Genomic DNA, 120,232 nt, shown 5'->3' with positions numbered 1-120,232 from the left:
ATTTATTTTTTGTTCTTTTGCTGGAGTTTTTAAAAGCAAATCTTAGCCATGTAATTAATTTCAGCTGTAAATATTACACTGTGTATCTGTAACAGATTTTTTAAAAACTCATCCATATATAGATTCAGATGGTTACATACAGAAATAATTATAGATATGTGTATATATAACAGTATACACATATATTTCCTTTGTCAGCTGAGGAGGGCCAAAAAGCAAGACACCGCAGTAGTAATGAGTATACCTAGCACCCAAATCTTGGTTTCTAATACCATTTTCCAATAAAAAGAACCAAGGGTCCTTGGAGAAATGGCTGATTCTAGGTCCAGAGGTCCAGTGGTTAGGACTCCTCGCTCTCACTGCCAAGGCCCTGGGTTCAGTCTCTGGTGGGGGAACCAAAATCCCACAAGCCACATGGTGCGGCAAAAAAAAAAAACCACACACACACACAGAAAATGGTGGGGTTTATCAAAGGGTCAAATATAGATATATATGAGTGAGTAAGTTATAATTTATTAATAATTTTAAAGTATATTATAAATTAATAAGTTAATTCATGGAGAGCATAGACAAATCTCCCATGCAGAATTACAAATAATTTATGTAGATACTCCAGCCTCAAGGAGGGGGAGGACCTGGAACTTCCCTGGTGGTCCAGTGGTTAAGACTCCACACTCCCAATGCAGGGGGTCCAGGCTCAATCCCTGGTCAGGGAACTAGATCCCGCATGCTGCAACAAAGATCCCACGTGCTGCAACTAAGACTCGGTGCAGCCAAATAAATAAATATTTTTTTTTAAAAAAGGAGTGGGAGGATCTAAAACCCATAACATAACCCCAGTCTAATCATGAGAAACTCATCAGACAAATCCCAATGGAGGGACATTCTACAAAATACCCTACCAGTACTACTCTAAACTGTCCAAGCCATCAAAATAAAAAAAGTCTACGAAACTATCACAGCCAAAGGAGCCTAAGGAGTCATGATAACTAAATTTAATGTGGTATGCTGGATGGAACAGGAAAAGGACCTTAGGGAAAATTTGAGGAAATCTGAATAAAGTATGGAGTTTAGTAGTAATAGTATGTCAATATTAGTTTTTCAGTTCCAACAAATGTACCATATTAATGTTAGATGCTAATAACAGGGGAAACTGTGCTTAGGTTAAATGGAAGCTTTCTTTCCTCGCAATTCTTCTGTAAATCTAAAGCTATTCTAAAATAAAGTTTATTTGGCACTTCCCTGGTGATGCAGTGGTTAAGAATCCTCCTGCTGATGTAGGGAATACGGGTTCGAGCCCTGGTCCGGGAAGATCCCACATGCCGCGGAGCAAGTAAGCCCATGCACCACAGCTACTGAGCCTGCGCTCCAGAGCCCATGAGCCGCGATTACTGAAGCCCGTGAGCCTAGAGCCTGTGCTCTGCAACGAGAAGCCACCGCAATGAGAAGCCCCAGCACCCCAACGAAGAGTAGCCCTGCTCGCCGCAACTAGAGAAAGCCCACACGCAGAAACGAAGACCCAATGCAGCCAAAAATAAATAAATAAATTTTAAAAATAAAATAAAGTTTATTTTTCAAAAAGAACCACATCCATACCCAATACTTTTGTTTTTTTTTTCGGGGGGGGGCTGCGTTGGGTCTTTGTTGCTGCACGTGGGCTTTTCTCTAGTTGGGGCGAGAGGGGGCTACTTTTCGTTGCGGTGCACGGGCTTCTCATTGCAGTGGCTTCTCTTGTTGCGGAGCACGGGCTTCTCATTGCAGTGGCTTCTCTTGTTGCGGAGCACAGGCTCTAGGCACGCGGGCTTCAGTAGTCACGGCTCATGGGCTCCAGAGCGCAGGCTCGGTAGTTGTGGTGCACAGGATTTGTTGCTCCGTGGCATGTGGGATCTTCCCAGACCAGGGCTCGAACCCGTGTCCCCTGCATTGGCAGGCAGATTCTTAACCACTGCGCCACCAGGGAAACCCCATTAAAAAAAAATATATATTATTTATTTATTTATTTGACCGTACCACTTGGCTTGCGGGATCTCAGTTCCCCATCCAGGGATTGAACCTGGGCCATGACAGTGAAAGCACCGAATTCTAACCACTAGACCACCAGGGAACTCCCCATACACAACAAAATCTTTTAAAAATACTTAATAGCATATAAAACTCAGTTTGTGTTCAGTTTTCCCAAACAGTCTCAAAAAACGCCATTTCATAAGTTTGTTTGAATCAGGATACAAACAAGGACCACATGTTTAATTGATAATCTCTTAATGTAGTTAGAGATGATAGATCTAGATGCCTGACTAGATTCAGCTTCAATTTTTTGGCATGAAGGCTTCCTAGGACATGTTTTGTACTTTCAGTGGCATCACATCAGGGGGCACATTATGTCCAGTGGCCCCACTTTTAGTGATGTTAAGATTCATCAGTAGGTTAAAAAGTTGACCACCTGATCCATGCATACAAAGTTCTCATCAACCTTTTACCTAATAGCTTTATCAGTTATTGGTGATTATTGTCTGGAACGATTATTTGATTAGTGGTTGCAAACAGTGATTTTCTACATTCGTTCTTCCTGCATTTTTGGATCCAATTTCCCTCCCTCATTCACTGTAACTTCTGAACAGCCAGTACAATTTGGACCCCCAAGGTTGGCTAAATCCTAGTAGCTGAAATTTACTGCTGCACTTGAAACCAAAAGAACTAAAGAAGGATTCTGTAGAATACTTAGAAAGTTGTTAGAAATGCAAATTCTTGGGTCCTATTGGAGACCTACTGAATCAGAAACTCAGGTGAGGCCCAGAAATCTGGTTTCACAAGCCCTCCAGGTGTTTCTGATGCCTGCTAAAGTTTGAGAACTCCTGGACTAACACTGGCTGCCCTAAGACGGCCTTCAATCAAGCAATGATTTACTAAGGTCCTATGTTCATGGCAATATGCTGGGTGCTAAGCATTACGGATGCAAAAAAGAAGGCCTGATGCCCCCAAGAAACTCACAGTCTATACAAGGGAACAGGGTACGTACTTATGAAAAGGTAACTGGAGACAGTTGATAGAGGGCAGTATGTGCCCAACATAGCACACAGGTGGTGCAGATGGAAGATTCCAAGGAAAGTTCAGTGAGTAGGCCCAGCTGGCAAAAGTTTAGAGCTGATTCCAACCAGGCCTTAAAGGAAGAAAAAGACGGGTGAGATGGAAGGAAAAAGAGACATTGGCACGAACAAAGGCAGGGTGCTCATGAAGTGAATCACCTTGCAGGCAATGAGGCTGCTTTCTCCTCTCCTCACTATCACCATTCCTGCAGTGTTTCTTTTCCTTGGGCTTCACCTTTCCTTTTTCCTGGTTATTTTTTTGCTCGCCCATACTCACATTGGGGAAGTCACAGCCGAGTGTATGAAGGTTTCTATGTGCTGTCCCTGAGCTTGGGAGTGTACGATGTGGTTATCCGGGCTGGTGAGTGCGGAAGGGCGTCTGAGGAACCCTTTGCCTCTGTCACGGGTGTTGTATGTGTACAGAGTGTCCGCCCAGAGTTTACGCGCTGCGGTGGGGCTCGGCAAGCGTAATACCTACAGGCTCAAGAGTCCTGAACACCAAAAGGGCAAACCCCTCCCAAGGGTGGAGCCAGGACCTGAAGAGGCGGGGCCGGTCTGCGGGGCGGAAGCTCAGAACTGGTGGCGGCGGAAGCCCGGGCCCAGCGGGGCAAGATGGCGGCGTCCAGGTGGTCCTAGGCCAAGTAGGTGGCTGGGCTAGCGGGACGGACTACAGGAGATCCCGGCGGAGGGCTCTGGTACAGGGTTTCCAGTTCTTTGTCGGAGTCTGCCCCAGTGTTTTTGATCTGGCCAGGAGCGGCCGCGGCCTCGTCGGTGCGGAGATCCTGGGCACGGCCCTCCATCCGCGGGCAGCGTAGGCTGAGACTCCGTGATTTCTCTTTGTTGACGCGGGTGGCCCAGGAGCGCCCGCGACCGTAGAGCCCTAGGGGCCGTTGTGGGGCCCGACAGAATATAAGTCTTGAACTGCTTTGGTGAAATTTATTCCTAAGTATTTTATTCTTTTCGATGCTCTTCTAAATTGTTTTCTTAATTTCGTTTTCTGATTGTTCTTTAATAGTGTATAGAAATACAAATGATTTTTATATATTGATCTTTTATAGCCCAAGGTTTTTAATAATTTGAATACTTTTCGGCCAGGCATGTTCCCACCAGTTTGATACCGAATCACCACTCCCCGGTATGACACATTTATCCGCCTGGCTCCTAATGACATTTTCCTTAGGTCCCCTATGGTTGTTCCTGAAAGTTTTTATCATCCACAGATTGTAAACAAACTAAGGTGGCAGTAAATATTGTTGCTGGGCTATTGACATCAGGGAGAGCTAAGTAAGGAGGGAATGGCAATAAGGTATGAATGAGGAGGAATGAGTCCACCGAACCCAGGGAGAAGGAGCCTTTTCTGATGCACAAAAAAGAGAATCAGGGTTCAGTTGCAGAGGACCCATCATCTTTACTGCTTCTAGGAGTAAATGAGAGTGGATTCCCTACACTGAAGCAGTGCTGGAAAGAGTCCCACGAGGGAGTCAGCTGGAGTGTCAAGATGCTGTCAAGACCAAAGCCAGGGGAGTCCGAGGTGGACCTGCTGCGCTTCCAGAGTCAGTTTCTTGCAGCTGGTGCAGCCCCAGCAGTACAACTGGTGAAGAAAGGAAGTAGGAGTGGTGGTGATGCTAACCCGGACCGGCCTCCACTGCAGGATCATCGGGATGTGGTGATGCTGGACAGTGAGTGGCTGTGGGTATGAGGTTGAAAAGGAGAGTGGTACAACTTCAGGGTCTCTCCCTCTTCCTGATGTGGCTGGATTCCCCGTCATTATTTCAGAACTGTGTAACCTCTGTTGCTGCAGCCCCATTTTACATATGAAGAAATGGAGGCTCAAAGAGGTTAAATACCTTGCCCAAGGTGACACAGCTTGAGCCAGCGCTGCACAGCAGCTGCCTTTCTTTCTTTGGCTTTCCTCTAGCCCTCAGTCTCTTCTTGGGAAGATATGCGTAACCTCACATCTGGGTTTTTTTCTTTCTCAGATCTCCCAGACTTGCCCCCAGCTTTGGTTCCTGCTCCCCCAAAGAGAGCCAGGCCCAGCCCCGGCCATCCCCTGCCTGAACATGAGGACCCTGAAGAGAGGCTGAACAGGCATGATAAGCACATCACTGCTGTCTTGACTAAGATTATTGTGCGTCTCACCCTGGTTGAGTGGGGCAAGGCATCCAAGGGCAGAAAGGATGTTGCGTGTGGGTGGTGAGCCTTACTGAGCAGAGAGTGATTCAGAAAGATGGGACTTTATCCCCTGCAGTCAGGTTGGGGGCTGGTTTAGAATAACTGTGACTTAAGAAGCAAGATGGGTTCATGACTGGTTCTAGTCATATAGAACTGAGGCTAGTAGGATAGGGTCCAGCCTGGGGAAATCTCTGTATCTTCACTGCTTTGTACTTTGTTGCTGCAGGAACGAGATACAAGTTCAGTGGCTGTGAATCTGCCTGTGCCCTCTGGCGTTGCTTTCCCTCCTGTATTCCATCGCTCACAGGGGAGACAGGTAGGCAGAGGTGACCTCAGATGGTGTTTAGGGGAGGACAGTCTTGTGAGCATCATAGTGCATATTCCCCAGGTAGATAATCTTAATAATGATAAGCAATTCCATTGTTAAAACAGCACCACATTAAGCACTTTATATGCATTACTTCATTTAATCCTTATAACAGCCATGTAATATAGGTATCATTATCTCTATTTTTTCAAATAAGGAAACGGATAACTTTTGCAACACCACACATCTAATAGATAGAAGAGCTAGAAATCCAACCCAAGTCCGTCAGACTTCAAAACCTATGCTTCTGCAGAGACCTGCTTTCTCTGAGGACTAGGGTTGGGACCCTTGGAGATGAAGCAAGTCTCTTGTATCTCTTTGTTCCAGCGACCTTGGTATAAAGAGGTTGAGAAGAGAATGGGGTATTGAGCATCAGTCACCTGGGTTTTCTTTTTGCCCCGTAGGGGAAGCCAGCAACATCTGGTAAGAAAAGTATCTTTGCCCAGGAAATTGCAGCAAGGAGAGCATCTGAAGCCAAGGTCCCACCAGTTGGAGCAGTTGCATCTACCTTAGACCCACCAGAGGGTGAGCAGGGTTTGAAGAGGTTTGGGCTCAGCCTTTTTGTAATACACATTTGTAGAGTCATCTTTGGATATACATCTTCCCTGCCTCAAATCTGAAGTGCATTTGAGCCATCTAAAGAGGAGCCATCCAATATCTCCACTTAGACTATTGAGTATGGGCAGCTTGGGTCCACATCTGGGTCTTAGGTACAGGGAGAAGGCAGGTCATTACTTGACTGTAGGAGAAAGGAAGGGGATAGAAGTGTCTGGTAGAGACTGTAAAATAAAGACGTAGGCCAAGATTCTTTTAATGATGCAAATTACTAGCAGAAGAGCTGGGGCAGGCCCCTGGAGGCAGACAGCTAGCTGCCTAGACATCCAACATAAGAGTCAGAAAGTGAGATGTTTCTGAGGGAAACTTCTAAGTCCAAGGGGAAAAATGAGTAGAGAGGTCATGACCCCAACCCAGCCCCAGAATGCCCTGGAGTCTTGTGCCAAACCCAGGGGTGTCTCCACTCTGTGCCTGGGAAAACTCTGGGGCTTCCATCTGTCTCCAGAGCTAATGGGATTAGAGAAGAGGGACAGAAGGCCCAGTTGGGGTGAGGCAATGAAACTGATCGTATCCTTCTTCCAGGTGCTGCAACCTATGAGGCAATCACACCTAGGGAGCAGGGCAGCCAGCTTCCATGGAACAGCTACAGCTTCCAGGGACCCCATCTGGTTACAGGGAAGGGGCTCAAGAGCCAGGAGGCTGAGCAGGAAGCCCAGACCATCCATGAAGAGAACGTAGCGAGACTGCAAGCCATGGCTCCGGAGGAGATCCTGCAGGAACAGCAGCGGTTACTGGCTCAGCTTGGTAGGTACCAGCCTTTCCTGCTAGGAAGGGACTGTCATTTATTGAGGAAGGCTCACTGTGAGTGCCAGGCAGAGTACTTTAACGCATTTCATTTTGTCCTCAAACTGTTCCTGTGAGGTCAGTGGTACTAACCTCATTTATTTATGAAAAGATTAAAACAAAGAAAACTGAGGCTCAAAACTTTAAGAAATTCTCCCTCAGGTCACACAGCCTGGTACCACATCCTGTTAATGAACACCAATGAGATATAAACCTAGGTCAACCTGGTGTCATTGGCTGTGTTCTTAACCATTATATCATGTATACTGTACCACTGTAGTGTAGTATACACTGTATTTTGGCTGTACTCTAGTACAACTACAGGGTACTCTATTATATGATGCTGTGCTATACTACACCTCCCTCCTAGTTTCTGTTCACCAAAACAGTAGTGCCAAGTCAATCTTTTCCAAACTATGTGTCTAGCACTTACATAGAACATACCATATATTTGTTTTGTTTTCTTTTTCTTTTTTTTCTTTCTTTGCTGCTCTGGGTCTTCATTGTTGCACACGGGCTTTCTCTAGTTGCAGCAAGTCGGGGCACCACTCTCTGTTGTGGTGCACGGGCTTCTTATTGCAGCGGCTTCTCTTGTTGCACAGCATGGGTTCTAGGCGTGCAGGCTTCAGTAGTTGTGGCACACGGGCTCAGTAGTTGTGGCTTGCGGGCCCTAGAGCGCAGGCTCAGTAGTTGTGGCACACGGGCTTAGTTGCTCCGCGGCATGTGGGATCTTCCCAGACCAGGGCTTGAAACTGTGTCCCCTGCATTGGCAGGTAGATTTTTAACCACTGTGCCACCAGGGAAGTCCCCATATATTAGGTTTTTAGTGAATGTTTGTGCATAAATAAAATAGTTGAAAGTGAGAAACTATTCCCCTAAATGCCTTCTTTTCGGCCCTCATCAACATTGATTCATTTATTCCACAGCCACTTACTTTAGGCCTCTGACCTGAAGCCAAGCACAGGGATGGGAAGACTGGCCTGGACCAGGGGACTGAAGAGTGGAGGGATAGGTGGGCAGGCAGGTCCCAGTGACAGATATGGGTCATCGAGGCTGCAAGAGAGCCCCAGGGGCTCAGGCCAGGACTGGGAAGTGGCTTGTCTTGGCCTTGGCACCCACAGACAGGCAGTATTAAGCAGATTTCGGGTGCATAGAGGCTGGAGAGGATCTGCCCCCACCCATTCTCCCCTCCACGCTCTCTTCTAGATCCCAGCTTGGTCGCCTTCTTGAGATCTCACAGCCGCACCTGTGAGCAGGCAGAAGAGAAGGCCACGGGGGAGCAGAGGCCGGGAGGTCGCTCTGCTGAGGTCATTGGAGAGGAGCCCATCATGCCAACTTCTTCCAGTGAGCCCAGGCAGGAAGATGAGCTGGAGCCAGGAGCCCCAGGTTTGGAGGAGGAGGGGACTTCTGGGGAACAAAAGTAGAGGAAAGTATTCCTTCTAGGCCTGGCAGATGGGAAGAGAGAGAATCTGCTCTGTCCTTGAACATCTAACGTTAATCTTCATTATTGGTTTGAAGTCAGTCTTCATTTGCTGATGCATATATTCTTCCTGCACGTGCTTCCTGTTTTCCTGTCCTGTTACTGCTCCTTCTCCCCTTTCCCTGGTAAGAGACAGCACAATGTGATGGCTGAATGGCCCCTCCCCCTCCAGACCATCTGCCCCCTGCCTTTGCAGTAGCTGCCCCAGCTCTGGCTGCATCCATCCTGCAGTTCTTTCTGCCTCTGCTCTCAGTGTTGGGAGAATAATGGCAGGGTGGTGGGAGAGGAAGGGTCTGATGCAGATCTTGTGAACATGCCAGACCTGAAGCAGAGAGGCCAGTGGGAGCACTCATCTTCCAGGAACTGGATGATTTTATTAGTGATTAACAAAAGAATTGAATTAGGAGAGCCAGGAACCTCCTGCCCCTGGATGAACTCTAGGCCAGTTGAGCAGGTTGGGTGGGGGTTGGTTGGGGTGAGGAAGGAGGAGGATATTGCAGGTGTGTGTTTCTGTATCTTGCTCTGCTGAAGTATGGCTGTGCTCTCCTCATTGTCCCCACTCCCCTGCTCCTTTAGAAGGTCGGTACTAGAGAGTGGAGAACTGTGGTTTCCCTGCTGTATGTGGTCCTCCCTTCCTCCTCTGCTTCCTCTCTCTTCTCTTCCTTAACTCCTCCGCTTCCTCTTTCCTCTCCCAACAAATCTTTGGGGTCAGAAAGGGGCTAGAGCCCAGGACAGGGTGTGTTCTGCCATATCAGGCATTCCAGCCCCTGGGCGGTGCCATTAGTCATAGCTGAAAGCAGAGGCTGTAAGACCCTTGGGCAGAGGTGGATGTGGCAGCTTCTGGATGATGGCTGGGACCCCAGTGGATCAGTGAGCTGAGCCCCTTAGGGAATACTACTCTGCTTCCATCTCCCAGCTCTGGCACTGCCCGTGACTCCCCAGAAAGAATGGCTGCACATGGACACTGTTGAGCTGGAGAAGCTCCATTGGACCCAAGACCTGCCTCCACTCCGACGGCAGCAGACTCAGGAGGTGAGGAGGGCCAGCCGGCCTACAAGGGCAAGGTGGGGTGACAGTGAGTGGGGCTGCCGTCTTGCACCCAGAACTTAGGCTTTTCTCTTCCCCCAAAAGCTGGAGAAACATCTCTCCTAGTGCTCACTCCCCTCTTCCTGCCTGGCCTCTAAGGCCAGAGGAGCCCCACTTCTGGTCAGAGGTAGAGTCAGGCCCTACGTCCTGAGAGGCCTGGCATTAAAGGTCAGGAATGGGTGTGGGGAATTTGCTGGTGCCCCCAGCCCATAGTTCTCTTTCTGTACCCATTAGAGGATGCAGGCCCGATTCAGTCTTCAGGGAGAGCTGCTGGCCCCCAGCGTGGACCTTCCCACCCATCTGGGCCTACACCACCATGGAGAGGAGGCGGAGGTGAGGCGTGGGGTCCAGGGAGTACTGGGCAGCTCTCAGCAAGTGCTTTTAACAACCATGTGGAGAAGGACTGCTGCTCAGCTGCCTTGGCCCTTCTGTGCACCCTATTCCAGTTCAAGGCCTTGCTGTCTTTTCAGTTTTTTTTTTTAAGAAGATGTTGGGGGTAGGAGTTTTATTAACTAATTAATTTATTTATGGCTGTGTTGGGTCTTTGTTTCTGTACGAGGGCTTTCTCTAATTGTGGCAAGCGGGGGCCACTCTTCATCACGGTGCACAGGCCTCTCACTACCGCGGCCTCTCTTGTGGAGCACAGGCTCCAGACGCGCAGGCTCAGTAGTTGTGGCTCACGTGCCTAGTTGCTCCGCGGCACGTGGGGTCCTCCCAGACCAGGGCTCGAACCCGTGTTCCCTGCATTAGCAGGCAGGTTCTCAACCACTGCGCCACCAGGGAAGCCCAGTTGTTTTTTTTTTTTAATTATTTATTTATTAGTTTTTGTTTGGCTGCACCGGGTCTTCCTTGTGGCATGCGGGATCTTCGTTGCTGCATGGGGGATCTAGTTCCCTGACCAGGAATCGAACCTGGGCCCCCTGCATTGGGAGCACAGAGTCTTAACCACTGGACCACCAGGGAAGTCCCTGTCCTTTCAGTTCTTAGGCTTGAAATCTTTCTCCTTGTTCCCTCACATTCCAGTCAGTCGCCAGAACTTGCCAATTCTGTTTGTCACCTCCCCGCAGTGCTTCCTCGACAAGAGGCTTGATCCCTCTGGTCTGTTCAGTTGCCATGTTCCACTCACTCCATCATGCCATTCGCTCACTTCCCCACAGGGCTGCCATAGTGATTTCCCCTCGCCCAGCTCAGGCTGTCCCTTGCCTCAGAAAGTTTCCTCGCTCAGGGAATTCTCCCAGAATAAGGTCTTGGCTCCTCAGCACGACAGAATAGCCTTCCACCATCTGTCCCTGCTGACCCCACAGCTCTGCGTCCCTCACTTCTGCTGCACATTCTGTTGCCTCCCCACCACGTACCTGCTGCACTCAAGGACCTCCAGGGCGCAGTTCCTGAAGCCCGCTCCAGGGAACGCCTTTCCCCTCTGCTCCATGCCGAGCCATCAGAGCTCTACCCACCCACTGAGACCACATCACTTTTCCAGGTGCCCCTTCTCTCTCTCTCCTGTTCTCTGGTTGCAAATTAAACACCGATTACTACATTCCTCCCAAACTGCCTTATGCTATGGTTACTTGTGTGCCAGTCTTATTTTCTTTATCAGTTTGAGGCTCCACGGAGAGCAGAGGCAAGAGACATCACTTACTTTTCTTTGTCTTCAACTTGACACCTGACTCGGTGCATGGCAGATAGGGGTTGCCACGTATTTGTTGGTGGGTGCTGCCCTGTGTCTTGGCTCCTTCTGACTTCTTGTCCCTGTTCCAGAGAGCAGGGTACTCCCTTCAGGAGCTGTTCCACCTGACGCGCAGCCAGGTGTCCCAGCAGAGAGCACTAGCGCTGCATGTGTTGGCCCAGGTCATTGGCAGGGTGAGTGGACTGTTGGCCTCGTCCTGCCCACCCCCCTCCCCTTAGACTTTCCCACCTCCTGCCTGTTTCACTCGGACTCACTGGCCCATACACCAGCTGTCTGTGGGTCACACTGAGAACAGGACAAACCCAGGGTCCTAGCTGGACAAGTGAAGGGTTTAGGACAGAGACTGTAACTTCAGCGTATTCAGCAAGGTTTTATCCTCCTGCCCTCAAGGCCCAGGCTGGCGAGTTTGGGGACCGGCTAGTGGGCAGTGTCTTGCGCCTCCTTTTGGATGCTGGTTTCCTCTTCCTGCTGCGCTTCTCTCTGGATGACAGAGTGGATGGGGTCATCGCAGCTGCTGTCCGGGCTCTTCGGGCTCTGCTGGTGGCTCCTGGAGATGAGGTACAACAGGCATAGGAATGAGGCTTCGAGGCATTAGGGTCCCTACTCCTCCTGCTGGGCCTGCCCTCATTGATGAGGCTTTGCCAGGCAGAGCACAGAATGGGGTGGCTGTGTCACCACCTTCTAAAGGGCCCAAAGCCTAGGAGCCTTGCCTCTCTGTCCTTTGTGCGTGGCTTTTGCCCTCTACTTCTGGACCCACTTTCTGGCCTGATCCCTTCTTCCTCTTCCCACCTTCACACTCTTTCCTCTGGCAGGAGCTCCTCGATAGCACCTTCTCTTGGTACCATGGAGCTTTGGTGTTCCCTCTGATGCCCAGCCAGGAGGACAAGGAGGGCGAGGATGAGGATGAAGAGCCCCTAGCAGAAAAGGCAAAAAGGAAGAGCCCAGAGGAAGGAAACCGGCCTCCATCTGATGTGGCCCGACATGACGTCATCAAGGTAAAAGTACTGGGTCAGCTGCACTGGTCCCATGACCTCCAGGGCCAGCACATGTTAGGCAGGAGGGGTCATCAAGGCCTGGGGCCCAGTTGCATTTGGTAGTGGATTTGTGTCTGATCCTCAGGGGCTCCTGGCCACCAACCTGCTGCCTCGGCTACGCTACTTGCTGGAGGTGACCTGCCCCGGACCTTCTGCGGTCCTTGACATCCTGGCTGTGCTCATCCGCCTGGCCCGGCATTCCCTGGAGTCAGCCACAAGGGTGAGAAAGAGAAGGAGGTGGGGACTGGGCAAAGAGCCTAGTTAGGCCTGGTCTTGACCCTCAGCCTCCCTACCTCCCTTTTCCTCCTGGCCTGCACAGGTCCTGGAGTGCCCTCGGCTGATAGAGACTGTGATTCAAGAGTTCCTGCCCACCAGCTGGTCCCCTATGGGGGTGAGGCCTACCCTCAGTCTACACAGAGTGCCTTGTGCTCCTGCCATGAAACTTCTTCGTGTCCTGGCCTCAGCTGGTAGGAATATTGCTGCCCGGCTGGTAAGCGGAATACAGGGCAAGGGATGGGGGCTTGAGACAGGGCTGGGTTGGGGGCTAAGCATAGCCCCTGCACTCTGGGTGGCCCAGTCATGCCATCTTTCTCTTCATATCTGTTCCAGTTGCCTAGAAATGGAACAGAAACCCCCAGGCAGGAACCTAGTCACCTGGAGCCTAGTGTATCCTGTAGGCCTGCTCTGCTCTCATTATATAAAGGGAAGGTTCCCTGTTCCCTGGACCCAGACCAGAAGGGCCACATACAAATAGGCATAGCCAAGATGCCCAGCAAGTGCTTGCTAAAAAGGAGGGAAGGAGAGAGGAAGGGAGGGATGGATGAGATAGTTTCACCCTAGCCCAGAACTATGACCTTCTGGCACCAGAGGGGCCTCAACAGGGATGAGTTGAGCCAGTCTCTGTAGTGAGAGAACCTGAGGCTTGGAACTTCGGGCTCCCAGCTGATCCTGATCCCCAGACTCTCTGCCCAACCCCAGCTGAGTGGCTTTGATCTCCGGAGTCGCCTGTGCCGCTTTATAGCTGAGGCTCCCCAGGATCTGGCCTTGCCCCCAGAGGAAGCCGAGACACTGAGCACTGAGGCCTTCCGTCTGTGGGCCGTGGCAGCCTCCTACGGCCAGGGTGGTGACCTTTACAGGTGAGGAGAGACAAGGATAGCCTCCCTCACAGACCCCTCCAGCTCTGCACTCTGGCCTTGCTCAAGGTTCAAGCTCGGAGGGAGGCTGAGTATGAGAAAGAGGAGATTCTGGGAGAAAGGAAGAAAATTTGGGAGTCAGGACTAGCCAGGGGAGAGTGGAACAAAGCTGGGTTAACCACATTCTGTGCACCCCAGCTTGGTATCTTGATGAAATCAGATTTAAATTCCCTCTTGTGGTGGAAGCCTTCAGGGGCTACCTCCTTCCCTTCAGCCCCCAGCCTTCCTTCTTGGAACCTTCCCAGAGTCCCCAGCCCTGGGCCTCCCTCCTGCTCCTCCTCAGCCAGACTGCGGATGCCCGGGGCCGAGCCTTGCTTTGTGTCTTCTGTTTCCATCTCCCTTCTCACACTGAAGGGCGGTCCTTCTCCCCACTTACCAGGGAGCTGTACCCTGTGCTGACGCGAGCCCTACAGGCTGTGCCGAAGGAGCTCAGCAGCCCCTCCCCTCAGCCCCTAGCTCTGCAGAGGGCAGCCTCACTGCTCACCGTCCTCACCCAGCTGACCCTAGCAGCCGGTAGCACCATCCCTGAGCCCAGAAGGTAGGCTCTAGCCCTGACCCGCTGGCGGTGACATCCTGTCAGGAGCTCTGGGACCGGTGGGAGTGCTCCTCCACAGGGAGAGGGCGGCCAGAGCTTAGAGGGGAGTCCAGGCAGCCAGATCCTCACTGTGGCCCCTTGTGGCTCTCCTATAGTGACTCTGCTGAGGCCAGTCTGTCATCCACTCCTTCCTCAATCACTTGGACGCAGGTGTCTGGGCTCCAGCCTCTTGTGGAGCCTTGTCTAAGACAGACCTTGAAGTTGCTGCCCAGACCTGAGATGTGGAGTGCCCTTGGCCCAGTGCCCACTGCCTGCCTACTCTTCCTGGATGCTTACTACCAGGCCTGGAGCCAGCAGGTGAGTGTTGCCTGCCTGCCTTCATCTTAGCATTCCACCCTCGTCCTCCCTCTGTCTCCACCTCTCCGTACCTCCCTCCCCATTTCCACCTTTTCCCTCCTATCTTTCTTCCTCTTTCCACCTCCATGTCCAATGGAGCTTCCAAGGAGTCGTGTTGGTAGGGACCATAGAACCCCAAACAGCAGCTTGGCCTCCCTGGAGCCTTTATGCTCTCTCAAGACCCTAGACAGTGGGTGCCAGAGCAACCTCAGGGTCTTCTTTGCCTCTAGAAGGGGCAGAAGTTAGAAGCCTCTAAACATTGACTCTTGGCCACTTGGAATCATGTGCTTGGCCTGGGTACACGGGGTCCAGGAGAATGGGGGTCCTGGGCCATCAGCTCAGTGAGTGTCTTGGTCTTCCAGCCAGGCTTGTGCCCAGGGGATTGGCTTCAGGACACGGAGCGCCTGTCGGAGGAGCTGCTGCTGCCCCTGCTGAGCCAGCCCGCTCTGGGCAGACTGTGGCATTCGCTGGGGTGTGTACTGTGTGCGGTTGTGGAGACGGGGGTGGGGCGGGGAGGCAGCAGTTTCGCTCCTTGTGGTGTTCCTGTGCCTGGCTCCCTGGTCCATCCCAGGTGGAACCCCCCAGCCTAAGGGAAACCTGAATCCCTAGCAGGCAGCGACTGGGGGCTCCAGGGAACGTGGGCACTGTCCGCACGGCCACGTTTCTGCTAGCCTTGGTCACAGACCAAGCAGCTGTTTCCAGCCCGGCAGATGTCAGGCCAGAGCCCCCCTCAGTGTCTCCATTCTGCTTCCAGGTGCTGCTCCCCTCACTGCAACCCACAGTCCTGTGCTCCGGCCCCTGAAGCTCTCCCCAGCCTCGTGTCACTGGGCTGCGCAGGAGGCCACCCTCCTCTTAGTCTGGCTGGCTCAGCCTCCCCCTTCCCATTCCTCACGGCCCTCCTCTCTCTTTTCAACACCCTGGGCTGGATCCACAAGGGGCTGTGTGGCCAGGTGAGCACTGGGCACCTGGTTAGGGGGTCAGGGGACCAAGATGGCAGGAGTCAGAAAGGGGAAGGGCGCCCCTTGGGGAAGAGAGGCCTCTTCTGCCAGCACTCATTTCTCTGAGTTTAGCTGGGGAAGGGGCAGCTGGGGAGCCCTAGAGGGCATCAAAGTCACCTTGTGAATCTGAAGCTTGCTTTTCCTCAGCTGGCTGCCGTATTGGGTGCCCCAGGACTGCAGAACTATTTCCTCCAATGTGTGGCTCCTGTGTCTGCTCCACACCTCACACCTTTCTCCGCGTGGGCCCTGCGCCACGAGTACCACCTGCAGCACCTGGCGCTCGCCCTGGCCCAGAGAGTGGTGGGTGCCCCCGACCCCCATCCCTCTGTCCACGCCCCTCCCCATTATCCCCATCCTGCTTCTCTGGAGCTTGTGCTGCTTGTGCTGCTTCTGGCAAGCCATGCGGTTCTACTTGCCTGCAGACATGCCCAGGCCCTGTGCCCATCAGCCTATATTCTCTTTCTCACTTCTCTTTGCTTTGTCCCCACTCACCCCCTCTGCCTACTCCTCCCCCTTCCCCCCTTTTCTGTCCACAGGCAACAATCCAGCCAGTGTCAGCCACCAGTGCTGCCCTCTATCACAGCATGGCCTTGGCCCTGCTGAGCCGGCTGCTGCCCGGAAGCGAGCACCTCGCCCATGAGCTACTGCTGAGCTGTGTGTTCCGGCTGGAGTTCCTCCCGTAAGTCCAGGGTTGGTGGCGTCAATTGAGCCCTTTGAGAGGCTGCTGTGGTGGTTGACAGAGCAGCCCTGAATTTGGGGCCAGGAGGGCTGGGTTTCATTCTCTTTCTTCCATGGATTATGCTTAACCTGTCTGAGTTTCCATTTCCTCATTAGTAAAGTGAGGATAAGGATAATATGCTAGAGTATTATTATGAGACTTCTGTGACTGTATGGCTGAAAAATGGTTATAAACTAGCTGTACGCTTATAATAGCTAACAGTTACCCAGTGCTTACTCCTTGTCCGGTACTCCCTTAACTGTTTGTCTCTATTTTAATGGTTTTACCTGTACCATGAGATGTGTATTATTATCATTATTATCCCCACTTTACTCTGAGGAAACTGAGGCACAGAGAAGTTCTGTAAACTTGCACCTAGGTAACTGGCTCTAGTGCCCATCCTCTTAACTGCTATACACACTACATGGAAGGTTATCAGGGGAACAGGGAGGAGCAGGATTGGACCTAGGAGCCTCTGGGAAACTCTGGAGAGCTGGCATGGCCTTGTGGGTTCTAGCCCTCATTTTTGGCTTTTGGGTTCTGTTACAGGGAAGGAGCAGCAGGGGGTCCGGAGGCAGCCGACTTCTCTGACCGGCTGTCCTTAGGGAGCGGCGGGGACCTTGGGTGTGAGCGAGGGACTCTACTAGCTCAGGCCTGCCAGGACCTCCCCAGCATCCGCAGCTGCTACCTGACCCACTGCTCACTGGCCCGAGCCAGCCTGCTAGCCTCTCAAGCCTTGCACCGAGGGGAGCTCCAGCAAGTCCCAGCCCTGCTGCTCCCTGTGGCTAAGGGGCCTCTGCTGCCCACTGACTGGCCTTTCCTGCCATTGATTCAACTCTACCACCGGGCCTCAGACAGCCCCTCGGGGCTCCCTCCTGCTGACACTGTGGGCACAGCCATGCGGGCCCTGCAGTGGGTGCTAGTCCTGGAGAGCTGGCGCCCCCAGGCCCTCCGGGCTGTGCCTCCTGCTGCCCGCCTGGCACGGCTCATGTGTGTGTTCTTGGTGGACAGTGAATTGTTCCGGGAGACCCCAATACAACATCTGGTGGCAGCCCTCCTGGCCCGGCTCTGCCAGCCTGAAGTCCTACCAAACCTCAACCTGGATTGCCCACTTCCTGGCCTGACGTCTTTCCCGGATCTCTATGCCAACTTCCTGGAGCATTTTGAGGCTGTTTCTTTTGGGGACCACCTCTTTGGGGCCCTGGTTCTCCTCCCCCTGCAGCGTCGGTTCAGCGTCACTTTGCGCCTTGCCCTCTTTGGGGAGCATGTGGGCGCCTTGCGAGCTCTGGGCCTGCCTCTGACGCAGGTACTTTCTCAGCCCAGCAGGGCCCACCATGGGCATCCTATCCTGGGCCTTGGAGGCAGTCCTGAGCTGCGGGGAGCTTTGGTGGGCCTCAGGTTCCTTATCTTACCTCTTGGAGGCTTTGAGGAGATTAAGAGAATACGTGAAAATGGTTTACTGTGGTGTCTGGCATACAGTAGGTGTTCGTTATTATTAAAAAGGCACAGCTCCTTGCTCATGAGGTGCTACAGTCTAGATAAGAGATGTACTAAAACCAACATAGTTCTCAGGTATTCAGATTCTAGGTGTTAAGTCAGGATTCAGAGAAGGGAAAGATCAAAGTGGGCTTCCCACGAGGAGAAGCCTTTGTGGAAGAAGTGGGGATTGATCTGGGCATGGAAAACTGGGTAGAATTTGGATTGTTAAGGAGAAAGAATGTACCTAGTGGAACAGCATAAGCAAAAGCCCAGAGGCAGGAAGGAATATGACAGGATGGGAAGAGGAAGGAGTCTTCGACAGATATCAGCTTGGGAACTTGTTGGAAACAAAGCTAATAAAGTCTTAGAGGGCCTCAGATATCAGGCTAAGGAGTTAAACTTGTAAGCTATAAAGAGTTACTAATTTTTTTAAGATTTGTTTTTTTAGTTTCATTATAACTTATTTTGGTAAGCTTGAAATATAAACATTTTAATATATGTATGTAAGATATAAATGTATATTTTGTATAAAAAGCTAAAAAGAAAATATATAATAGTTTTAAGAATTAAAAAGAACATTACAGGGAATTCCCTGGGGGTCCAGTGGTTAGGACTCCATGCTCTCACTGCCAAGAGCCCAGGTTCAATCCCTGGTCAGGGAACTAAGATCCCACATGCCACATGGTGTGGCCAGAAAAAGAATAAATTAAGTAAAAAAAAGAACTTTACAGTTATCCATAATCCCACTGCCCAGTAGTAATTTTTTTTTTTTTTTTTGCGGTACGCGGGCCTCTCACTGTTGTGGCCTCTCCCATTGCGGAGCACAGGCTCCGGACGCGCAGGCTCAGCAGCCATGGCTCACGGGCCCAGCCGCTCCGCGGCATGTGGGATCCTCCCAGACCGAGGCACGAACCCACGTCCCTTGCATCGGCAGGCGGACTCTCAACCACTGCGCCACCAGGGAAACCCTAGTAATTATTTTGATTTACCTTTTTTTAGTCTTTTTTTTTTTTTTGGCTGCACCTCACATCATGTGGGATCTTAGTTCCCTGACCAGAGATCAAACCCGTGCCCACTGCATTGGGAGCGCGAGTCCTAACCACTGGATCGCCAGGGAAGTCCCTGTGCATATATATTTTTATAAAATTAGGATCACTGCATAATGTTTTCTTCATTGAATGTTAGGTAGTAAGCATTTCTCACATCATTAAGTAATCTAAGAAATCAACATTTTTATTATTATAATCCATCGTGCAAGTGCATCCCAGTTTATTTTATCAGAACCCCTTAGTGGGCATGAAAGTTGTTTCTGATTTTTTGCTATTTTAAGTAACACTATTATAAACACCATTGGACATTAACTCAATCATTTCTGCCTGGAATTAAGAATAAATTTTTAAGAAACAGAATTACTATTCCAAAGAACATAAACTTTTGAAAGGTTTGGTAATGGAATTGAGCAGCTGAACATGACATTTTGAAAGTTTTAAGTAGATTAAGCAAGTAGTATTAGCAACAGAAATTCACAGCTGCTTCTCAGTTTCCCAGTTTCCACTGCTTTCGAGCTCTTTAGTCTTTAACCTTGATCCTTGTGATAGAGAGGGATGGATGTCTGTCTAGGACCGGATCTCTGCCCTCATGATTTGTTTCATGTGACCATCAACCATCCACCCTATTGTCCAGTGATACACATTCCACCCTGACCCTCAGCTTGTCTCATTTCCCCTGTCACAGTTGCCTGTGTCCCTGGAGAGCTACACAGCGCCTCCTGAAGATAACCTAGCCCTCCTTCAGCTCTACTTCCGGGCTCTGGTTACTGGTGCACTCCAATCACGCTGGTGCCCTGTGCTCTATGCTGTGGCCGTGGCTCATGTCAACAGCTTCATCTTCTGCCAGGACCCAAAGAGCTCGGTAAGTTACGTCCCCATCTCCAGAGGGAGGGAAGGAACCTGCAGTTGAACTGAGCCAGCTGGGGAGGAGGTGAGGGCCAGGCCAGGCAAGTGATAGGCCCATGGCCTGGTGCCACCTCTCCCTCTTCTGCCTCTAGGATGAGGTAAAGGCTGCCCGCAGGAGCATGTTGCAGAAAACTTGGCTGCTGGCAGATAAGGTAGGGCGGGGCACATCTTGGAGGGTGGGAGAATGGAGGGTCTTGGGGAACAGAGATCTCAACAGGATCTCACTACCCACTTCATAAAGTTTCTTCCTTCTCTGCAGGGTCTTCGGCAGCACCTTCTCCACTATAAGCTTCCTAATTCTGCCCTTCCAGAGGGTTTTGAGCTGTATCCCCAGTTGCCCCCTCTGCGTCAGCAGTACCTCCAGAAACTGATCTCAGGGGTGCTCCAAAATGGGGTTTCAGAGACCTAGTATGGCTGCTGCAGAGGAAGAGATGGATACATTCTCCTGGGGTTCACCAACAGATGCCTGGCCAGAGAGAAGGGCTTTGTGTCCTAAGCGTGTGCAGGAAACAATAGAGCAGAAGGCTTGCCTTCCTAGGAGCAAGCTCTTTGAGCTTTTTTGGAGATTGGTGAGCCTACCCTTATGCCCTTATATCTGGAGCTCAGGATCTGGGGCTTCTGAGGGTCTGTGCTGGGAGTGAGGGGTGACTTAGCTATATACCCTTTCTTGGGAACAAGACAAACTAACTACACCTCCACTTCTCCCCACCCCAGGCCAGGGTATATGAATACTGGAGCTGAGTATTGAAATAAAGAATTCTTTTATCTTCTGGGAATTTGATTTGGACTGATTTCAGATGTACTAGTTCAGGATTGGAATTGAGGAATGGGTTATCTCTGGGGGAAGCAGGACTACTGTGAGAGACATGGGGGAGGAATCATGAATGGGAGGTGAAAACTGAGTCCACATCTGGTACAACAAAAATGTGCGTCCCAGTTCTGGAGTGAAGCCAGGCCAGGGTGGTGCTCTTGGGAATGGGGGGCGCTTCTAGAAGGACTCTCTCAGTAGTCCACTTGGAGTGTAGGTGTGTTAAATGAGGTTAGCATCTTGTCTCCTTATGGTCCCCTATTTCCATCAGCTGCGATCATGAGACAAGAAGAAGCCAAAAATCAGACTGGTGCAGTAGCTGTCTATCTTAAATCTGTTTGGGCTGCTATAACAGAATACCACAGGCTGGGTGGCTTTTGAACAACAGACATTTATTTCTCACAGTTCTAGAGACTGGGAAGTCCAAGATCAAGGTGCTGGCAGATTTGGTATCTGGTGAAGGCCTGCTTCCTGGTTCATAGGCAGCTCTCCCATGGCAGAAGAGGCAAGGGAGTTCTCTGGGGCCTCTTTTTTATACGGGCACTAATCCCATTTCACCCATGAAGGTGGAACCGTCATGACTTACTCACTTCCCAAAGGCCCCACCTCCAAATACCCTCAATTTGGGGATTCCATTTCAGTGTATGAATTTGGTGGTGGGACTGTCGTCGGGGCCTGGAGGGGAGGTGGAGTGAAAACATTGTCTATAGTGCTGTTCTACAACACCCCTTCCACTGTGGACTTTATTGGTGATAGGCAAAGGCTGGGGAGGAGTGGATCAAAGCGTAAACTGATTCATTGGTTTCTTTCTTTCTTTTGGTAGTTTCTACTTTTGCCTGAATTCCAACACTAAGCTTTCTTACAGTGTCATTTGCTGTGAGGAATTACTTACCATCATTGTGTTCATAGGTCAGGGTGAGTGCAGTGTGCTGTCAGTAGGTAGAGAAGCCACTCGTCATAAATGGAGCTGCCGAACACAGAATCATACAATACGCTTCACTCAGCAACTCCCGTATCTGCAAAACAGCAATAGTTCTCAAACTTATGTGAAAAAAATCACCTGGACAGTGAGTTAAAACAGATCACCGGGCCCTACCACCAGTGTTTCTGATTCAGTAGGTCTAGGGTGAAACCCAAGAATTTGCATTTAACAAGTCCCCAGGTACTGCTGCTGTTTAGAACCAACCGCGTTTGGGGAACTATTGATTTACAGGGACCTTGCAAAGTAAATTCTGTGACCTCATAGTGAGAGTTAAATAAGGCATGGGTACCAAACTTTAAAAAAAATCACTGTTGTGTCTACACCCGGCACTCTACACGCAGAGACTTTACCAAGTAGCTAACTACTATAACTTCTTTTTTTCAGTGTTTTATATTAAACAGGCCTCAGCCACTAAAATTGGTATTTTGAGCAAAAGAATGAGGAAGACACAAAAGTACCTGACGGCTGTGTGGCCCTCTCAGTTGTCGGGTGCTTTGTGATTTACAGAGAAACTTCCCTTCCTATGGTTTTGCAGGTGGTTTAGAAACTGTCCCAGAGCTGTTGTGATTTCTTCACCAAAACCAATTGACTAGGGATGCTAATACTAGCACTCTGGTCTTCTGACATCAAATCACCAAAATCACAGTAAGAAGTTGTGCACAGAGTTGACGCAGGCAACGGAATTGTACGAGGTGAACCCTGAGATCCTTCGCATTCTGGGGTCTGAGGTGGGAGTGGCCAGGCCAGCGGTCTCCAGCGACCGACTGGACACTCCTATAAGCGGCAGTCTGGGCTGAAGTCTGGGCTGAAGTGGAAAGGTCTGACCCTGCAACTCTGGCTGCAGTGGGCCCGTCCGCTCAGTCGGCTGCTGCTGTGGCTCAGAGCCGTGGGTGAGTGCCTTTTGGCAGTCAGGGAACCATCACATTAGAGGCACCTTCCTAGGCTTGGGGACCACAGTGGAGACAGAAAGCGTCCCAAGTAGCTTCTGCAGAGGGCTCGAACTCTTGCAGCCAAAGCTCCTGGGTCAGTGTGTGGGGAGTGCAGGAAGAGAATTGCAGGGGTGCCTAAATCTGAGGATCCAGATACCGGCTGAGGAGGGAGGAACAGGCCCTAGGGTCTCAGCACCACCTGGGGGCAGAACCACCAAGGTAAGTCGAGAAAAGACGGGGAACTGGGGGAACTGCAGGACCGAGTTCAGCTCAGTGCCCAAGGCATCCACTGGGAAGGGCTCTCCAGGGGAAAAACTTGCAGAGACAAAAGCAGGCACCACCACCCTTTCCATCCCCCTCCCCCAGCCCTGCCTTTGGCGACCAGAGTTGTCTTGGGCCTGGCTTCCAGATGCTGGTGTGCCCTGACTGGGTCGGGGTAGGGGTGTGGCTGTGAGAGGCTAGGGCAGCCGTCTCTTCATCTCCCATCCCGTTAACCTCTGTGCCCTCTCCCACCCCTGCTGTTGCCCTGTCACCTTTCAGGTGCCATTCACTGCTCCAGCTTGGGGTCCCAGGCACCTTTTCCCCCCTCCTCACCCTTGCCCCTGCCAGTTCCAAGCCCCTGGGACCTGAACATCACCACACCGCCTAGGCGCTTTGAGCCAGCCTCTCCTCTGATTCCCCAGGTGAGCTCCTAGCTCCTTCCTTCTCCACTCACCACGGCAGACCCTCAGGCTGGGGCAGGTGCCCTTGACCCTTTCCTCCCTCCCTGCTTCCAGGCCCAGAGGGGCGTTGGCTGTTCTCCACCTGCAGGGTCAGCAGCTGACACGGGCCCACACAGTGTGGCCGGGACTACACCAGCAGCAGTGTGGTGGTGACAGTGAGGACGCCAGGCCTCTGAAAGGCATGCAGTTGTGGTCGGCGCCGGGCGCCGGCCAGTGTCTGTAAGTGCGGAGCAGGAATAGACGAGGGTGGTGACCTGCGAATCTGAGGTTCTGTGGTCAGGGGAACCAAGGCTACGTACGCACCACTTTGCGTCTTGGGGTATTCCGCAGTGACAAGCGGCCAGGGCGGCTTTGTCCCTTCTTCCAGCAGAACCCGGGGAAAGGTGGCAATAGTCGCCACCAAATTAGCCGTACCCAGGACCCTTTTCCCGCCAAGTGGAGTGTCCCTAACCAGCCACCAAGGGTGGCTTGAGCTTCCCTCAGTCTCCATTAAGCCTTGCGAAATAAGTGTAAAATCTAGGGAATTTCCTGCCGGTCCAGTGGTTAGGACTCTGTGCTTCCACTGCTGGGGGCCCAGGTTCAATCCCAGATTGAGGAACTAAGATCCTGCAAGCCTCTCGACGCGGCAAAAAAAAAAAAAAAAAAAAAAAAAAAAAATATATATATATATATATATATATATATATATATATATATATATATATAATTTTATGGTGTTCATACCTAGTCTCCCCATTCCTTCAAAATCGACTATGTCCTCCAAGTCCTTCAGATAAGAACTTCTGAAGCTGCCTCTGTCAGCAATCTCTGCCCTAGGCGGGCGGCCCAAGGACCAATGGTCAAGCGCCGGGGACTCAGCGCCTGCTTTCCGCAGGATCTCAGGCTATGGGGCCGCGGGCGGCAAAGGTGCCAAGAACCACCTGTCACTGGCGCATGGAGTCTTCCTCTCCGCCGTTTTCCCCCTTGGTCGCGGGGAGTTGCCTTACATCCTCGTAGGGCAGCAGGGAGAGGACTCCTGTCCGAGAGTAAGCGGAGCCAGTGAGAGGGGGACGGCTCAAGCGCCCCAGGGCGAGGGCTGGGTGGAAGGAGAGGGCGCTCCTGGGGTTAAGACCTCAGCACTGAGAAGGGAGGGTCCCGGACCCCTGCTGATTCCGGCCCCGGACTCCTGCCGGGGAGCCAGGAGAGCCAGCTCGTTCTGTCTCGGAGAGTCTCCGGCCGCTGAGGAGCACGCGGCGACGGAGGGGATTGGAGGGGTTCCGGGGTTGCGGAGCTGGGCAGGAGTCGGAGCGGATGGGGGTTGCCACCGCCGTCTTTCGGGTACTTGCTTGCCTCGGCGCGGGCCGCTCCCGCCTCCAGCGCTCAGCGTTGAGGTCGCAAACCTTCCCGCGGGCGCGCACCCACACGAGCTCCTTGGCGTCCCCAGAGCCCTGGGCCTGGCTGAGAGCCCCTTCGCTTACTCCAGTCCCCGGGGCGGGGGCCCTCACCCAGCGCCCGGGTCGTCGCTCGACGACTAGAGGACGCGCCCCTGAACGCCGCTGCCGCGGAGCTGCGCGCCCGCGAGCTGGAGCCGCTGCTGGTGGCGGCCGGAGGAGGCGGTTGGGCGTACCTGAGGCGGGAGGACCGAGGCCGGACTCAGGACACCGCCGAAAAACTGCAGAACCGCTCGACGGCGCTGGGAAGCAGCGGGAGAGGCGGGGCGGCAGGTGAGGGCGCGGGCTGCGGCGGGGAGGAGGCCGTGCTCCCCCTCCCCGTGGCCGGCCATCCCGCGGTCTCTCTGCAGGTGGGGGGGACGGCTGCACGTCGCGGGCCTCCTCTCCGCCGGCCGGCCGCTCACCGCGGGAGGGGGCGGAGGATGGCCAGGGCTGCAGGGAGGCCTGGGCTACGCTTGGCTGGGCCCCAGCCGGCTGTTTCAGGGGAGATGGCGGCGGCCACTCGGGTAGGTGAACTTTTGGGGAGGACACCTGGGCAGCCTGAGAGTGAAGCGAGGTTAGAGCCTTAGAACAGACCTAGTCCCTCGGGAAACAGTTTGAGTTAGGAAAGGTGTTGAGCTACGCTCCAGGTCAGAGTAGGTAGAGTAATAGCTGTTAGAAAAGGAGGTCAGATAAGTTGCAAATCACACGTGCAGATAAGATTCCCTCGATTTTCTTTTACATCCAGGACCTTTGTCATCACAAGTCCTGTCCTTGATCTTCAGCAGTCCCAGGAACTTACAGCTGGCTGAGGTTAGCAGGCTGAGCAGGGAGGCAGAAAGCCAGGGATAGTTTAAGTCAGCGGTTCTCAAAGTGTGGTCCCTGAGCCAGTAGCACCAGCACCACCTAAGAAGGTGTTAGAAATGCAAATTCTCAGCCCCCTTCAACCTGCTGAATCAGAGGCTTTAGGGGAGAGTCCCACTATCCGTGTTTTAGTCAGTCCTCTAGGTGATTCTAATACACTCCAGAGTTTGGAAACCACTGCTATTAAGAAACAGAGCCTTTGTGTCTGTCTGGGCTGTACTGTTCACAAGTACTTTATACGCATCATCTCCATTATCACAGAAGTGGAATATGTGTGTTGGGCCTCTTCCATTTGATAGCTGAGGACATGAGATTAGAGAGGTTCAGACAGACAAGGAGCCATCTCAGCCAATGTGAACCAGGCCTTCAGATTCCAGCTGATAACTCCTTTCCCACTTCTCTGGCCCCTCAGCTCCCACATGCAAGCTGGCAGCACCTGTACTGTAATGTGAGTGTAGAGAAGGCCACACTGGGGTTTCCACTGGGAGACTCCAGCTTCCCCACTGTTCATAAGCCAGCTTCCCAGCTGTGAGGCAGCTGTATGCCCCTTAATCCCCCATTTTGTAGCCAAACCCTCTCTTTCAATTTCCAGGGGGCGGTGCCTCAGAGGCTGACATCCTCTGGGCTGATGGGGAAGATGGGGTATCCTTCATACACCCCAACAGAGATCTCTACCTGCAGCCTCTGCCAGGTGTTGGCCCCTATCCCCCACCTTTCAGCTAGCCTAGCCCTTTTACTCAGTCCCTCTCATCCGAGCCACCAACTCTGCACTGTGAACTACCTGTTCTTGCACAGCACAGGAATACTTGGGAACTGGGCTGTCAGTTGTAATGCCAGTGTGGGGCATTCTGGTCTGCTTGTCAAATATCTCTTGCTATTAATTCTCTTCAACTACCTGCAAGCTCAAGGATCCCAGAAGAGGAAGCATACAGGCTTGACAGAAGTCCCCCAAGCTCTCCCACCCACCCTAGATGCCTGGCACTGCTCCTTGTTCCAAAGTCCAGGACTAAAATTAACCATGAAGCTGGAAAAAGTACGTATGACCCCATGCTTACCCCTCAATATGAGTTCTTTTACTCATAGTCATGGAGAGCCATGGAGAGGTGGAGATTCGATTATACCTCAGTCACGTCATTGCCTTTTGAAAATCTGCCAATGGCAGGCAGAGCTCCAGTTGGCCAGATGCATGTGCCCAGAGGGCATGGAGCTGGCTGCAGATAACATCACCTGCATGGGTATGTCCTGCCTGTGTCCGTGGTCTGGACTACTGGGGCCATGGGCTGGGGGGAGCAGTAGGGCACGGGAAGGATGCCTGCTGTGTGCCAGGCACCATGTTGGGTGTTGGGCAGGGGATTGGAGGTGCATCTCTGCCTTCAAGGAGCACATAGTCTAGTGGTCTAATGTGTGAGGGGAGATATCTATCACTATCTCTAGATATACATCTCCATTTATATCTAGATATATTTCATAGTGACAAATGCCATGGGAGGTGTAAAGTATTTTAGGGGTTCTCAGGAGGGAGAGGCTGCATTCATTTAGGATAAGTGGGGAAAACATCATGGAAAAGTTAACACTTGAGGTGACTCTAGAGGCATGGGTAAAACTTGGGGTAGAGGGACAGAGAGGCGTTTCCCACTGGAGATGTGTCTTTCTCTCTAGACCTGCCCACCCCTCAGACCCTTTGATTCTGATGGTGGCTGTGATGTTGATCTTGACACTGAGACTCCCTATGGTGTGTGGGTTCCTGATTCTGGGTACGGAGCATCCAGCAAGCATGGCTGATTTCTCCACTGAACTGATGGGCTTCTGTGGGGTCCCAGGGGCAGACATGGCTGATTTCAAGACCTCTACTCCCAACAGAGCTGTGGTAGACCCCTCTGGGGTTCTAAGAGTAGAAGCAGCTGCGGAGGCCTGAGGACAACATTTATCTTAATGGGCATCTGGAGAGGTGTCTTGGGAAGGGGGCAAGTCAGGGCGGGCCTGATGGCCACGTAGAGAGTGTGCCGTTTTTCCTCCCACCCTCAGTGAACCATAAGAAGTGGCAGGGCCTGTGGTGGATGAGGCTGCCAGGCCCTGAGCTCCAGCTGAGCAAGTTCACCTCCACCATCAGGACAACCCCCAACCCCTACTACTTCCAGGTGGGGCTTGGCCCAGCCCAGTCCTGGCCTCTGCCCCCAGGGCTTACAGAGGTTTCCCAGTAAATGTCCCTCTGCTCAGCTGCATCCTCCCCCCTCCTTCTGAGAACCTGTGCACTCTGAATCCCCACCCTCCATCCCTCTCCCTGTTGTAGACTTATGTATTCCAGAGAACATCTCGTCCAAACCCCTTGTGCAGAGAAGATGAAGGTCAGAGAAGCTCCTAAAGGGAAAATAACCTATCCAAAGTCAGCTCTCATCCCCAGTTCTGGGATGGTAGGGACCTTAGGGTATGATTCCTTTGGAGCAAGAGTTGCCTCCGCCCCAGGGTGTCTGCAAGGACCTACGGGAAGCCTTAGCACAGACTCCCACCCCACCCCCTTACCCCACACCTGCCCTCTCTTCTGCCCTGGCTCTGGCCTAGTCACCGTCATCCTTGCAAGGTTTGTACTTGGAGACATGCCGTGTTACGGAGAGCTGAGACCCTCAGAGAGGGCCAGCTGGGCGTATGGAGGGCAATCAGGGGGACAAAGGGGACCCTCCCTAGACCCAGTCACCCACTCACTTCCAACCTGTCTTCCTGCAGAGCCCTGGGCCATGGTGCCTTTGGAGAGGTCTATGAGGGACTGGTGATTGGCCTTCCTGGGGACCTCAGCCCCCTGCAGGTGACTATCAAGGTGAGAGGGGGTGGGGCTTCCAGCTAACAGGAAAGAAGGGTCCAGGAAGGAAAGAACAATGGCTGGAGCTAGGGTCAACTTGCCTTCCTGAAGTGTCCAGGGCACTCAGGAGCTCTGCCCTCTTCCTCCTGAGACTGCCAGAACTCTGCTTTCAACAGGACCAGCTGGATTTCCTCATGGAGACACTATCATCAGGTACACTTGGGGCCAGGGGCGGGAGTGGAAGATGGGAGGAAGGCACCCAGAACTGCCTACACAAATAGCCTCTCTTCACCCTGGGGCTGAGAGGTAGCAATTCTAGAGACACAGAGGTTCACTCCAGTCTGTGGAGCCTAGAGCGTTGTTTCTTTCCCTGCTGGTGATGGGATATGTGCACCACTGGCTCAACAAGGTCAGCCATCAGAACACTGCGCTGCGTGGGGCTTAGCATCCATGCTGCCCCTGGCCTAATTCTGCTGGAGTTGATGTCTGGAGGGGACATGAAAAGTTTCCTGAGGCATAGGCGGCCACAGCTGATGAGACCCTTCTCCCAGCCTTCCAGGCCCCTCTGAAGACCCTGTTCCTGTGTCCCCAAACCTGCATGGTCTGATGCACCTTTTGCTTGACCCAGGGCCAGCCATCACCTTTGGCCATGCAAGACCTTCTCCAGCTGGCTTGGGACATAGCCCAGGGTTGCCACTACCTGGAGGAAAATCACTTCATCCCCAGGTTGGAAGTGATCCTGTCTCTGGGGACCCCGAGCCCAACTCCTTCCCCAAGGAATAGCCCTTCCACATAACTTTTTTTTTTTTTTTTTTTTTTTTTGCGGTATGCGGGCCTCTCACTGCTGTGACCTCTCCCGTTGCGCAGCACAGGCTCCGGACGCGCAGGCTCAGCGGCCATGGCTCACGGGCCCAGCCGCTCCGCGGCTAGTGGGATCTTCCCGGACCAGGGCACGAACCCGTGTCCCCTGCATCGGCAGGCAGATTCTCAACCACTGCGCCACCAGGGAAGCCCCCACATAACTTTTAAGGAAAAGATCAAGGCTGGAGTTTCTTAGTTCTGGCAGTGAATTTTTTACCTGACTCTGCAGGGACATTGCTGCCAGGAACTGCCTGCCGAGCTGCACCAGACCCAGTCAAATGGCCAAGACTGGGGACTTCGGGATGGCAAGCACTGTCTACAGGTGTAGGACCTGGGGATGTGGAGAAGGCTGACGCTCCAAGGGAGTTTACCAGCACCTTTGGGCCATTTAAACAATTCATCACTCCTCTCCTCCCTCATGTAGGGCCAGTTATTAATGCAAGGGGAGCCAGGCTTTGCTGCCTGTCAAGTAGATGTCCCCAGAGGCCTTCCTGGAGGGCATCTTCACATCCAAGACAGACTCCTGGTGATAACACGCCCTCCCCTGCCTTGGGCCACCTCATGTGAGGGAAAGGGAAGCTGTGCCTGATGGGCTTCAGTTAGTTCCTCCCACTTGTGATGCAGGTCTTTTGGAGTGCTGCTCTGGGAGATCTCACTGGACTACATGCCCTACCCTTGGCACACCGATCAGGAGGTGCTGGACTTTGTCATCTGAGGGGGATGGATGGACCCTCTCAGGGGCTGTCCAAGGCCTGTGTGAGTATGGAGTGTTGCCTCAGGAGGGAGGTCTTTCACAGCCATGGGTTGGCATGAACTCCCTCCTCTCCCCAGGTACCATATCATGACCCAGTGCTGGCAGCATCAGTTTGAACTTCACCCTAGTTTTGCCAGCATCTTGGAGGTCTTCAATACAGCACTCAGGTGTGCCCCCTGACCTGTTCTGACCACCCTGGACTTGGGGGTCAGGAGGGAAGCCATAAAACAACACTGTGGCCCCCTGCTCCCCTATCCTCCCATTACAGAACCCTTATGTGCTGAATTCACCCCTTCCAGTAGAACTGGGACCCATCCTGGAGGAGGAAGGGGCTGGGGAGCCTATCTTTGGGGGACCTAAGATGTCCACAGGCCCAAGAAACAAGTCTGGGAAGCTTGAAGAGCTGGGGAGGGAGCCTCCTTGGCCCCTGGCCTCAAGCCCTCCAAATCCAGGGGTCTCCAACCTCAGAACCTTTGGAATCCCACCTATGATTCCTGGGTCCCAAAGGGCCCTGAGGGTGAGGACTCTGGCACTGAGGGTAGCAGTTCCTCCCTGCGTCCCTCCCCAGGCTTCTAGGTGGCTTATGTTCCAAGTAGCCTCTGTCCCCCACAGTCTGTGCTGTATGTCTGGGCCTGTCTTAGGGCTGCCCTGGCACCATGGACCCTCCATCCTGGAAACCAGTCTCAGGCTTCCTGGGCAAGAGTCTGGCCACTCCCAGCCTTTGATATTTGGGACCAGAGGATACTCCCCCAACCCCCAGGTGTAGGTGGGGAATTGAAATTGCCTCCTGCAGGAAGCCTTCTCTAGATTGCCTTTACCCCACTAGCATCCTCCACCTGGGCAGCCCCCAACACTACAGATACCTCTAATAAAGAGCTCTTCTCATATCCTCCAGTGATCCGAGTGGATGTGAGGGATGCCAGGGAACTGAGAAAGAAGGGACCAGAGGAGGGAGGGGATGAGGCCTGAGTCAAAGCTGGTGTCTTTGAGTTTTATTGGGAAGGGGAGTCCATTGTAGTGTGGGAGGTCAGATCAATAGATCTAGTACCTGTGAAAGAAGGTTCATTATCTGGCTTCTCTGGAGAGGTATGGAGCCCCCTCAGAAGAGCTGGGCTGAAGAAGAAGCCACTCATCCCACTCCTACTCCTCCCCCGCCAGGTAAGTTAGTGTCATCAGCTCTGGGAACACTGGGGCTTTTATGGAGGCCAGGCCCTGTGCGTGCAGTGTGTCCCGTAGTGGTCGGCACCTGGCCCTATAGGACCGTATGAACCGCCCCGCACCGTGGGGTTTCGGTCTCTCGCCTGCATGCATGGCGGGGATGCAGGCGCAGGTCCTTCTGTCAGACCCTCCGGTCCGGTCCGCGGGGACAGGGGCCCAGCCTCATCTCTCAGCCAGGCTGGCCAGGATGCCAATGAGATTGTCCAGCCCCAACAAGTAGCCGTCCTCTCGGTTGCCCTCCTCCCAGGGCCGCCGGTGGTCCAGGGTCTGGCCGTCGGGGAGGGGCGTGGTCTTGCCGAAGTCGATGAGCCATACGCCGGCACGGTGGCAGTGATCATGCACGAAGAGGAGCGAGCTGCCGATCACCTGCCGAGTCCCACACCGTCAGGCTACGGCTCTAATCCGGAGAAGCCCTCCACCCTATTCCTTCACAGACCACAGACCTGGTACCTGAGCCTACCCCTCTCACCTCATGCTTCCTAAAGAACTCAGAGACCTCCAGTGTGTCCCGGATCTGCTGCAGGCGGTTCAGATACCTCCTCTGGAGAGGGTAGAGTAGGAGAGGAGAACAAATTAACTAAATACCAGTTGAACCTCTGCGAATATGAGGAGCGCCTGATGCATGCTTGGCTTGGCAAATACCGTGGTGAGGAAGGCACAGGCCCCCACGTGGCACGCAGCCCAGAAGGGAAGGAATGTAAAGCAATTACAACACAATGCGATAAATGCTATGATGGGGGTCACATAGGGTAGGGTGCTACATAAATTGACCTGACCTGGGGACACCCCTAGGTATCAGGCTCCCCAACACCTCAGGGTTCTGGGATCCCGCGCTCACCAGCACTTCGGCATCCCCTTGCACAAACTCCTCGAAGACGCGGATCACCTGCTCCCGGCTTCGCGTGGTCTTGAAGTCTGTGCTGCAGGAGCCGTCGGCTTTCTGTAGGAGGTGGGCAGAAATTGTCAGGGGCCCCGTGCCCGTCCGAGGGGAGAGGATCAGGCCAGAGCTGCGGTACCTCCCGTGACGTTGAATGCCAGGGACAGCGAGACTGCCGCCAGAGGTTGCCTCTTCCGGGGACTGTCAGGGTGGGAGGTCAACATGGAGGACAGACACCGCACAGTGGGGCTGGGGCGGGCGAAGGACCCGGGAGGTGCAAGACGAAGCGGGTCTGGCTCACCTTAATGCCCTCGATGCGGAAGCCGAGCGTGGTACTGGAGCTGATGCCTTCTCGCCACTGCATGTAGCGCGGCTTAGTGACCGCGCGCTGCGCGTGCTCCTCCTCGGTGGGTGCCGCAGGGTCTACGGCCAGCATCTTCTTGTACATGTCCTTTCGAAGCTTGGGCCGCTCGCGGGCTTTGGTCAGCTCCTCTTCCAAGTAAGTCCTATGGAGGCGCAGGCAGCGGCGGGGCTTGAGCGGGCGCACACCCGGACCCTGTAAAGCACGACCTTGGGCACGCGTAGAGCGCTCGTCCCCTCCCCGGGCCCTTTACAGGTTCCCTCCTGCTCGGTAGGGCTCGCGTACCTGACGCCCATCTTGCAATCAAGTACGCAAGGCCCATCGAAGCCGTCGAGCAGGTCCTGCAACTGCAGGTAGCTCTCGCCGTCGCGCTCCACCACGCCGTGGAAGGCGGGCACGCAGCCGCGCAGCGCGTCCGCCATGAGCCGTGCCAGGCAGTAGCGCTCGGGCTCTGAGCTACGCTTCAGAATCAGCCCGCTGGTGCCCGCCGCCTTGAAACTCCCTGCGGGCAGGCGCTAGTTAGTGCTGCCTAGTCCCTTCCTCCCCGCCTCCACCCACCTCCCCCGTGCCTGCCCCGTGCTCACCCGTGTGCCCCGCCAGCTGCACCCAGGCGTAGCGCTTCTTGAAAGGGCTCATGACGGGCAGATTCACCATGGTTCGGATCTTCTGCCAGTGGCTTTTCTGAAAGCGACACGGTCCCGGTCTGTAAGTTAGCGTCTGCATAAGCCCTCCTTCCTCTGGAACATGGTCTCGCCCCGCCCAACCTTACCATAAGCAGCTAGAGCCTGATGAGTCAATCATTCATTCGCTCAGGGAAAGTTTATTGTGAGCCTGTGTGGCGGACCCTGAGACAAGCACACGGAGGTGACAGACATCCAGCTCTTCAGTGTGCTGAAAAGAACCCTGGGCTCAGCGTCAGAAAGCTCACGTTTGCGCCCCAGTTCTGCTGCTCCAAAGCTGCCATGGACAGGTTACTAAACTGCTCTGTCGAGGTTTTAGGACTTTTGTGAGCATGAGAATCACATGATGGTCACTCTTGTTTTAAAAAAATGCAGATTTTCAGGTCTCCCACAGGGAAATTGAGCAGTCTGGGGTGGGACCAAAAATTTGCATTTCTACCAATACCTCCGGATATTCTGTGGCCTGAGAAACCTCTGAGCTCAGTTTCTTCATCTGTAAAATGGGGAAATAACCACTCTCGCTGGGTTGTTGTGAGTAGTAAATGAAGCTTGAGTGTGACAGATGCCCCCACCCCCAACCCATTCCTTGGCATGAAGCAGAAACTGGACAAATCCGGATTATTGTTTCATTTACTTGGGACCATTGGTTCCTCTCATTTAAGGAGAAAGACATGGAAACAAACCATTACATAGGCCCAGGGCAGGGAGGCCAGCCTGGTAGGGCCTGGAGAAAGAGTGGCTTGGGGCTCCCCAAGGCCCTCTTGCTATCCCTGGATGCCATCTCACTCCTGGCCAGTTGACAAGGCCCAGGGCACCCTTAGTCCAGAAACCTGGGCTTTGAAAATGGGATACAGAGCTGAGGGTCTGTCATCTTAGATGAAATTGGGAGGGAAATGTAGATTTTGGTGTACCTTTTGCCTCTTGACCATTGTGTCTAGCCTTCAGCCAGTCCTGAGAGTATCTCATACCCTGGACCTTTCCTCTTCCCACTCCAAACTCATCAGTCCTGTGTCCACCCACTGAAGTGCAGAGGTTCGCTCATCCAAACATTGTGTCTGCTGCCTCCTCCCAGGGTGCCTGCCTTTCAGAGGAGTTACACGTGTGTGCCTCCACAAGCGTGGAACCTAGGAATCCAGCTTCCCTGACCAGAGGGTGTTCTAACAGGGAGAGGGAGAACTGGCATGCTGGCCTAAGCAGGGGAGGCTGATGACCATAAAACCCCTTTCCTTGGGGAGGAGATGGAAGTTAGTGACAGAGCACTGGATGGGGAGTCCAGAGTTGGTTCCAGTCCTGGCTCTGTCACTTTCTAGCTGAGTGAACCCAAGCGAGAATTTCATCTGCGTGAGCCTGTTTCCTCTGGACCTAGCTGTTGCCATAACATGAGCCACCATTTACTGACCGCCTACTGCATGCCAGGCACTTCTTGTCTCCATCAGACAGCATTGCTCCTGTTTTCCTACTGAAGTCCCTACATGGCACACTAGGGTGTGATCACTTGTCCAATCCCCGGGGATCTGGGGGTGTAGCCAGAAGCAGCCCACTAGAAGCATGACATCTCTTTCAAAACTCCCTTTTTCACTCTTTAAATACATACAAGGTTTGCATTATGCTGCATAATAAATCCAAGTTTTATTATAAAACTCTCCCACCTCCGAATCCTCAAATAAAATTCCAGGAAGATGTATGTGCTGTGTGTATTGAGTGGCACCATCCTATACTCTCTTCCCCCACATTCAGTTTGAGATTCGTTATGCTGCTGCACATGCACAGCAAGTGCATGAGGTGGTAATTATTGCCATTTTACAGAAGGCAATCAAAGTTCAGGGAGTTAACACCTCCTCCATCCCTGTTCCCTGCCCCCAGTCTCTGCCTTAAGCTCCAGTTCAACCCCCTCCTCATGCTTCAATTGCCCCAGCAGGTTCCAAAATCCATGCTACCACCCAGACTCCCTTTAGGGGTCAGAGGGGACCCTGTAGGAGGAAGAGTTTTGTACAAGATGAAGCAATTTGCAGCCACAAGGTGGTATGTTTTAATCACTGAGGAAACACTGAGATCTGTGTGGGGACCCCTCTCTGTTGGCTGGACACTTTTGCTTCATCCAAAGGGATGGGTTTAATGGTGGGGCTTCGGGCAGCTTTAGGGACTTACTGGCAGAATTTGGGGGACAGTGGGACCAGAATGGACTTCATCAGAGGGTACATCTAGTTCGGTAGCCACCCTAGTAGAAGAAGGAACCAGCCTTGGGTTAGGTGAGATGGGAGAACAGCATCATCCTTTCTTCTGGGATCATGTGGGAGCAGTGAGTGGGACTGGAAGGTGGAAGGTGTGCCTGGTAGAAGAGGATTTAGTACCTGCAGTCCTGGGCTACTGACACTTGATTGATGTGTGATAAGATAGCATGGACTTGCTCCCAAGCTGAAGTAACATGGGGTCATCTCTCCACTCTCCCCACCACAGTTTTGTGAGGATCATATCAGCCAAGAGCAGCAAAGACTAAGGCTGGTTCCAGCCATGTGGGTTGCAAAGGGCTTTCACACCCATAATGCCATCTCAGCCCTCTCAGACACCTCTTGAGGTTGGTTGGTAATGACAGGGTTTAGTTCTTCTGACAGTAATGCATATGGTCAAACATGGAAGGAGTTGATGCAAGTATCATGGAACTCTGTCGTCTTCTCTCTTAGGGAGCTACCTCCCCCAGGGAACATAATGCATATAAAGATGCATGTATCCAAAAAGGTTCTGGGAGAATAATTCTTTGGTGGGTGGGTGGGGATTTGGGCACATGAACAACAGCAGGGAATATATTTTTGAGCAGGTAAGGCTTTTATTGTATGAATATCAGAAAGCAGATTTATTATGTTACAGAGTGAAATCTAGCTGAAAAGAGGGCTAAAACTCCATCCTCTGGCACGGTCTATTCCACCACAGAAGTCTGGGAAAGCGACTCACAGCCAAGAGGCTACCCAGACATCTTGGGACAAAAAGCTCAGGAGAGCTGACCATGTGAAAGAGTCTTTGATGAAGTCACAGGAGGACCCTCTGATACTTCCTCACTCATGGAGCTGGACAGGGAGCATCTCTCTCTGGGCAGGGCTTAGCTGGATACTAGCCTCAGACCCTCCTTTGTCTGAGCTCTATTTGGAAGCCCTGAGGACTCTCCTCCTCATATCACACCAGATATTCAGTGTATCTTCTGCCAGAACAGGATCCTTTGCTCCATCTTTGGTATTCATCCCCATCCTTCCTGACTTCTACTCCCTACGTCCAGCCATCCAGACTCTGGCTAAAGCTCTCTACAACCCAACCCCCTCGCCATGTTCCCAATACTCTATCAAATAAGCACTCCTGGTGGCGGTGGTGATGAGAATCCGTTTAAATTTATAAGATGATTTGCACTAAGGTATAAGTGACCCACGACTTCACCCTCCCAGGGGCATTTGCTTTTTAAAAAGGAAGGCTGTTAACCTAAATTCTGCTCTATAATTAGTGAGAAGTGAAGTGTGGGAATTCTGGGTCCAGGACAGGATCGAATCCAGGTCTCCTTACCCATCCTGGAGCACTGAGAGAAGAGAACCAAAGGAACAAGAATCAAACACCCTCTCTTCTGCTAGAACAACACCCCAAAATTGTTTTGAGAGGCAGACAAGGCCTAAGAATACAGTCATGCCAGCCACCCTTGGGGATAGGACCCCAAACTCCTCTCCTGGCCTGTACGGTTTTCCCTGCCCATGACTCTTCCCTCTACCATAGGAAAGGACCCAGGAGGGAGGCAGGCTGCCCAGTCCCAACTACCTTGCACGGAGCCCAGCTCCAGGCTCTGGGAAGACTGTGCGTGGCTCCTAGGAAGAGAAGTGAAGGATGTACAAGCCGGGCAGAGCCTCCCCTCTCTTCCCGTTGTCCACCCAGGCCTGAGTTGTAAGGGGCTGGCGAGCTGGGAGCTGCCGAGCACTGCCTCAGCACACTTCTCCCAGGTGCATCCTTCACGGTCAGCCAGCCGATGGGCTCTGCTTCCTACCTGGGGAAGCCCTAAAGGCAGCCTGGGCGGGCGCACTGTGCCGCTCCCGGCCTGGCCGCGAGGCAAAGTCCGACCCGGCCCTCCACGCAGACGCAGGCGGCCTCTGTCAACAGCCCCTGGCTTATCTGCCGCTGCCTCGGCTGTTTGTCTTCGGGGAGGCCCCGGCGTGCTGGGGGTTGGGAAGGCCTGGGACTCGCCGCCTTGGAGCTGGAAGGGCTCTCAACGGCCATCTGCTCCAGCTCCTGCCGCGCCGGTGACAGCGAGGCCCAGAGTGGGAGAGGCCGGCCGAAGACGCCCAGTCATAGCTGCGACTGGTCCCCGGAGTCTTGACCCAGGCTGGCCCGTCTACGTTGTACACGGTCCTGGGCCGCGGGACCTCCTCCGCCTTTGGGAGGAAGAGCGAAGCTGGGGGCTTCCTTCCTCCAGCGCCCGCCTCTCAGCTGTCAGAGATTTGAGTGGGGGAGCAGTGGGCCCACAGCTACTGCTCCGGGTTTTCGGAGGTGGGGAGGGAGGAGTCCTTCACTTCCCCACATCACCGCCTTAGAAACCACTGGGCGGCACCCGCCTCCTTTCAGGCGCCAGGGTTGCACCAGGAATGATCTGGGATCAGGCGTACCCTTACGCCGGGGGAGGAGAGAGGGACTCCCCGCACCCTACACCTGGTGGCGGAGTGTGTTCCTGCTCTATGAGACTTTTCCCTTCTTCCTCTTGTGTCTCTTACAAACCACGCCGCCCTCTGGGTAATGTACGTCTCAGGGGTAACTGAGTCACGGAGCCACGGCAAGTCATTACAGTGACTCCCGCGCCCCGTCCAATCCGAGCGCGGGGGGAGCCCAGGTTCAGCAGGCCCCGGCCACCCCGGCGCGCGTCCGCCGCTCTCACCGCCCTTCTGGGCAGGCCCCGAGCCACCAGAGCCTGCGGGGCGCCCTTCGCCTCTCCCTCCACTCCAGGGACACTTGCATAACGTGGATCTAGAGCAACTCCTTCTCGTTGACCGCGGATAGTTATGTGAAGTATTTGGCCTTGGTTAAAACCAGGGGGACAGGACGGCTACCCTGGGCGCGGCACATGCGGGAGGGGCAGCCACCGGGAATGACTTCACCGCACCCTAGCCTAGGTTATCCGAGGGTCAAACCTGGCCCCGGAACATCCAGGCTACCAGAGGCGGAGGTCAGCAGGCTGGTCCCACCCTTTCGGCCTCAGTTTACCTTCTCCCGGGCCAGAATTAGGAGAAGTAAAGCGGAGGAGGGCTGCGTTCCGCCCCCTGCCAGAGCTCCCAGTCCCGCGCCCCTCCCTTCCCTGCGTCCACGCCTCGTGCGGGCGCCGGGAGCAGACGGCGGCGGCTAGCGAGCAGAGCCTGGAGCGCGGCTCCACTCCCACTCAGAAAAGGGAAACCGTGGCAACGGCGGGGGGTGGGGCCGCGGCGCAGGAGAAGGGGAGGCAGAGAGGGAGACTCGTTGACCTCACTCTCCGAGAGTTCGTAGGGCAACGCTAAGCCCCTCCGATCCCTCCAACCATCTCCCAGCCAGCAAGTCACGCTCCCCCTCCCCGCCCCCTCCCCGCCCCCCGTGGCCGGTCTCAGACTCCTCCTTCCTCTCTTAGACGCCCCAGGGCCCGGGCCGAGACTCGCCTGTGGAACCGGGGTGACCACTGTAAAGGTGAGGGGTCGGCCCGGCGCCTCCCTTTGACCCCAATGCCCTCCTAAAGAGTGAGAATCGGACCCGCCGGGGAGGGAGCTTAGGGCAGGAGTCGGTCCGCAGAGAGCTCAACGCAGGTCCCCGCGCGCAGCCCCCGCGCCCCGCGCTGGCCCCGCCCCCGCGGCCAGTACCTGACCCACGTCCTCGCTCGTTTCCAGCTGCACGTTGCCGCGGCTCCGACTCTCGCTGTCGCTCAGAAGATCGTCCTCTGAGTCCTCGGGCAGCGACGAGGAGCCAGTGGAGGAGAGCGACGAGGTGGAGAGGCGGCGCGGCTGCTGCAGGTGCGACGAGCCCACGGCCGGGAGCCAGCCACCCTCCGGCTTGGGCGGGCCGGGGCTGGCCGGGGGCACGTCCGACTCCTCGGCCGTCACAGTCAGCTGCGGGATCACCGGGGCAGGGGGAGCCCGCGGAAGGCCGTTGGGGATCTTTCCCCCCCGCCGCTTGGCCCCGCGGGCCCGGGGCTCCCCTGCGGCGGCGGCGGCTGCGACCGCGGCGCAGCGCGCCTCGAAAAGCAGGCGCAGCTCCCCGACACTCCGGCGTGGGGCCCGCTCCAGCCCGGGGCTGCAGGGCCCCGCGCCTCCCGGTCGCGCCATGCCCGTCGGGCCCCCGGGCAGGGTCATTTCCCAGCAACAGAGCCGCCGGGAAGCCCACCAGCCCGCGGCGCGGCGGGTACTGGAGACGCTCGGCGCCCCAGGCTTGAGACTGACTGCCCCGAGGCGGAGCCTGCGCGGCCGCTTGCCTGGGCCCCGCCTCGGCCGCGCCCCCCGCCCACTCCTTTCACTTTCAGAGAAAGCGCGGGCCTCCTTGGGCTCCTGCCCAGACGGGAAGGCTCCCTGTTGCTCCTCCGGGTGGCCGGGAAGCCCAGACCTCCTGGAAACACACAAAACCCGGGCCTGGCCCTCGCGGCCTCTCAGTGCCCACTCTCGAGAAGACCGGAGGGGCTGCTCCGCCTCACGCCGTGCCGCGTCCCCGGGAGATTCATCCTGGCAACTCCAAGGGCCCCGACCCCGCAGGGGAGGAGGTGATCCAGCTCTTGCTCTCACACCCAGTCAGTCCCTCGGGCTCCTTTCCGCGTTCCCCTGGGCTAAGGCTTCCAAGTCTCCGGGGCTTTTCTCCGCCCGGGGCCCCTTCGGCACAGAGTTCAAGGCCTTAGGCTTCCCAAAGAAGCCTCACCCCAGGGCATGTGCCCGAGTGGGGACTCTGTCTTGGGAATGAGCTGAGGCTTCTCCCCCTCCCTACCCCTCCAGCTCCCCACTTCCCGGCTGGCAGAGTACAAGGTCAGGGGGCGGGACCCGGATTTCTCCAGGTTTTCCTGGCGGAGACCTGGGCAGCATCCCTGGCTGCAGGCTGGCAAGGGCTGAGCCCTTCTTCCTCCTTTCCTTTTGGAGTTCGGGGCTTGGAGTCTGCTGTGGGGCTGTAAGCAAGTCATTTCACCTTTTTTTTTTTTTTTTTTTTTTTTTTTTTTTTTTTTTTTTTTGCGGTACGCGGGCCTTTCACCGTTGTGGTCTCTCCCGTTGCGGAGCACAGGCTCCGGACGCGCAGGCTCAGCGTCCATGGCTCACGGGCCCAACCGCTTCGCGGCACGTGGGATCTTCCCGGACCGGGGCACGAACCCGCGTCCCCTGCATCAGCAGGCGGACTCCCAACCACTGCGCCACCAGGGAAGCCCCCATTTCACCTCCTTTGAACTACTGATTCTCCTTGGCAGGGTTGCTGTCCACCTCACAGGACTGATGTGAGAATAAAGTGAAAGATGTGATATCTCTAAAACGTTAGAATCATTTTAGTGTGAGTGGTAGAAAGAGCCAGACTCAGGTTCACCACACCCCAGATGTGATTTTAGGCAGTCTCTTCACCTTTCTAAGTTCCATTTTCTTACTTGTAAATGTAGGAAAACCTCACCTGACCCACAGAGTTGTGGCTGTGAAACTGGGAAGAGGGTGCTAATGGTGGTGAATAATCTCATACACTGCAACGTTCTCAGCAGTGGCATCATAATGGCGGGTCTTTGGTTACTTCGCATGTTAGCGGTCAGCTGAGCTGCAAAGGCTGCTTTGTGTAGAAGTCAGCATTTCCTGTTTTCCCCCAAATGCCATGAGTGAGAATCGCTCATCAGGTGCCCAGTGCCTAGGAGTTACTGGGGGACCTCTGGGGAGACTGCCTTCAGAAGGATGGCCTCTGAGCTGATGAAGGCCAAAAGGAGGAGCTTTCCTTTCATTATCTCCCTTCAGCCAGAATTCAAGGATGGCCCAGGGGGAGAGAAAAGGAGGGTTCAGAGAGACAGTGGGAGCCTTCAGCAAAGAAGAAAGGAGAAGATCCCTGGGGGGGAATTGATGAAGAAGGTAAAAGTGTGGAAGAAAGAGTGGGAGGGGGAGGAAGGAAGAGAAACTGAAGGAATGAAGGAGTGAGAGAAAGAAGGAAATACAGGAGTCTGAATACTTAAGTCCTCTGTGGAGAACCTGGGAAGACACATGGCTATTTCTCTGGGACACAGAAGTCTGCAGGAGCCTGGGTGTTTGGATGAGGGGTGTACTCAAGGGCTTGAAGGCCCAGAAACACCCATGTCTCTTGCTCTCACTTCTCTCCCTCCTTCAGAGCTACCCTGCTTAATGGTGGGAGCTGGGAAGGTACTGCCCTCAGAGAGGAGACTGGGGGTAAATCCAGGGTGGAGAGAGTCAGCAAGGACCTGTCAGAACTGGAAAGGTAGGAAGAGAAGCAAGAGGAGGGAACATGTACTCCACACCTGTGTGCCAGTCAATGGATGGGCAATGTTGGAGGCATGAGCAGGCTGGGAGCTGGTGTCAATCTGGCTGCCACAAGAAAACTCAGGGCAATTCCTTTTTCTTCTTGTATTAGGCAGTTGTCCAAGGCCAGCAACCAAAGAAGAGGTCTTTGCCGTACCTGCCCAGGTGTTCCTCACTGGGAAGGTAAGGGCAAACCTGGGAATTGCATATTGAAATGAGAGTTAATTTCATAGATTTTAGAGTGGGAAGAACTTTTATTTTTATTTTATTTATTTTTGGCTGCATTGTGTCTTTGTTACTGTATGCAGGTTTTCTCTAGTTGTGGGGAGTGGGGGCTACTCTTTGGTGCGGTGCGTGGGCTTCTCATTGCAGTGGTTTCTCTTGTTGCGCAGCACAGGCTCTAGGCATGGGCTTCAGTAGTTGTGGCACGTGGGCTCAGTAGTTGTGGTTCACAGGCTCAGTAGTTGTGGCACACGGGCCCACCTGCTCCGTGGCATGTGGGATCTTCCCAGACCAGGGCTTGAACCCAGAACCCCTGCATTGGCAGGCGGATTCTCAACCACTGCACCAGCAGGGAAGCCCGTATCCTAACTTCTATTCCTGTGCTATGCTCAGTTTCTTAAATTAACAACTTGTAGTTCAGTCCTTAGTTCCTTATCCAGTGAAGGCAGAATCTGCCTCCACCTACCACAGGCAGAAAGCATAAGGGGGCAGGGTTTAGGGGTCCCAATATAGCTGTGGGGCAAGGTCAAAGGGTTCTCATGTCCTCTTAGGTGAGCCAGGAATGACCTTTCAAATCCTGGAATCCTGTTTTTGTGCCTCAGTTTTCCCAGTCCTTGAAGCTGAATAGATGGATCTGAGTAGAGGGGGGTGGAAAAATCAGGTTGACTACTACCTAGGTGGAGGAATGGCCTCCTGTGTGCTGCAAAAAATGGAGGTATGAGGGCAAAGAAGAATGTTTCATGGTTTTGATGGTCATTAGGTGGCTGATCTGAGATGGGCCATGGGAGTCCCTGTGTCTTCTCCACAAGGTCAGCTATGTGTCTGAGGACAGAACTGATCTTTCTTCTTCTTGTGGCCTCTCAGTTCAGGGATCCTCCTGAACCCTAGAGGCCTGCATCCTGGGGTGTCTGAGTCTTCACCCTTCTCCATGTCCTTCAGGACCTATCAGGCATGAGGGCTACATCCCTCCTGGGGGTAACAACCCTGGAGCACAAACGCTGGGGAAGGGGGCGCCTAAAGAATGGGGTGCGTGAGGTGAGGTGCTTCTGGTTTTATTCCCTAGCCTGCCTCATTTTGCTTTGTTCCCCCTCTACGCAACCCACAGGGCAGCACCAGTGGCCCCAGGGGCAGGAGCAAGGTCACCACTCACCATCTCTATGCCAGTTTCTGCTTCCCAAGACCCCGAGGCAGGGCCTCTCACCTGTGGGAGACAGGATGAATGGGCCACTTGTTTTTTGTTGGGTTTTGTGGTTTTTTAACAATATTTATTTATTTATTTATTTATTTAGGCTGTACTGGGTCTTAGTTGCAGCATGTGGGCTCAGGCTTCTCAGTTGCGGCATGCAGGCTCTTAGTTGCGGCATTCAGTATCTAGTTCCCCGACCAGGGATTGAACCCAGGCCCCCTGCATTGGAAGTGTGGAGTCTTAACCACTGGACCACCAGGGAAGTTCCCCACCTGTTTTGTTTGTTTGTTTGTTTGTTTGTTTTGCGGTACGCGGGCCTCTCACTGTTGTGGCCTCTCCCATTGCGGAGCACAGGCTCCGGACACGCAGGCTCAGCGGCCATGGCTCACGGGCCCAGCTGCTCCGCGGGATGTGGGATCTTCCCGGACCGGGGCACGAACCCGTGACCCCTGCATCAGCAGGCAGATTCTCAACAACTGCGCCACCAGGGAAGCCCCACCTGTTGTTTTGAGGGGATGTGAAAGCCTCTCCAGAGAGAGCTGAGCCTCTATGATGTGTGTGTGTGTGTGTGTGTGTGTGTGTGTGTGTGTGCGCGCGCGCGCGTGCATTGGGGAGGCAGGGGGTGGCATATGCTCCTTTAGACCAGGTGGTACAGGGTCTCATTCTAGTCAACAACTCCCAGACATGCTCTGTGGTGCTTAGTGTCCTTCAAGGGACTTTCTGACCCCAGGATTCCAATATTCTGTGACAATACCTATGACTCATTCATCATTTACAGAGCAAACAAACTTTCACTGAGCAGCTGCTATGAACCAGGCATTGTGCTAGATGAAAGGGATACAGGAATGAGTAGCTCCTTACCAGGAGTGGTGGTGGTACATCATTTTACGTTGTCTTCTGATGGAAGGAAGCGAGAAAGGACCCAACAGAAAACAGCTCCCAGGATGATAAATGGCTGTATTTACTGTTTCCGAGGGACTTTCAGGGAGACCTTGGTCTTTCAACGGCTTCATGCAAACAATTCCCCAACCCTGGTCAGTCAGTTGCCCTTCTCTGCCCAGGGCACAGTAGAGAGTGCTGGAGGGCTTCCCAGAGCCAGGGCCCAATGAAAACTTAAAGATGGGGAAGAACTGGAGGTCTCTTTCCTCCTGGAAAGAAAAGTGAACAGCTGTCTTCATTTGACAACCCAAGACTCTTTTCCTTGCCTCCGGGTTTCTCCTCCTCCCCATGCAATCTCTGACCCCATAATTGATAGAAATTGTGGGAATATCCTGGGAATATCTCTGACAGTTTAGCAGGATTTGGGATCTAGCAGCGTTCACTGACCCGCCACCATCTGAATCACTCTCCTCTAAAATGAACAAAATGTGTCACCACGCCTGTGTATGTTCAATAAGAACATTTTCTCTCCTGACACACTTCAGAAACAAGGTTTCCCATCCCTCCCAGGAGCCTGTGTTCCTGTGGTTCTCCCTCCTCCCTCTCTCTAAAACTCAGAACCCTCAGAATCTCTCCCAGTGGCCAAGCGGAGACAGAGGGGATTGGTAGCGTCTGAGGTCAGGGACGCGAGACGCGGCCCCCAGTGTCGAGGCGATTGCTCTAAGAACGTTCGGGGTGCAGTCGTCCTCCATCCCCCACGTCCCTACCAGGGCACTTCTGGAGTCTTGAAACCGCGGGCGGTGGGCGCATCCCCTAATTCCATTTGTGATCTCCGCCTGCCAGCGTGACCTCCACCCCGGGTGCGCGGAGACCGAGCCCACAAAGCCTCCGGTGGCTGGGTGGAACCAGGAGCCACCGGGAAGCTACGAGCACGCCCCCGGGTCCATGGAGCAGATGCCCACTCCGCCTCGGCATTGGCCGCAGGGGCGCCCCACGCCACGCGCCAGGAGCGCGCCTGCGAGCTGAGGCCCCTGCTCCCAACTGTGGGAAGCCGCTGGGACGCGCGCCCGGCAGGGGTCCACACCTAGAGCCGCGAGCGCGCGCACGTGCAGGCGGCGGAGTCTGCCCCGCGCTGCACTCGGACCCGGACTCCAAGGTCGCTGGGACTCCAGTGGGCGAACGGAGGCCGAGGCTGCTGGCTGGTCGGGGCCGTGACACACCGGCCCCGGATGAGGGGATAGCTTCCATCTGCCACAGCTGCTTTTCTCGCGGCCTCAGGTCGAACCTATAGGACGGACAGCTTGGGCTTCTACTGCAAGCGGCGTCCGCACCGCCGGGTCTCATTCCCGCTTGCGCTGCGGTCTTGGGGACACGATGGAGGGGAGAGGTGACATCAGAAGCCCCAGAACGCAGGGGCTCGGGAAGGACGTCGGCTTGCCCCCCTTCCCTCCACCACGTTTATTGGGCGTTAACTAAGTGCTAGGCGGAGGACACTAGTAGCTTCCAGGATGGTGGGGCGGGGGGGGTCGGGGGTCGGGGACTCACAAATAATAACAGTACAGCGTGGTGGGTGCCGCCCTAGGGGAAGCCTAGGTGCTCCCAAACCCAAGTGGGAAGGGGCAATCAGGGAAGGCTTCCTGGAGGAGGTGGCCTTTGAGCGCTGAAGGGTGAAGAGGAGTTCTCCAGGGAAAAATCGGTGGAGATAGACCAGTGCATTCCAGGAGAGGTGAATGTGTTTATGGCTGAGCAAGATGTGGTCTCCACGTGAACTTAGCGAAGCAGGGTCATCGACAGCTAAAAGAGAGAGAGAGAAAAAAAGTGATATTCTGAAGACGGTTATCAAGGCAGTCAGTCATCATGAAACAGATCAGAACTTGGTTGGACTTCTTTACACTTATTTTCTGGTTTGGTACTGTTTTTAATGTTTTAATTACTCTCCGTGGTGGGGGGGAGATCAGGCCTCACAATCTTTCTAAGCCCGCTGGGGCAGTGGCAAGGTGGAGGCCTTCAGAGCCACTGAGGGCTGGGAGTGGGAGGATGCTTTCAGACTGAACTGACCATCAGTAAAGAGGGAGTGTGTTGGGGGCTGGAGAGAATAGCAGCAGCAAATTTGGACCAAAAGGCAGCTGTCTTTCTCTGGACGTTCTCCAGGCCAGCCCCAGCGCCCACTGGAACCTCGATGCGGAGACTGAGTTTCTTGATCCCCAAGGTGGAAGCTGCCGGGAGTCTCTGGGCCAAGTCATGCCCTCTGCCAGCACTCGGGCTGTTCTCCTGTGACTTCCCACCCCTATTTCACCACACTGCCTCTTGCATCCCAACCCCTGCCAGTCTGCCCCAACAGTCTCTCCTGCGAGGCCTAGTGGCCTCTACTCTCACTGACAACAGCATTTATCGAACCCTTATTGAGGAACCCCGCCCCCCAACAGATCTTATATTAAAGATGGGGAACTTGGGCTCAGAAGAGTTAACCAGCTCAGCTCTAGGTCGTTAAGTGGCGGAGCTGGGATATGAACCCTGCGCTGAGCCCGCTTGCCTTGTGGCTTTTAGGCCCTCCCTCTGGTCCAGGGCACAGTCTAGAAGCCCTAGACGTGCCTATGCTCCACTGGCTAAGCCCCTATTCAGGGCCAAGAAACTCTGGCACTGGGGCTGGCCTGGGGAAACTTACAGAGAAGGCAGGCTGCCCCTCTGCCCCCCACCCCCCCGCCTTAGTGCTGCTGTTCCCTCCAACCCTCTGACACTCTCCTCTCCAAGGTAGTTCAGCTGCCCCTTTGGTCAGGGAAGTTACACAAAAAAATCTGAGCTGGAGGTCCATGGCTTCCCCATTCCTGGACACCACTACCCAGGACAGCCAAGGAAAGTCAGCTCCTTCGCTGCCCCAGCTCCAGAAGTCAATGGACCCTGCACCCCTCTCGCCTTTGCATCCCTCCACCTGAGGCAGTCACAAGTGGCTGCCTCACAGCAGGGAACCCTGGGAGATAACTGGACTAGGCTGTCCTCTGCTCAGAATCTCTTCTCTCTAGGCTCCCAGGGAGCCCACTGCTTCTCAAAAATCAGGTGGCTGGGGACTTCCCTGGTGGTGCAGCGGTTAAGAATCTGCCTACCAATGCAGGGGACGTGGGTTCGACCCCTGGTCCGGGAAGATCCCACATGCCGTGGAGCAGCTAAGCCCGTGCGCCACAACTACTGAGCCTGCGCCCTAGAGCCCGTGAGCCACAACCATTGAAGCCCTCACGCCTAGAGCCCATGCTCTGCGACGAGAAGGCACCGCAATGAGAAGCCTGCGCACAGCAATGAAGACCCAACGCAGCCAAAAATAAATAAATAAATAAGTTAAATAAATATATAAACAAAAATCAGGTGGCTGGAGTGATAGAGAGCTTAAGAAAACCTCATGAGATGCAGTTGCTGGGTGAGCCCCAGGGATTCCCAACACCAAAGGCAGGCTTGGACTGGCCTTGTACTATTGTGATTGTCACCTCCACCTTCCCATCTCTAAAGGAGAGTTGATCCAGGATCTTGCTTCCTAGCTAACACATGGTCAGAAAGGTTTGAGACACAGCCTCATGCAGTGCTGGTGGTGAGCCTTACAGATCTCCCCAGCTTGGGCCGTGAGGGAAGGGTATCAGTATTTCCTCCATAGCCACACTCACAGCCCCTGGGCTCCCCCTTCACACTCATGACAGGCTGAAAACAGGTTAACAAAGGAATTGTGGCTTAGCCAACTGAAAGCTGGAAGGACCAGACTCTCCCCAGTGTTAGGCAGTGTATTAGGGGCCCACCTAGTTCTGTTAAAGCTTGGTGATATTATATCTTCCAAAGTAGGAAGTAAACCAGGCCAGTTGGAGGTTGCCTTGGCTCTAGACAACTACTGTCTCAGAGGCTTCTTGGGGAACCAGGTGGCTGAAGACTTGACAACAGACACTTTCACTTCGGGGGTGCAGGGCTAAGAGTAGGGGAAGGAGAGAAACCAAGCGAGAGACTCTCTTGGACTTTTAAAGCATGACTTTGAAAGTTGCCACTCAGAATGCAGTCCTTGGACTAAATCTGATTCCCTTGTTAAAACAGGGCATAAAGTTTATTTACAAGTATCTGTACAGTTTGAGTGACAGGTCAGGACTTCACAGAAACAAAGAAAACAAAAGCATTCTTTTTGAAGGGAAGTTGCAGGCAGTAGACTTTCCCTGCACCTGTCAGAAGCAAGACAAACAGACCTATACATCATGAGCTAGGCATACGGACATTGGCCTTTTTGCTTCTTGCAAGGAAGTGAAAAATGTAGAAAGCAGCCTTAGGTGCCGCACCCTTCAATACTGAAACCACATGGTGGGGCCGGGGTGGAGCAGTGGGCTGCTGCTGCGATTCCCCAGCACAAGAAATACCCTGAACCACCAAGAAGCCCAGCTCGTGGGATAAAGCCAATGCCTGGACCAGATCTCAGTTCAGAGGCCCTGCCTCAGCTGAGACTGCAGACAAGTCCTCAGTCTTGACTCCAATCACCAAGTAGGCTACTCAGGTGACAAGTTAACATTTGGTCTTCTTTGGTTGGCTTTGCTCCCTGCTGTGTTTTGGTGTCTCAGAATGCAAGTTTCTTTAGCTGCATGTGGGGAGGTAGTGGCAAAATGGCTACAGTGTGATGTAGTTTTAATAAAAATTTTATTACACAGCCATAATGTAACCGACACTTCTCCAAATCCAAATGATACTAAATACAGATCTACATGGTGGATCAGAATGACTCCAGCAAATTATATGGATTCTATAATTTCATGTCTTTTAAAACCAGAAAGAAAAAAAAGTCCAAGTTTGTCACTATAGGAGAGGTCCCAGCAGCTTCCAGGACTCCGCTGGAGTCCAGGCAATGTTTAACAGTCTGTGATTCCACATTTACACAATAGTCTATAAAGAGTTTCGGTCAATGGACTATTCAAGTATATATGATTTTAATGAGTCCATCACCACTCCTTTGCCCAACCAAACTGTGTCACAGCCACCACATAGCTGTGTTACAGTCATATTTATCAATTTTACAGACACAATTCTTTTTAAAAACCATCGATTGCTGCTTTTTTCTTTTTTTTAAATAAAAAAAGTATAAACTAAGTTAAAGCAACACTGAGGCTCTACTAAACCCGGAGGAGTTACCAAGTTCATTTTTATGTTTAAAAACAATTCCATGATTTCCCATCATCCCACTTTCTTATAGAAAGTAGGGTGAAGAAATACAAAGCGGGGCTTTGAGATGCCTCTCCCTCTTGTGGGAATCAGCAGCTCTCAGCTGTTCCTTTATCTTAGTTCTTGTTTTATATAGTCAGCTGTACTTTGTTCTGAAAAGACCTGTTAAATGCCACTTTTATTTACACTTGGAGCTTTACACCTGAGAATGATTATCAAGCAGTCAGCTTATCTCTTTGCAAACATTTCATAAAGACATACATACTTCTTTGCTGGCTTCACCCTAGCTGCACAACAATATATATGCTTACCATATATATATGTATACACACACACAAAACTGCACATGCCTGTAACATTTGCAACCTAAATCTTTGTGTTCGTTCTCTCCACATTCATGTTGAATACTTTCTCTTAAAAAACAGAACAAAATATTATTCTTGCTGAAATGGCAAAACAGAATCACTAAGAAGAGACAAGTGCATCGGGTGGGGAACAGACACACTCTACATTCAGCCAGGAAGCTGTGGGCTATACACATGGGCTGAGCAAGACACCTGCACTGCCCTCCCTGGTACCTGGCTGTGGGCTTCCCTCCCACCTGCCAGGACACAGCCGACAGGGCAGGGGCCAAACTGGGGAGATTTCTCCAAGGTGGGGAGGTGATGGGGAAGAGGAGGTGGGGGAGGGGAAGTTACACAGCTACAGCAGTCAGGCCTGTTTAGTAAGAAGAATCACATTTAATGAGTTTCTTTCTTGCAGTTTCAGATGCTCAAGTACAGCTGAAAAATATCTGAAACAGCTATAGACCCATGACAGACTGATACAAAGAGTACTGCATTTTTAAAAAATGATAAAAAAATCCACACACAGACACATACACACATACACACTCTCTCTCAAATAGACCCCCCTCCCTCCCCACAAATGTACACTTTTTGGAAACTAAACTGGTTTTGAAAACCCTTCTTCCGCAGAGATGGGAAGAAGAGAAAGATGAGGAGAGAGGAAGGAGGACTGCAGGTGCCCAGTCCCCACTCCCTCCAGAGGGTCAGGTGCCAAATGTTCAATGGTTGGATCCAAGGCAGTCCATAGAGGAGGCTGCCCAGTGCTGCTGCTATCACCGCCAGGGGCTCCAGCAAGAATCCCAGCTCCACGGTAACACTGAATGCGTGCAGAGTGGCCAATGAACTGTGCTGGTTTAAAAAAAAAAAAAAAAAAAAGGCAAACACAAATCTAAAGACATGGATAAAGCCCAAGAGAGCCCAGGTTCACACTGGGTGGGGCCTGGGGGTTGGTGGGAGATGTTGCAGACAAGGGAAGTCTATACAGCAAATGGTTTATATTACAGATGACTGGCAGCTTAGAGTCTCTTCCCAGTTCTACTGCTGCTCCAGCCCAGTGAGGGCAAATCAAAGGAAAAGAGGAAAGGTGGGACACCGTGATGGGGCATGCAGGGTCAGAAGCAGCAGGCTGGGTGCGCTCAAATAAGCCCTCGTCGTTTTTTGTAGTCTTCCAAGTTCAGAGATCTCCTTGGAGCTCCATCCTTGGCTGGCGGAGCCTTGGAGGTGATGGCCAAAGCCTTTGACTCTATGGGAAAGAAGAGGCAAATCGGCATCTGAGGTCCTTTGGTCTTGTGCTTCACTCCTTCAGGTAGACTTCCTTACTGTCCCTGTTCCTTCTCAAAACAGACCTGCAGCCTGTCTTACTCTGGTCTCCATAAATACTGGTAAGCCAACACCCCCATTTCTTCCCTAAAATCGGGCCTCCTTGCTGGCTGAGAGCCATGGAGCCACGTGGTCCTTGCTCATCACCAATCTGCACCTTCACCTACCTGAGCTGGGAACTTGTAAATCAATCTTCACATCGAAATCATGTACTTTGAACAAGTCTTCTGAGAGGTCACTGGCTGACTTAGAATTCAAATCTTTATCCTTTCCCTGACCCTGAAATGCGAAGAGAAAAAGTAATTACGAAAGTATAAATGCAAGTGGACTTCAAGAAGCAGCAACCACTAATGGTAAAGGCTCCTGCTCAAGTTCATTAGATCTTCCTACTAAGGCCCTTTTCTTTTTTTTTTTTTGCGGTATGCGGGCCTCTCACTGTTGTGGCCTCTCCCATTGCGGAGCACAGGCTGCGGACGCGCAGGCTCAACGGCCATGGTTCACAGGCCCAGCCGCTCCACGGCATGTGGGATCTTCCCGGACCAGGGCACGAACCCGTGTCTCCTGCATCGGCAGGCGGATTCTCAACCACTGCGCCACCAGGGAAGCCCCCTAAGGCCCTTTTCTGATTCCTTCTCTCAAAGGAAGGACAGGAGAGGCCATGAAGAGGTTTCTTTTCTGAGCCTAAAAGAGGAGAGGGAAGGGAAGGCTCATGACTGTGGTGTGAGGGAGAAAGGGTGGGCTTAAGACAACAAGCCACCTCTGACCCAAGATTTTAGGAATTCCTGGAACAGTTTGGGCTCCTCAGGAAAAGGCAGAAAATGGCTTCTAAACGAGCAGTTTCTCTTGGTTTAACATTTTATTTATTTTTTTTATTTATTTATTTTTTTGTGGTACGCGGGCCCCTCACTGCTGCGGCCTCTCCCATTGCGGAGCACAGGCTCCGGACGCGCAGGCTCAGCGGCCATGGCTCACGGGCCCAGCTGCTCCGCGGCATGTGGGATCTTCCCGGACCGAGGCACAAACCCACGTCCCCTGCATCGGCAGGCGGACTCTCAACCATTGTGCCACCAGGGAAGCCCTTGGTTTAACATTTTAGTTTTCAAAGAGCTTTCACTTTTACAACTGCCTCATCCTTACACATCAACTACTCCTTCTAATTGTCCTATGAGTTAAATAAGCAGGGTATATAATATTACCCCCACTTTACGTATGAGAAAATGTGGATTAGAGGGCTAGAGGTCAGTTGCCTAAAGCCATAGTCAAGGCCTCCATTAAATGTAGTGGTGTTGGGTTTAGAATTTAGGTCATCTGACCAGAATTCAGTAGTTGTTTATTACATTTGTAAATAATGAGGATGGAGAAAGGACTGCAAGTGGGACGCCATGTTCCTCCAGGTGGGGACGATCAAACCTGACCCAGGAAGTGCCTGTTCTGGTGTCTGGACGAGCGGCCAAGCTCCAGTAGTATACTTGCCTTGCTCATTTCCTTTGGAGCATCTGGTAACACTCCAGAACCGTATTTTGCGTTCAGCTGGGCCAATATGGCAGCTTGAACAGCTGGGTCTCTGGACTGAGAGAGAATGCAAGTTATTTTAGAGATTGTTCAACACTCACACAGTCCTACCACCAGCTTCTGTCCGTCCACCCCCCCCACCCTGCCACTACCACCACTAACATCACAGGCACCACAGTGGGCCCATCAGCAGATCAGTGGGGTTTTCCTCCGGGCTGCAAAAAGGGGCCATTAAACGCTTTGAAGCCCAGACCAGATGGGCCCTAGCTCGGTGCTTCATCCTACACATTCCTCACCTCTGATGCACCGGTAAACCTGCCCTGGCATAGGCGGTTAGTCCATAGGTTTCTACAAATCCATGCCAGGTTTTCACTACCTGTATGTCCTACAGTAAGATAAAAAAAGGAAGTATCCAGACCCAAGAGTTTGAGGCAAGCAAATCCCACTAAGACAACATTATTTTTAACTTCTTTATTAATCTCCTAATGGAATTCATTTTATGCCCCAGAATCTAGGTCCTGACTAAAAACGTCCTCTTTAGGCACTCACATTAGAAACGATGGTAGGTTTACACTGTCGCCTGGTAAAAGGATCCATCTGTTGGTTTTTCATGTTGTGACTTTCAGCCTGAAACAGAGAGCATGTATTACAGAACTGTTATCTCCTGCCCCCCCCGCCTCCCATTCATCATAAGTTTACATATAAATGACAGTCTGCAAGGTCCTGAAAAAAGTCAAAGGCTGTCTATCATCCTTTTCCCTTTAAGAACACCAGAGTAGATTACAGGGGCAACGACCAAAAGAAAAAGACTGGAAATCGATAAAAATGAATACGCATGGGGTAGAATCTAAAGATGGGGAGGGATAAGACAGGGCAGAAGACTGCTGCTTTTTATTATTAATTAATAACATATGGTTTTAAGTGTGCCTACAGAGAAACTATGTGTATGTTAAGTATACACATTACTTCAATAATTGGAAGCAAAACTCAAGCAAGATACAGAAAAGATTACACATTGTTTTATTAATTAAAATTATTTTCAGTGATCCAGATAAAGTTGTCTTACTCACCACAAGGGCCTTCTCAGACTCCACGATGTTCCACTCCCGGTTCCGCTGGTTGATGTAACTGTGGGGTGAGTAAGAGGCATGAGTCAGTGGGCTGTGAAAGGAGGGAGGGGACCACTGAGTCCTCACCCCGGAGATAACATGGAGCCACTGGAGCACAGTGCGTGCAAGGCCACAGGCTCGCCTGATAATTGTGGACCAAGCATCTGTAACTCACCTGATAGCAGATATGTTCTTGGTCCGCTGGCGGTCCAGGGCCTCTGCTCGTTCCTCCAGCTCGTTCAGCTGGTCTTGGATTTGTTTGGCCTTGTCCTGATCCCCCAGGTCCTCGGCCATGGCCTGCACATAGAGAGACATGTGAGATTTTGGCTATGACTGGCTCTATATCAAGTGTCCCATTACTTCCAGCATAGGCAAGATACCTCACATGATGAACAAATGACAGGAGGTGTGAAAGGGTACTGAAAACAAACACTGTAGAACCCAGGCCCCACATGGCTAACTCAGCCTAACAAGGTTCACCCCACCCTGGTGTGAAGAATGGAAAACCACCCACCGCAGCTGGGCTTGGCAATATCATTCGTCTGTTCAGACCCAGTGCTGATACTACCCTGGGGTCTATCTTATTACACATGAAAATAAAGTGACTAGAAAGTGAGGAAAATGGAACAAGCAAGATCAGTTTCAATTTATAGAAAGGAAAACAGCCAAAGGATGCTGCTCAGGTGCCAAGAAAGCACTGTTGCTTACATTTGAGCCCAGCATTTTCTCCCAATCCTGCCACTAACTTGACAGACGGTGAACAAGTTTGATTTCCACATCTCCTTACAGGACAGGGAGAGAGGTTCAACCACAATTCCTCACCTTTTCCTTTAGGAGCTGCGTTTTCTTCATAGCATAGTTGGGTGGAGCTTTCCTGAATCTTTCTTTCTCTTTTACAATCTGTACGAGAGGAGATACCAGCAGTGAGGTATTTCTAAACTAGTTTTGTCGCAAGATAGGTGAGCCCATTTTGGAGGTAAGCAGCTAGTTAAACGGGGGCTGCTCTTCCTATAGCAGTGCCATGCCCCACAGAGAGAGCAAGTTCATTCCAAGGGATACTATGCTGCTTCTGGGGTCACGGAGATTCTTCTGGGATAGTGGGAAGAAACATGCACCAATAAACAGCAGCAGCTCAAGGACCTTGTACTGTCAGGCTAGCCACTGTCCAAGAGAACAGAGATCAAAGAATTTTACCAAAATGTCTTGGAAAAAGAAAACTCTTTAAGGACCAAGGCTAGAAGAATACAGATCCCTGAACCCTGAATACACTTCCTTAGTCTATGACTTCAAGTGAGAATGTATGGAGAAAATCTTGATGAACTATAAATAATAAGGTAGCGATATTAGTATTCCCTCTTCCTCATGCAACAGTAGCAGAGCCAAAAATGTCAAGATACAGGAAAGAAAAGAAAGGCATGATCTTCTCTAACACTGGTTCTTGATGAGCCTCCGGACTCTGGGGTACCAGGTTTCTTACCTCTTCAATGTCCTGGTCATTGAATTTATAATTAAGAGCTTCTTTAATAGATAATTCCTTCTTATTGATTTCATCTAGAGTGGGCAACTGCATGCCAGCAGAGAACATCTGGACAAAAACAGGATAAAAGGTTATTTATGATAAAGGGTTTTGGAAAGAGGCTCTCTCAGTGTTTTCATCAACAACTGCTAGGGAGGTGCTGTCTGTCTACTTACTGCTTCTTTCCACTTCATGAATTCGCTTTCAGTGAACTCTTGGTTTGAGACAAACTCTAGGCGGAACACTCGCTGGTCACTGCCATGCCTACACAAAAAAGAGCAGCTTCAGGAATGGGTATGTTGACTGCAGTGCCAGAAGAGCAACCCCACCAGACTGTACACCACCTGTCTCTGTGGGTTTCCATCCTAGCTACCCTTTAGAATCATCTAGGAATATTTGCAAAACTTCTAGTGCCAAAGCACCATTCTAGATCAACTGAATCAGAATCTCTGGGAGTAGGAACCAGGCACTGAAATTGCACACACAAAAAACCCCTCCCAGGTTGTTCTAACGGGCAGCAGGGATTAATAATCAAAGTGAGCCCTGGAAACAAGTGGATTTGGCCAGTGCTTCAAAAGTCCATTTACAATAAAATCCATCACAGTCAACTGGCATCAAGAATATGAAATATTAATTACATAGATATCTGAATGACAAGGAAGCTCTATCCCTAGAGAGAAAGAACACTGCGTTCTACTGACTCCTATGCTGGCCACGTGAGTCAGTGCCATCCTCCCAGAGACGGTCACTCTCAGCACATCATGGCTGCTGCCCACCCCACCTGGCTCTTTTCAAACAGTCCAGGAGAAATGATGGGAATGGGAGAAGGGAACAGAGAGACCAGAGAGGCCAAATAAGGCCATGTCAGAGCCGTGTCTATGACCCACTATTTGCAGTCACCTGGCAAGCTACTTCTATTCCTTCCCATATAGGGCCTTTAGAATTTTCAGGCTCCAAAAGGGTAAGGATTTGTGTGTGTATTTTGTTCTCGCTTCTATCCTGATGCCTAGAACTGTGGCATGTAGCCAGCATTCAGTCAATATCATGTTATTGAAGCAGAAACCAAGTCCAAAAAGGTAAACTGGCTTGTGAAAGATCAAGTTAGTTAGTGATGGAGCCAGGACCAGAAGCAGGCCTCCTGACCATGCTCACCGAGGAATGCCTGCAGGATTCTGGGAGGAGGGGGTCTCGCAATCTAACATTTTCCTTCTATGTGTCCCACCACTCCATATCCCTGACTTCCCCCCCCATGAGAGAGATATATCCTACTTTCCCTATAGGCAAAGGCAGAATAAAGTTTCCCTCCAAGTCCCCTGTGGGGATAACACAAACAGTATTACTGTAACAAGAAACATCACACTGGGAGTGAATAACAGCCCCAACAGGCAGTGCCTGTTTGCAGCAGGGGCAGAAGCTGCCATGGAAGCACCTCTCCTACCGTAGCTGTAGCCCTTTGTTGGTTCTGGTGCCACCAAGCTGGTAAACTTTGGCGGTTTCCACTACACCCGTGATCTCAGCAACCTAAGTGAGGACAGAGACAACAATCACAACAGACTCTTTCAGAGCTCTCCACCCCACTCTCTGGCTCCATGTGCATGAGTGCATATGAGTGACCCTGCACTGAGAGAAGCCCACAGCTGCCAGGTGTTCTGGGCACCTTTCTCGGGCTTAGAACTCAGACGGCCAGGCACCTGTGCCCAGAGTTAAGCAAATGCCAGGCGAGGAGGCAGTTAGCCTGGTGGGGCATTGGAAGCTTCCCCTCCAACTTAATTCTACCTTACTAAGGGGTGCACCTGGATATCAGAGGTCAGTTTTATCAGTCAAGTGTGAAGACCATGAGGTCTGTTTCTGTTGCCTAGGTTTCTGGGACATGGCATGGCCCCTGGTACTCACAGAAGGAGGCAAAACACATGTTAAAACCAAACAACCCAGAACAAAACAAACAAAAACAAAAAGAAAAAAAAATCAAACAGCTATGTTCTAGTCATCTAGACCATAGAAGCAGAGCTGGAACTCACAAAGTAATCTCTATTAGGTTGGAGGGTGCTGTTTTAAAAAAATAAATTTATTTATTTATTTTTGGCAGCATCAGGTCTTTGTTGCTGTGTGCGGTCTTTTCCTAGTTGCAGCGAGTGCGGTCTACTCTTCGTTGAGGTGCGCGGGCTTCTCACTGCGATGGCTTCTCTTTGTTGCGGAGCATGGGCTTCAGTAGTTGTGGTGGTGCACAGGCTTAGCTGCTCCACAGCATGTGGGATCTTCCCGGACTAAGGCTCGAACCCGTGTCCCCTCCATTGGCAGGCAGATTCTCTCTCTCTTTTTTTAAAAGTAATTAATTAATTTTTGGCTGCGTTGGGTCTTTTGTTGCTGCGCATGGGCTTTTCTCTAGTTGCGGAGAGCAGGGGCTACTCTTCGTTGTGGTGACCAGGCTTCTCACTGTGGTGGCTTCTCTTGTAGTGGAGCACGGGCTCTAGGTGCACAGGTTTCTGTAGCTGTGGCTTGCAGGCTCTAGAGTGCAAGCTCAGCAGTTGCGGCACACAGGCTTCGTTGTTCCATGGAATGTGGAATCTTCCAGGACCAGGGCTCGAACCTGCGTCCCCCGTGCTGGCAGGCGGATTCTTAACCACTGTGCCACCAGGGAAGTCCCTGTTTGTCATTTTTCAAACCTCAATATAACTCCCTGTTCCAGAAGTCACTTAGTATGTAACATGGAAATTTTTCATTTATTTATTTTTCAAATGAACAAATCTTCCAGATTACATAACTCTTGAAAAATACTTCATAAGTGTCTGCCTTCGCACATCTACATGGAAGGAGGATAGAGAAAATTGTTCTAAATCTAAACCCTTGGGCTCCAAGTACTCCTCCTAGCAGGAGGTCACAATAGATCTCTGGTTGGCTCAGACTGTCACTGTTCTAAGGGCATCTCAATTGGAGTCTATTTTCCCATCAAATGGGGAAAGTGACAGATTTGTTCAGTAGTTCCTACTCCTAGCTAAGAATCATTATATTTAAAATATGGACAATTGTCCAAGGAAAGAAATACTAACCCGGTAAACTGGTTTGCTGTTGTGGTTTCCAATGCCAATCCGTACAAAACATCCTGTGACAGTTTTAGCAAAGAAGGGCATGTGACACCAACGTTCCAGCTTATGCCGTGATAATCGAACCCGATTCAGTTCCTCCGGTAAGGAGACCGGTTGTGATTTTGGAGGGATCTCTTCTTTCCTGTGAGGAACAAAGGACACTGGGAAAAATGTGCATCATAAAAACAGATCAAGGTAAATAAATAATACCAACTTCTTAAAACTTAACCGAAGTATGTGTGATTTCACACAGTAGGAGACATAAATGAAGCAACAGGAGAGTGAGAATAGAATCCTATTCCTAACCAGTAGTGTGAACTGTCTGAAATGAGGCTGCCATCCCAGATAACCTATCAGACTAGGAAAACTAATGGAAGCTCCTGGCCAATCTGAGGGTGACATGAAGGCAGCTCCTACCCACCTGGCCCTGATGAAATGTTCAGGGGTACAGGTTAAGAGCCAACAGCAGAAGTATACGTTTGGGCTGATGTGCTGGGGAACCCAGCTCGGCAATTCAGGGTACAGAACCAAACCAAAGTTCGTCACCCGAACAGGGGAAATTTGGAAACTATACTATAAGCCTTTCCCCAAAGAACCCACCTATCCTGACTACTAGACCAAAATGTACACAGCTTACTCCTCTTCTTCATCAGATGACGATGTTCGAGATGAGCGGTCTGACTTTTCACTGGACTTGTCATCTTCCTCCTCCTCCTCATCGTCAGAGTACACCTCACTGGTTTTTAATGGCTGTTTCTTGGCAAGGAGCTCAGCTTAAAAAAAGAGGAAATGTTTACCTAGATTCTCTCAATAAGAAGCTGAAACATCTTTCATCCCTGAAAAAGAACTGGAACATGGAAAAGGACTCAATAGACAGCTCCATCCTCTCTGGCCTGGTTTGTGATTACTTGTGTTAACAAGTGCGTTAACCAGGAAGTTTAAGTCACACCAAATGTCAAGCCACAGGAGACAAAAAAAAGGGCTGGAAGACTGTCACTAAGTGGGCAAAAAGGGTCACCAACTCTACTGACAGTTGTCTTTTATTTTTCTCAAGGCACTTGAAGATTGGCAGGAAAATTGGGGAAAAACTTAAGATGTCTTCATAAAGTCTTTCAGGAAAAACTTACTTTGAGTTTACAGTACTATTTGTAATAGCAGGAGACTGAAAACAACCCAAATGTCCACAAAGGGGAGTAGCTGAATCACCTCTAGCACATCCACCCAATGAACTACGCTGCAGCTGTAAAAAAGGAAACAGCCAAGCCTTACGCTGCATCCTGAGTCAGAAAATGTTTTAAATGAACACATAAATATTTTTAGGATAGGCTTTATATGGTCACTGTATCAACTACTCAACTTTGCTACTGTAGACAGAAAGTAGTCACAATTATGAAAAAATGGGCATCACTGTATTCCAATAAAATTATTTATAAAAACAGGTAGTCTACTAACCATTGCTCAACATAAAAACTAAGGAGTTATCTTTAGAATATATGGTTAAGTGAAAAAAGCAAGGCAGAGAGAAGTGTGTATAATGCACTAACAATCTAAGATGGAAGGTGAATCTATGTCCTTTTGTTTAAAAAATGAAAGGGAAGGATGTAAAAATAATTTTTTTAAGTGGTCTTCTACTATGGGAGGGAGGCAAGGGGTGAAAGAGAATGCCATAGATGCTAAATTTCTCTGAATATACCTTGCTTAGTAGATTTGATTTTGTAACCTTGCATCGTGTATAATCGTAGAACAGAATAAGTCATCTCTACAGATCACAAGCAAAATAAAACAAAGTACTCATTTGATGGCACAACCACACAAAAAAAACAACTATAACAAGTGTTTTGTGTTGGTTTTTTTTTTGACTGTGGGGCTTGCAAGATCTCATTCCCCTGGTCAGGGATTGAACCCAGGCCACGGCAGTTAATGCGCTGAATCCTAACCACTAGACAATCAGGGAACTCCCAACAAGTGACTTTAAAACATAGTCATTCAAAAGACAGACATACAGACCAATGAAATAGAGAGCCCAGAAATAAACCCTTGCATATATGGTCAGATGATTTCCAACAAGGGTGTCAAGACCAATCAATAGGGAAATGACAGTCATTTCAAAAACTTGTGCTGGGGTGGGAAGACTCCCTTGTGGCGCAGTGGTTAAGAATCTGCCTGCCTGGGGCTTCCCTGGTGGCGCAGTGGTTAAGAGTCCACCTGCCGATGCAGGGGACACGGGTTCGTGCCCTGGTCTGGGAAGATCCCACATGCCGCGAAGCGGCTGGGCCCGTGAGCCATGGCCGCCAAGCCTGTGCGTCCGGAGCCTGTGCTCTGTAGCGGGAGAGGCCACAACAGTGAGAGGCCCACGTACTGCAAAAAAAAAAAAAAAAGAAGAAGAATCTGCCTGCCAATGCAGGGGACATGGGTTCGAGCCCTGGTCTGGGAAGATCCCACATGCTGTGGAGCAACTAAACCTGTGCGCCACAACTACCGAGCCTGTGCTCTAGAGCTTGTGAGCCACAACTACTGAGCCTGCGTGTCACAACTACTAAAGCCCGTGCACCTAGAGCCCGTGCTCTGCAACAAGAGAAGCCACCACAATGAGAAGTCCATGCACTGCAATGAAGAGTAGCCCCCGCTCGCCACAACTAGAGAAAGCCTGCACACAGCAACAAAGACCCAGTGTAGCCAAAAATAAATGAATTTATAAAAAACAAAAGAAAAACAAAAACCAAACTTGTGCTGTGGTACTTCCCTGGTGGTCCAGTGCTATGACTCCATGCTCCCAATGCAGGGGGCCCCGGGTTTGATCCCTGGTCAGGGAACTAGATCCCACATGCCTCAACTAAGAAGTCTGCATGCCACAACTAAAGATCTCTTATGCTGCAACGAAGATACCACACATGGCAACGAAGATCCTGTGTGCCACAACTAAGACCCAATGCAGCCAAATAAATAAATAAATATTAAAAAACAAAACAAACAAAAAACCAAAAAAAAAAACCCCAAAACAAACTTGTGCTGGGAAAACTGGATATCCCACGTGACAAAAAAAAAAGTGGACTCTAACATTACACCGTATACAAAAATTAACTCAAATGAATCAAAGATCTTTTTTTTTCTTTTCTTTTGGTTGCACCAGGTCTTAGTCGTGGCACATGGGATCTTCATTGCCACGTGCAGGATCTTCGTTGTGGTATACAGGATCTAGTTCCCTGACCAGGGATCAAATCCAGGTCCCCAACATTGGGAGTGCGGAGTCTTAACTACTGGACCACCAGGGAAGTCCCTGGATCAAAGACCTAAATGTAAGAGCTAAAACTATCAAACTCTTCAAAGGAAACAGGGGAAAGCTTTATGACACTGGATTTAGCAATGATTTCTCGTATGTAACACCAAAAGTACAGGCAACAAAAGAAAAAAAAGTGAAGGTAAATAGTACTTCATCAAAATTAACTTATGCATCAAATGACACTATTAAAGAGTGAACAGACAACCTACAGAATGGGAGAAAATATTTGTAAATCGTGTCTCTGATAAAGAATTAATATTCAAAATAATTTTAAAAGTCTTACAACTCAACAACAAGAACCAAAGAACTTGATTAAAACATGGGCAAAGGGGCTTCCCTGGTGGCGCAGTGGTTGAGAGTCCGCCTGCCGATGCAGGGGACACGGGTTTGTGCCCCGGTCCGGGAAGATCCCACCTGCCGCCGAGTGGCTGGGCCCGTGAGCCATGGTCGCTGAGCCTGCGCGTCCGGGGCTTGTGCTCCACAGTGGAAGAGGCCACAACAGTGAGAGGCCCGAGTATGACAAAAAAAAAAAAAAGGACACAGGCTACAACTGCTTGAAGATAAGACAATTTGAGTCTCAACAATAATTATAATAATTGCAATGGAGTAAAAACATAAAGTATGGGGACTTCCTTGGTGGTGCAGTGGTTAAGAATCTGCCTGCCAATGCAGGGCACATGGGTTTGAGCCCTGGCCTGGGAAGATCCCACACGCTGAGGAGCAACTAAGCCCGTGCGCCACAACTACGAAGCCTGCGCTCTAGAGCTCGCAAGCCACAACTACTGAGCCCGCCGCGCCTAGAGCCCGTGCTCCGCAACAAGAGAAGCCGCTGCAATGAGAAGCCCGCGCACTGCAACGAAGAGTAGCCCCTGCTCACCACAACTAGAGAAAGCCCGCACACAGCAAAGAAGACCTAATGCAGCCAAAAATAAAATTATAAAAATAAATAAATTTATATTTTTAAAACCCATAAAGTATGTTAAAATCCATGAGTTCACAGGGATATTCAAAATAAACAAATCTCACTGTTTATCTTTGTTTTTTTTTTTTTTTTTTTTTAAATTTTTTGTGGTACGCGGGCCTCTCACCGCTGTGGCCTCTCCCGTTGCGGAGCACAGGCTCCGGAGGCGCAGGCCCAGCGGCCATGGCTCACGGACCCAGCCGCTCCGCGGCACGTGGGATCCTCCCAGACCGGGGCACGAACCCGTGTCCCCTGCATCGGCAGGCGGACTCTCAACCACTGCACCACCAGGGAAGCCCTCACTGTTTATCTTTGGAGTTTGCCAAGGAACTATCTCATTCTTTTGAAAACGAGTAAACAAAAGGGGGATAAAAAGGCAAGAATTTACTCTGCCTTTCCTATACAAAATGTCCCTGGTGGTTAACTGAATAGCTGATGAGAAGTTTCTCTTTCCAGAAGCATACCAGATAATAAATGAAGAAAGAACGATAGATTAGAATATCACCATTTTGTGGCTTAAAGACTTAAATATAAGACATGACACCATAAAACCCCTAGAAGAGAACACAGGCAAGGGCTTCCCTGGTGGCGCAGTGGTTGCGAGTCCGCCTGCCGATGCAGGGGACGCGGGTTCGTGCCCCAGTCCAGGAAGATCCCACATGCCGCGGAGCGGCTGGGCCCGTGAGCCATGGCCGCTGGGCCTGCATGTCTGGAGCCTGTGCTCCACGAAGGGAGAGGCCACAACAGTGAGAGGCCCGCGTACCACAAACAAACAAACAAACAAAAAGAGAACACAGGCAAAACATTCTCTGACATAAATCGTACCAATGTTTTCTTAGGTCAGTATCCCAAGGCAAGAGAAATAAAAGCAGGACTTCCCTGGTGGTCCAGTGGTTAAAAACCCACCTTCCAGTGCAGGGTATGTGGGTTTGATCCCTGGTCAGGGAACTAAGATCCCACATGCCACCAGGCAGCTAAGTCTGCACGCTGCAACTACTGGGCCTACATGCCATAGCTAGAGAGCCTGCGTGCTGCAACTACAGAGCCCTCGTGCCACAACCAGAGACAAGCCCACGCGCCACAACGAAGGATCCTGTGTGCGGCAATTAAGACCTGATGCAGCCAAAAATAAATAAACAAATAAATAATTTTTTGAAAGGGAAGAAATAAAAGCTAAAATAAACACATGGGACCTAATCAGACTTATAAGCTTTTGCACAGCCAAGGAAACCATAAATAAAATGAAAAGACAACCTACAGACTAGGAGAAAATATTTGTTATTATTTTTTAGGTGTAGTAATGGTACTGGAGTTATGTTTAAAATAGGAGTCCTTATCTTTTAGAGACACATTATTGAAATATTTATGGTTGAAATATGATGATGCTGGGATTTACTTCAAAATAACCCAAAGGAAGAGGGCAGTGTAGATTTAATAAGATTGGCTATGAGTTGTCTGCTGAAGTTGGAGGGTGGGTTCATGGAGTTTCATTATACTATTCTCTGTATGTGTTTGGAACTACCTATACTAGAGAGCTAAAAAGGGGGAAAAATTAAAATTGGCATCAGGAAGTTAAATCATACAATCAAAGACACAAAGTAGCCATCACATTTTCCCCACCTACCTGTTCTGTTCTTCCGTTTTTCTCGCTCTGCTTTTAGCTCCTCCATGGCTTGAGATTTCTTATCTAGTTTCTCATCCCGTTTAGAACGTCGTTCCTTGTTATGGGATGTTACCTGGGAAGGGAAAAATATGTAGGATGGCTCTTTTTACAGCTGATGATAACATTCTCTATACCTAAAAATCATTCAGTTCTCCAATGTGAATCTATATTGGCTGCAGAAATTGAAATTTGCTTAAGAGAAGAGAGCATCCTCTTGTGGACAAAGAGGATACAGCAGTAAAGTCAGTCCCTGTCTTACCTGCCTAATAAACAGAAAGCCTAAGAAGTATAAGAATAAACACTTTCTGGAAGAACTTCCTAGCTCACAGCTAATATATGTTAATACTGTCAACAAAGCTTTTTGTGATAAATGCAGAGATGACTAATTTTCCCAGCTACATTTATTACCAAGTCCAGGATGACATACACCTGAGTAAACATCATAACCAATTCAGCTACCCAGGACAGGAAGTTTACAAACTTTCCCTTAAGGAGTGTTCACACACCAACCAACGAGCTGCTTTTTACATGCAAACTTGAATAGAATTCCCATGGAGTTAAACAGCACAGCTAATGGTGAAATGATATGTCCAGAGATTAATGAAACCTATAAGACGAAGACAGTACATAAATAGTCTTGCACTAACTGACCTAGGCTGATTAATATAAACCCATCTTTTATAGAAATACACATACATACTCAAAATAGAGGTTTTATTCTTTGGATAATGAGGACTATTGAATCTCCTACCTGAGATTCCTGAATCTGAGTCAGTTTCTTCTTTTCCTGCTCCTCTTCTTGCTTTTTCTTTTTTTCTTTCTTCTCTTTCTTTTTGGCTGTTTTCAGTTTTTTCCTGATTTCAAATCTGTTTAAAATATATTTGTTTGGTTTTTAAGTGGCAATGAAATATTTGTAGACTGATCTCTATTAGATAGGAGAAAGGAATTAAGTGCGGGGAAGGAGTTAATAAATGTTTTGGTTTCCTGTAAGAAACTCCCATGTATCTTATAAATACATTAGAAATATTGAATATAAATACACCAAAAGTACTTGAAAGCATTAAGGTGGAACAGACTTAAAATGAGAGAATATTGAGGATACTGTTGTATCCTGTTGGTAATGCACTGCTCTTCCTCAACTTCACATAAGGGAAGAAAATAGTTGATTCTTGGATCAGCTCCAATGGTGTCCCATTAGAAACATAATGAAGCCACAGAGAGCCACTGTCACATTTTTAAGGTGGTCAAGACACAGGCTGTATTTTAAAAACACCACTCTCCATCTTTCTTCATTAGGAAAAATGCCTCCCTCAGCTCCACCCCAGCAAACATGTGAATAAATATGCTATTCTCTTAAACAAATGCAATCTAGGCTCTCTCCCTGTAACAAAAAGCAGGCTTTTATGAAACAAAACTATTTTTGTGTGTGTGAATTTAAGGAACTTTATGGAAGGAATAAAGGAATATAATAAATATTAAACTCTTTTCATAACATTCCAAAATAACCCCAATTATGAAATTTTTTACTTAGCTCTTAATAGGGTCAATATACAAAAATTAACTGTATTTCTATATACTTGCAATGAATAATCCAAAAATGAAACAAAGAAAACAATTCCATTTATAATAGCATCCAAAATATAATATTTAGTAATAAATTTAACAAAACAAGTGCTAGTCTTTTACACCCAAAACTAAAGGACTGTTGACAGAAATTAAATAATACCTAAGTAAGTAGAAAGATATCACATTCATGGATTAAAAGACTTAATATTAGATGGCAATACTTCCAAATTTGATAAACAGATTCAACACAATTCCTATAAAAATCCCAGCTGCTTCTTTTGCTGTTGCAGAAATTTATAAACTGATACGAAAATTCCTATGGGAATGCAGAGGGCCCCATATAGCCAAACAATTTTGAAGAAGAACAAAGGTGGAGGACTTAACACTTCCCAAGTTAAAAATTGACTACATAGCTCCAGTAATCAAAACAGTATGGGGCTTCCCTGGTGGCGCAGTGGTTGAGAATCTGACTGCTAATGCAGGGGACACGGGTTCGAGCCCTGGTCTGGGAGGATCCCACATGCCACGGAGCAACCAGGCCAATGAGCCACAACTACTGAGCCTGCGCCCCGCAACAAGAGAGGCCATGATAGTGAGAGGCCCATGCACCGCGATGAAGAGTGGCCCCCGCTTGCCACAACTAGAGAAAGCCCTCGCACAGAAACAACGACCCAACACAGCAAAAATAAATTAATTAATAAACTCTTACCCCCCAAAACAACAAAAAAACCCCCCCCAAAACACTATGGTACTGGCATAACCATAAACATAATGATCAATGGAACAGAATACAGTCAAAAAATAAATCCGTATATCCATGAACAACTGATTTTCAACAATGGTGCCAAGACTGGGGAAAGAACAGTCTCTTCAACAAGTGGTACTGGGACAACTGGATAGCTGCATGACAAAGAATAAAGTTGGACTCTTACCTCACACCATATACAAAAAATGATCTCAAAATGGATCAATGAGGGAGAGAGGGATAAATTAGGAGGCTGGGATTAACATATACACACTATTATACATAAAATAGATAATCAACAAGGGCCTACTGTATAGTACAGGGAACTCTACTCAATACTCTGTAACAACCTGTATGGGAAAAGAATCTGAAAAAGAATAGATATATGTACATGTATAACTGAATCACTTTGCTGTACACTTCAAACTAACACAACATTGTAAATCAACTGTACTCCAATATAAAATTTTTAAAAATGGATCAATGATCTAAACATTAAGACCTACAACTAAAAAACTCTTACAAGAAAACATTCGGGTAAATACTCATGAATGTGGATTTGGCAAGATTCTTAGATACCAAAAGCTGCAGCAAGAAAAGAAAAAATTTATTTTGCATAAAAATTTTTAAATTTTGTGCATTAAACAATACTTGACAGTGAAAAATACAACCTACAGAATGGGAGAAAATATTTGCAAATCATGTTATCTGGTAAGGGTCTAGTAACCAGAATATATAAAGAACTCTTATAACTCAACAACAAAAAGACAAATAACCCAATTAAAAAATGGACAAAGCACTTGAACAGACATTTCTCCAACAAGGATTTGAAAAGATTCTAAATGTCATCAGTCAACAGGAAAATGCAAATCAAAACCACAATAAGACACTTCACATTCACCAGGATAGCTATTATCAAAAAAAGAAAAAATAACAAGTGTTGGCAAGGATGTGGACAAACTGGAACTCTTATACATTGCTGGTGGGAATGTAAAATGGTACAGCTGTTATGGAATACAGTTTGGTAGTTTCTCAAAAAGTTAAACATAAAATTACCATATGACTCAGCAATTCCACTCCTATGTATATACCCAAAAGAATTGAAAATAGATACTCAAATATTTGTACATGAATGTTCATAGTAGCACTATTCACAACAGCAAAGATATCAAAACAGATTAACAGATAAATAAAATGTGGTATATACAAATAATGGAATATTATTCAGCCATAAAAATGAATGAAGTACTGATATATGCTACATGAATGAACTCAAATATATGTTAAGTGAAAGAAGCCAGGCACAAAAGACTACATATTTATGATTCCATTTGTATAAAATGCCCAGAAATAGGCAAATCTATAGAGACAGAAAGTAAGTCAGTGGCTTCCTAAGGCTAGAAGCAATAGAGGGAACTGAGTACCAATAAGTATGGGTTTTTTTCTGGGGTGATGATAATGTTCTGAAATTAATTGTGGTGATGGCTACACAACTTTATGAATATATAAAAAACCACCGAACCACTTTCAACGGTAGAGTCTATGGTGTGTAAACTATATCTCAATAAAGTTATTTTTAAAAGTTAATACCTGAGGTGTTGAGAAAACTGGACAGCTACATGTAAAAGAATGAAATTAGAACATTTTCTAACACCATATCCAAAAATAAACTCAAAATGGATTAAAGACCTAAATGTAAGACCAGAAACCATAAAACTCTTAGAGGAAAACACAGGCAGAACACTCTTTGACATAAATCACAGCAATATTTTTTTGGATGTCTCCTAAAGCAAAGGAAATAAAAGTAAAAATAAACAAATGGGACCTAATTAAACTTAAAAGCTTTTGCATAACAAAGGAAACCATCAACAAAACAAAAAGACAACCTACTGAATGGGAGAAAATATTTGCAAATGATATGACCAATACATGGTTAATATAAAAAAATATATATATATATATAAACAGCTCATACAACCCAACATCAAAAAAACAAACAACCTGATTAAAAAATGGGCAGAAGACCTGAATAGACATTTTTTCAAAGAGGAAATGCAGATGGCCCACAGGCACATGAAAAGATGCTCAACACTGCTAATCATCAGGGAAATGCAAGTCAAAACCACAATGAGATATTACCTCACACCTGTCAGAATGGCCATCATCAAAAAGAACACAAATAACAAATGTTGCTGAGAATGCGGAGAAAATTAACTGGTGCAGCCACTGTGGAAAAGAGTACAGAGGTTTCTCTAAAAATAGAGACTTCCCTGGTGGTCCAGTGGTAAAGAATCCGCCTTACAATGCAGGGGACGCAGGTTCGATTCCTGGTCAGGGAACTAAGATCCTACATGCCACGGGGCAACTAAGCCTGCACGCCACAACTACTGAAGCTGCACGCCTCAACTAGACCCCGTGTACCGCAAACTACAGAGCCCACGCGCCCTGGAGCCTGCACGCCACTAGAGAGGAGTCCGCGTGCCACAAGGAAAGATCCAGAGTGCCTCAACGAAGATCCCGCATGCCTCAACTAAGACCTGATGCAGCCAAAAATAAATAAAATAAAATAAATAATAATAATAATAAAAACTAAGAATAGGGACTTCCCTGGTGGTCCAGTGGGTATGACTCTGAGCTCCCAATGCAGGGGGCCTGGGTTCAATTCCTGGTCAGGGAACTAGATCCCACATGCATGTCACAACTAAGAGTTCGCATGCCACAACTAAACCCCGTGTGCCGCAACTAAACCCCGTGTACTGCAACTAAGGCCTGGTGCAGCCTAAATAAGATAAATAATAAATATTTGCAAATGAAGCAACTGACAAAGGATTAATCTCCAAAATTTACAACTAGCCCATGCAGCTCAATATCAAAAAAACCAAACAACCCAATCCAAAAATGGGCAGAAGACCTAAATAGACATTTCTCCAAAGAAGATATAAAGATTGCCAACAGACACATGAAAGAATGCTCAACATCATTAATCATTAGAGAAATGCAAATCAAAACTACAATGAGATATCATCTCACACCAGTCAGATGGCCATGTTAAAAAAATCAACAAACAATAAATGCTGGAGAGGGTGTGGAGAAAAGGGAACAAACACTCTTGCACTGTTGGTGGGAATGTAAATTGATACAGCCACTATGGAGAACAATATGGAGGTTCCTTAAAAAACTAAAAATAGAACTACCATACGACCCAGCAATCCCACTACTGGGCATATACGCTGAGAAAACCATAATTCAAAAAGAGTCATGTACCAAAATGTTCATTGCAGCTCTATTTACGATAGCCAGGACATGGAAGCAACCTAAGTATCCATCAACAGATGAATGGATAAAGAAGATGTGGCACACATATACAATGGAATATTACTCAGCCATAAAAAGGAACGAAACTGGGTTATTTGTAGTGAGGTGGATGGACCTAGAGACTGTCATACAGAGTGAAGTAAGTCAGAAAGAGAAAAACAAATACTGTATGCTAACACATATATATGGAATAAAAAAAAAATGGTCATAAAGAACCTAGGGGCAAGACGGGAATAAAGATGCAGACCTACTAGAGAATGGACTTGAGGATACGGGGAGGAGGAAGGGTAAGCTGGGACCAAGTGAGAGAGTGGCATGGACATATATACACTACTAAACATAAAATAGATAGCTGGTGGGAAGCAGCTGCATAGCACAGGGAGATCAGCTCAGTGCTTTGTGACCACCTAGAGGGGTGGGAGGGAGGGAGATGCAAGAGAGAAGAGATATGGGGACATATGTATATGTATAACTGATTCACTTTGTTATAAAGCAGAAACTAACACACCATTATAAAGCAATTATACTCTAATAAAGATGTTAAAAAAAAAGAAACCAAAAAATAATAACAAATATTTTTAAAAATATTTTTTAAAAAAGAAAAACCTAAAAATAGAACTACCATATGACCCAGCAATTCCACTCCTGGGTATATACCTGAAAAACACAAAAATGCTAATTCGAAAAGATACATACACTGCCTTGTTCATAGCAGTATTATTTACAATTGCCAAAATATGGAATGAATGGATAAAGAAGATGTGGTGTATATACATACAAAAGAATACTACTCAGTCATAAAGAAGAATGAAACTTTGCCATTTATAACAACATAGATGAACTCGGAGGAGATTATGCTAAGTGAAATAAGTCAGACACAGAAAGACAAACACTGTATGCTATCACTTATATGTGAAATCTAAAAAATACAACAAACTAGTGAATATAACAAAAAAGAAACAGATTCATAGATATAGAGAACAAACAAGTGCTTACCAGTGGGGAGAGGGAAGCAGGGAGGGGTAATATAGGGGTAGGGGATTAGGAGGTACAAACTATAATGTATAAAATAAGCTAAAGGATATATTGTATGACACAGGGAATATAGCCAATATTTTATAACTATAAGTGGAGTATAACCTTTAAAAACTGTGAATCACTAAATTATGCATCTGTAACTTATATAATATTGTACTTCAATTTAAAAAAAGTTAACAGCTTATATTTACATTATGTTCTTATACGTATTATCTCACTGAGGACTTACAACAATCCCCAACAAGGAAGCTGAGGCAGGAGGAGGGTAAGTGACTAATTCAGATAACCTGGCCAGTGAGTCTGATTTGAGACTAGATTTTCTTTCTTCTTCTTTTTTTTAAAAAAAATATTTATTTATTTGGCTGCATTGGGTCTTAGTTACAGCACACGGGATCTTCGTTGTGGCATGTGGGATGTTTCCTTGTGGCGCACGGGCTCCAGAGCACACGGGCTCAGTAGCTGTGGAAGCGGGCTCTCTAGCTGCAATGTGCAGGCCCTAGAGCGCGCAGGCTTAGTTGCCCTGTAGCACGTGGGATCTTAGTTCCCTGACCAGGGATCGAACCCACATCCCCTGCATTGGAAAGCAGATCCTTAACCGCTGGACCACCAGGGAAGTCCTGAGCCTAGACTTTCTGATGGAAAATGTCAGTGCTCTTTGCACAACCAAGCTACCTTTATGCTGCCAGCACTTACCTTTTTAAAAAAAAAAAAAAAATTTAAATAAAAAAAGAGGAAGCTCTAGAATAGGTGAAGAATCTAACAATCAAAAATGATACCTCACTACTGGTGTTGCTGGCTATAAAAACAGGATGCTAATGGTGTTTACATTAAAAAGATGGAGAGTTTCTGAGTTACCATATTGTACTGCCTTGCAGCTAAACAAATCAGCTACAAAAACCTCCATTTTCTGTGAATGGCTCTGAACTTCTGTCTTAATTATCACTGTAAACATTCTTCCAATCACTAAAAAAGTCACAGAATCAGTCAGTCAACTGCCTCATTCATATAAGGTGAAAAATAAAAAACTCAAGTTTAAGATCAGCCACCCACTACTCTTGAGCTACTTTGTGATTTTATCATAGGGCCCTATTGGCCTTATATGAGAACCTCTTGTTATGCTCTCCACAATTCAGAAATACAAATTTCAGAAGTCATTCTTAACCATCTGGTAACTGTGGTAGTTTCTTAAGTCCTGTTTGTTCCAATACAGGTAACCGTGGAAGCATTCACACTCAAAACAAATGTCTACTACTTGCTGCTGATGAAAGCCAAACATTCTTGTCTAGAATAACTCACCAGACTTAATATGGTCTCCAGAAGGGACAGACAGGCTCCCAGACGAAATGGGACTAACGGCTGCCAAGGAAAATGCTTCTGTTTATTTCGCAATATTAGGTAGGTAGGGAAGGATCCAAATTGTGAGGACTATTTTATCTCCTGAGACAAAGTCAAGTTTATTTTCACCTTGAAATTCTGTTAGGAGATAAGGAAAAACTTCTGCCATTTAAATATGGCAAAAGTAATCCAAAATACTGAAGCAGCTTTGTATATCAAAAAGCAATTTAAGGGCTTCCCTTGGCGGTGCAGTGGTTGAGAGTCCGCCTGCTGATGCAGGGGACATGGGTTTTGTGCCCCGGTCTGGGAAGATCCCACGTGCCGCGGAGCGGCTAGGCCCGTGAGCCATGGCCGCTGAGCCTGCACGTCCAAAGCCTGTGCTCCGCAACGGGAGAGGCCACAACAGTGAGAGGCCCGCGTACCCGCCCCCCACAAAAGCAATTTAACATTTGAGTTGAAAAAAAATACAAAAAGCATGCTGAGAGGATAGTCAGATTCCTAACTCATAAATAATGAGGAGAAATTTCAAGTCTTGAATCCTGTGAAGACAGGGCTCCAAATCTGAACTTTGGGAAATTACTTTATTATTTCATTTTATCATTAAGGAACTACCACTTTACCTTTTTTTTAACACCTCCCTCTTCTCTATGCGGTTGAACAGTTCTTGCTCTCTCTCCTTTTCTGTCATCTGTTCCAGACGGGCCCTGTCTTCCTCATCTCCCATGAGGTCTTCTCCATAGCCATCATGGAATTCCTCATCTTCTGAGGAAGAGTCTGAATCTGAACTGGAGGAGGAGCTGTTGCTGTCAGAATCTGAAACTTCACCTGCAACAAAGGACCAAACACAAGATTAGGTGATGCTGCAGAAGACAGAGCCACAGGTGGCCCCACAGTAATCATTACCCCTTGGCTCTTCTAGGTGAAGTGGAACATGGTCATCTCACCTCCCTTGGGAAAACCCTTGGTCTGCCTTTGGCAAATGCAAACACAGGTTACAGAAACTTAGGCTGGATTAAGAAACCAGTATGATCTTTTTAATTTGACTTTTGTATTTTGAAAAAATTATAGACCTACAGAAAAAAGCTGCAAGAATAATTCAACTCCCATACATCTGTTACTTAGGTTCACCCATTGTTAACATCGCCAATTCACTTTCTGTCTACATACATAAAACAATTTATACATTTTTATCATTTATTTTGCTGAACTGAGAGTAAGCTGCAGAGATTGTGACCTTTCACCCCTAAATACTTCTTGTAAAAAGGACAGTCTCTTATATAACCAAGTATACAATGGTCAAACTCAGGAAATTTTAACATTTAAGAAACAGCATTATCTGACATATAGTCTATATTCAATTTTCATAGTAAGTATAGGGAGATGCTTTGAGACTGTGTAAACATCTTGTTCCTCAACAAACTATCATCCAGTGGTTTTAACACTCATCGATAACACTTCAGTAAATCAATTATTACTATGATGGCTGAAAATGGTGATTGTCTAACCATACTTTCTTCTACATTTATTAGTTGGCATTTTAAAAAATCAATGTTTTAATAAGTCACTAAATTGCTTAGTGAATTCCTAATGATATTGGATCCTGGTAGGACAAAGGGTGATGGAAAAAAGCATTACATATTGTAACTGAGTATTTATTAAGTTAAACTAGCAATTTTGTGCTTGACTCAATTTGAGCTAACATTCACAGGCAGGTGCTTAAAAAGCAGGTTAGGCCAATTCAGTACAAGCCAGTTTGTATATAAACATTATTACTCAAAACAAAGATAAAGTTTACCATTTTAGTCCTAGAACAAGTTCACTTTTTTTTTTGCAGTACACGGGCCTCTCACTGCTGTGGCCTCTCCCATTGAGGAGCACAGGCTCCGGACGTGCAGGCTCAGCGGCCATGGCTCACGGGCCCAGCCGCTCCGCGGCATGTGGGATCTTCCCGGATCGGGGCATGAACCCGTGTCCCCTGCATCAGCAGGCGGACTCTCAACCACTGCGCCACCAGGGAAGCCCAAGTTCATTTTCAAACTAGTGTTAGCAAAAATTCTCATTTCAAAACAACATTTTTTACTGAGTTTTGTATCTGGTTCAAGGATTTTCCCCCTATGAATAACCAAGAAAAAGGAAAGAGAAGGCCCTCAAGTTAAGGTAAATGGAGACTCTATCGCAGGGAATCCTCATGGGTTTCCTGGATGGGTTTCAAGGGCCTCACTAACGCTTTGGAATGCATGTATTTTTCTTGCTTCATTCAGATTCTGAACAGACCATGACCACTGAAAAGATTAGAGACCCCTGCAATAAAGGCAGAGGCCATGCTGTAATTGTAATGCAAGCACCTTTTCCCTCCATTTCTGACTGCAGCTTCTACTAAATAAGAGTTCACTCCCAAGTCTGCACCACTTGACTCACCTTCCTCAGGGGCTGAGCTCTCAGCTGAACTGTCTTTGTCCGAACTGCCTGAGGAAGCAGTTTTATTGGCCTGTTTCTTCATGGTTCCTTTCTTCTCTATTTTTCTGGCTTTTCCTTTCTTCTTATTTTTATTGCTCCCAAAAGTCCACTACAAGGAAAAAAGAAAAAGGAAAATTGAACCAGGGATTTTACTGAGAAAAGCTGTAAGTTTCAAGAGTTAAGAGTCTCTGAAGTTCATCAAAATGATTACAAGTCTCCACTGCTTTGGATCCGAAACAAATACACTTTATAAGATGAAAGATATTGATTCTTGAAACCTTTGTTAAAACTTCATAACCTCTGGTTTTTAATTTCTTAATGTCAGTAGATAACTGATATAATAAACATAAAATTTAATTAGTATACTTTTTATCAATAGAAAAGCAAATATATCAACTTAATGGCAAGTCAACTGAGTAAACTAAAACTCAGTTGGTACAGGAAACAGCTTCTAATGTTTCCTGTGGCAGAGAGGTCAGCAATTGCTACAGATTGGTATGTCTGGGTTTCAGTGCACAGTGAATGGTTGAGTTCTGGAGTGAGTCCCAGGAAAGCAGGGAATAAAGCTTTTTCGCATGAGAAAACTTCAGAAAACACAGGGAGAAAATGATGAAGGCCACTCTTTGGCATGGATGGTAGTATCACTGGTACCAACTCCAAGGAGTCAGAAAGTATAATAGATCATTAAAATATATATATATATGTGTATATATATATATTTTTAAATCTGCATATATTACACTACAACATAATGTTTACATTGGATCTTCAATAGGAGATCCCATACATCTAAATATAAGGAACCTGAAACTTGTATTATCAAAATAACAGGCAGGCAACACACAGTTGATCACTCCAAGGCCAAAAAAATCATCTTCACCAAGCATTTTAATTATAAGTCTGAAAGACCATAAAATCATTTTTTAAATTCACAGAGACTATTTAGTTACATTAAACCATACCTCCTCTGATATTTTAACTTCTCAATTTAGGAGAATAATTTTAGGTAAAAAATACTTTACTTAGAAACTTTATTTTATGTACTCTAAAAATAATATTCATAACCAGCAAGTGCCTACTGTATAGCACAGGGAACTATACTCAGTAATAACCTATAATGGAAAAGAATCTAAAAAAGAATATATATATAAAATAAAATAAAGTAAAATTCAGGACTTCCCTGGTGGTGCAGTGGTTAAGAATCTGCCTGCCAATGCAGGGGACATGGGTTTGAGCTCTGGTCCGGGAAGATTCCCACATGCTGCGGAGCAACTAGGCCCATGCACCACAACTGCTAAGCTTGTGCTCTAGAGCCCGCGAGACGCAACTACTAAGCCCACGTGCCACAACAACTGAAGCCCACAGGCCTAGAGCCTGTGCTCCTCAACAAAGAGAAGCCACCGCAATGAGAAGCCCGCTTACCACAACGAAGAGTAGCCCCCTCTCGCTGCAACTAGAGAAAGCCTGCCCAGCAACGAAGACCCAATGCAGCCATAAATGAATAAATAAATTTATTTTTAAAAATAAAAAATTAAATTAAATTTTTTAAAAAGTATATATAAAAACACTGAATCACTTTGCTGTACTCCTGAAACTAACACAACATTGTAAATCAACTATATTTCAATAACTATTAAAAAAAAACCCTGGAAATTGTAAAAAAACTGAGACAATACTAAATAAACCAACCAACCAACCAAGGGGGGGGGATAAAAAATCAAAATAATATTCATCTTTCCATCATCACAGATTGAATTATAAATCTGGTATTAACGTAAAAATTCTACATCTAATATTTAACAAAAGCACCAAGTCTTTAAGGCTCCTTCTATAATGTGATCATAAATCTACTCCTACCTCACAATAGCCAAGATCAGAAGTAAATTTATTTTGGAGTTTTTTTTGGGGTGTGGGGTAGAGCGATAGTTCTGATGAGGTTTCCACCTTAGAAATGTTCCAGATGAACTATTTTTTAAGAACTACAGTCTGTTAATTTACCTTGATAAAATATTGTGAAAGGGCACTATTTTAATCTTCTGATTTTTTATTTTAATTTACTCTTAGTTATTTTAATTGCCACTTTATTTTTGTACTCAGGAGCTAGGAAGAAGGGACAAGTGAAAATAAAACAGCTCCATGTTCTAGAATGATATATTAAGTGAATAAATGATATATTAAGTAATATACCACTTATGTATTAAGTGATATACATTAACAGCGACTTCTCTTTGTAAGTGAATTTACTTCTCAAACTTTTAACAATTCAACACTTAGATCACTATTTAGAAAGAAATCCTAATGCTTCTCTTCTAAAAGCTATTTTTCAACCATTTGAAATCTTAATCATTCAAGGAAGATACTTTTTAGGTCAGTTTCAAAGAATCCAAAAGAGGCCAAAGTGTTCAGTTTCATAGTTAACTGAGCTAAAATATATCAACTTCCTATGCTGAGAATACAGGTATTACTAGAGGCAATAATGTATAAAACATCTTTTGCATTGGCTTTGTTTACAGGAAATAGCACTACTATGCACATAATAGTCAATATTTATTGGTTGGTTATGAAAATGAGTATGACCCATCTCTTCTAAACAGGGTATCTTTTTGTACTTCTTTGTACAGAAATCCCTTCTTTGTACAAAGAAGTCCCTTTGTACTTCTACCCAATGGGAATATGAAAAGGCTGAGAGCATAACGGGTGAGCTACCAGGGTCACATGTGTGTTACAGTGGATAGATCTATTTTCACCTACAGATTTGGATTTCTCACCTGCAACAGAGTCAAATTCTGAACTTCCAGGGTGGGGGGAAAAGAGGGATTGTGTATGAGAGTAAAAAAAAGGCTTAAATGTGAAGTCACACAGGTGAATCCAATTCAGGAGGTGCTAGAAAGCTATCTGGTTTCCTTATCCTTCCACTGTCTATCTGCTGCAATCTGCCATTGCCTAAGCTTAGCAACTGTCATCTATAGCCTATGATGCTTATCCCCTGGAGGGGAAAGAGAAAAGATAAGAGTTAAAATAGAAGAAATAAAATGTTTCAATTTAACAAGGGCTTGCCTGGCTGAACCTGAGTGTGGGAAGGGAAGCTTGGTCTTTTTCCTTCCAACACAATTTTCAAAAGAAATGAGATGACAAAAGTGCCTCACCTCCCATGAGGCTCACTCAATAGTCTGTCATGCCAATGGCAAACAACCAAACTCACTATATATGACAGGGTTTTAGGGAAATAAAATAATCACTTAAAATATGGGGACCAGTCTCATTACTCCTATTTAATATAGAGAAAGAGACTCAAATGGGCACTGATAATTTCCCAAAAGATTTTTTTTTTCCTGCAGAGTAGATCGTATTTGTAATATTTTACATTTACATTTACTCCTTTAAACCAGAGGCTCCTGAGTGTTTTTTTGGTCTGAGCACATATTTTAAATATTTGCCCAGTACCTCTTCTCTCAAGATCACAGAATCTAATAAACCATAAAGGAGATGGTCAAGACTTGTGGTAGGCAAAACTGACACAGAAATATCTTAACCCAGCCATTAGCCCAGAGATTGCTCACCTATTCCTGCAAAAGCCTTATTTTGTTGACTCCAAGACAGAAGGAAAACTAATTCTTTCATTGCCAGAGTGTGGTAGTAAATGGAGTCTAAAGAGTACAGTACAGGATTAAAGAGATGCTCTCAGGCTTTCCCCATCCATCAGAGTAGAAGAAATGACCTGGCTTTTCTTAATTTGTTTTGGGAACTATGGCTTCACTGAAAGGCAAGCTCTGTTGCGACCTTAAAAGTGCTCTAAAATGTACCACCCAGAAGGCAAGAATGAGAAAATGAGTGCCTGCTGATCTGCATCTGAGTACGGAGGCCAGAGCATCCCCCAAGGAGAGCTGCTTAAAAACAATCTGGGAAAGGGAAAGGGTCCACTGTCAGTCAGGATTCTAATACACACTGACACCCTGCTTTTCCCAAGCATTCTACATGCATGCAGGCTCACACAAGACACCAGGAAAGTATTACGTATAATGCAGTGATGAAAACCTAAAACAGTGACTAGAAGGAAGATGTCTTCTTAACTAATAAATTAAAAGAGATTAGCACTTTGACTCTCACTGCTGTAACTGATACTCTAATGGATGGCAATTATCTAATGATACAAGGAGGGTTAGAAAGTACTACAAAACCCTGTGCCAGACTGAAGAGTGTAGGGGTTGTTAGAAGCAGATCCCTACTCTGGGAAGCAGCTGACCTTCCTGGCATTCAGCTGAAAGACAGGAAGGAACATGGGGTGGGGAGTGGTTGCCTTGGACTTGGGTGCCATTGACATGCTGAGTACTTTTATCCTGGAGGCAGAAAAGCAAAGAAACTTCAACATTTCAGAGAGGTTATCTCTAATGGACAAGGAAGATCATATTCTAGGTCTCAGGACCCAGAGTAGAAACCATTGCAGCCCAGTTTCTCCTGAAACGAATTTACAGTGAAATGAAATACTCTGAGGTAAGTAGGGTTCAAGAAGAACAGCTGGGCTAGTGATAAACTATGGGACTAGAGGTTAAAAGAACTGGAATACAAGCCCAAGCCCTCAACCTGAGACTGTTTCCTTATCTGTAAAGTAGGAATAATAATACCACCTTGACCACCTATCACGGTAGTGTGAGACTCAAAGGAGACAGAATAAAAAGACGCTAAGAGCACATTAGAAACCATGAAGTTCTATATAAATGGAGGGTACTATTTTATGATGGAAAAAGGAAACCAGAACTTCTGGGAGCCTGTTTTCTTATCTGAAATAAGGGAATCTAAATGATCTCTACGACCCCTTGGAGTTTTAAAGTTGTACGATTCTATATGAACTGAGTGTTACACTAAATTGAAGTGTTTGTCAAAAGGATTCGGTAGTCATTATTCTAGATCTTAACAGTGGCCAACAAAGAGGTGTGCGGAGAGGGCATCGTTCCTGATTTAGGTATTTTTTCCCTGTGAAGATACTGAAGATAGAAAAGGGTCAGCAAAGTTGAAGAGTATATGCAAATGTCAGCCTAAAGAACAATGAGGAATAGCTAAGTTTTCTTTTCCCTTAGAAGAAATTAATTATTTGTAATTAATCAAAGTACAAAGGACACTACTGTATCTTATAATCAAGCAATCAGTTATATTTAACTGAAAAACACAGAGAATCCCTACACTCAATCACAAAAACTTACAGTCTGGTTATGGAGATAAAAACAAAAGTGAAACAAATGATACCAAAAAAATGTAAAATATAGTCAGTACTCCACTGCACTTTTTGGTAGGAAGTGTCAGAATTTGTTGTACACAGTTTAAGCAAGTGGTCCATGAAGATCACTTTATTTTTCTTGTGATGAGATTTTAGGTATCTAGATAAATGAGGTGCAACTGTATGGTAATCTACATAGCCAAGAACCCAAAAGCATGCCAAAGAAAAGGGGGGGGGGACTTCCCTGGTGGAGCAGTGGTTAAGAATCTGCCTGCCAGTGCAGGGGACACGGGTTCGAGCCCAGGTCCAGGAACATTCCGCAGAGCAACTAAGCTTGTGCGCCACAACTACTGAGCCTGCGCTCTAGAGCCTGCAAGCCACAACTACTGTGCCCGCGAGCCACAACTACTGAAGCCCAGGTGCCTAGAGCCTGTGCTCTTCAACAAGAGACGCCACTGCAATGAGAAGCCGCGCGCACACCGCAACGAAGAATAGCCCGAGTTCTCCACAACTAGATAAAGCCTGCGTGCAGCAACAAAGACCCAACACAGCCATAAATAAATAAATAAATACAGTATAAGAACTGTCATTCATAATCATGACTAAATCAGTTTAAAAAACTATATATAATAAGATCTATCAAATTTTTTCAAATATAGTGGTTTTATATTTTAAACTTTCAAGAGTTTAGTTTTAGTATTGGGATAATTCATCTATATGGAACATCTTTTTCCAGAGGTATTGTGTGTATGAAAACCTTATTAAATGAATATACACACAGGAAAATATTAGCTTAGCAGTGAAGGCCTTTATCAGTATGTGCTGATTATGTATTATCTGCATGGTAAAGCAACAACAAAATGCTCTTGGGTATCTAGGCTGACTTCCTGGAAAAATTATTACTAAATGAATTTTAAGTAAAAGTTGTATCTTTTTCAAAATGTTCTATTAATAAAAATATTGGAGCCAACAAGCAATAACATAGTGGGAACAGGAGTGCAACTAGATCAAAGTGGGAGCACTCAAAAGATTAAATGGGATAAGAGAGAAAGAGAAGAAGCTTCAGAAATTAAGAAAGTAGAAATAAATGGAATGGGGGAAAAGCAAGAAGAGTCCAGAGTCTCTGAAGAGGTAGTAAGCTGAAGCATAAAATGTAACCAGGAAGTTCTGGGGAAGAAAAAACAGGTGACAAGTGCTGAACTACACGGCTGGGCCAAATGTTTTTATTTCTCAAAAATGTTGAAAACAGGACTGTACATGAAGCTTTTTAAAATAATCATTCTCGCTCAGGCAGAGGGCAATAGAACATAATTCAGCTGTTTCCTTACTTTGTCTAATGTAGTTATATTCAATTTTGAACAACAAATAAAGGGTTTTTTGGTATCTACTGATAACATGATTTTTACTGGTAACAAGGGAAAATCTAGGCTTTATTCTTATTTCTTATCTAGGTATAGCTATCTGTTTCCACGAGATTCACCATGTTTCTAAAAAGGACTCTGAAGTACCCGATTGAGGACTCTGTTCCTCCTAACAAATGGACTTTTTTGTTTTGGCCATTTTTTAAAAAACTTTAAATCTCATGAATGAGCACTGCTAGCTCTCCTCCTCCTAACCCTGTTATTTTTCTTCCTGGCCACTCCTGTCTGCACCCTTGGAGGTGCTTCTCTTACCAAATGCTTCCAGGAACAGGAAGTGACAGCACCAAAATGCCACACCACAGCATTATAACCTACCACTGAGGCTGTGCTTTCCAATTTCCCAGGTTTGGTCAATGTAAACCTTACAGAAAGAGTTCTACTTCTCATGTGCCTAAGATATGACTGAGAATAATTCACTCATCAAGAATAATACACAAGATATCTACTAGTCTCTCCTTAATTGAACTTTTTTTTTTTTTTTTTGCCACACTGCACAGCTTGTGGATGTTAGTTCCCTGACCAAGGATTGAACCCGGGTCCTTGGCAATGAAAGCGCAGAGTCCTAACCACTGGACCACCAAGGAATTCCCCCTAATTGAGCCTTATACTTAATAACCAATGCACCCACTTTTTTCTGGATAGGAAACTTTCATTGTGTCCCCCTCCCCACCCCCAACAATTAGCTAGATATCTTCTTGCTCTAAAGTCAGTGCATGTCTCTCCTTAAAACAAACTACCCATTAACCTCCTACATCAGTTGTTCCTGACTAGTTTTCTGTCCTAGCAAATCTGAGGAGAACAACATACTTCTTTCTACCTATATTCATCATCATTAATGACAATAAACAAGAGTCACGTGGGAGGGGAAAAGGGTTGGGAGGTGTATTTGAAAAAACTCCAGAGTAGCTTCTAGTACAAGCAGGCTCCATCTGACTGAGAACTGACATTTTAACAACAAAATTTCTAAAAGGCTAGTTTGTAGGTAATAAGGATATTAAAACCATAGCAGAAACTAGAAAACATAGCAAATTATTTCAGTATATGGGTTTCACCTACAAAGATGTATGAATATGCATTATGAGAGAGAAAAAAAACAAGAGCCTCTGTCTCAAACACTGTATTCTAAGATCTCTCAGAAGTCCCCTACCCACTCTAAAATATCTCTATGGCAGCCATAAATCTGAGTTTACAATACCACTGATTTCTCTAGTGGCTGGTAGGAGTTTTTTTTTTTTTTTTTTTTTTTGTGATATGCGGGCCTCTCACTGTTGTGGCCTCTCCCGTTGCGTGGAGCACAGGCTCCGGACGCGCAGGCTCAGCGGCCATGGCTCACGGGCCCAGCCGCTCCGCGGCACGTGGGATCTTCCCGGACCGGGGCACGAACCCGCGTCCCCTGCATCGGCAGGCGGACTCTCAACCACTGCGCCACCAGGGAAGCCCTGGTAGGAGTTTTTTAAAAAAGATTTTCTTAATTGTCCAAAATAATTAAGTATTTACCCTAACTTTGGGGTGCTCTGTGCTTAAGCTAGTAGCCTGGGCCAGAAAGTGATAATGCAGACCAAAAAACAGGCTCTTTTCAGAATGGCCATGATATAGAGACTGCTATTCCCAGTGTAGGGTGAGGAGGGACTAGAGTAGAGCTACCAGAAGCCAGTGGGTTAGGGGGCTGGGACTTGGAGGCAGCAGCAAGAGGAAAATTACGCAAACTTTCAATCCCCACTAGACAGGGTACAGCTTGCCTGTCAGCTTTTTCTCCAATAAGTACATAAGTAGCTGGTAGCATTCTAAGGTGAAGACTCTCAGACTTGATTAAGTAGCTGTGAATGACAAAGGGAATCCTAAACTGTAAACATTTTTATGGATGCTGGATCTACCCTAGCACAAGTTTTGGGCTTCTCTAAATGCTGTGGAGTTGATACATACTTTGACCTTCTAGTAGAAGCAGCTCAAAAGGATGAAGGGAATCCCTACAGCAACTGCATACTTAGGAGTGATTTAATGACAGGAATATGGAAAACAAAATGCTTCAAAGGATAGTTACTGATTGTATCTCAAGGAAGTGCAAAGACAATAAACATGTTACAGGGTATTCCAAACACAACACAGATTCAAACTTAATATCCCACAGCAGCTGACTTCTGAAACATGGAAAATGAAAGGAGTTGATGTAGGAATAGTGGGAAAGGGAATCATTTCAAGATTTTCCTGTATTATCTTTGCATTTTTTTAAAATAGAAAAACAAAACAAAGCAAATTATTTCATAAAATCCACTGTTTTTCTAAGCAGATTGGGTTACTTTATCAATTTTAGAGGAATTATAGTACCTCCATGAAAAATAAACGAAACAAAAGAATAAAACTCGCATTTACTACCTCTTGCTATCAAAGCAATTTTAGGTCTGTTGAATTATTTAAGATTAAGAGAATATCAGTACAGTCAATCAGAATGCAATCGTTCCTAATTTGCATATGCAGGGCACTGGTAAATACTGTTCTAGCTGTTAACCAAATTTCATTATAATAAAAAACATTTTTTACTTTAGAGGAACTTTAAAATAAAATACTGTTAGTACACTGTTAAAAATATTTTCCTTAACTGCAGGGTAAGAGATTAAACAGAAAGATGATATCTGGCCTCCCCCCAGGAAATTACTAAGGGAAAAAAAATATTTCAAATCAAATGAGGAACATGTAGGAGTGCTTCAAAGACCTTTCCCCTTCCTTTCTCTTCCATTAAAGTTCTGGATCTTTCAGGGCCTTGTTTGGTGGTGGGCAGCAGTTTGGGAAACTCATCTTGGCTTAAACAATGAACAGCTGGACATTTCTCATTAAAGCTAATGCCACTGCTCTGAGAGATGTTGATTCCATCTACCCAAAGAAAGCTTCTTATCTTGCTAAAGTATTTCCCACTAATACTTTATAGGCATTACTGATAGACTTTCTTTTCTAACATAAAAGTGGGATTTAAAAGGTGACAAAAGGGCTTCCCTGGTGGCGCAGTGGTTGAGAGTCTGCCTGCCAATGCAGGGGACGCGGGTTCGTGCCCCAGTCCGGGAAGATCCCACATGCTGCGGAGCGGCTGGGCCCGTGAGCCGTGGCCGCTGGGCCTGCGCGTCCTCCGGGGCCTGTGCTCCGCAACGGGAGAGACCACAACAGTGAGAGGCCCACGTACCGGAAAAAAAAAAAAAAAGTGACAAAAAATAAAAGAGATGGTGACTAACAAGTTGTGCCCCCACTGCAAAAGGGCTGAAAATAAAAGACTAAAAATGGCCACGAATGCACTGCAGAGGTACCCACAGAGGTACCCACTAGGTAAGTACAAAGAACATCACAATGCGAGAGCTTTCCATACACAATTTTCTTTCCCCAAGAAGTTCTCATAGATCTTAGGCAGGAAGGTCTCAGTTTAAGGAAAAGCGGCTGCCAGGAGTCACCAACTCAGGACACTCAAACACTCATTAGTCCCAGAGGCCTAGCCCTCCACACCCACCTCATCATCACTGTTAGACGTCTCCGAGTCTGAGGAGGCTGCAGGCTGACTAACAGGCGGCTCCTTCTCTTCAGAGTCACTTCGTTTCCGCTTTGCCAGGGACAAGAGCTCCTGAGAGGGCAAAAGTAGCCATGTGAGTTTTGTTCACAGAGAAAATATATCCCCAAATAATAAAATGCCCACCTTCTCTAGATCTCTTCTACTTCTTTGTGGTTTCAATTGAAGGACATCATCATGGGAACTTTGGTCACACGAACAGACCGACTGCCAGCACTCCTAAGTGCTAAAGAAATGCTTTCAAAGTCTGTCCCGGGAATTCCCTGGCTGTTCAGTGGTCAGGACTCTGATCTTTCACTGTAGGGGGCCCGGGTTCGATCCCTGGTCAGGGAATGAGGATCCCACAAGCTGCACGGCACGGCCAAAAAAAAATCTGTTCCCTCACTCTTAATGGGAAATGTATGTCTGAAATGGAAAAGTGACTAGAAAACTAAACTGGAGGCTACCCCCGAATTTCCTCTATAAGTTACAGAAGTACTGATTCTCAGCAACTGATACGATAAGAACCATGTCTACAAAGGTAATTTGCTCCCTGTTCTTATTGGTATAGCTAATACTCTGAGCACCCTCTTATTATATATAATTCATGGTAAAATTGACATTTGGGGGACTGTTCTGAATAAGCTGACGGACTACAAATTTCTGAGGTCATTTTTTATTTTGGATGCCTAAACCAGGGGGAAAAAAATAGTATATTTCTGGTGCTGAACCCAGGGTCAAGCAGTAAATATGCTGGCCTCTACACGGGAATCCTAATTTGACAACCCCAATATTCCCATTCACCACCTCTGCCTTGTCCTGGTGATTTAAGGGAGCTTAAAGGAGAAGAGATACGCCATTTAGTAAGACATGGCTACAACCAGGATTTGCTCTCTCACATGGTTTCCCTCTCCTGTTACTTCTCCCCAACTCAGTCCAGTCACTCAAAAACACAACAAGGGGCTTCCCTGGTGGCGCAGTGGTTGAGAGTCCGCCTGCCGATGCAGGGGACGCGGGTTCGTGCCCCGGTCCGGGAAGATCCCACATGCCGCAGAGCGGCTGGGCCCGTGAGCCATGGCCGCTGAGCCTGCGCGTCTGGAGCCTGTGCTCCGCAACGAGAGAGGCCACAGCAGTGAGAGGCCCGCATACAGAAAAAAAAAAAAAAAAAAAAAAAAACACAACAAAAGGATACTTACTCTGGTTCTTGCTTTCTGCTAATATCAACACCAGCCCAAAATTATGTTGTACTTACTAGATGCCAGGTACTTTTCTAAGCATCTAACATTTAATCTTCACAACTGCCTTAAGGTAAGTATCATTATCTTCCCCATTTAAAGATAAAGAAACTAAGGAGCAGGAGAGGTTAAGTAACTCACCCAAGGTAATACAGCTAGTAGATGAGAGAACCAGGATTCAAACTAGGGCAGAAAAAATCCTAGCTCCTATTTCAATCATGGTTTACATTTTCCCCTTGGGCCAAAAGAAATATATAACTAATAAATAGTAGTAGTATTATTCCTTGATGATGTTGGTGCTATACAATTATAGGTTAAGTGCCAAGACAAATTTTTTAAAAACAGACTGCTATAAAATATGTTTTCTTCTTCCAGTCTCTTTCTATTTTAGGAGTATATCCTCCTTGGCCAGAATGAGAAAATGACCTTCTCAGATTAACAGCTGACACCATCTCTTCTTCATAAGCAGTAACGAAATGTTACTCTTCTCAATTCTGTAGACAGAGCTAGCATACTAACTTCCTGAAAAGACTTCGGTTACCAAAATGGTAACTCCTATCGACCAAATGCAAATTACAGCAATGTTTGTGTGTTTACAGTCTTCTAAAAACTTGAGGGTGTAATTTACATACAGTACCTTTTATCCTTTCTTATGGATGGTTCTATGAGTTTGACAAATACATACAGTTGAACCACTCACACAATCAAGATATAGGACAGTTCCATCATCCCCCCAAATTTTGCTGTTATTTGCACTGGTCAATAGGAGTTACCATTTTGGTATGAAAAAGTAGAGTGTTTATGATCTGAAGCCTTTTCAGGAAGTAAGTGCTCTTCATATCTCTCCCTCCATCCCCTGGCAATCACATACCAGTTTTCTGTCCCTACAGATGTGCCTATTGTAAAATATCACATAAATGGAATCATACAGTATGTAGTCTTTTGAATTTGGTTTCCTTACTTAGCATAATGCATTTGAGATTGGACAGGTATCAGCAGTTTGTTTCTTTTTATTGTAAAGTAGTATTCCATTGTGTGGATACACCACACTTTATCCATCTGCCAGTTGAAAAATATTTGGGTTGTTTCCATCTTGGGGAAATTATTTGTTCATGTACAGGTTTTTGTGTAAATATTAGTTTTTATTTCACTTGGATAAATACCTAGGAGTGGTACTGCTGGGTTATATGGTAATTTGTGTATGGCCTCTACTATTATCTTTTTCCCACATTACCTTCATGCAAATTTATAAAAATTAGAAAGACTTCTGGTAAGTAGTGTACTTCCTGACCCTCTGAGGTTCACAAATGCACTAGAATTCTGTTTTAATACTAACTCATTATAACAGGGATTTGGATATGCTAGCAATCAAATCCTTTCCTGAAACAAGAAGTAGATATCCATTAAAAATTACTGTAACTAAAGTGTTAATGTGGTAGTATTGCCATCCTGTTAAAGAGATTCCACTCTATACTAAAAACCTAACAAATGTCTCTCCATCAGCAAACAACTGCATCTGATAGGCACAGTCCTTCTTCTACTACATTAAATACCATATTAACAATAGTATAGAGACAGCAAAGACCTTCTTCTTAAAAAGTGTGAAAGATACCCTTTCCACAAGCTGAGAATTGTATAGGAAGTTACTGGGGGTACTCATGGCAAGGCTACTCTTCACAGTTAAGTCCTTTATATTCTTTTTTTAAAAAATAAATTTATGTATTTATTATTTTTGGCTAAGTTGGGCCTTCGTTGTTGCGCATGGGCTTTCTCTAGCTGCTGCGAGCAGGGGCTGCTCTTCCTTGTGGTGCATGGGCTTCTCATTGCAGTGGCTTCTCTTGTTGCGCAGCACGGGCTCTAGGCATGTGGGCTTCAGTAGTTGCGGCTCGCGGGCTCTAGAGCGCAGGCTCAGTAGCTGTGGCACAAGGGCTTAGTTGCTTCGTTGGCATGTGGGACCTTCCTGGACCAGGGCTTGAACCCGTGTCCCCTGCATTGGCAGGCGGATTCTTAACCACTGTGCCACCAGGGAAGCCCAAGTCTTTTATATTCTGAAGGCTCATAAATACAGCTGGACACACTAATGTGCAACAGAAAGGTCTTGCCAACACTCCACACATGAAGAAATCATCAGATTTATTACCTGTAGGGGTTGATTTATCCAACACCAATACTAAAAAAAGCCAATCTAAAACTGATTCATGCACAGGGGGTAGGTCCTTCTGCAGCTCTCTCCTGCTAGCCCGCTTCACTGTGCCACACTGGTTGAGATGACATTTCTGTGTGCCCAGTGGTTCTCTCTCACCATCCTCCCTGTATTTCATCACATCTAGTGAAAACCTCCCCTACTTATCTCAGCATTCCTCTAGGATGGAATGGCTGTGTGGGGTGCCCACACAGGTTATCAAACTTAAGCTGAATTAAGATCTGCTGAGAGTAATGCCAATGCCCAGCACACTATAGGTATGACTGTGTAGGATGCCACATCTGGCTTCTAGAGCAGTTTCATTAACATTGCTTGAAAACCATATTTAACAATAAACTAGACAGCCAAATTGCAAGTCTAATTGCACTAAGGTAATATTTATTAAAATAGTATTATTCTGGTTAAAATTAGAATTCTAATCCATCAATATGTGAAGACTCATAAAACTTAGGATTTAATTCCCCCACCCCATCATTCACAAACAGTGTATTTTTGCAATGCCATGTCGTGATCAATCTGTAATAAAGCAACTTATTTAAAGGAAATTACTTACTTAAAGGAAATTAAATCCCATCTCTTTAATTTAACCTCCCATGATCACACAAAAGTGGGATACAGATTCTGCACCCCAGAAAAGGAGAATAAAAGCCCAAATGGATAAACCTCACGTCTTTTATAGCTAATTAGCATGCTGAGCTCTTTTGCACATATTCATTCCACAAATACAACTAATGCAAGTGATTACTACCATCTAGGGTGACCAAACATCTTGGTTTGCTTAGGACTGTCCTGGTTTTAGCACTGAAAGTCCTGAATTCTGGGAAACTCAGTTCCTGGCAAGCGGGACAGATAGTTCCCCTGCTACCAGCACCTACTATATACCAAGCTGTGGGGAGAAAGTCAGGAAGAAGAGATACATAGTCCTTGACCTCACGGAATTTAAAATCAAGTGAGGGGGTGTATGTATAACTGATTCACTTTGCTGTACTAACCTGAAACAAACACATTATAAATCAATTATACTCCAATAAAAATTTAAAAATAAATAAATAAAATCAAGTGAGAGAGACAGACAATAAACAGGTAAATAAACAAGTATATCTAGTGATAAGTGCTAAGAAGGAAGTGAATCAAGTGAGTGGGGAACCTATCTGCAATAGGGTGATTGGGGGAAGGTTTCTCTGAGGCAATGGTATTTAGGGTGAGACTAGAAACGGGGAAGACACAGGGGTGCAGTCTTCTGGATAGAAGTCTTCAGATAGAATAGATAAGGCCCTGGACTTCCCTAGTGGTTAAGAGTCCGCCTGCCAATGCAGGCGAACATGGGTTCGATCCCTGGTCTGGGAAGATCCCACATGCCGCAGAGCAACTAAACCTGTGAGCCACGACTACTGATCGATCCCACATGCTGCTACTGAAGCCCAGGCGCCTAGAGCCCATGCTCCACAAGAGAAGCCACCACAATCAGAAGCTCACGGACCGCAAGGAAGAGCAGCCCTCGATCGCCGCAACTAGAGAAAGCCCTCATGCAGCAACAAAGACCCAACACAGCCAAAAATAAATACATAAATAAATAAATTTATATATAAAAAAAAGAATAGATAAGGTCCTGAAATTGGCAATAGCTTGGCTTAACCAAAGAACTAAAAGGGAACCAAGGTGACTAGAGCTTCATAGGCAAGGGGACAGGGGGTGGGGGGAGGTGATGGAATGAGGCAGGTTAAAGGTAAGAAGAAACCACATCATTCCCAGTTTTATACAGCAGGATCAGGAAAATGAATTTTATTTGAAGGCAGTGGGGAGCCATCAAATGGTTTTAAGCAGGGAAGTAACCATCCCCTGAGGGTTTTTTAAATAGCACTCTTGACTGACAGAGGAACAGACTACAGGGCCAGGGAGGAAGTGCAGAGAGGAGTCCACAGCAGGGTCATCAGAGTGGATGGTGACCTGGACAAGGTAAGAAGCCACAGGGACAGAGAGAAGTGGGAGGATTTGAGAGAAGCTAAGAAAAGAGTAGTAATTCATAGAAGTTTAAATCTGAGACATTATTTTCTATTATTTCTTTCATATCAAAATTATTGATTGAAGAACATCATTCCAACAGTGGACACTGGTTATTTTTCAGGAGTAAGAAACAGAGCCATTGCGTGCATATACGTTTGTGGAACAGGGAGGTATTTTTGTTTTGTTGGAACTGTTTCAACAAGCATGTACTATTTTTGTCATTTAAAAAAAAAAAAAAAAAGAAAACAAACCAAAACAATGAACATACACACGAAAACCCTTCTGAAGTAGTAATTCCAAAGTGACAGTGTAACATTCCTTTACATTTCACATGACCGGCATGAAATGTGGCAACTTCCCCTTTCCAATTTCTAGCAAAGTGATTATAATTATAGAAAAAATATTGAGTTATATAAATGCCCACAATGTCATAGAATTGATAAAATAAAACCAGTTTTCAACTCATTCAAAATAAAAGGTACATTAAAATATTTTTTTTTAATTCTACTACTGTTACTTGTTTCTACTTGGTTCCCTCTTCTAATACACTTTCTAACTAATGCACATTTCCATGCCTTATAGATGAGGTATCAGTATTACAGCAGAGGGGCTAAAGCAAGAACTCCCAATCTGACAGTGTCCCTTTACCTCTAAGTAATACTACTATAATCAGAAAAGTTTGAATCTAACTTTCTACCGTGGATATGCCAAACAGCATTTGCTTATTCAACAAAGATTTATTAATTGTCTACTCTGTGTCAGGCAGGCATTATTTTCAACTACGTACTTAAATGTCTCCACTTGAGTATCTCATCGACAACTTTAATCTCTATACATACAAGACTGAACACATGCTCTTCACCTTTAAACTTGATCTTCCTCCAGGGTTCCCCAACTCATACCAGAATCTCCTCTTGCTCACCTCCAACATCCAATCAGTCATCAAATCCTCTCAGTTTTATAGCATGAATATTATGTCCAATTAATCCACTTTCTGTCATCTCTATAACTACACCAGTCCAAGTCAGGCATTCATTCAACAAATACTGACAAGGTATATGCTGCAGGCCAGGCACTGTTCTAGATGCAGGGATACTACACTGAACAGGGCTTCCCTGGTGGCGCAGTGGTTGAGACTCCGCCTGCTGATGCAGGGAACACGGGTTCGTGCCCGGGTCCAGGAGGATCCCACATGCTGCGGAGCGGCTAGGCCCGTGAGCCATGGCCGCTGGGCCTGCGCGTCCAGAGCCTGTGGTCTGCAACAGGAGAGGCCACAGCAGTGAGAGGCCCGCGTACCGCAAAAACAAACAAACAAACAAAACTACATTGAACAAACAGCCTTGCCCTCTTGGAGCTTCTCCACCATCTCTCACCTGGACTCTATCTGCCATCTAACTAGTGTCCCTTCTCCAGATTACTCTCCACATAGAAGCCTGGGAAAACTTTTCAAAAGACAAGTTAGAACACCTCTTTCAGCTTAAAATCCTTCAGTGGTTTCTCATTACCCTCAGAATAAAGTCCACAGTCCTTACTATTGCCAATCTGGACCTGCCAGTGGCTTAAAACGTCTTTTTAACCCCAGCCCAAAGAAAGACAAATTATACCTTATGACGCAGTATATACATACATGGATATGTGTGAAACACAAGTTTTATGAAACAATACTTATCTTTACTAGGTATGACATATGATTTTTTTTTCTATTTGATTCAATTTCGTTTTTATTTTTAACACTGGTTGTGATTCACTAAACTGTCTTTTCCATCCTCAAAGGGTCCAAACAGACTACTTCTGCAGCTTCATTTGTACCACTCTCCCTCCAACTAGTGATGTCCCAGTCACTCTGCCTCTTTCAGTTTCATGAGGGTGCTAGGTCCTTCCTGCCTCAATGCTTTTTGTACATTTTGCTCCCTCAACCATGAACACTCACATGTCCCTGTACTCTTCAGTCTCCTATCTCCTTATCCCTAACCCATATTCCAGATCTCAGTTTAAATGTCACTCCCATCAGGCGAGCACAGAGTCCCTGGTCAAACTCTCACAGCATCCTTGCTCTTCCTTCACAGCCTGTAATTCAAGTGTAAGGAAATGACTCTGAGCAATGCCTGCCCCTGTCCCTCCCTTAGCCCCCATCCCCTAAGCTCCTTGAAGGTAGAAACCACTTAGATTTTGTTCACCCAATAGCCCTGTTGCCTCGTACCGTCTAACACATTTGTTGAAAGATTAAAAAAAAAACAACAATCTTTGCCCTTGTGGAACTTACGGTCTAGGGAGCAAATAAGTACACCAAGAGAACCAGTGTTGAAAGATAGGTTTTGAATTTTTCCTGAAAGCCTCTCTGTTAAAGCTCCCATGGGACCCAATTTTCCCTGCACTACTTCTAAATGAAAATCAAGTGAAATTGGCAGAAGAGTCACATCAGGCTAGATGCAACATTATGACACAAATTTACAACTTCACAAGTTAACCCCAACACTTCTCACAAGTTCATCCTAGACTTCAAACTCTGCTCTAATGTAAAAAGACTTTATCAATGAGAAGCACAACTTTATTTACTTATTTAATTAATTTTAAAAACATCTTTATTGGAGTATAATTGCTTTATAATGGTTAGTTTCTGCTTTATAACAAAGTGAATCAGCTATACATATACATGTATCCCCATATCTCCTCCCTCTTGCATCTCCTTCCCACCCTCCCGTATCCCACCCCTTTAGGTGGTCACAAAGCACTGAGCTGAACTCCCTGTGCTATGCGGCTGCTTCCCACTAGCTATTTTACATTTGGTAGTGTATATATGTTCATGCCACTCTCTCACTTGTCCCAAACGTCTGCGTCTTTATTCCTGTCCTGCCCCTAGGTTCTTCAGAATCTTTTTTTTTTTTTTAGATTCCATATATATGTGTTAGCATACGGTATTTGTTTTTCTCTTTCAAACTTACTTCACTCTGTATGACAGACTCTAGGTCCATCCATCTCACTACAAATAACTCAATTTCGTTTCTTCTTATGGCCGAGTAATATTCCATTGCATATATGCGCCACATCTTCTTTATCCATTCATCTGTCGATGGACACTTAGGTGAGAAGCACAACTTTAAAATTTCCCACCTTTTATGGGGAAGGTTTATGGAAGGATACTTTATAACAATGCTATTTTTAACACATAATGTCTAAAAATAACTCCTAGAAAATACTTAGGGGCCTACTGTTTCAAAAATATTTTAACTTATGGTTACTTCAAGTAGAATGAGCAGAGAAAAAGAGGACAGGACAACACAATCTCCATTTTAAATAAGGATGGAAATTCTGAAATAAAGCATCCCAGTATGCATGTAGCTTTTTTTCCTTGAAAACGGCAGAGTAGAGTTTTTATAAATACTGAGTTGTATTGATCTGAATAGACAACTCTGATTCCTTTATTATATTGGATGCTTTTCATGTTATAGGACCCATTGCATAGATATTATTCCATAAAGAGTGCACATGTTATCTCCATGGAGGTACGTGGTGGGGTAAAAAAGCCTAGGTTTGGCTCAAATTCTGTTATTTTTTTCCAAGAAGCACCAAAAGCAAGTATCTCCATGATTTGCAATTCTGAAATGTTGAAGAAACGGTGTGGCCAACTTAAAAAAATAAGGTCACTATCAGGTCATATGTTAAAATTAATCCTTCAAATTCTCAAAGGTCTGAGTTTTTAAAACCTTTGAAAGTTAAAACAAATTTTAAAGGACTCCAATTCAGTTACTACATACCTCTTCCCACCAAGAAGAAGGAAGTGAAAAAAGAAACAGGCCTCAAAAAAAATCATCCCAACAATTCAAACAGCTTAGGGATTTAGAAAAACCAGCAGCTTTGCCACTTTGAACATCTCTGTTAAGTTCTTTTGGTTATATGTGCACACACTATGGCTGAGACAGGAAGCTATTTCTCTCCCAAACTACTTACAGTGTCTTACTAAAAGATTAACTTGCATACAGACAGTGGTCTCAGTGTTTAACACAAATAAGTACCAGGGCTCTACCTGGTAAAAATGCAGAGGAGAGAGTCCCCAGAGAGTCTGATTCAGTAGGTCTGGGATGGGAGCCCCTGAAAAGTACATCTTAAGCAACCCAAGCATTTTCTGACACACATGTTCCTCCTCTCACCACCAGGAAAAGCCAATGTAGAAGGCTAAGGACTAATTTGGAGGTAATATTTCTGACATAATGGCTTAGATTCCCACCTGGAAAACTCAGAGACAAAGGATCCCCTTATTAACTGTGCTCCACTCTCACAGTTGACACTCAGATATTTGTCATGGTTTGTTCTTTTCCACTAGACCGCAAATACAATGTTATACCCCCCAACGAAGACCAAGAACTCGATGGAGCAGTCCAAGGCATCTTGGTGAGGAAAAGCCCAGAATGCACTAATTTTGTTCAGAGGAGTCCTAAAGACCCCAAAACTAGGCTGAATTTGAACTTCTGCTAAAGATCTCTTGGAGAACTTCTAGAGAGCACAGATTTTTTTTATTCCTCTGAGCCTCGCACAGTGCTGAACATATAGAGAAGGCACTAGTGCCTGTTAGGATGTGCAGGAAAAGGGAATTTTGATCTGGTTCGCATCTGATAAAAGAATGTCAATGAGTAGTTGAAAAGGAGGAAGTTGAAATTGCTGTTAAAATGTCTTAGGTATTATTTACAAATTTTATGCTAATTTCTTTTTACAAATAGATAAAGTTGGGTTTAAAGTTGCAATCCCTCTAGTTCCCACTCTGGAAAAGCTTTCTGTGGATCAGAAAAATCTCTCTACTACAAAAGGAAGCTCTCAACTCATTTCATGTCAGACTTCTGTGGAAAATCACCAAAGACAGAATAATTTACAGCTTAGTTTATGCATCATCGGAACAGGTGAGTTAAGACTGCTTCACCAAGAAAGTCCCCCAAATAATTTTTTTAACTGATATACCAATTTTCTCTAAACTATTCAATATACTTTACAAACATGAATTCTAGCAACACAGAAAATGTCTATGAAACATCATTTTCATTTTGCAATATTAAAAACAGATTAAGTTAGTATAGTATAAAGAGTATAGGCCTTGTAATTGTACAGATTTGGTTTGAAATGCCACTAACAAGTTGTGTGAATTTAGATAAGTTACATCTTCAACCTCCATTTTCCTCATATCTAAAATGGGGAAGGGGCTTCCCTGGTGGCGCAGTGGTTAAGAATCCGCCTGTGGATGCAGGGGACACGGGTTCAATCCCTGGCCTAGGAAGATCCCACATGCTGCGGAGCAACTAAGCCATGTGCCACGACTACTGAGCCTGCGCTCTACAGCCCGCAAGCCACAACTACTGAGCCCATGTGCCGCAACTACTGAAGCCCACGCACCTACAGCCTGTGCTCTGCAACAAGAGAAGCCACCGCAATGAGAAGTCCGCGCACCACAACGAAGAGTAGCCCCTGCTCGCCGCAACTAGAGAAAGCCCACATGCAGCAACAGACCCAACGTGGCCAAAAATAAATAAATAAAATAAAATGGGGAAAATGGTACCAACTTCACCATAATTTGAAAACCTGACAATATAAATAAAGCACTTAATTGAGGTGACTGGTTCATCCCAGGCCCTATGTAAATGGTAGCTGATGTTATCATCAGAAATATCTATATTTCTAGATAAGAAAATAGTTTTTTTAAAAAAGTTCTAATCCTCCTAAGTGCCAGTCTAAAATTATCAACAAAATTTTACAGTCAAGGATATATTTTTTAGGACTTCCCTGGTGGTGCAGTGGTTAAGAATCTGCCTGCCAATGCAGGGGACACGGGTTTGAACCCTGATCTGGGAAGACCCCACATGTTGTGGAGCAATTCAGCCCATGCACCACAACTAGTGAGCCTGTGCTCTAGAGCCCACAAGCCACAACTACTGAAGCCCACATGCCGAGAGCCCGGGCTCCCCAACAAAGAGAAGCCACCGTGATGAGAAACCCACGCACAGCAACAAAGAGTAGCTCCCACTCGCCTCAACTAGAGAAAAGCCTGCGCGCAGCAACGAAGACCCAACGCAGCCAAAAATAAATAATCAATTAATTTAAAAAACAATTTTTAAAAATATTTTTATAAATTTCAGGAGTCTTTCGGGTGAGAACATTTTCAGTTTATCTTTTACTTCCTATCCCATAAGGTGTCTATCCCTTTGATACTTCTCCACAGGCCCCACTCCTCCCCACCTCCCACCACCATACCACCATTTTCAAAACAGCCCTCTTTTCTTCAACATATCTTCAGTCCCTCTTTCTTAAAGTCCTCCTCTTTCAGGCCCTAATATTTAATTTCTGAGACCTCTGACCTAATACAAAGAATTCCCAAGAAGTCATTTATAGAAATGCTTTCGTTTCTAGGTGCTTGTACCAACATTAATTCTTTTTTTAAAAAATAAATTTATTTATTTTATTTATTGATTTGCTGCGTTGGGTCTTTTTTTTTTTTTCTTTCTTTCTTTCATTTATTTATTTTTGGCTGTGTTGGGTCTTCATTGCTGCGCGCAGGCTTTTCTCTAGTTGCGGCGAGCGGGGGCTCCTCTTCGTTGCAGTGCGCGGGCTTCGCACTGCAGTGGCTTCTCCTGTTGCAGAGCACGGGCTTCAGGAGTTGTGGCTCGTGGGCTCTGGAGCACAGGCTCAGTATTTTTGGCGCACAGGCTTAGCTGCTCCGCAGCATGTGAGATCTTCCCAGACCAGGGCTCGAACCCGTGTCCCCTGAATGGCAGGCGGATTCTTAACCACGGTGCCACCTGGGAAGCCCTGCGTTGGGTCTTCATTGCTGTGCGCGGGATTTCTCTAGTTGCGGCGAGCGGCGGCTACTATTCATTATGGTGCGCAGGCTTCTCATTGCAGTGGCATCTCTTGTTGTGGAGCACAGGCTCTAGGCGTGGGCTTCAGTAGTTGTGGCTCGCGGGCTCTAGAGCGCAGGCTCAGTAGTTGTGGCTCACGGGCTTAGTTTCTTGGTGGCATGTGGGATCTTCCCGGACCAGGGATTGAACTCCTGTCCCCTGCATTGGCAGGCGGATTCTTAACCACTGCGCCACCAGGGAAGCCCCCAACATTAATTCTTACAAATACTTAATCCTTTATAATAATTCAATCAGATAACACAAGGCTGATGTTTTATCTAGACTTTACTGTTATGACCCAAGATACATAGCTAGAAAACAGCATAGCCCAGCCTAGAACTCAAAAATTTCGGATTCTAAGTTCAGTACTCTCTCTACTCAACTTATAGAACTATTATCTCTTGCATATCCTTTCTTTATATCATTTGTTCACAAAATGTGAGGAAAAACCCTCTTTGTATCTTCTGGTATCACTGGAGCACTGCTACAAAGGACAGCTTCCTCCCTACAGTATTTTCTAGAGTAGGTAACAGTTCAAGCAACCCCAAGACAGTGAGACCAAAAGTTAGTTTCAATGTATCCTGTACATCTTTCAAGTAGAAAGAATTCTGGGATGCTGCATGAAAAGGGCCAAGAGGCCCCGCCACAGTCTCTCCATGACGTCCTAGATATTTCTCCACTTATGCCCTCTTTCCTCCTCCCATGAGCTGTCTTGGGTCTGACATCTCAACAGAGACCCTTCTCAAATACAAACGACCCTAGCTGCCAAACAGATTCGTGACCACAGCTACGTATTCCTCGCCAAGCACGACAGAGGTTCCCCTCCTCTCTGTTCACACCCTTGTCTGAAAAACTTCATCTCCCAGAGCTTGCACCTTCTCGGCCTCCCTCCCCCCCACCGCCCCACGATCACCCTTGCACCTCCTCCAAAACCTCCCAGTCTCCCGGGTTGGCGGGCGATACTTCCTATCTCTCAGTGCCCGGATCGCCTGGCCTGCAGCCTGCCGCCCCGATCTGGCCCTGGCAGACCAAGGACCCCTCCAGTCCCCCGAGCCCGAGGCCCACCAGCCTGGCCCCTGCCCCGCCTCCCCGCCCAAGGCGCCAAGTCCTCGGGGCTCTGTCTCCAGGCCCCGGCCAGACTCCAAGGGCCGCGGGCACTGTGGGAAGAGCAGAAAGGGGCGGCAGCGGGCGTTCAGGACACGAGGCAGGCCGGGCGCTCCGGCCAGGAGGCCCGGGGCCCGACCGGCTCCCGACTACCGTGGCCGGGACTCAGCTCTCCCGCTCCGCTGGCCCGCGCCTCCGCGGCCTGCCCTCACCTGATCCAGGTTCTCGTCGCTGCCGCTGTCTTCCGTGTCTGAGTCGATCACAACGCGGCCTTTCCGCTTCTTTACCATCGTGGTCCCCCGGCTCCCACGCCGGACGCCGCCCGGACTCCCCTCTTGCCCGCCTGCCAGTGGGACCGCCACTGCCGCCGCCGCCGCCGCTGCTCGACCCACACAAAGGCGACCGCGCATGCGCGCTCCGCTCCGCCCCTGGCCCCGCCCCCTGCTCGTCGCACGCCGTTCGCCGGCGCCAAGAGCCCCGCCCCACCCCGCCCCCGACGCAGCGTGGGAGGCGGGGGCACCGGGTTGGGTTCCGGGCTCTGAACCGCAGTTCCGTAACCAGCGCTGCCCGCTGGAAGACTTGGGTGTGTCTCTGCTGCGGGGCTGAAGCTTCACGTGCTGCCTACCTGTCGTGGACTGGAGCGGCAAGCATCTGGGTCCGCTCTAAGGAGCCTTTAAACTGTCTGACACTGATGGAGTGTCGAGGGCACCGTCAGGGCCGTCTGCCTGGGAGACACAAATCGGCTGGACCACGCTGAGGGCACCTGTCGTGGGATGAAGCCTTCCTACCTGGGCTGTGCGAGTGACAACTGAGCTGGGACGTGGAGAATGCATCTGATTTACCCAAAAAAAGAGTAGCGGGAAGGGTGTTCCAAGCAAAGAACCTCTTGGTCAGAGACCTAGCGGTAATAGAAAAAGTTGGGCTCAGGGAACTGAAAGTTCATTATGGCCGAACTGAGGGTATGGTGTGTGGGGATGAGGCTGCGGAGGGACCCAGCGGCTAAATCATTCATAAACCTCATAAACTCTTAGGAAGTTTGAACTTTGGTATTGAAAGATTCTAAACTGAAGAACGGCATTATCAGATTCGTGTTTTTAAAAAATTACTCTGGCTGCAGTGTGGCGAATGGATTAAAAAGGAGGGAGACTAAGGCAGGGAAACCACAGAGGCTATTGATTGCATTTTGGCAAAAGATGATGATGCCCTCAAGTAAGGAAGAAGCAGTGGAATTGGAGAGAAGTGGATGGGTTCTGGATAATTTGGAAGGTAGCATTACCAGTACTTGAAGATTAGTTGGGAGAGGGAAAAGGTGACGTTCCAAATACAAATGATGCTCAGGTTCTGGCTTAGGAAGCTGGTGGGTCCTTCATGGAGATAAGGAACACAAGTGGAGAGGAGGTTGGGGAGACTGGAGGGTGCAGGAAATCAGTTCAGTTTTATGCCTATTGAGGTCAGCTGATAACAAATTCAGAAGTGATTTCTTTGTGGGATTTGGAATATAAGGTAGGGAGCGTCAGCAATAATAATTTGAAACTGTTCTCAAAAGTTTTTGGAGTCCATTAATTCTTCTGGTAGTGAACTTGAGAGCTAGACTTCAGTCTTCCCTGAGCTGTTATTGGGCAGAGGCAGGCTGATGAGTTCTTGCTGTCTGGTTTCCGTTTTCCTTTCCCCTTTACTGTCTGTATTTTATTTTCTCCAGCAAATTTGTATCACAAATGTGCATGCTTTAAAATAATAATAAAAGAAGATATAACATACATAGAGAAATCCCTGGAACTAAACACATACCTACATGTCAAGTTTGCTGCCAGTTAGCTTGAAAAGGGTTCGGGATCAAGGTAGAAAAGACAACCCAAATAAGGCTCAACTATCTCTCTACTCCAAAAGATTTTTTCCTATGAGAAGTCCCCTAGACTTCTCTCCCCCAGCATACCCTTGGAACTGAGCCCATGGCCAAGATGACCCAAAATTACCAGGTCATCTCCCTTGCTTCTAGCTACCCCAAAGGCTGGTGCCCTTCTCTGAGGACCCTCCATAAATGTGTGAATAAAAGAAAGTTGTAATATAGTCAGTGACCCCTGACTGCAATGAAGAAATATAGGTTCTTTATTTGAGTGAAATATATTGATTTCGATCTTTCTGCAAGGAGTCTTCTAATGCATCATGGACTGGAGTTAGTCCATACTGAGACTAAACTGAAATGAATGAATTAACATTCTGTACTCTAAATTTCCTCTTGAGTTGGCTTCCCTATGAACCCAATCTGTGAAAGTTTCCCCTTGTAAAATGAGGATAATGATAATATCTGCCTCTTTGGGTTATAATAAGGTATAAATTAGTTAACACAGGTAAAAAAAAGTGCTTAGAATACTTCCTGGTAAAGAGTAAGCACTCAGTAAATGTCAGGTATCATTGTTACAATTGGAGAGGCAGATTACAGTAGAGTGGGAAGGGGCTGGAGGAAGAGTGTTGGAGATGGGAGATTTTTATTTTTTAATTTGTACACGGCGTTGTGTGAACTTATTACACTGAATATGAATTTTTCATCATAATTTTAAAATGTTTTTGGGAGGAATAGAATAATTTTTAAATTATAAAAATGATTCCTACTTATTAAAAATAAATTTAAGGGCAGAACATAAAGGAATAAAAAAAACTAGGTAAAATCCTCCCATCCCAAGATATCCATCCACTCTTTATCAAAACAAACAAAATTGTTTGCATGTGTATATATTTGTTCAACATGTATTTATTAAGCACCTACTATATGCCTGAGCTCAGGCACTGAGCTAGATGCTGAATAAGACGAAAACGTCACCAAGACAAGATCCCTGCTCTCAAGAGATTACATGATTACATTTATCCACACATACACATTACAAAAGGCATGCACATTTAAAGTGCTGTGAGGATCCCTTTTCATGCAGACCACCCCAAAAGACAAAAGAGATATTTTTAACATCTGGTTTTTTATTTATTTATTTATTTTGGGCTGTGTTGGGTCTTCGTTTCTGTGCGAGGGCTTTCTCTAGTTGTGGCAAGCAGGGGCCACTCTTCACCGCGGTGTGCTGGCCTCTCACTATCGCGGCCTCTCTTGTTGGGGAGCACAGGCTCCAGACGCGCAGGCTCAGTAGTTGTGGCTCATGGGCCTCGTCGCTCCGCGGCATGTGGGATCTCCCCAGACCAGGGCTCGAACCCGTGTCCCCTGCATTAGCAGGCAGACTCTCAACCACTGCGTCACCAGGGAAGCCCAACATCTGTTGTTTTTGAGAAAATGCAAAATGACAAAAATTACTATGCATTCCTAATCCCCAATGTGATGGTGTTAAGAGGTGGCGCCTTTGGGAAGTGATTAGGTTATAAGGGTGGAACCCTCATTAATGAGAGTTCTTTGATAGTGCCCTATCAAAGAGACCCCAGAGAGCTTTCTCACCACTTCTGCCATGTGAGGACACTGCAAAAAGATAGCAGTCTGCACCCAAAGAGGGTCTTCACCAGAACCCAAACATGCTGGCAACCTGATCTTAGACTTCCAGCCTCCAAAACTATGAGAAATAAATTTCTGTTGTTTATATGCCAAAAAAATTACTATGTATTCATTAACCATTTTAAATGAACTTGTATTCTGTTCCTTACAACTCTATCTAAAAATATATTTGAAAATAGTAATACATGTATGTATGTGAACTTTGAGAGAAGGACTCGGAAATCATTACTGTGTGTATTTGCCATGGTGTTGCAGGGTCCTCCTTTTGGTGACCTGACCATCTCTTAAAGAATTCACGGTCTGAAAATTGACCCAGATCTGAAAGTGGGCAAAGGATGATCACTTTCCATTGGGTAAACTGCCCTCAGCCCCCTGATCACCCAACCTTAATTTCTTCTTATTGAAAATTGAGGAGTACCCTTGTTGTCTGCCTATCTGTTTTGCCCTTGGGGATGTTATATTCTGTTAAACATCTCCATAATTCTCTGAGGCTCAGGCTTCTGTGGCTGTCATTCTGACCTTTCCACTCATTATAATAATTGCATCTACCTGGCTTCTGGCAGTTAAGTGTTGCCACCTGGCCTCTTGTTTCAAGACCCTATTGCCCCTTTGCTGTTAGTTAGCCCAGTTTTCTAACAGTCTCTCATACTCTCAGTCCTGGCCCAAATAGGAGAACCACCACTGAAGTTTTAGTGATGCTGGTGCACCTCTTACTGTCATATTCCTTATGGCCTTGGTGAATGCAGTATCCTCTTTGGTCTTCCCACAGAAAATAATCAGTCTGTGGGATTTCTGACCTTGTATATTTCATCCACCTCATGCTGACTTCTCTGAGTTTTGTAAATCTCCTCCTGCACCACCTGTCTTAGCAACTCTGGCATTTTTTACCTCATGTGGGCTGTAAAGTTTTCTGTGCTTCTAAGAGCCATTCTAGTAACAAATTTGTACCATTTTCTGGGGTCCTTGGCAGAGTGATAAATTCTGTATCTTAGGAGAGTGCTCCCAAATCAATAAACTCTCCCTAACCCAATTTTACAACCTGGTCCCCTGATCAAGCACCCTCAGAATCCAGTCCCTTGCTTCTCTCCCAGTTCCTGCCCTTACATGCTTGGCTAGTTCTTGCAGCTCCTTTGGGTATAGTCCCTTTCCTCCTTTATCAGTCCCAATATGTCCTCTACTAGGTTATATGGTGCCTTAACCCTGGTTATTGGCCGAGTATCCAGGAGGGAGATACAAGCAGATTTCGAGGAGGGTACATGCAGTCTTACAGCGTACAGTCTTCTGTACTGTCTACAAGAAAGAGGGAAGTGTGGGATGCTGGGCCTTTTCTTTAGGTTCAGAGGGTTCAGGAGAATCTGGAAATTCAAGATCTTCAGGAGCATCAATCAGATATCCCCATTCCATGTGTCATGATCTCATTATTTCCTAACTAGGGCCCTTAGCTGACCTGCATTGCTTGAGAGTTTAATCTTATTGGAGCTTAAACTATTCTGATGATTATCTGGGACCTCAGCTTTCCCTGCCGTCCCACTGCAGGTGTTGAAGACCTCTTCATATGCTGTTAAAGAGGCCCTCTGGCTTTCACACTTGGCTTTCAGTAACAGAACCCAATTTCACTATCCTTATAATTATTATGCCTCCCATATATATTTTTTGAAATATAGTTAATTTATAATGTTGTGTTAGTTTCTGGTATATAGCGCATTGATTGAGTTTTAGATATATATATATTCTTTTCCATTATAGTTTGTTAAGGATATTGAATACAGTTCCCTGTGCTATACAGTAGGACCTTGTTTATCTATTTGATATATAGTAGTTTGTGTCTGCTACTCCCAAGCTCCTAATTTATCCCTCCCCCACCCCCTTTCCTCTTTGGTAACCATAAGTTTGTTTTCTATCTCTGTGAGTCTATTTCTGTTTCATAAATAAGTTCAATTGTATCATATTTTAGATTCCACATATAAGTGATACCATATGGTATTTGTCTTTCTCTTTCAGACTTACTTCACTTAGTATGTTAATCTGTAGTTCCATGTTGCTGCAAATGGCATTATTTCATTCTTTTTTATGGCTGAGTAATATTCCATCATATTCATATACCACATCTTCTTTATCCATTCATCTGTCGGTGGACATTTAGGTTGTTTCCGTGTCTTAGCTATTATGAATAGTGCTGCTGTGAACATAGGAGTGCATGTATCTTTTCAAATTAGAGTTTTGTCCGGATATATGCCCAGGATTGGGATTGCTGGATCATATGGCAATATTTTTAGTTTGTTGAGGAACCTCTGGACTGTCCTTCATAGTGGTTGCACCAACTTACATTCTCACCAACAGTGTAGGAGGGTTCCCTTTTCTCCACCCACCTCTCCAGCATTTGTTACTTGTTATTTTTTAAAATATATATTTATTTTTGGCTGCGTTGGGTCTTTGTTACTGTGTGCGGGCTTTCTCTAGTGACAGCAAGTGGGGGCTACTCTTCATTGCAGTGCATGGGCTTTCCATTGCAGTGGCTTCTCGTGTTTCGGAGCATGGGCTCTAGGCACACGGCCCTCAGTAGTTGCAGCATGTGGGCTCAGCAGTTGTGGCTCATGGGCTTAGTTGCTCCACGGCATGTGGGATCCTCCCGGACCAGGGCTCAAACCCATGTCCCCTGCATTGTCAGGCAGATTACTAACCACTGTACCACCAGGGAAGCCCTGTTATTTTTCTTAATTTTTAATTTTTTTTTTGGCTGTGCCATGCAGCTTGCAGAATCTTAATTCACTGATGAGGGTTTGAACCTGGGGCCCGTAAGTGAGAGCACTGAGTCCCAACCACTGGTCTAAAAGGAAATTCCCCATTATTTGTAGACTTTTTAATGATGGCCATTCTAACCAGTGAGAGGTGATACCTCACTGTAGTTTTGATTTGCATTTCTCTAATAATTAGCAATGTTGAGCATCTTTTCATGTGCCTATTGGCCATCTGTGTTTGTTCTTTGGAGAAATGTCTATTTACGTCTTCTGTGCATTTTTTCATTGGGTCATTTGTTTTTTTGTTATTGAGTTTTATGAGCTGTATTTTTATATTTTGGAAATTAAGCCCTTGTCAGTTGCATTATTTGCAAATATTTTCTCCCATTCCATAGGTTGTCTTTTCATTTTGTTCATGGTTTCCTTTGCTGTGCAAAAGCTTATGAGTTTGATTAGGTCCCATTTATTTAGTTTTGCTTTTATTTCTATTGCCTTGTGAGACTAACCTAAAAAAAGCATTGGTGAGATCTATGTCAGAGAATGTTTTGCCTATGTTCTCTTCTAGGAGTTTTATGGTATCATGTCTTATAGTTAAGTCTTTAAGCCATTTTGAGTTTATTTTTGTGTATGGTGTGAGGGAGTGTTCTAACATCATTGATTTAGATGTGGCTGTCCAGCTTTCCCAACACCACCTGCTGAAGAAACTGTCTTTTCTCCATGGTATATTCTTGCCTCCTTTGTCAAAGATTAATTGATCATAGATGTGTGGGTTTATTTCTGGACTCTATTTTCTTCCATTGATCCATATGTCTGGTTTTGTGCCAATACCACACTGTTTTGATTATTGTAGCTTTGTACTTTTTTTTTTTTTTTTTTCAGTACGCGGGCCTCTCACCATTGTGGCCTCTCCCGTTGCGGAGCACAGGCTCCAGACGCGCAGGCTCAGCGGCCACGGCTCACGGGCCCAGCCGCTCCACGGCATGTGGGATCTTCCTGGACCGGGGCACGAACCCGTGTCCCCTGCATCGGCAGGCGGACTCTCAACCACTGTGCCACCAGGGAAGCCCCTGTAGCTTTGTAATATTGTCTGAAGTCTGGGAGGGTTATGCCTCCAGCTTCGTTCTTTTTCCTCAGGATTGCTTTGGCAGTTATGGGTCTTTTATGGTTCCATGTAAATTTTAGGACTATTTGTTCTACTTCTGTGAAAAATGTCATGGGTAATCTGGTCACATTAAATCTGTAGATTGCTTTGGGTAGTATGGCCTTTTTTTTTTTTTTTTTTTTTTTTTTTTTTTTAGTGTGGCCATGTTAACAGTATTAATTCTTCAAATCCAAGAGCATGGGATAGCTTTCCATTTCTTTGAATCATCTTCAATTTCCTTTATCAAGGTTTTATAGTTCTCAGCATATGTCTTTCTCCTCGTTGACCAGGTTTATTCATAAGTATTTATTTTTTTGATGCAATTTTATTTTATTTTACTTTTTTTTTTTTTTTTTTGCGGTATGCGGGCCTCTCACTGTTGTGGCCTCTCCCGTTGCGGAGCACAGGCTCCGGACGCACAGACTCAGCGGCCATGGCTCACGGGCTTAGTTGCTCCGCGGCATGTGGGATCTTCCTGGACCAGGGCACCAACCCGTGTCTCCTGCATCGGCAGGCGGATTCTCAACCACTGCGCCACCAGGGAAGCCCTTTACTTTATTTTTTTAAAATTATTTATTTATTTATTTTTGGCTACATTGGGTCTTCATGGCTACATTGGGTCTTCATTGCTGCACGCAGGCTTTCTCTAGTTGTGTCGAGCAGGGGCTACTCTTCATTGTGGTGGACGGGCTTCTCACTGTGGTGGCTTCTCTTGTTGTGGAGCATGGGCTCAAGGCACACAGACTTCAGTAGTTGTGGCATGGAGGCTTAGTAGTTGTGGCTCGTGGGCTTTAGAGCACAGGCTCAGTAGTTGTGGCACATGGTCTTAGTTGCTCCATGGCATGTGGGATCTTCCCGGACCAGAGAATTGAACCCATGTCCCCTGCATTGGCAGGGGGATTCTTAACCACTGTGCCACCAGAGAAGTCCCTTCTGATGCAATTTTAAAAGGGATTTTTTTTTTTACTTTCCCTTTCTGATATTTCATTGTTAGTGTAAAGGAATGCAATGGATTTCAGGATGTTAATCTTGTATCTTACTACCTTGCTGGATTTGTTTATCAGTTCTAGTAGTTTTTGTTTGGAATCTTTAGGGTTTTCTATGTATAGTATCATGTCATCTGCATATAATTTTACCTCTTCCTTTCCAATTTAGATACATTTTATTTCTTTTTCTTGTCTGATTGCTGTGGCTAGGACTTCCAATACTATACTGAATAGAAGTAATGAGAGTGGGCATCCTTGTCTTGTTTCAGATTTTAGTGGGAAGGCTCTCAGCTTTTCACTGTTGAATTTTTTTTTTTTTTTTTTTTTTTTTTTTTTTTTTTTGCGGTACGCGGGCCTCTCACTGTTGTGGCCTCTCCCATTGCGGAGCACAGGCTGCAGACGCACGGGCTCAGCGGCCATGGCTCACGGGCCCAGCCGCTCCGTGGCACGTGGGATCTTCCCGGACTGGGGCACGAACCCGCGTCTCCTGCATCGGCAGGCGGATTCTCAACCACTGCGCCACCAGGGAAGCCCTTCACTGTTGAATATAATGTTGGCTGTGTGTTTGTCATAAACAGCTTTTATTATGTTGAGATATATTCCCTCAATACCCACTTTGGTAAGAGTTTTTATCATGAATGGATGTTGATGCCCCCCCCACATATTTTTTTTCCAAAAAAAAGTTTATTTATAAAATACTGACAAGTTTGATGGGACATGGGACTTTTTTTTTTTTTTTTTTTTTTGTGATACGCGGGCCTCTCACTTTTGTGGCCTCTCCCGTTGCGGAGCACAGGCTCCGGATGCGCAGGCTCAGCGGCCATGGCTCACGGGCCCAGCCGCTCCGCGGCATGTGGGATCTTCCCGGACCGGGGCACGAACCCGTGTCCCCTACATCGGCAGGCGGATTCTCAACCACTGCGCCACCAGGGAAGCCCAGCGACTTCTCATGGTATATATTTCAGATCAATTTCTTTGTTACCTTTCATTCAAAAAATAAACCTGCTAACAAGATATATGACATATAGATAATATACATATTTTCTTACAGATAGACACCTGCCATAATGAATACCCACTCCATAATTTTTCATTATATCTTTTAAGTCAAAAAATAAATATTTGTGTTGCTTTTTGTTTTTGGAGTCTGTATGCATAAAAGAAGGTAAAACATTTAAATGCTTTTGGTTATTCTTACAGAAACAAAGATAAGGGGGGTGGTCCCAAGAGGGCACCTGTGCTCAGGTGGTGGTCAGGGTTGCCACTGGGCCGGACCACACAGAGGCACTAGGGGGTGGGCAACTGCTGTTCAGATGGTCCCCCCTTCCCCCTCCCCCCTCCAGCCCCTCACCAAGTGAGGGCACCTTCAGATGTGCACTATGGGAAGGTAGGGGGAGCTCCTGCCTAGAGTGGACTATGGGGAGGCTCTGGCACCTTTAAAAGCTCTGCCCAGGTAGATGTGGGCAGGTACAGATAGCCTCCAGCCAGTGTGCACCTAGCAGGGCAGCCAGAAGCATCCCTGTTTCCTCTGGATCGCGGCAGTGTCAGGTGGGGAGATTGGAGGAGAGTCAGCCTCGGCTGGCAAACTCCCTGGAGCCCTGGGAGGAAGGTGCTTCTGGCACCTGGAGCAGCTTTTTGGTTCGTTTTGGCAGTCTGGTGTGAAGCTGGTGTGAAGCTGATGTGAACCCCCCGCCATATATTTTTTAAATGCCTGATACATCCCACGAGCGAGTACATTCCCTTCTATCATCATACTATCTCCATTCATCATCGATGAAATGTTCAACAACTGGACCACCAGATCTTCATTTCCAGCTGTGTGGTGAGTGACCCAGCTTCTGAACATAATTTTTTGCCTGCTTTTTCAGACCTCTCCTAGCACCAACTGTTACAGTTTGGGTTCTCCAAGAGGCAGACTCTGAGACCCAGTTTAGTGTACGGAGTGTTTATTAGGGAGTGTTCCTGGGATTGACAACCATGGAAGGGAGGAAAAAGGGGAGAAATTGAACTGTTGTGCATACCTGACAACAATATGAACTGATCTTGTAGGCACTCTGAAGCTAAAATAGATGGTGAGGATGTCCCACATTGGGCTGAAATGGCCAGACTTATAATGCCCTGCCTCTATTATTCATTAGATGTATTCATTAGATGGGAAGGCCATGACCTTGGGAAAAGGGTCTCTCTGCAGCTTAGTTAGATACTGAAGTATCTGAAAGCTAAAGGCCATCATTTGGGCCAGCAAGTGCCTCCTTCCTGGAGGATGTATCTCTTTATCTATCCAGAAACTGAGGCACAGAGAGCTTTTCAAGGTCACATAGTTGGTAAATAATGGAGCCAGGGCTTCCCTGGTGGCGCAGTGGTTGAGAGTCCACCTGCCGATGCAGGGGACACGGGTTCGTGCCCCAGTCCGGGAAGATCCCACGTGCCGCGGAGCGGCTGGGCCCGTGAGCCATGGCCACTGAGCCTGCGTGTCCGGAGCCTGTGCTCCGCAACAGGAGTGGCCACAACAGTGAGAGGCCTGCGTACCGCAAAAAATAATAATAATAATAATAAATAATGGAGCCAGTCTGACCCCAGAGTGGCACTCTGTTTTTTTAAAAATTAATTAATTAATTTTTTTAAATTTTATTTTTGTCTGCATTGGGTCTTCGTTGCTGCACGTGGGCTTTTCTCTGGTTGCGGCGAGCGGGGGCTGCTCTTCGTTGTGGTATGCAGGCTTCTCATTGTGGTGGCTTCTCTTGTTGGGAGCATGGGCTCTAGGCGCATGGGCCTCAGTAGTTGTGGCTACGGGCTCAGTAGTTGTGGCTCACGGGCTCTAGAGCGCCAGCTCAGTAGTTGTGGTGCATGGGCTTAGTTGCTCCACAGCATATGGGATCTTCCCGGACCAGGACTCGAACCCATGTCTCCTGCATTGGCAGGCGGATTCTTAACCACTGTGCCACCAGGGAAGCCCCAGAGTAGCACTCTTAACCATCGTCAGCAATTTGATGCCTCTCCCTGGTCTGGTAGACAAGTACCTTCAGCTTGTTAAGGGAGCAGCACACTGGAAATAATTTTAGTGTAAAACATATGGAGGGGCAAGATAGTAAAGGTGGTCAAGAAGGGGCAAGAAAGGAGAAACACAGTAGCCAGAGGCGGGATAGGGAAAGGAGAGTCTTCTAATACGTCTCCAGTGCTGTAGGCTGGAGGGGCCTTGAGCAGCTAGCATGCCCTGTCCATCAGCCTGGTCATGCTCTCCTGGGAGTCCAAGAGTGGATGACATTCCAGATTTCCCCAGTTTGGAGAAAATATCACTTAGCACCCTCCATATTCATCTTCTCTGAAGCCCCTGAACTCCAAGCAGCCCCCTAATCTAAAAAGGCTTTTTCTTTTTAGACACAAATATTCTTGAAAAATATACTTTTCAAGTATATTTGGCTGAAACAAATATTCTTGACAAATATACTTTTCATAATAAACTGTTGATCAATCTTATAAATCATTCTCTCTGTCTTTGGTTAGCAGGGACTGGTTCACCAGAGCCTGAGCACTTTTCAATGATGAACTGAGCAGCCAAACTTCAAGGAGAGAGGAGAGATGACAACCTAGGGACTCTGAGCTCTGTGTTCCCTCAGCATAACACCATGCTTTTCGTGCTGGCCTTTCCTCTTTCTCCCTGTTTTTCTTACTTTGCCTTAGACTGGATGACTTTCTCTTTCAGTCCTAAATCATGCCCTAATGCCCCAATGTGTGAATAGAATCATATTTTCCTACTGACTGCTCTCATGCAGGTGCTTTTTTTTTTTTTTTTTTTTGGAAGAGGAAGAAGAAGGAGAAGAAGGGAGAAAGGGAGAAGGGGAAAAAAAGAGGAATAGATGAAATCAAAAGGAAAGGAAGAAGGCAAACCCCTGGTGTGTTGAGGACAGGGCTTAAAGCCACAGTTTCTTTCAGTGTCTCCTCGAGGCTCTTTATTCATTCAAAAAATGTTTTTGCAACACTGAGTGACACACATTTCTAAGTTAATACTTTGAGTAAAGTATAATTTAATTAGTTGGGGGGAATGTGGGGCATGTTTCAGTCACTCTCAGATATTTTGAATTTATTTTTCAAGTGCAAAATTAATATATGCCCGTTGTAAATAAGAAATCCAAATACCGAGGTATATAAAGTAAAAAGGTAGCCCTCATCCTTATTCTCCTTCTCTCCTTAACTCTTTTTTTAAAAATATTGATTGATTGATTTGCCTGTGTTGGGTCTTAGTTGTGGTGCGTGGGCTTCTCTCTAGTGGTGAATGGGCTCCAGAGCACATGGGCTCAGTTGTTGTGGTGTGAGGCTTAGTTGCCCCACGGCATGTGGGATCTTAGTTCCCTGACCGGGAATTGAACCTGCATCCCCTGCATTAGAAGGCAGATTCTTAACCACTGGACCACCAGGGAAGTCCCTCTCCTGAACTCTTTTTTTCAAAGTATTTATTTATTTATTTTTGGCTGTTTTGGGTCTTCATTGCTGCTCACAGGCTTTACTCTAGTTGCAGTGAGCGAGGGCTACTCTTCATTGCAGTGCGCAGGCTTCTCACTGTGGTGACTTCTCTTGTTGCAGAGCACAGGCTCTAGGAACACAGGCTTCGGTAGTTGTGGCACACGGGCTTAGTTGCTCGGCAGTATGTGGGATCTTCCCGGACCAGGGATCGAACCCCTGTCCCCTGCATTGGCAGGTGGATGCTTAACCACTGTGCCATCAGGGAAGCCCCCTCTCCTTAACTCTTAAGACTAGTTTGGTGTGTATTGTTCCAGACCTTTGGGTGAGCACATGTAAACACACCCCAAAAACAGGATTGGGCAACATGTATTATCTTGTAACGTGACCTCTCCTAGTAGTGTTAGACTGGCTTGACTGCCAGGCCAAGGTGGCACAAAGGAGTCTGAGAAAATGCTGCGTGTAACTACAAGGTAATATCTATCCCCATAGGCCTCAGCTCCATGACTAAGTTGTATATGCTGTACATGTTGAACACTGATTAAATGGGAAACCTGGGTTTATTTTATATTTATTCCCTCCTGGTGAGTGAGAATTGATTTTAATATGTTGAAGGTCAGCCCTCTCTCTGGCCTCTCTCAGTATAGCTCCATGGTTCATAACCTTTTCCTACCTCAACACACATAACAGATGCTGTGTGCACTTGATATGCACATAACCTGAAGTGTCCTCTGTACTCAAAAAAGCACTCAGGAAAAGCATGTCAGAATGCCAGGAAGTGAAAGGGATGCTGCCACAGGGATAATCTTATATCTTTAAAATTACTTTTATAAGGGACTTCGCTAGCAGTCCAGTGTTTGGGACTCTGCACTTCTACTGCAGGGTTTGTGGGTTAAATTTCTGGTCAGGGAACTACAATCCCAAAGCGGCTCGGTTAAAACAGAAACAGAGACAAAAAGAACAAAAAACATCCAATTGAGTACCTGCTCTGTGCTAGGCACTGAACCAGGGGCTGAGGAAACAAAAGGTGAAAAAGACACCATCCTTGCTTCCAATCTATACAGCAGTTCTTGAACTTTACTGAGAAGCAGCTAGGAGCTTATTAAAATGCAGAGTCTGTTTCAGTAGGTGAGACCAAGGAATTTGCATTTTTAACAGATACCCATGGTGATTTCCTCAAGAGTATGGGATGGTCTCATGTTATTTATTTATTTGTTTATTTATTTATTTGGTTGCACCAGGTCTTAGTTGCAGCATGTGGGACCTTCGCTGAGGCACACAGGATCTTTAGTTGCAGCATGTGCGAGCTAGTTCCCTAACCAGGGATCGAACCTGGGCCCCCTGCATTGGGAGCGTGGAGTCTTAGTCACTGGACCACCAGGAAAGTCCTGGGATGGTCTCATTTTGAAAAACACTGGTCTCAACACAGAGAAGCCCAAAAATTACATTAGGGGTTCAGGATCAGGGACTATTTTTATCCCTGATATTTCCTGAAATAAGCAGCACATGCGTATTATCATGTGCTGAAATTAGAGTGACCCTCTGACAATGACTCAGGAAGATTTAAGTGCAGAAGAATGCAGACTTATATAAACAAGTTGTCTGTCAATATGTAGGAGTTTTCGGAAGATTCCAAATGATTAACATCCTCACTTGACAAACATTGAGTGCCTAGTTTGTCCCAGGTACTGGTGGGCATTCCCTTCTGTCTAAATCTCCTCCTATGCTTTATATTCTGCTACTTCTATTCTCTGAACCATTATTCTATTTATTATTGCCCTTTCCTGTGCCTTCAAGCTCTCTTTTTTCTGCTGGATCCTTCCTTTTAACACATCTCTTTTGTCTGAAAAGTAAAAATTCTTTACTTATTTTTTTATTATTATTATTTTTTTGTGGTACGCGGGCCTCTCACTGCCGCGGCCTCTCCCACTGCGGAGCACAGGCTCCGGACGCTCAGGCCCAGTGGCCATGGCTCATGGGCCCAGCCGCTCCGCGGCACGTGGGATCCTCCCGGACCGGGGCACGAACCCGCGTCCCTCGCATCGGCAGGTGGACTCTCAACCACTGCTGCCACCAGGGAAGCCCAGTAAAAATTCTTTGACCTTGTGTCTCCTCTAGTTATAATTATGTTCTATTTTCTTCCTCACAACCCCATCACTTAGGATGCTCTTGGCTGCAAGTGACAGAAAACTCAACACACATTGGCTTAAACAAAAGCATCTATTGGCTCATGTGACTGAAAAGTCCAGAAGCATGTCTGGCTTTAAGCAACACTTGATGCAGTAGCTCAAATGATGTCTGAAGGAGCCTAGTCCCTTTGTGTTCTTTGCTCTACTTTAATCCTTGGTGTCCCATCCTATTCACCCCTGGCAGTTTTAAGTTCTCTCCTCATGGTTGCAAAGTAGCTCAAATCCTCCCACCACCTTACCCATGGAAAGATAGAGGATCTCACTGAGGAACTTCCAGGGAAGAGAGAGGAAGCTCTTTCTTCCTAGAAGGCCACAGAACTCCTTGGCACTGACTGAATTAGTTGTCAATTTCTGAACCAGTCCCTGGGACCAAGGGTTGGGCTGTGCTGATTGGATTGAGCCAGTTAGGGCAACCCTTGGAGCTGTATTTGGAGTTAATCCCACCCAAATCATGTGGCTGAGAATGGAGGAGGAGTGGTTTTCCAAACAATATTTGGGGACACAGAACTGGGAGGAGAGGAAATGCTGCTTAGCAATCAATAACAGAGACTCACTATAAGAGCCATGCTTCTGAAAATATAGGCCACGGTCATAGTCGAATGCTCTCATCTTCCATCTATTCTTTTTTTAAAAAATAAATTTACAGGGACGACTATTTATTTATTTATTTATTTATTTATATAGGCCGCACCGTGTGGCATGCCGGATCTTAGTTCCCCGGCCAGGGATCAAACCCCTGCCCCCTTTGTTGGAAGCTCAGAGTCTTAACCACTGGACCACCAGGGAAGTCCCCTTCTGTCTACTCTTTAGCCCTGATCCTGGGAAAAAATTGCTCCTCATGCCCATATCATTAAATACTACCAAATCCATTGTTCCTTCTAGGTTCTTACCTTGTTTGACTTCTCTGTATCATTTGACACTATTGATGACTCCTCTCTTGACTCCCTTGGCTTATGTGATGCCACTTTGTCTAGGTTCTACTCTTGCTTCTCTGACCACTCTTTCTCAGGCTTCGTCCCTTAAGTGTTGGTTTTCCACTTTAGGCCCTTTTCTCTTGTTGATCTGAAAACTCTGTTGTATCTGGCCCATTGCCCAGCATGATGTCTGGCACATATTAGCACTCAAACAATATACTAAACAAATGAACAAATGAATGAATGGGTATTCACTCAGGCTTGAACTCCACTCTGCTAATATAATTCCCAAGACTGTATAATCAGCTGATTCTGCTCTCCAGGTCTCCATGTATGTCAACAGGCTTACTGCACACCCCCTACCAGATGACCCACAAGTGCCTTGGATTAACGTGTGTAAACTACCCTCCTTATCCTTATCTATAAACCTGTTCCTCCTCTTTTACTCACTCTACTAATTGATGGGGTCACTGTCCACCCAGTTATCCAAAACTGCTTCCTGGTGTCTTTCCTCATGCCTCCCTCAAACACTTTATAAGCCTTCTGACTCTACCTCCTTAGTACATCTCACTATCTTCTTCATCCATGCCCACTGCTACCGCCCTGATTTACATTACATTAGTCTCCTTACCTTTTCCTCAGCCTCTACACCATCTCTTAAAGCCATTATGACTTGTTCTTAGAGAACATTTTTAAAAGTCATATCTTATTTGTATTTCTCCTTTCAATGAGCACCCCTTTGTCTACAGGATAGAGTTCAAACTCTTGGGCTTGGTGTGAAATATGATTTGTGATGCTGTCTAGCCCAGACCACTCTTCAAAATGTTTTTCATACTATGAGTGGTGACCTGTTTACAAGTCATGAAATCAATTTAGTGGGTCACATGTAACATTTAAAGAAGTGTAATATATATAATTGAAACTATGAGAGTGTATTACTTAAATTAATCAAGGATTACGTTTCATTTATATATTACGTAAGTGAGGATAGGATAGCTTTTGCTGCAGTAACAAATAACACCCAAATCTCTGTGACTTAACCCAGCAAAGCTTATTTTTCACTCATGCAAAATCTACTGTGAATCTCAGAAATGCTCTAGGGCAACTGTCCTCTTCTTGTTGGATTAGCAATGCAGGGTGGGGAATTCCCTGGCAGTCCAGTGGTTAGGACTCCGTGCTTCCACTGTAGGGGTCACAGGTTCGATCCCTGGTTGGGGAACTAAGATCCCACATGCTGTGCGGTGCAGTCAAAAAAAATAAAACAAAAAAAGAGCAATGCAGGATGTTTCAATTCTGTGGTACATCCAGCTCAGTACATGCTTTCAAAATCACTGTGGTGGGGAAGAGAACATTGGATGGTCTTGAACCTGAAATGAAATGTTTTGGCCAGAAATTGGTAAATGTCACTTCTGCTCGTAATTCATTAGCCAGAAGTAGTCATATGGCTGCCTAATTGCCAGGAGGCAGAGAAATATTATCCTCCAATATGCCCAGAGGGATAGAAGAACTGGATGTTGGTGGGCCCTGGAAAATTCCACCATATTAATATGTATGTATGTATTGGGTCATAATTACATTTCTTACTGTGGGTCACAGTAAAAAAAATACTTGAGAAACTGCTCTATTGCTTCCTTTTCCATCTGCCCTCACCATACCCTATGATCCAAAGGAGTGCATAGAGATATAGGACCTACATTCAGAGGACAGTTCTACCACTTCCCTGCTTGTGTGAACTTGTTCAAGTCACCTAACCTCTCTGAGCTTCATTCTCTTCAGAGGTATCAGAGGGAAATAACATTTGTCTTGTAAGATTGTGGTAAGATGTAAGAGACATGATATGGTAAATGTCTGGCCCTAAGCTTGACACTGTGTGTGAATTTAGTCCCTGGAAATTGTCAGCATTCTGCCAGACAGAACTCTTTTATTCAGATACATGATCTCTTTCATAACCCCGTGCATTTGGGCATGCATGCTGCCTCACCTGGATTGCCTTTTCCCTTCTTGTCTGTCTGTTAAGTGCTTTATCCTTTAGTACTCAGCTCAGTTTCCTCTAGGAACTACTCCCTGACTCAGATGAGCAGATATGATACAGAGTAGTGGATAATGAGCATGTATCCTGGAGAGAACCAACAAACATAGTTTGAATACCAGTTCCACCACTTCACCAGCTATGACAAGCCTGTGACTAGCAAGTTACTTAACATCTGTTAGATTCAGTTTTCTCACCTGTGAAATAGGCATAATATTAGTACCTATTTCATAGGATGTTGTGAGAATTAAAAGAGAAATTGCCTCAAAAGTGTTAGGTTCGGTGCCTGGCCCATCACACCCTTCTTTGGGCCACCCTGTACCTAGTAACTCCCTCTATTATAATTCCTCTCACTCCGTGCTGCCATTTTTTATTTGACACCATGCCATGCACTAGACTGTGGACTTGTTGAGCACTGTCCCAGAGTTCAACAATAATAGCTAGCTTTCTGGGCTTCCCTGGTGGCACAGTCGTTGAGAACTCGCCTGCCAATGCAGGGGACATGGTTTCTAGCCTTGGTCCGGGAGGATCCCACATGCCGCGGAGCAACTAAGCCCATGCGCCACAACTACTGAGCCTGCACTCTAGAGCCTGTGAGTCACAACTACTAAGCCCGTGTTCCACAACTACTGAAACCTATGCGCCTAGAGTCTGTGCTCTGCAACAAGAGAAGCCACCACAATGAGAAGCCTGTACACCTCAACGAAGAGTAGCCCCCACTCGCCAAAACTAGAGAAAGCCTACGCGCAGCAATGAGGACCCAACACAGCTAAAAATAAATAAATTTATTTTTTAAAAAAAGCTTGAGTATTAAATCTTGAGGAAGCCCACATTTAGGTGATGGGGGAGAGAAAATGCAGAATAATGCCCTACTGGTTGAAACCACCCGAGCCAGTATTACCTGACTCTTCTGATGGTTTAATCTGTGACAAAATTTATACTTGAGTTATATATTTCCCATATCATGTTTAGTAATATCTGGCTTTCACATGCTGACCCATTCAGGAGTAATTCAGGGTTCTTGCACCATTATCTAGGACCACACTGTCCCATATTGCAGCCACTAGCCACATGTGGCTATTTAAACTTAATTAAAATAAATAAAACTAAAAATTCAATTCCTCATTTCAAGTGTTTAACAGCCACATGTGGTTGAGGTCTACCATATTGGACAGCGTTGATAGGGGACATTTCCATCATCACAGAAAGTTCAGTGAGTTTAGGAATTCCCTGCCTCTTTGTCTGTCTTTCCTGTTGGGTTTACCTGGATGTGTTGTCATTGTTGTTTGTTGTTGTTGTTGGCCGCACTCTTGTGAGAGATCTTAGCTCCCTGACGAAGGATGGAACCTGCGCCCCCTGCAATGGAAGCGTGGAGTCCTAACCACTGTATGGCCAGGGAAGTCCCTGGGGGTATGTGTGTGTGTGTTAGGTTTTTTAAAATCTTTATTGAGGTATAACTGATTTACAATGTTGTGTTAGTTTCAGGTGTACAGCAAAATGAATCTGTTATACAGGTACATATATCCACTCTTTTTAAGATTCTTTTCCTATATAGGCCATTCCAGAGTAATGAGTAGAGTTTCCTGTGCTCCACAGTAGGTCCTTATTAGTTATCTGGATGTGTTATTTTTACTAAAAAAGAAACATGACCCAAAATTGGTCAAGCTGTACACTTACAGATAGTGGTACAAAGTGGGATACTTTAGGATTAGAGTCACCTGTGGATGATAAACCCTAATTAGCAGTGTTAATAGGAAAAAAAAAAAAGCTGACTTTTCATGTTAGAGTCCAGATATAGGCGATCCAGGGCTGTTTTGGCTGCTCTGACTCACAAAGTCGTCAAGGTCCCAGGCTCCTTCTAGCTTTCAACTACTTCTGCAGGAGCTTGCCCTCATCCTCCTGGTCCAGGATGGGGTTCTGCCATGACAGGTTCTAAGCAGTAATGTGAAAGCAAAGGGGAAGGATGGAGAGGACACCTGTCAACTTTTTTAAGGAAAGCTCTCAGCCGCCATCAGGTAACATTCCCACTTCCATTAGTAGCTGCAAATGGGAAATGTAAACTTTATTTATGGGCCCAGCTAAATATTCTATTACAATGAAACAAAGGAAGAACAAATATCAGGAAACAATGTGTAGTTCCCCCTTAGGGCTCAACTCCAGAAAACAACTACCAGTTAGGAAATGTCAATCAGAAACTGAAGCTATTAAGTCTGTCCAAATCTTGCACCCTGGCAAGTGAAAAATAAATTTTCTCCTAGGTTTAAGCAAAAGCAATTCAGGTTGAGGAGATATGTAATGCTGTGGCAGACACAGCAGATCTTTCCCAAATCCAAGTCAGGAAGGGACAGTGATAGAGCCACCTGGATTGTGATTGTAATTGTAAAGGAGGATAAAATCACCTCAGTCTGAAGGGATTGTCACTGCTCATGTATTGGTGGGGGATGGATTGGGGTTTACCTACCTGGAGTTAACTAAGACAAGAGCCACAGAAAAAGAACATGTCTGTGTTTATATACTGATTAAAGTGGCATCATAAAATGTCTGGTCTCAGCACAGCAGATAGAAATATCCCCAAAGGAAGAATAGACAATACCTGTTGTTTAAAGGACAGTTTGCTTGAGCACTGCCAGCTGTTTCTAATTATGTGACCCTCCTCACCCACTGGTCTGTGTCTGGCCTGGAGGGTGGGTTTCCCCACCAGGAGGGACTGTCCTGGGTAGATGGTCTTGGGTCTCAAATCAGACCCATCTTCTGTTGTCAATTAATAAATGGACATTCTGATTTGTCATTTCTCCTCCTATGAAGTTGCTTGTCATGAAGTAATCCTCTGAGTAAACAGATAAAATCGAGTTCCTGGATTAGCAAAGCAGGAAACTAACCCTGGATCTGTAGGGTTACAGATGACCTCCCACCAGGTAATATCCTTTTCTGAAATCATTTATTTCCTTTGCCTCCTTAAACTCTGAAAGGACTCCATCAAGAGGTGAAATTGCTGAATCATATTTGCCTCTTGCCCTATTACAATATTCTTTGCTTGACTGTGTCACTACAGCCCTTCTAAAAGGTTTTCATGAAATTTGTCTTTTGTTTGGCCTCTTGAGGCAGTGCCCATTCTGTCTAAATTTGTGCAGGTTACTGTCATATATATTTTAAAGTATATGACAAAATCACTACCTTCATGGGTTTTACTCTCTGTTGAAAAGTCTTGTATACATAAAACAATGAAAAAGCAGTTTAGTCATGTTTGTAATCTAGTTTTCACTTGAACACAAGTAATTGCCAGTGTTACAGCATAAAGAATAAATATTATAGGATGTCAGGAGAGCAATCATTTTGAGATGGAGGCATTAGGGCAAGTTTTTAAGGAGAACATGGAATTTAAGGTGTGTTCTTAATAGGTGGATTCTATGTATCAATTAAGACCTATTGGTTGCAAGTGATAGAAACCCAACTCAGATAAATTTAGGTTAAAAAAATGTATTGGTGATTAAAAGTCAAGGAAAAGACTAAACAACCATGTAGCTGGGCCTCAGAAACTAGAACTAGCAATATAAATGCTGACTGGATCTTCTTTTATCCTTCCATTTCTGTCTCTCCTTAGCACCTTGATTTTATTTTCTCTTTCCGTAAACCAATTTTCTTCACAATATCAGCAGGCTGCTCAGGAGCTCCACCGGAACCACCAGGGGTTAAAAGCTCTTTTTTCCAGTTTTAGTTCAGGAAGTCCCTGGGAATAACTGATTGGCCCAGTACTGACCAGGTTTCTACCACTGGACCAGTCAGCTGAAGTCAGGGCATGGGGATGGGGAAGTCATGTAGACACTTGAGATCAAATGTGTGGGATGTGGAAAAGAGGAATACTGAGCAGAGAAAACATTAACTCCATTATGAGGAGGAATGAGTGTGGTTTAGGCAGGTAATACCTGGGGTGATGTTGGGCTGCACCCCACAGGCCCAGATCCAAAGAGAAGAAAGAGCCTGGAAACAGAGACATCAAGGGATTATTTGGATAGGAGGTCTGAAGCAAAAGGTCCTGGAGTGACACCCCACCGAGGGTGGCAGACAGAACATAGCAGCAATCTTTGATACTTTGGGGGAGAAGGAGGCTACCATTGACCCGGGAGGTGGGGGAGGGGAGTTGACGTCAGGTGGGGCTCATCAGTTAGTTACCAGGGGCTAATTAACCCTATACTTAAGAGGATTGGATAGTCATGTGAGTGAAGCAGGGACTTGTGGCAGGGTCTGTGCAGAGAGCAACAGCCATCTTGAGTGTCCTGGCCATACAGACAAGAAATTGAGAATAAGTATGAGTAGTATAGATGGATTAGGAGATTATGGAGGGTTTAGAATTGATGCAGTGGCACGTCTGGAGGACAAAGGAATTTTGTGTTTATCTCTGGGTGATTTTTAAATGAAAATAGACAAACTGTTGTGTCCAGAGTAGGGCAGTCAGCAGATTGAATGCAAATTGCATAGGTCAATAACTATTGGGTTTCACTTGATTTGGATAGAAGGAGTGAAAGATCAAAGAAGGCAACAAAACAAAACAAAACAAACAGGATTTAAGGTCAGTGAGAGGAGGTTTCAAGGAGAGAAGCCAAGGATAGCCAAGAATTTTCAGCTTAGGATATAGGCATTTACAGAAACAGGGAGGATGAGAAGAGGAGCTAATATGGATAAGTGTGATACGTTCTGTTTTAAACAA

General features: G+C 46.8%; 4 protein-coding genes and 1 non-coding gene across 17 annotated transcripts; 2 read left to right on the top strand and 3 right to left on the bottom strand.

Annotated features, from left to right (window-relative positions):
- The first annotated feature begins 3,630 nt into the window (after window positions 1–3,630).
- RPAP1 (RNA polymerase II associated protein 1) lies at window positions 3,631–20,357 on the top strand. Of its 12 annotated transcripts, none has more exons than XM_059057998.2 (25): window positions 3,643–3,724; window positions 4,505–4,762; window positions 5,063–5,211; window positions 5,482–5,571; window positions 6,027–6,147; window positions 6,760–6,981; window positions 8,227–8,406; window positions 9,417–9,532; window positions 9,821–9,919; window positions 11,345–11,446; window positions 11,664–11,831; window positions 12,086–12,268; window positions 12,393–12,527; window positions 12,627–12,797; window positions 13,286–13,443; window positions 13,880–14,038; window positions 14,191–14,392; window positions 14,794–14,903; window positions 15,186–15,381; window positions 15,577–15,729; window positions 15,966–16,108; window positions 16,697–17,453; window positions 19,361–19,537; window positions 19,674–19,733; window positions 19,841–20,357. In XM_059057998.2, the coding sequence occupies exons 2-25, from the start codon at window positions 4,582–4,584 to the stop codon at window positions 19,988–19,990; spliced, it is 4,182 nt and encodes a 1,393-aa protein (XP_058913981.1). In that variant the 5' UTR covers window positions 3,643–3,724; window positions 4,505–4,581; the 3' UTR covers window positions 19,991–20,357. The 12 variants fall into 12 exon arrangements, with proteins under 12 accessions (XP_066885117.1, XP_058913981.1, XP_066885121.1 ...); XM_067029020.1 differs by having other exon boundaries at window positions 13,250–13,443; XM_059057997.2 differs by having other exon boundaries at window positions 3,646–3,724; window positions 6,069–6,147.
- On the bottom strand, window positions 10,477–10,549 carry TRNAG-CCC (transfer RNA glycine (anticodon CCC)). Its single transcript has one exon. It is a non-coding gene; the product is annotated as a tRNA-Gly (tRNA).
- Window positions 20,358–20,668: 311 nt separating the features above from the next.
- Window positions 20,669–30,673, top strand: LTK (leukocyte receptor tyrosine kinase). Its single transcript, XM_059057538.2, is given in 27 exon segments — window positions 20,669–20,699; window positions 22,841–22,975; window positions 23,068–23,190; window positions 23,193–23,241; window positions 23,897–24,060; window positions 24,208–24,319; window positions 24,321–24,339; window positions 24,569–24,725; window positions 24,803–24,958; window positions 25,888–25,986; window positions 26,379–26,420; window positions 26,423–26,534; window positions 26,955–27,049; window positions 27,321–27,491; window positions 27,995–28,117; window positions 28,249–28,302; window positions 28,504–28,618; window positions 28,714–28,815; window positions 29,180–29,272; window positions 29,375–29,476; window positions 29,575–29,706; window positions 29,782–29,849; window positions 29,852–29,871; window positions 29,973–30,031; window positions 30,033–30,134; window positions 30,136–30,221; window positions 30,531–30,673. Coding segments are annotated over 27 exon segments (2,664 nt in total).
- An 8-nt stretch (window positions 30,674–30,681) lies between these two features.
- ITPKA (inositol-trisphosphate 3-kinase A) lies at window positions 30,682–39,253 on the bottom strand. Its single transcript, XM_059058101.2, has 7 exons — window positions 38,684–39,253; window positions 32,745–32,841; window positions 32,446–32,662; window positions 32,101–32,305; window positions 31,761–31,862; window positions 31,392–31,463; window positions 30,682–31,288 (listed from the first exon to the last, which is right to left on the bottom strand). Exons 1-7 carry the CDS (start codon window positions 39,170–39,172, stop codon window positions 31,085–31,087), a joined length of 1,386 nt encoding a protein of 461 aa, XP_058914084.1. The 5' UTR covers window positions 39,173–39,253; the 3' UTR covers window positions 30,682–31,084.
- A 4,388-nt stretch (window positions 39,254–43,641) lies between these two features.
- RTF1 (RTF1 homolog, Paf1/RNA polymerase II complex component) lies at window positions 43,642–97,999 on the bottom strand. Of its 2 annotated transcripts, none has more exons than XM_067029013.1 (18): window positions 97,798–97,999; window positions 84,126–84,236; window positions 73,964–74,111; window positions 72,166–72,370; window positions 64,298–64,412; window positions 63,508–63,619; window positions 58,280–58,415; window positions 57,607–57,784; window positions 55,998–56,080; window positions 54,736–54,823; window positions 54,521–54,628; window positions 53,866–53,943; window positions 53,219–53,340; window positions 53,005–53,062; window positions 52,484–52,561; window positions 51,896–51,991; window positions 50,590–50,701; window positions 43,642–45,377 (listed from the first exon to the last, which is right to left on the bottom strand). In XM_067029013.1, exons 1-18 carry the CDS (start codon window positions 97,993–97,995, stop codon window positions 45,052–45,054), a joined length of 2,352 nt encoding a protein of 783 aa, XP_066885114.1. In that variant the 5' UTR covers window positions 97,996–97,999; the 3' UTR covers window positions 43,642–45,051. The 2 variants fall into 2 exon arrangements, with proteins under 2 accessions (XP_066885114.1, XP_058914026.1); XM_059058043.2 differs by lacking the exon at window positions 43,642–45,377 and adding an exon at window positions 49,476–50,345.
- Between the last annotated feature and the right edge of the window lie 22,233 nt (window positions 98,000–120,232).

The sequence above is a fragment of the Kogia breviceps genome, chromosome 3 (assembly GCF_026419965.1).
Source record: "Kogia breviceps isolate mKogBre1 chromosome 3, mKogBre1 haplotype 1, whole genome shotgun sequence".
Classification (NCBI taxonomy): domain Eukaryota; kingdom Metazoa; phylum Chordata; class Mammalia; order Artiodactyla; family Physeteridae; genus Kogia; species Kogia breviceps.
The sequence above is the reverse complement of the archived record's forward strand: the minus strand, read 5'-3'. Positions and strand labels throughout refer to the sequence as shown.

What these genes read in the sequence shown, in the direction of transcription:
- RPAP1 (XM_067029020.1), top strand. Translation starts at nt 4,582, where the DNA reads ATGCTGTCAAGACCAAAGCCAGGGGAGTCCGAGGTGGACCTGCTGCGC. An exon ending in CCCGACATGACGTCATCAAG is followed by an intron (nt 12,269 to 12,392) that starts GTAAAAGTACTG and finishes TCTGATCCTCAG; the next exon opens with GGGCTCCTGGCCACCAACCT. An exon ending in AGACTGTGGCATTCGCTGGG is followed by an intron (nt 14,904 to 15,185) that starts GTGTGTACTGTG and finishes TTCTGCTTCCAG; the next exon opens with GTGCTGCTCCCCTCACTGCA.
- ITPKA (XM_059058101.2), bottom strand. Translation starts at nt 39,172, where the DNA reads ATGACCCTGCCCGGGGGCCCGACGGGCATGGCGCGACCGGGAGGCGCG. An exon ending in GATTGCAAGATGGGCGTCAG is followed by an intron (nt 32,306 to 32,445) that starts GTACGCGAGCCC and finishes GCGCCTCCATAG; the next exon opens with GACTTACTTGGAAGAGGAGC. An exon ending in TCCGCATCGAGGGCATTAAG is followed by an intron (nt 31,863 to 32,100) that starts GTGAGCCAGACC and finishes CACCTCCTACAG; the next exon opens with AAAGCCGACGGCTCCTGCAG.
- RTF1 (XM_067029013.1), bottom strand. Translation starts at nt 97,995, where the DNA reads ATGCGCGGTCGCCTTTGTGTGGGTCGAGCAGCGGCGGCGGCGGCGGCA. An exon ending in AACCTACCATCGTTTCTAAT is followed by an intron (nt 51,992 to 52,483) that starts GTGAGTGCCTAA and finishes ATTCTCTCTCAG; the next exon opens with TCCAGAGACCCAGCTGTTCA. An exon ending in TTTACAAGTTCCCAGCTCAG is followed by an intron (nt 45,378 to 50,589) that starts GTAGGTGAAGGT and finishes TCTCTCTTTTAG; the next exon opens with CTGTCGATGACCCTGCTTCG.